Here is a 141,464-nt window from a genome sequence, read left to right as displayed (position 1 = left end):
TGGCTTCCCCCGCCCCCCCCCCCACCAGCCTAAGAGTGGCCCCTGACCCAGAAGTCCTGCGGATGTCAGCGTTGTTCCTGTGCACTGATCAGTGGTTCCTGTCTACCAAGCATCTCAGAATGGTCCACTGTTTGCAAGGAAGTTCACATTTAGAGTTCCCAAAACAACTTGGTATTGCCACTGTTCACAGTTGCCACTAGAAGTGAATGGTTAGACCCTATCACTGAAGACACCACACAGTCTCCCTCCAGGGCATGGAGGACTCAGCTGGAGACTTCCTCCTCCTCACTGGGCAGCTTTCACAGAGCCAGGCGCATTATGCAGGCTGCTGGGAGAACTGACTTACTCACTTTCAGGCCTATGTGCCATACTGACAACCTGCTAGGCATGATATGCCCACTGGTATAATAGTGGCACTAGTGTGATAGGACAACCAGTTGCTTACTGATTGAATTTAAGGTCTTTTTCTACAGGGGGGAGGGGGGAGAGTTCATACTTGAAAGCTGGTCACAAGCCCATGGCTGGACATTCAGAATTCTTAATAGGGACATTACTGCTGGTTTTTCTTTTCTTTTTTATTGTACATGAGTGCTCTATCTGCAGAAGAGGGCATCAGATCACATTGTAGATCTGTTATGAGCCACCATGTGGTTGCTGGGAATTGAACTCAGGACCTCTGGAAGAGCAGTTAGTGTTCTTAACCTCTGAGCCATCTCTCCAGCCCAGCTGCTGGGGTTTTTGATCAGTAGTTTTTAGTGTTGCGAATCAAACATTGGTCTCACAGTTTCATCACCTGGCCACACAACTAGGGAGGAGTTGCTACCTAGCTAGGTTGCAGAGGTGATCCCCTCTCCTGCCGCTGAAGTTCAGATGACCTCCTCAAGCTAGGAGCAGAGCTAGAAAGAAAACTCAGGCTCTCTTCCGGGCACCATGGAACAGCCCCCCAAGACCACACTTCCTCCCTGGTTTTCAAGGGTACATTCTAAAAGCCAACCGAAAATAGGGGTGCCTCAACCTGCCTGGTCTACAGATTTGTCAGAGCAAGGCGATGCTGTCTGAGATATTTCCCTCCACAAGCTCCAGGCAGAGATGACTCCATTCAGGTGAGGTGTTTGGTTCAGGACCACATGACGGTTTGTGTCTTCTCCTGGAGGAGGGTGGGGGCTGCAGTCGCTCCTTGTTGCATGCTTTTGTAGATGGCGGGCAGACATGTGCTATGCCAGGAAGCCTGCCACAGCTAGGCAATGGCAATAAAACATGGTGGAGGATGGGCGAGAGGTGAGTAGAAGGGCAGGACAGCGGTCCCTTCTGGAAGGCTCTCACAACTGCCATTTGGCATAAGCACCATTTAGACTCAAAAGTGAGAGGAGAGAAAAAGGCTCAGCACTTTTCTTTGCTGATGTTGAAGGTGCATTTTTCCTTTGGTTCCCTTTTACACACCTGTGGTATCAAGGGCACACTCATCAGCCGTAGGAAACTGACCAGGCTCCAGCCCAGGTCTCCAGGTCCACTACAGAGGCCAGGCCATCCATCTGCTGTTCTTTCTTGCCTAGCATAAGTCCAGGTGCCTCCTGCCAGGGCAACCATTGCCCGACTCCAACATGATCACAGGGACAGCAAGCCTGCCACAAGCCTCTGTCTCTGTGTGCCTGGGTTTGCTGTGACAGCTACCAATTCAAATGGGGTCAGATTAAAATGACTGAGTCCAAGCCGGGCGTGGTGGCGCAGGCCTTTAATCCCAGCACTTGAGAGGCAGAGGCTGGTGGATAGCTGTGAGTTCAAGGCCAGCCTGGTCTACAGAGCTAGTCCAGGACAGTCAAGGCTACACAGAGAAACCCTATCTTGAAAAACAAAAACAAAAATATAAAAATAAAAATGACTGAGTCTATTGTGCCCTATGCTCCCAAAGGAGTTTAAAAATGGCTGGGCATGGTAGCACACACCTTTAACCCCAGCACTTGGGAGGCAGAGGTAGGCGGATCGCTGTGAGTTTGAGGCCACCCCGGTCTACAATGCGAGTCTAGGACAGACAAGGCTACACAGAGAAACCCTGTCTCAAAAAAACAAAACAAATATGGCCCAAAAAGTGGTTGAGAGGGACCTTTGAGGAGAGAACAGTTGCCTACTGGGAGTTGAGGGGAGCCAGGCAGAGTCTCTGTGCCCCCAACCCCAGGCTCCCAGCTGCACACCTGCACCCTTTATTGTGGGGGTACCATATAGAGCAGCTCTCCACTCTACAATGCCCTCAAACCTTTGTACTTGTTGGGGCAGAGGGAGCAAGCTCAGAAAGGCAGACACACTGTCAGCCCACTCAGTTCCCAGCCCCCCTCCACGTGCCCAGGCCATTTCAGGCTTCTTCTTTCCTCTCTGCTTTTCTAGTTTTCTCTCTCTCTCTCTTTTTTTCTTTTTTAAAAATTAATTTATTTTTAAAAATTTATTCACACTACATCCCAATTGCAGCCCCCTTCTTTGTCTCCTCCCTGTCCCACCCTCCTTCCCTGTTTTCCCCGTCCCCTAGTCCTCAGAAAGGGGGAGCCCGCCTCCCCTACTACCTGACCCCAGTCTATCAAGTCTCATTAGGACAGCCTGCATCCTCTTCCTCGGTGGCCCGGCAAAGCCTCCCCACCAGGGGGAAGTGATCAGAGGCAGCCCCTGCTCCCCATATTATGGGACTCACAAGGAGACTGGGCTGCTTATTAACCACATCTGAGCAATAAGGCCTCCCGAGTGCTGGGATTAAAGGCGCGCACCACCATGCCCCGCTCATTTGTAGTTTCTGTTTCGGGAGTTGAAAGTTATGAGTCTGTTTCAAAAAAAAAAAAATAGACAGCATTCCTGAGGAACAAGATGGTCTTTCCGCTTTCAAACACGCACATACACAAACCTGCACACAAAAGTGTGTATGCCACCATGTGTGTGCAGACCACCCACGCCTGCTCAGAGAAACCCTGTCTTGGGGCGAAATTCATTAAACACTGTCTTGGATGCCGGGCATGGTGGCGCACGCCTTTAATCCCAGAACTCAGGAGGCAGAGGCAGGTGAATCACTGTGAGTTCAAGGCCAGCCTGGTCTACAAAGCGAGTCCAGGGCAGCCAAGGCTACACAGAGAAACCCTGTCTCGAAAAACCAAAAAAGAAAGAAAGAAAGAAAGAAAGAAAGAAAGAAAGAAAGAAAGAAAGAAAGAAAGCCAAATAAAAAACCCAAAAAACAGAAAAACACTGTCTTGGGGTTTCTCATTCTATGTTGTATGTGCACACACATGCACACAACCAAAAAAACCCCCGACTTCTGTGCATGAAGAGTGGTCAGGTTCATGGTTTCCGGGGCTCCGGGAGGGGACCAAGAGCTGTGCCTAAGTCCCGAGTTCCTGCGTAAGACAATGAAGAGATTCTCATCTGTGACAGTTGGAGGCGATGGCTGCACATGGGGGAGGCGAGCTCAGCGCCACTGTGCTTCTTGCTTAACACAGTGGAGGCAAGTCAGTCTTAGTCTCACGTGTGTGAGCACAAATATGAACGCCAAAAAACTCTCAGCCTGTGTGACAACCTATGAACAAAGGTAAAGACAAGACGCCACTCCAGCGCCCAGCCACGAAGGCCCTGTGGATGGAGTGCACAGGGCTCTGCCACCAGCACAGCTCCCTGGAAAGGCAAGGCACCTCCTTTGCTTTTCTTCTTCTTCTTCTTCTTCTTCTTCTTCTTCTTCTTCTTCTTCTTCTTCTTCTTCTTCTTCTTCCTCTTCTTCTTTTCTTCCTTTTATGTACATTGTTTCTTCTTGTGAATTATTTTTAAAATTTCCAAGTTTCTGTCTTTCTTTGTTTGTTTGTTTTGTTGTTGTTTTGTTTGTTTGTTTGTTTTTCAAGACAGGGTTTCTCTGTGTAGCCTTGGCTGTCCTAGACTCACTTTGTAGACCAGGCTGGCCTCAAACTCACAGTGATCCACCTGCCTCTGCCTCCCTAGTGCTGGGATTAAAGGCATATGCTACCATGCCTGGCCCTGAAGTTTCTTTAAAAATAACCAGCAAGGGGCGTCTTGATGTTTTTATTTCTTATGTCTTAAAAATCAGTTCCACATCATCATAATCATGTTGAATGTATGCGTTTATAAAGTATAACGCAAACACTTGCCAGCTCCGTACACATTTTTCATAGTCCTGCTAGTTCATGTTAACAGTTACGATTGTGCTGGCTGTTCCTTTAGGCAAACATTTCCCTTGCTGCCCGTGTTCACACCTGCCCATGTTCACACCTGCCTGTGTTCTCACCTCTGTCCATCGCTCCCATGCTGAGCTTGAGAGTACTCCTGCTACAGCAGACTTCCACAGTGGAACAACTGGGCACTTGGGTGCAAACATTTTTATAAGTTGGCTTCTTTTTATAATTTTTTTTACTTTTAATTGATACACATATACATACATGCGTGTGTGTGTGTGTGTGTGTGTGTGTGTGTGTGTGTGTGTGTACACGCACACACATATATATATATAATTTTTTTAGAGACAGGTTTCCTCTGTGTAACAGAGCCCTGGCTGTCCTGGACTGCCTTTGTAGACCAGGCTGGCCTTGAACTCACAGAGATCGGCCTGCCTCTGCCTCCCAAGTGCTGGGATTAAAGGCCTGTGCCACCACCACTAGCTTGATATATTTTTTTGAGATACAGAGTGTTATACCTCCCCACCAAAGAAAGTTTCATGTGTCCCAGACTGATCTCAAACTCACTATGTAGCCAAAGATGATCTCAAACTCCGAATCCTCCTGCCTCTATCTCCTCAGAGCTGGGAATGCACCCCACCCCACCCCACCCAACCCCCACCCCACCCCACCCCACCCCACCTCACCCCCACCCCAGGCCTGTTTTTCCATTGGCTTATTTGGAGTTTGTTGCTGGCTTGGTTGAGTCCTTCTGGCTTTGAGTATTAACCCCTCACTGGATCCTTTGCAGCTAATTGCTCCCGTCCTGCAGATGGCCTCCTCGTCACCTTCAAAAGCTAATTCATTTGTCCATTTTTGGTTTTGTTGTCAGTGTTCTGTGGATAATACTCAAAAAATATTTCCCATTTTTGTATCTTGAATTTTTGTTTATCTGTGTGTGTGTGTGTGTGTGTGTAAGTGTGTGTGTGTGTGTATAAGTGTGTGTGTGTGTGTGTGTGTGTGTGTGTGTGTGTGTGTGTGTGTGTAAGTGTGCCGTGGCACCTGTGTGGAGTCCAGAAGATAACTGTATGGTGTTGGTTCGCTCCTTTCCCCTTTTTGTGGATTCTGGGAATCAAAGCCAGGTCACCAGGCTTATGCAGCAAGCATCTTCACCCAGTGAGCCATCTTACTGACGTTTCCCCCCACAGCTCCCCGTGCCCCCAAGTTTTTTTTTTCTGTGTAGCCTTGGCTGTCCTGGACTCTCTCTATAGACCAGGCTGGTCTCAAACTCATAGCACTCCACCTGCTTCTGCCTCCCTGGGCACTGGGACTAAAGGCATGTGCCACCACTCGTGGCTAACTTGCAGCTTTTTAATATCTGCTATCAGATTGCTTTCTGGGATACCACTGCTCCCTCCAACAGTGTCATCCTTTCCCATGTTGTGCTGCAAGTGTCATCGCCTCCTCAGCTCCCATACGACAATGAAGCCGTAAGACAGTTAAACTGTTAGTGGTTTTTACAGTGGCTGTCAGCTTTCATTTCTGTTAATAAAAAGGGCTCGTTTCCACCGTATTCTGGACAGAACTTGCTTAGGGTTTTTTTTTTTTTTGCCAGTTTTAAAATTAGATTTATTTATTCAGCATGTGTGAGAATGTGTGCGTGGTCTACATGTGGAATCAGAGGACAGTTTGTGAGGCTTGGCGCTCTCCTTCTACAGTGTGGGCCCCAAGGCTGGACATCAGGCTTGGCAGAAAGCACCTTTAGTGGCTGAGCTATCTTCCCTGTCCTTTCTCCCTTTCTTTCATTTCTTTCTTTCCTTTTCTGATTTCTTTTGAAAATTTCCTCTTTCCTTCTTTTCTTTTCCTTTCTTTCTTTCTTTTTCTTGAGGTAGAGTCTCTCTATGTAGCCCTGGCTGTCACTGTGCTTATTATGTAGACCTGGCTGGCCTCATATCACAGAGACCTGCCTGCGTTTGCCTCCCACATACTGAGATTAAATGCATGAGCCACCATGCCTGGCCCCTTGTAACGAAGTCCATAGTGATATGTAAGATGGAGTCTTAATGCAGCTTTGATGGGATTTCTGGGTAGGTGTTCGTTTCCCAAGTGAGCACCCTTTACCTTAAGTACACCAATTCGTATTTATGGAGCTAACGCAGAGGGTTTGTGTTTTTATGCTGTGAACATTGCAGAAACTCAAAACCCAGGACCCCAAAGTGCTGCCCTCTGCTGTGATATGCCCAGGGACAAATCAAGGCAAGACATGACTTGTGCAGAGTAGCTGAGCCCAACATTGGAGAGGCAAGGGCTCGGGCCAAGCTTCGGACAGAGCCACAAGTAGAGCATCAGCCTTCCTGTGAGGAACAGTGCTGGAAACGCCCACCAGAAGGGCAGCAAACGGAGAATAGAGGTTTTCCAACAAGCCCAGCCAGCCAAGGACTCACTACTTACAAAGAGCTGTGTACATGGGGCTACCCCTGTCACCCACGGCTGAGCTGGGGTCTTGCTAAAAGCAAAACTGGTTTTTAGAGGGTTCTGGAGGCGTTTGCTACAAGAGAGCAGATGTTCCATTACAGGAGTCCACACAGCTTTGCACAGAGCTCGCTTTCAGCTTCTGAGGCCCCTCGGGTGCCTCTGCTACCTCTAGACATTTCTGAGGTTACAGCAAGCCACAGCATGTTCCAGTCTAGGCAGAAGCAATCTGAAACCCAATGTGAGTGTGGCTCGAGTGGGCCAGAACAGACCCCCTGGACTTCCTGGGCACAGCGCAGCCGAGAACAGGGAAGTCTGCAGGCTTCACGGTCGCAGCCTTGCCCAGGGAGTTGCTTGCTTTCCTCCCAACAAAAAAAGATAGACATCAGTGAGTCATTCAGCAGAGGAGGAGCAGGATCAGAGAGGCTTGGGGTATGCTGGAAATCACACAGCATCCATAAACTGCAGAGCTGGGATTCACCCCCAGTGGCCTGAGCGGACACATTAGCCTATGAGTGTCATGTGACGGAGTTCAGCAGTCCATGAGCAAGCTTCATGAATGTGGCAAAAGGAATCTGGGAGAAGGCTAGTGTAGCCTTATGAAAACTTGGAGTTACTGGACTTGAGGGTGATAAGACAAAAATATAGTCAATCCATTCCAGAATCTGTAACTCAGAGTGGATACAGTCAGAGAGAGTCAGAGGCAGAATGGGCCGCATAAGACACAGTGGCTGGAGAGAGAAGGGGGAGAGGGGGAGGGAGGGAGAGACAGGGAGGGGAAGAGAGAGGGGGGAGAAAAAGAGGGGGGAGAGGAGGAGGGAGGGGAGAGAGAGGGAGGGGGAGAAAGAGAGGGGGAGAGAGAGGGAGGGAGGGAGAGACATAGGATGAAGTGGGCTAGGGAGATGCACTTGCCACTCAGGAGTGAGGACCAGAGTTCAGATCTTCAGAAGCATAAATGTTGCGTGGACCTTGTGGCCTAACTGTAAAACAGAAGCAGGATCCCCGGCAAGATCCACCTCAGCACATAAGGGTGAGGAGTCATTGAGGATGATTCCTGACTTCACACACACCCATCCTGGGGGAAAAAACAAAACAAAACAGAAAAAAAGTCATTTTAAAAAGACACAAAGGTCCTCTTCCGGGGATGGTGCTTAGAGGCACTCAAAATGGCCCAGCGTTTGGCATACCGTCGTAAGCTCTCCTACAATACAGTCTCTAACAAAACTAGGCTGTCTCGAACCCTCGGCAACAGAATTGTTTACTTGTACACCAAGAAGGTTGGGAAAGCACCGAAATTGGCATGCAGTGTGTGCCCAAGCGGACTGCAAGGGGTTCGTACTGTGAGGCCTAACGTCCTGATGAGACTGTCCAAGCAAAGAAATACGTCAGCAGGGCCTACGGTGGCTCCACGTGTGCCAAGTGTGTGTCTGAGACAGGATCAAGCGGGCTTTCCTTACTGAGGAGCAGAAAATCCTTGTGAAGGCACAAGCACAGAGTCAGAAAGCAAACTAAATATGTAGCATTTTTAACTAATAAAAGTCAAGGCTTGGTCAAAAAAAAAAAAAAAGACACAATAGTATAAATCACAGAGGTATAATTAAATGATACCAGATGGATTTGTTGTTTTTTAAGAATATAGTGTGACTGGGGCTGTAGCTTAGTAGTTCAAACATGCATGGAGCCCAGAGTCCATCCCCAGGGATGGTTTTTGTGACGTAGGTCGTGGAGTCAGGCAAGCTCTACCAGCTGAGCCAGAGCCCCAGTCCAAGTCCCTGTGTTACTTTTTACTTGACACAAACCTTTAAGGTTTGTCCAAGCTGGTCCTGAACTCACTGTATAATCCCAGGCAGGCCTTGAACCTGCCATCCTTCTGCCTTGGTCTCCCTTTTGGCTAGGACAGTGCCACTAGCCCTGGGTGAAACATCCTTTGAACCCAAATAGCAAGGCCCACCTTTGTGCTATCTACACTGGCATTCAGCTTGATTAGGCATGGTGTTAAAATTGAGTGTGACACCTCAGTCACCAAGCCTCTGGGTGTGTCCTTGTTCCCAAAGGCTGTGGCTGGGGAGGGAAGCCCCGTTCTAAATGTGCACCAAAGTCCAGAACCAGAGAAAAGAACGGAACTGGCAGCATGCTCACTTTCCCTGCCCCCTGCTGCAGACCCCTTCCACCTCCCCTGCCCCCCTGCAGACCCCTTCCACCTCCCCTGCCCCCCTGCAGACCCCTTCCACCTCCCCTGCCCCCTGCTGCAGACCCCTTCCACCTCCCCTGCCCCCCTGCAGACCCCTTCCACCTCCCCTGCCCCCCCTGCCCCCCCTGCAGACCCCTTCCACCTCCCCTGCCCCCTGCTGCAGACCCCTTCCACCTCCCCTGCCTCCCCTGCCCCCCACTGCAGACCCCTTCCACCTCCCCTGCCCCCCTGCAGACCCCTTCCACCTCCCCTGCCCCCCTGCAGACCCCTTCCACCTCCCCTGCCCCCTGCAGACCCCTTCCACCTCCCCTGCCCCCTGCTGCAGACCCCTTCCACCTCCCCTGCCCCCCTGCAGACCCCTTCCACCTCCCCTGCCCCCTGCTGCAGACCCCTTCCACCTCCCCTGCCCCCCTGCAGACCCCTTCCACCTCCCCTGCCCCCTGCTGCAGACCCCTTCCACCTCCCCTGCCCCCCTGCAGACCCCTTCCACCTCCCCTGCCCCCCCTGCAGACCCCTTCCACCTCCCCTGCCCCCTGCTGCAGACCCCTTCCACCTCCCCTGCCCCCCTGCAGACCCCTTCCACCTCCCCTGCCCCCTGCTGCAGACCCCTTCCACCTCCCCTGCCCCCCTGCAGACCCCTTCCACCTCCCCTGCCCCCCCCTGCAGACCCCTTCCACCTCCCCTGCCCCCCCTGCAGACCCCTTCCACCTCCCCTGCCCCCTGCTGCAGACCCCTTCCACCTCCCCTGCCCCCCCTGCAGACCCCTTCCACCTCCCCTGCCCCCCTGCAGACCCCTTCCACCTCCCCTGCCCCCTGCTGCAGACCCCTTCCACCTCCCCTGCCCCCCTGCAGACCCCTTCCACCTCCCCTGCCCCCTGCTGCAGACCCCTTCCACCTCCCCTGCCCCCCTGCAGACCCCTTCCACCTCCCCTGCCCCCTGCTGCAGACCCCTTCCACCTCCCCTGCCCCCCTGCAGACCCCTTCCACCTCCCCTGCCCCCCCCTGCAGACCCCTTCCACCTCCCCTGCCCCCTGCTGCAGACCCCTTCCACCTCCCCTGCCCCCCTGCAGACCCCTTCCACCTCCCCTGCCCCCTGCTGCAGACCCCTTCCACCTCCCCTGCCCCCCTGCAGACCCCTTCCACCTCCCCTGCCCCCCCTGCAGACCCCTTCCACCTCCCCTGCCCCCCCTGCAGACCCCTTCCACCTCCCCCACCCTGACAGACCCCTTCCACCTCCCCTGCCCCCTGCAGACCCCTTCCACCTCCCCTGCCCCCCTGCAGGCCCCTTCCACCTCCCCTGCCCCCTGCTGCAGACCCCTTCCACCTCCCCTGCCCCCTGCTGCAGACCCCTTCCACCTCCCCTGCCCCCTGCTGCAGACCCCTTCCACCTCCCCTGCCCCCTGCTGCAGACCCCTTCCACCTCCCCTGCCCCCCTGCAGACCCCTTCCACCTCCCCTGCCCCCTGCTGCAGACCCCTTCCACCTCCCCTGCCCCCCTGCAGACCCCTTCCACCTCCCCTGCCCCCCCCTGCAGACCCCTTCCACCTCCCCTGCCCCCTGCTGCAGACCCCTTCCACCTCCCCTGCCCCCCTGCAGACCCCTTCCACCTCCCCTGCCCCCCCTGCAGACCCCTTCCACCTCCCCTGCCCCCTGCTGCAGACCCCTTCCACCTCCCCTGCCCCCCTGCAGACCCCTTCCACCTCCCCTGCCCCCTGCTGCAGACCCCTTCCACCTCCCCTGCCCCCCTGCAGACCCCTTCCACCTCCCCTGCCCCCCCTGCAGACCCCTTCCACCTCCCCTGCCCCCCTGCAGACCCCTTCCACCTCCCCTGCCCCCCTGCAGACCCCTTCCACCTCCCCTGCCCCCCCCTGCAGACCCCTTCCACCTCCCCTGCCCCCCTGCAGACCCCTTCCACCTCCCCTGCCCCCCTGCAGACCCCTTCCACCTCCCCTGCCCCCTGCTGCAGACCCCTTCCACCTCCCCTGCCCCCCTGCAGACCCCTTCCACCTCCCCTGCCCCCCTGCAGACCCCTTCCACCTCCCCTGCCCCCCTGCAGACCCCTTCCACCTCCCCTGCCCCCTGCTGCAGACCCCTTCCACCTCCCCTGCCCCCTGCTGCAGACCCCTTCCACCTCCCCTGCCCCCCTGCAGACCCCTTCCACCTCCCCTGCCCCCCCTGCAGACCCCTTCCACTTCCCCCACCCTGACAGACCCCTTCCACCTCCCCTGCCCCCTGCTGCAGACCCCTTCCACCTCCCCTGCCCCCTGCAGACCCCTTCCACCTCCCCTGCCCCCCTGCAGGCCCCTTCCACCTCCCCTGCCCCCTGCTGCAGACCCCTTCCACCTCCCCTGCCCCCTGCTGCAGACCCCTTCCACCTCCCCTGCCCCCTGCTGCAGACCCCTTCCACCTCCCCTGCCCCCTGCTGCAGACCCCTTCCACCTCCCCTGCCCCCCTGCAGACCCCTTCCACCTCCCCTGCCCCCTGCTGCAGACCCCTTCCACCTCCCCTGCCCCCCTGCAGACCCCTTCCACCTCCCCTGCCCCCCCCTGCAGACCCCTTCCACCTCCCCTGCCCCCTGCTGCAGACCCCTTCCACCTCCCCTGCCCCCCTGCAGACCCCTTCCACCTCCCCTGCCCCCCTGCAGACCCCTTCCACCTCCCCTGCCCCCCCTGCAGACCCCTTCCACCTCCCCTGCCCCCCTGCAGACCCCTTCCACCTCCCTCACCCTGACAGACCCCTTCCACCTCCCCTGCCCCCTGCTGCAGACCCCTTCCACCTCCCCTGCCCCCCTGCAGACCCCTTCCACCTCCCCTGCCCCCCTGCAGACCCCTTCCACCTCCCCTGCCCCCCGCTGCAGACCCCTTCCACCTCCCCTGCCCCCCCCTGCAGACCCCTTCCACCTCCCCTGCCCCCCTGCAGACCCCTTCCACCTCCCCTGCCCCCTGCTGCAGACCCCTTCCACCTCCCCTGCCCCCCCCTGCAGACCCCTTCCACCTCCCCTGCCCCCCCCTGCAGACCCCTTCCACCTCCCCTGCCCCCCTGCAGACCCCTTCCACCTCCCCTGCCCCCCCCTGCAGACCCCTTCCACCTCCCCTGCCCCCCCTGCAGACCCCTTCCACCTCCCCTGCCCCCCTGCAGACCCCTTCCACCTCCCCTGCCCCCCTGCAGACCCCTTCCACCTCCCCTGCCCCCCTGCAGACCCCTTCCACCTCCCCTGCCCCCCTGCAGACCCCTTCCACCTCCCCTGCCCCCCTGCAGACCCCTTCCACCTCCCCTGCCCCCCCTGCAGACCCCTTCCACCTCCCCTGCCCCCCCACTGCAGACCCCTTCCACCTCCCCTGCCCCCCTGCAGACCTCTTCCACCTCCCCCACCCTGACAGACCATGCCTTCAAACTCAGAACAAACACAGGCCCTTTCCTTAAATCGCACTTGTCAGGAAAGATGCCTAAGAGCCCAATGCAGACAGGAAAAGGCCCTTTCCGTCCTGCGTGTCCCTTCTCCCTGCTGGGTACATCACAAAAGGCAAGTCTGAGTGTGGTCTTCTAAGGAAAAGTTAGAAGACACAGGGTTTTAAATGCGTGTGGCCTCTAAGGCCACTGAGTGTCTAGTCCCAGTGCAATCTGTAAGCTACAAGCATTTGTTAAGAAAACTTGCTGGGTGGTGGAGGCGCACACCTTTAATCCCAGCACTCTGGAGGCAGAGGCAGGTGGATCGCTGTGAGTTTGAGGCCAGCCTGGCCTATAGAGTGAGTTCCAGGACATCCAGAACTACACAGAGAAACCATCTCGAGAAACAAACAACAACAACAACAACAACAAATCAACAACAACAGCTTTCTCAGAAATTAACAGCTCTGATAAATGAAATTAAAAACAACAACAACCACATAGCACCAGTGAGCTGCTGGGCAGGAAATGGCACTTGCTGTCAAGCTTGGTAGAAGAAAAGAACCAAGTCCCACAAGCTGTCCTCTGACCTTCAATGAGTGCTCACACATATGAATAAATAGATAGGGGGGTTTAAAAAAACAGAAGATAACTATTTGTTCTAGTATACAAAATTTCATACCCAATCACTCAGGCAAAACTATGCCCAAAGTTATTTACTAAATCAGTCATCAATCAAAAACCTCAGATTCCAAAAAATATATATATACCTACAACCTCAGACTACAAAGAAACAAAGTTATATACGAAAGAAAGTGTAAGCAAGAGTGCAGTGAATCACTCCATGGGTAGAAAGAAAAGTGGATGGGGATCCAATTAGCAAGGCTACGGGGGAGGCAGGCAGGCAGAAGCAAAATGGCAGAAAAGCAAGCGGATATTCTGTGGCAGCCAATAGGGCGGGGTCCTTGAGCTGATTCAGGCTGTGCAATTGACTCAGAACAAGATGTCCGAGGTAGTTGACCTTTGTGGGCAGACTAACGAAGGTTTCTGGTAAATGGAAAGCTGCCTTATGAGATCTGCTTTTCTAGTAAAAAGAAAAAATACCTTTAGGCTTCTGTTAACCGGTCAGTCCTTCTGTTTGGGACGTTGTCACCAGCACTGGCCTTCGGGGTGTTGCTTTGGGCCTAACAGGAGGGAGAAATCTATCCACTTGGAAACTTTAAACTTATTTTTAATAACTCTTAGAATAGCTACCAAAGATAGAAATCACGGATTATTTCAAATTCACTATATCATAACAAAAACACAGATAGGACCTGAATGCCCACCTAAGTAAGCAAAATTAATGAAATAGTACTCAAATATCCCCATGAGTTTCAGGAAGACAGTTGTAAATACTGGCTAAAAAATGTGATATAAGTTTTGGTTTTGTTTTTTTATGTTTTGCTTTTTAAAGCATGCCAGAAACTGAAATATTCACCCCCAACGGCTCCCCGTAACTCTTCTCAGATCAGTCCCATGTCCTTACTCCACCAGTTTCATGTCTGCTTTTTTCAGAGTTCAATTTGTATCAACTTGGGTCTCATTTTTGCTTGTAGTTGGATGTTGAGAATTTTCCCATTGTTCCCCATCCCAACTCCAAATTGCCAATACGGATCCAACATGGCCCCTGTAGGGCTGATCTCGCTTTTATCCGAGACAGATTACCGGCATGGTAGACACTGGGTAACTTGGTAGAACACTCATTTTTCCTGGACTTTTGTAACCTTCGTATCCTACAGCACCCACACCCTTTTCCTGTCTCCTTTAAGGGAACAATGTTAAACTCGGCATGGTGGCACACGCCTACAATCCCAGCACTTGATCCAGCAAGAGGATCAGGAGTTCAAGACCAACCTCGGCTACATAGAGTTCAAGGCCAGCCCGCATTATTTTACATAGTCCCTCAAGAGAAAAAGGTTGGCCTGGATCTTCTCTGAATTCACCCCCAACTCCATATTCTAGACCTTTAATCCCCTAACCCATTGGACTCTCAGGGCGATGCCTCCCTTTTCTCCCGCCCCGCCCCCTACTCTTGAGTTCCAGTTTCTGCATGCTGCGTTCTGCCCTCACTGCGCAGCTTCAAACTGCCAGGACCTGGCTTGTGCACTGTCTGGGGTAAGTGCTCGGGGCTCCACTCTGGGCCTTCCTATGAACAGCAAAAATGAATTCCTGTGCCATAGAGGAGGGGGATCCAGGCTCTGCATCAACCGAGGTGGGTATTTTGAACTCTGCCAAGGCTGGACCTCATGGACCTTCAAGCTCCTCTGCCTGGCAGCTGTAACCACATCTCATCTTCCCAGCCAACGGGCCCGGTATTTGGTAGCCAAGATCCCTGTCTCCCACCTGGCTGGCTAGCCTCTTACCCTTTCTTGGCTCCATATTTGGTCTGCCAAGGCACTGGTTTGTTAGTTGTTTGTTTGTTTGTTTGTTTGTTTTTGTTTTTGTTTTTTATTGTGGCTTGGGTAGCCAGTCATATCTCTAGCAAGGTTTGGAGCCCTCTGGCTGAGCTAAGGGCAGCTAAGGGCAGCCTCGCACTTCACTGTGTCATCACGTGTTCTTTCTTGTAGCTGTCGCCTTTGCTCCTGTGCCCCTCAGCGCAGATGACCGCAAATCACATGAGTGACCAGCACAGAACCAGCCAGCAGCAAACATCCACATCTCCACATGCTGCTCTGAAGAAACCGAGTAGAGGGCATTGGGAAGGTCGTGGCTCTGCCTCTAGACACTTGCAGAGACATCCTGAAGGACCCCGCGTGGAAAATGCAGAAGCTAAACTGGGAAACTGGCAGTAGAGGAACTGACTCTGACGTGAACTCTGGTGCCCCATATTTGACCACTTCCCCTTGGTGGCATTCAGAGAAAGGATAAGCAGGCTTCGAAGATGAGACCTGATAGGCTATGACTATATGGTGGGGGAGGAGGTCCCCTTCTGTCACAGACCTAGGGGAGAGTAATAGGGTAAAAGAGAAAGCGAGGGAGGAATGGGAGGATACAAGTGAAGGAATAACAATTGAGACGTAATCTGAATAAATTAAAAAGAAAGAAAGAAAGGCAGACAGACAGAAAGAAAGCCTTTCCCTCCACTCCAACCAAAAGAGGAAGGAGCCTGGCAACCAGGGGGGCAGAAGCGAGCAGCCCCTGGACCTTCCTCTTCTTCGTTCTCATCACCAGAGTTTCTCCCTTTCTAACTTCCTCTCTCCAGGTCCCCCAGAGAAGAAACACCCTATGTGGGTAGTGGAAACAGAGTTCACCATCCCCGCCTTCCCATCACTGCATCCTCACACAGCTCACCTCACAGGACAGACTTGCTCAGATCCCTTCAGAAAGTCACTCGGGCTTGACTCTCACCAAGCAGGAGGTCACAGCTTGTAGGAGGAGGAAGGGAAGTATCTGTGCTCGAACTAAGGTTGCCGTCTGTCTCCTTGGCCTGTGCCCCAATAAAGCAGCTTAGGCAAAAAGAATAATGTTTCCACTGACTTTTGAAAGTTTCAATTCTGAGTAAATGGTTTCAAGGAGGACTTACCTCCCACACAACAACAACAACAACAACAAAGACAGCGAACAAGAAAGAAGGGGCTGGGGAGACTCTGTGTGTGTGTGTGTGTGTGTGTGTGTGTGTGTGTGTGTGTGTGTGTGTGTATGTGTGTGTATGTGTGTGTATGTGTATGTGTGTGTATGTGTGTGTATGTGTGTATGTGTGTGTATGTGTATGTGTGTGTATGTGTATGTGTGTGTGTATGTGTATGTGTGTGTGTGTATGTGTGTGTATGTGTGTGTGTGTGTGTGTGCTTTTCCTCGTGGTGTTTTGCCACAGCTGTTAGTTGGCAGAATTCAGGACAGCTATCAAACTAAAAGGAAAGTTGAAGATTCATCTGGTTGTGGAAATTAGTGATACACTTGGTAGGAAAGAAATCAGATTCCCTAAACAGCAATAAAATTCTTCCTCTTTCAGCTGGCCATGGTGGGACAAACTTGTAATCTCAACACCATGCAAGTTCTAGGACAACCTGGGCAACAGAGTAAGAAGATTAAAAATAATAATAATAAAATTTTAAAAATGGAAAAAACCACAAATTTCTATATTAAGAGATTTGAATATAGAAGGTGTATCCACATTCAAATATACATCCATTATACGAAGGTTCCTCACATTCTATTACCCTGTTGAGACTCCACCAAGCTCTGGGCAAAGGGTTCAAAGAGGTGCTTTGTGCAAGAGGAAGGTTGCATTACCAGTAGACAAGTGGCAATTTGTTCAATTTATACCTTAGCAGACTGGGGAGGTGCAAGTTCAGACTGCAAATACCAACCATCTAACTAGCTTCAGCTATCAACTCAACACAACCTGTACGCACCTGGAAAGAGGGACGGGAAATTGAAAAATGGCCTTCATCAGATTAGCCAGTAGGCACGTTCAGGGGCATTCATTGTCTTTTTTGGTTTTGGTTTTTCGAGACAAGGTTTCTCTGTGTAGCCTTGGCTGTCCTGGACTCCCTTTGTAGACCAGGCTACAAACCAGACCTCAAACTCACAGTGATCCGCCTGCCTCTGCCTCCCGAGTGCTGGGATTAAAGGCCTGGCAAGGGGGCATTATCTTGATTGACTGACGATTGATGTGGGAGGGCCCAGCGCACCATGCCTAGGCAGGGGGCATCTAGGCTGTATAAGAAAGTGAGCCCGACTTAGACCAGGAAGTGGATCTTCAAGCAGCGCTTGTCCATGGTTTCTGTGCCTTGACTTCCCTCTGAGATGCTGTGACCTGGAAGTGTAAGGCAAATGCGCTTTTTTCCTCTTCAAGTTGCTTTTGGTCAGAATGCAACGAGGGCGCCAACACACACAGAACTGAAGGACGGAAAGAACTGAGCGCTGAGCCGAGTGTTGGTAAGGCATTCGCCCGCAGCTCGCAGGAGTGTAAGCCAATACCACTTGCTTTGGAGGGAAACTTACCTACAGGTCCTGGAGGGGAAGAGACATTTCAGGTGACGTGTTCTTCCCCAGGTTGATAAGCTCCTCAAGCCATTCGCTCATTTTCCAACCAAAAGTGTGTGTGTGTATGTGTGTGTGTGTGTGTGTGTGTGTGTGTGTGTTGTGTGTCTATGTGTGTGTGTGTGTTCAGGTGCCCATGGAGAACAGAAATGTTGATCCCCCTGGAGCTTGACTTAAGGACAGTTATAAGCCTTATGATATGTGCTGGGAGTTGAATTCAGAGGCTCTACGAGAGGAGAGTCATATCTCTAACTCCAAGAAGTCTCTTCCCCCCACCCCAGGTAAAATGGAGTTTCATACCATCGTGGCGCACGCCTTTAATCCCAGCACTCAGGAGGCAGAGGCAGGCAGATCGCTGTGAGTTCGAGGCCAGCCTGGTCTACAAAGCGAGTCCAGGACAGCCAAGGCTACACAGAGACTCTGTCTCGAAAACCCAAAAAATAAAAATAAAAAATAAAAAATAAAAAATAAATGGAGTTTCATGCAGTCCAGGCTGCTCTTGAGCTTTCTATGTAGCCAAGGATGGCCTTGAACTCCTAATCTTCTGGCTTCCATCTCTCCGGTCCTGGGATTATAGGCGTGTGCTGCCACCCCAGTTCGTACGACAGTAAGGATGAAACATAGGGCTTTGTGTGTCCGAAGCAAGTGACCCTGTTCACTTAGCTACAGCCCTAGCCTGAGAAAAAGTCTATATTTAAACCCCAAGTAACACATGCAAGGACGTTGCTCATAGTTTGATTGTAATAGAAAAAAAAATCAGAACCAGCCTTAAATATCTGTCAAAAAAAGGGATGGATAGGCGAACAGTGGCAGTTGCCTTGGAGCCCGATTGGTTTTGTATTCCTCTTGCCTCAAACTTGAAAGCCACTTATTCATATATTTTAATAAAATGATTTGTAGCAAGAGACCCATAAGGTCTTCGACGTTTTGAACCTGGATAGTTAAATAGCGAACAGATCCATCCGATTACGCAGATGGCCACAGTCTTCCAGGAAGCACATCTTAGCTTGCAAAAGTGAAACTCTGCCCTACTGAACTGTAACTCGCCACCCCACGCGCTGATTGGCAGCTACCCTCCTATCTTCCATCTGATGTTGACCACACTGAAGCCATAAGGAATTCACCTGTCTCTTATGAGTGGTGCATATCACTTAGCAAGATGTCTTCAAGGCTCAACCATACTGAAGCACATATCTGAAACCCCTCCTATCTTAAAACTGAGCAGTAGTGTTTATTATTATTTTATGTGTATGAGTATTTCCCCTGAATGTATGTAGGTGCACCACACGCATGCCTGGTGCCCTTGGATGCCAGAAGAAGACATTGGAATCCCAGACCTGGGGTAACCGATGGTTACAAGGCACCACATGAGGGCTGGGGACCAAGCCTTTGCTCTTAACTACTGAGGCGTCCTCCAGGTCCCGGGACTGCAGTTCACTGTGTGTGCACATGCCATCTTCTGCTTGTCTGTCCACCTAGGCATGGACATTGCTTTCACAGTTTAGCTCTTGTGATGCTGCTGCTATTAGACTTGTTTTTAGCATAACAATCAATGGTTTCTCTTCACCCAAAAGGACCTATTTCCAATATAAACATTGTTATTTTTAAATGAATCCTCAAGAGCAGCCTTGTAGCCCACAAGCAACACGCTGTCCTTTGTTTGTTTGTTTGTTTACAGGGTCTGTCTGTGTAGCCTTGGCTTTACTGGACTCACTTTATAGACCAGGCTGGCCTCAAACTCACAGAAATCTGCCTGCCTCTGCCTCCCCCGAGGGCTGGATCACAGGTGAGCTCCCCCGCGTCTGGCCAGTATGCTGGCCTTACTTCAGCCATCACTCATTTTAAAAAACAGAAGAATATGTCTTTAGCTTTGGTAAGTTTTTTATTACTCTTTTTTTTTTGGTTTTTCAAGACAGGGTCTCTCTGTGTAGCCTTGGCTGGCCTAGACTCACTTTGTAGACCAGGCTGGCTTCGAACTCACAGCGATCTTTTTATCTCCTTGAATATACGATTTTTAAAAAAATATTTTATGTATTTATTTTATGCATTCTATCCGCATTTGCACCTGCAGGCCAGAAGAGGGCATCAGAGTTGAATATAGATGGTTGTGAGCCACTATGTAGTGCTGGGAATTGAACTCAGGACGTCTGGAAGAGCAGACAGTGTTCTTATTCATTGAGCCATCTCTTCAGCCTGAATATACAATTTTTTAAAAATGTTTTGGGGCCAGGCCTGGTGTCACACGCCTTTAATCCCAGCACTCGGGAGGCAGAGGCAGGCAGATCACTGTGAGCTCGAGGCCAGCTTCGTCTACAAAGCGAGTTCAGGACAGCCAGGGCTACAAAGAGAAACCCTGTCTCAAAAAAAAGAAAAAATGTTTTTGGGACAGAGTCTCATGCATCCTGTATTAGATTCAACTATGTGGTATTAACTAAGAAGAGACTGATACTTCTGCCTCAGCCTCCCAAGTATTGAGATTACAGATGTGTACCACCATGTCCAACTCTGAACATAGAAGTCTACTTTTATGGGATATGTTTTTATGATTAAAAAAAAATCATGCCATAAGCATACAGTTACAATTTTAATGTTCTGTAATCATACCTTTCTCTCTTTCTTTCCTTTGGAAAGGATTTTTTTTTTCCTGGCTTACAGCTTCAGTGAGTACATTCCACTTTGGTAGGGAAGCCATAGCAACATGAGACGGAGGCTGGACAGTCATGTTGCATCCACAGTCAGGAGGCGGAGTGTGAACAAGAAGTCGGGACAGGCTGTAAGACACTCCCCCCCCCCAAGGCCTTCCAAAGTGCAGCACTTCCTCCAGCAAGGCTCCACCTCCTAAAGGCTCCACGGCCTTCACAAAGGAAGTACCACCACCAAGGCACCAGTGAGCTTGTGGGGAAAATGTCATGTTCAAACCACAGCACCTCCACAGAACTGGCTGACACCTAAATATCTGCTTGATATGTAGGAAGTATCTCATCTATCAGGTGTTAAAACAAGTGCTCTTAACAGCTGAGCCTTCTCCCTGGCCCTTCTTTTCTGAGACAGGTCTCATTAGGTAGCTCTGGCTAACCGCAGATTCACAAAGATCCACCTGCCTCTGCCTGCTCAGTGCTGGGATTATAAGATGTGGCCCTCCATGCCCAGCCAGTAAAAATTTAAAGCAAAATAACTAGAGTGCTATTGTCTCTGTGGTCCTAAGGTATGTATGCTCAAGGTCCAGGTGACACAGAGTGGGGCATGCAAGGTCTTCATAGCTTGGAATTGGGAATAGTGGGAAAGGTTAACTCCAACAGGAAAGCTGCCTCCTCATTGATCTAGGTCTTTGTTTGAGTTTGCCTTGTTTTGTTGAGGTGGGCTTTCATATGTTTCAGGCTGGCCTTGAACTCGCTAGAAGCTGAGGATGACTTTGAACTCCCGATTCTCCTGCCTCTACTTTTAACGTGCTAGAATTTATAGCTTTCCACTACAATACACTGCTAGAGCTGAGTCTTGAGGAAGAGTTTGCCAAGAGAGACTGGGACATGCAATGGCACTGAGGCAGAATGGCTACCAAGCCTGTGAGGTATGACGACGTCAAATAGGAAAGAGAGCAGAGATGGGGTCGTGGGACAAGTGTTGCAGGGCCTAACAGGCAGCACACAGGAGCAGCCATGCTCTCCTAGGGATCATGGGAAGCCCTTTTGGTCCCATGTACTGAACTAACAGGATGAGATTTTTTTCCCTGGAAGAGACCAAAATAAAAGTAGGTTGATCACTTCAGAAACCATTACGAAGATCCAGGCTAGGTCTAAAAGCAACCTAGTTGAACTTGGAGGGGTCCCAGGTAGGGGAATGTAGAAATGAAAGAAGCAAGGTTGTCCTTTTTATGTATGTATATATCTATGCATGGATATGTGTATGTATGCATGCGTGTACATATATATGTATGCATAATATGTGCTCACAGATATGTATGCATGCGTGTGTATGTATCTCTGTATGTGTATATGTGTGTGTATGTATATGTGTTTGTGCATGTATATATATATATATATATGTACGCGTGCATGAATGTGTAAATGTTGTCTTTGTTAGGGTTTCTATTGCTGCAACAAAACACCAAGACCAAAAAGCAAATTGGAGAGGAAGGAGTTTATTCCGCTTACACTGCCAGATCATCATCCATCACTGGCGGATGTCAGATACAGGAACTCAAGTAGGGCTGGGACCTGGAGTCTGGAGCAGAGAGACTGATGCAGAGGCCATGGAGGGCTGCTGCTTACTGGCTTGCTTCCCCTGGCTTGCTCAGCCTGCCTTCTTATAGGACCCAGGACCACTAGCCCAGGAATGTCGCCACCCACATGGCCTGGGTCCCCTCTGCCCCCCAAGCTCATTGATCACTAATCAAGAAAATGCCTTAGAGCTGGATCTCATGGAAGCATTTTCTCAACTGAGTCTCCTTTGTCTGTCTGTCTGTCTGTCTGTCTGTCTGTCTGTCTGTCTGTCTGTCTGTCTCTCTCTCTCTCTCTCTCTCTCTCTCTCTCTCTCTGTGTGTGTGTGTGTGTGTGTGTGTGTGTGTGTGCATGTGCATGCGTGCACACGTATATAAAGTATTTTGAGTGTAGAGCTGAGGACTGAACTCAGGATCTCACATGTGCTAAGCGAGCACTCTACCCTTGAGTCAAGGACTATCCTGAGTCCTTGACAGGAATTTTTCTTTTCATTCTTTTGTTTTCATTTTTTAATTTTTAACTTGTTCACTTTACTTCTCAACTGTAGCCCCCTCCTCGTCTCTCCCCAGCCACCCCTTCCCTCATCCCCCCTCCCCTAGTCCTCAGAAAGGGGGAGCCCTCCTCCCCTATCATCTGACCTCAGCCTGTCAAGTCTGTCTGTGTCCTCTTCCTCTGTGGCCTGGCAGGGCCACCTCACCAGGGCGAAGTGATCAGTGAGTGGGCACCAGAGTCCATGTCAGAAGTAGCCCCTACTCCCCATATTGTGAGACCCAGAAGGAAACTGTGCTGTCTATCTACTACATCTGTGCCGAGGGTCTAGGTCCTCACCGTATGTGATACCCCCAACCCTTATTTGTTGGCTCCGTTGGTCTCCTTGTGGAGCTCCTGTCCCCTCCAGGTCCTTCTGTCCCCCAACTCTTCCATAAGACTCCCTGAAGTCCACCCCAAAGTTTGCCTGTGAGTCTCAGCATCGGCTTCGATTCCCCGCTGGGTGGATTCCTTCAGAGGACCTCTGTGGTAGGCTCCCTTCCTGTTCCTTCTCTTCAGCTGCTTCTTCTGTCTGTTCCGTTTGCCCTTCTGGATGAGAACTAAGCATCCTCCCTAGGGTCTTTCTTGTGATTTAGCTTCTTTAGGTCTGTGGATTGTAGTGTGGCTGTCCTGTATTATGTGGCTAATATCCACTGTAAGTGAGTACATACCATGTGTATCTGGGTCTGGCTTACCTCACTCAGGATGATCGTTTCTAGTTCCATCCATTTGTTGACAGGCACTTTTCAATGAAAGATTTTTGCTTATTCTTCATGAAATTCATACGTGTATACAATGTTATTCTTCATGAAATTCATACGTGTATACAATGTTATTTCAATATTGTCATCACCACGCTCATCCTTCAACGCCACTCAGATCCCTCCACTACCTTCTCCCAACTTCATGTACTCTCTTTTTTCTTTTTCTTTAGTAATCCACTGAGTCTAATTAATGCTGCCCATATGCACATGGCGTGGAGCCATCATCCAATGGAGCACGGTCAACCTACCAGGGACCACGCCCCTAAAGAAAACTGACTCTCCCTCTCCTGGCAGCCATCAGTTGCCAACAGCACCTGCACTAGCTGAGGGGCCTTAAGCCAATGCCCCTCCCCCATTCCGCTGGAGTGTTGACCTGATCTTCTCCAAGTCTTGGGCAGCCACAGCTGTGGTGAACTCTAAACAGGGTTCTCAAAAGGAGAGCTGTAAATGGCCAAAAGATTGTTTTTAGTCATCACAGGAAGATAAATTAAAGAAAGGTGAGTTTTCAGACCATGTTGAAATCCTGAAAGAGTAGGTTTTAACAAAAGGGAAAGGCTGGCTCAGGAACAGAACAGATGAACTTGCCAGTGAAAGTCAGGGTGAGCAAGCAAAAAGCAAAAAGCTTCCTTCTTCCACGTTCTTTGCTATGGGCTTCACCAGAAGGTGTGGCCCAGATTTTAGCATGGTGCTCCCACTTCAAGTAGTCCAACCTTGAAAAACCCCTCACAAGTGTGCCCAGCTACTTGAATGTAGTTATCTATCACAGCCAGCTACACTACACTTGGGAACTTACCCAAAGGATAAGAGACATTTGCTTATCCATGCTCTATTCCTAGTAGCTAAGACTTAGGAACAGTCTAGCTGTCCATCAACTGATGAATGGGTGAAAATGCGCTATCTGTACACAATGGAGTTTTACAGATAAATGCAGCTCTCAGCCCTAATCAGAGAAACTAATACAGTTAGAGAAGGTTAACACAGAGACCCAGGACCTGTCAAAGCACAGAAAATAAGTGTCTGAGGAGTTCCCAGCCATAAATGGGACCGATATGCCACACCCTCCCTGCAAGGCTCAGGGGCTGTCATGGAAAAGGAGGAGAAAAGATCCTAAGAGTCAGAGGTTGCAGGAACAGTGTCCTCTAGACATAACAGGACCTCTTGACAGGTATCTGCGAGTGAGATAAGGCGAGGTCCTTCCTGACAGCTCCCAAGTTGCCTGTTCCATCTCCGCAGACCGGAACGGATGAGGGCAGCAACAGTCTGCAGTCTGCAGACCGGAACAAACAAGAGAAGCAACAGTCTGAAGACCAGAACAGACATGGGAAGCAACAGTCTGCAGACCAGAACGGATGAGGGAAGCAACAGTCTGAAGACCAGAATGGACGAAGGAAGCAACAGTCTGCAGACTGGAACAAACAAGAGAAGCAACAGTCTGAAGACCAGAACAGACATAGGAAGCAACAGTCTGCAGACCAGAACGGACGAGGGAAGCAACAGGCAGCTTCAGAGCCAAGATTCCAGGTCGTCTCTGCCGTCTGTGGCACAGAACCCTGATGGAGGGCAATGACAACTGTCTTTCTCACTGCTGTGATTCTGACTTTATAACTTAAAATTTTTTCACTCTCATGTTGTAAGAACACATGGACAAAGCTTGCTTAAGGGTGCAATAGTTTCCTTTCTATTGTTGTGATAAAACGTGATGACCAAAGCAATTTATAGAGGGGAGTGTTTATCTGGGGATTAAAGTTCAGGGGCGGGGATAGGAGTCACCATCACCATCATGTTGGGAATCATAGTGGTGGGCGGGCGGGCATGACACTGGAGCAGTAACTCAGAGCTCACATCCTGATCCACAAAGAGGAAGGAAAAAAAGGACACACTGGGAAGTCTCTTGTAACACCAAAGCCTTTACCCAGTGACACACCTTCTCCAGCACAACCCGTCCTCCTAATCCTTCTCAAACAGTTCCACCATCGGGTGACCAAGTACTCAAACAAAGGACGCTATGGGGTCACTGTCCTTCACACCAGCATCAGAGGCTACTGTTATCTCTTCTGTCCGTCATATCTTAAGAAATAAAGAGCCAGCTATGGTGGTGCATATCTTTACTCTCAATGCTGGTGAGACAGAGGCAGGCAGACCTCTGACAATTTGAGCCTAGACTTGTCTACACAGTCTCTGAGTTCCAGGCAAGCCAAGGCTACATAGTAAGAACTTGTCCTTTAACAGTGGGAGGGGCTGGGTGTGGTGGCTCACACCTTTAATGCCAGCACTTGGAAGACAGAGGCAGGCGGATCTTTGTGAGTTCGATGCCAACCTGGTCTACACAGAAAGTCCAGGACAGCTAGGTAGAGAAACTTTGTCTCGAAAAACCAAAATACATAAAAATAAATAAATAAATAAAAGTGAGAGGAGACACACTTATGTGACAGAGTACAGTCCTTGTCTTTGCGCCATCTCTTTCCTTGAACTACCCCATGTGAGTACCACAGGATGGGTGCAGGAGACCAGTTGCTGTGATGGGCAGGCCCAAGCCCAGCCTGCACACCTGGGCTACAGAGAGCAAGCATCTCAGAACATGTGCAGTCACATCAGCTCTGCTGCCTGCTCCAGGGCGGATGTCACTGTGGTTAACATTGAGAACCCACCGGCTTCTGTGAAAAATATTATTGGGGTCACAGAACCTCTTTGGTGGGTTTGGCATGTTGCGTTTCCTTCTCCTCCCATGGTGCTCTGTGCAAGGGGGATGGCACCCTTGTGGCTGAGTTTTCTCAGCTGCAAGACTTAAGGACCCCTGCACTAGCTACAGCTCACTTCACGGAGATTGAAATGGAATGAATATTTTCACCCCAAATCCACCCGTCATCGTACTTGGGGACCTGGTTCTGAAGATCCACATAACTGAAGGTTGACTGTGGTCCTCTCTAAAAAGGCATACTTTCGTGTCTTCCCGTCCTCTTTCACATTCTTCTGTGAACATCCTCCTGTAGGAAGACGTGCAGTGACCAAGTCAAATTGGAAACTGTCACAAGATTTCTTGTGTGGGTAGCCTAAACCTACCTGTTCCCTTGGAGTCTTCATTCATATAACTTAAGAGAAGCATACGTGCACACACACACACACACACACACACACACACACACACACACACACACAGAGTCATGCATATACACTTGCTGGTCAGCACAAAGCTTTTTCCTTCCCTAAGTCCCTCATCTCTTCCATCTGGAAGCATTATGAGAGGCGCCAGTGAGGTAGTTGCAAGGGTGCCTGCTGCCAACCCTGACAACTTAAATTCAACCCCGGGGGCCTATATAGTAGGAGGAGGAGGAAACTGACCCCCATAAGTTGTGCTATGACGTATAATGCCGAGGCACATGAGTGTACTCACACACTAAATAAATAAATAAATTTATTTTTAAAAATTAAAAGTGTTATGTGAGCTTTATGATTTCAGTGATACAACGTTACAGGAATAATGTTATCTCTCCAAAAAATAGCCTGGATGGTGCAGTAATTACATAAAATGGGAAACTGCTTAAAAGCCCCCACACTAATAGAACTCACTTGTGCAACAGCTATGTGGAATGCATCCGTGTAAAAGAACGAGTGGCTCTACTAGTGTGAAAAGTTTCTCTTCTGCTATCATGTAAGCAAATTGAAAATATATGTTTGTCACACTAGCCTGGTAACACATAATTTGAAATGATAAGCGAACATCTGTGCACGGACAGCATCTAAGAGACAGAGCCAACTGTTACCGTGGTTTTATCTGAAGAACTGAGCGCAATGAGGAGAGAGGAGAGAGAGCCTTTCTCTGTACTCGTTCTTACTCTGTCTGGCATTTAAAAATTTACAGTTCTAAAAAAAAAATTACAGTTGTTTATAGTGTGCATGTGGTTAGTATTCACATATGTCTGTGTGGGGGCGCAAGAGTGTGGGGTGGCAGGTGCTCATGTACAAGTGTGGAGGCCCAAGGCAGAAAGCTTTCACTGCTCTCCACTTCATATACTGAGATAGGGTCTCTCAGACGAACCCAAAGCTCTCTGATTCTGCTGGTCTAGCCGGTCAGCCTGCTTCAAGTGCCCTTGTCTCTTCCTCCTGGCAGTGGGGTTGCATGAGACCTGACTCGGGAATCCACGCTTGCACAACAAGTACTCTACCCGCTGAGCCATCTCTCCAGCCCCTTTATCTAACATTTTTTTTTCAAGAATTTACATAACTCCAGCCAGAGTGGTGGCGCACACCTATAATCCCAGCACTCAGGAGGCAGAGGTAGGCAGATCATTGTGAGTTCCAGGCCAGCCGGGTCTACAAAGCGAGTCCAGGACAGTCAAGGCTACACAGAGAGACCCTGTCTTGAAAAACAAATCAAAACAAAAAAATCAAAACAAACAAACACAAAAAGTTATACCTATTTTTAAAAAGGACCATGGGCTGGAGAGATGGCTCAGAGGTTAAGACTGCTTTTCCAAAGGTCCTGAGTTCAATTCCCAGCAACCACAGAGTGGCTCACAACCATCTACAATGAGATCTGGCACCCTCTTCTGCTGCACAGGAGTACATGCAGGCAAAATTCTGTATACATAATCAATAAATCTTTAGGGGAAAAAAAGGTCAGTAACCACAGGGGTGGTGGTGGTGGAATAAAGCCTATAAGACAAAATAGAAACTAAAAAAGAAAAAAGAACATATAAGTCTTGTTATTTAAAAAGCCACTTTAGAGCTGATGTGGTTCAGTAGGTGCCCAGCTTGCCATGAGTGCCTGGTCGCCTGAATTCAACCCCCAGGACCTATATAAATGCAGAAAGAAGTAGGGAAGTGACTCCAAAAAGTTGTCCTGTGATTTCCACACTCATGCTGTGGCATGTATGTGCCCCCCACCACACACACATCACACACAATAGTAATAAAATTATACTTTAAACAACTCTAAATATAAAATGTTAGAATAAGCATTTGGCTGTTCTAAGAGTAAGAAGCATTGAAACCAAGCAGGATTTTGTTGTTGTTGTTGTTGATTTATTGGTGGTTTTTTGAGACAGGGTTTCTCTGTGTAGCCTTGGCTCACCTAGACTCGCTTTGTAGATCAGGCTGGCCTCAAACTCACAGGGATCCGCCCCCCTCTACCTCTCGAGTGCTGGGATTAAAGGTGTGCATCACCACACCAGGCACCAAGCAGTTTTAAAAGCCATGTCCAACGTGGCATGTATCAGCCACGTAGAGCTCAGCAGCTCAAGTCTGTAATCCTAGCATTGAAGCAATTGAGTCACCATAAACTCAGGGCCTGCCTGAACTCCACAGTAAGTTCCAGGCCAGCGTGTGCTACAGAGCTGAGATCTTGTCATCAGACAAAAACAACCACAAAAAGCAAACCTCTTCAGCGGAGTGCAGTTAGGATGTGACATCAAAGGCCCACACCATCCAACACTCTCTTGTGTGAACTGGACATGGTGTCTCAAGCCTGTGTTACCAGTAGGCTGGAGACTGCTTGCCGGGCAACTTGCCTCAAACTAGAATCTGACAGTAGCATGTAAAGTGCACCCAGCCTGGGATTCTAAATGGGAGAACACTACGAAGTGGAAAACTCCTAGAAAATCAAGGGGAACACACATCCCCGAAACTCGCAGCTTTCAGGATGTAATGGGCAAGAAGGAATGAAGTGTGTGTTCCGGGGACCAAGGAGAGTAAGAACCTGCACCCAAGATTCACCCAGGACACGCACATGCACACAGGCAGGAGAGAAACGACATCCAAGCCCCACAGCGTGAGCACTGGTACTCAGCAGGCAGAGAGCAGCTGGGGCTCAGAAACAAGGAGGAGTTTCCTTTGTATGTAATGAGGGAAACATCTGTCTGGGAGGCCGCGGCTGCAGGTGCATGGCAAAGCCAGAGACGGCAGCTTAGGTGGAGGCAGCGCCTACCCCAGGGCTAGTCCCCAACCATGCCAGGGAGTCAGTTGTATTCAACCAGCTACACAGGCCATGGGTTGAGACTGTCAGATTGCCTGGTGGAGAATGGTGATCAAAGTAGGTGGCAGGTTCATCCCGGTGGAGGGAGTTTGGTGTGGAGGCTGTTGCCATGGGTCTGAGAAGTGATGCTGCGACTGCATGGTGAGTTTTGCCCCTGGGAAGGAGGCCAGGGAAGGGTACTGTCAGCAGCTAAGAGTGCCGTCTGAGGTTCCAGGTGACCCTCCCCCTTGCGAGGCCCCTTGATGGAAGGTGAAGGCCCTTCTGGTTAGTGTCCAGTCTGCTTTTCTGGAATTGCTGTAAAATCTTTCCCCACGCAACCTCCAGTCCTCATTGTAAAGGCAAAAAAGCACAGTGGAGTATAAGAGACACTACTGCGAGCAGAAGTGGGAGAGCAGGCGGGTCTAGAGTTCAAGGCCAGCCCCTGCCACGGAGTGACTTTGAGGCAAGCTTGGGCTACCCCAAGACCCTGTCTAAAATCAAAAGAAAAGAGTGGGCACTCCCCTCCCTTCCTGCCCTGTCACTCTCGTTTTATTTTATTAAGACTACTGTTTCTCCTTTCTCCTTCAGCCGCTTCAGCAATAGAGCGATTCCCAGGGACCTGTTCCCCAGCGGTTTCTGCTCCCAGCTGCTCTGCAAGGCTCCATCTCTGAGTTCCCAGGCCCCTGGAGGGTGATAACCTCGAAAAGGGGGCTAGCACCCTTCAGGGGGGCCTTCAGGTGACATCATATCCTCAAAAGCGAAATCAGCTCTGTCGGAAGGTGGCTAAGGGTGCAGTTTCCTTACCCATCACGCCTCACTGTTCCTGGGCTCCTCCCCCCGGCGCCCTAGCTTGACCTAAGGTGCTGGTGAGGAGCACACCATGGACTTACTGGTTACCTGCTTTGTGTCGCTGACCCTGCTGCTGGGTGAGTTGATGATCCCGGGGAGGGGAGGGGCTGGGGCACATTGAGGGTTGGGGAGCCCACCCACCCACCCCAGCCTCTTTACCTGGCACTCGCAGAAGTCGCCGGGATCCAGGAGATGTTCCAAATGTTGCCAACGAAATTGGACGCCCAACTTGGCCAGAAGCTGGAGCTGACGTGCGAAGTGCGGCAGTCAACCACCGTGCAAGGATGCTCTTGGCTATTTCAGAGTCGCAGCTCCACCATCCCTAAACTCACCTTCATAGCATATACCTCTACGAGCCGGTTCAAGCTGGGCGAAAAGGTGGATGAGAAGTTGTTCTCTGCCCGGAAGAGTGGCAGCAAGTACATCCTCACGCTGAGCGAGTTCAGCCCAGAACACGAAGGCTATTACTTCTGCACTGCCACCAGCAACTCCATGCTGTACTTCAGTCCTCTCGTGCCGGTCTTTCTGCCAGGTCTGGACACCGAGGTCCCTTCTCCTTGGGTCCTCCAGGGGTCACATCTGAAATCTTTTACACACAGAGGCCCTCCCCTCCTCTTAAATCTCTTGAGGTCCCTTGGGGGCTACTTCCACACCGTCCCCATTTCACAGACCAGAAAACTGGTGCCCGGTGGGATTGGAGGTGACTCTTAATGGCCTGGATCTGGGATAGAGTTTAGATGCGTGTGTGTGTGTGTGTGTGTGTGTGTGTGTGTGTCGGTCTCTGTTAGCTTAGGGGTGCGGGGTGGGGTGGGGGTGGGGGTAAAGCCCCGGTATTGGCTCCAGCTTTGGGTTGGTGGAGGGCCAGGGACGCTAAGCTGCTGTTCCAAGCATACTGGCCCAAAGTCACACTTGGCTCCACGTGTGCAAGCAAGCGACTCCTTCCTCTAGCAGAAAGCCAGGAAGAGGCTCCCTCTTGGGTAAAAAAGGCTAAGTGGGGAAAGGGCTGACTCACAGGCACCCTGTTGCTCTTTCAGGGCCGCTCACCACCATACCAGTGAGGAGATCACCCACACCAGTCCCCCCTATCGTGACAACCCGGCCCCTGCGACCAGGAACTTGCCGACCTGCGGCCGGTGGTTCAGGTTAGGTGGCCTCATAGCCCGTGACTGGGATGGGCAGACAGCCGCGGGGCAGGGGGCGAGGGGGTGGTGAGGCGGTTACTTGCCAAGGAAAATCCTGATCCTGGAGGGAGACCTGGACAAGGCGAAGTGCTGGGGGCGGGGCGGGGCCTGTCCCAGCGGGTTTCTAAATGTCACCCACTCGGATCTTGTCAGTGGAGTGGAAGGGACTGGATTTCGCCTGTGATATCTACATCTGGGCACCCTTGGCCGGAATCTGCGGGGTCCTTCTGTTATCCCTGGTCATCACTCTCATCTGCTGCCACAGTAAGTGCTGGAGAGTCCCCGCTGAGAGGAGTCTGCCTCACACCGCTGCTGTGTGCTCGCTCCAGATAGCTCTTGTAGCTCAGGTTTGGGGGGAGAGGCTCCAGCTGCTCTACAGGACCACAGGACCGGTGCAACAGGTTCTTTACTGAAGGCCAGAGACAGGCAGGTCCCTCCGCCCGCCGTCCCCCCCGCCCCCCGCTCCCCATGCTTTTTCCACCTTCTGGTAACTTCGGAACGCAGAGCTCTATTCCAGGACTTGCCTGGAGCAGCAAAATCTGTAGCTAGCACAGCCTGGATGGTGTAACCCCACCCCGACCCCCACCTCCAGGGAGAGTGCGGTTGTAGCCCTGAGATCTGATAGGATCCTCTGCCTCTCTCCGTTTGGAAGTGCTTGGGACTGCAGGCATAGGCCACCAAACCAAATTGAAAGTGTTTTACTTTTAACTGAAACTTAGGACAGGGTCAGGAAAGTAGTGTGCACTCCAACTCTGAAGAGTTCTGTCCCTCAAATGCCTGGAGTAGACAAAGTCATTGAAAAGCCTCTGGCGACTGTCAGAGGGCATTCACTCTCTCTTCTGCCTTGTCTAGGGAACCGAAGACGTGTCTGCAAATGTTCCAGGTGAGTAAAGTCTCTGAACGCTAGGCCTGCTCACCCTGGGCAGCCATGGTCCCAGAGGCATGACAGGTGGTTCGGGAATCTTTCCCAGAGAGAGGTCATGGCAGTGAAGTCCTGGGTGGCAGGGGACAAGGAGTCAGCCAGTCCCTGAACAAGGACAAACAGAAAGCTGGTAAGGTATTGGAATTCATTCCTGAGAAAAGGAAAGAAGGACCGCGAAGGGTTGGAGGGAAACAGCGAGCCTGGTGTGTTGTAAGGGATTTGCTCAGGCCATAAAGACAAAGCCTGCCAAGGGGGCTCATTCTTTTTATGCCCTGGGGTGTACTTGGCTGCTTCTGCAAGACAATCACTTAGCCTTACTTTTTCTGCCCCTTGCCCTAAAATGGGGGGGGGGCTATGCAAATTAGCTCCCTAGGCATTCCCTCGTCTGAGTCTCAGCTGAAAGGCAGGGAGGTTCTGGAGGAGCCACTTGGGTCTCTTACCTAGTACTGAAAGAACACCCACGTTTAGTATGACTTTGAGTTTCAGCAGTCTGCTTGGCTGAGGGTGTAGCTCACACCCTTCTGGGTCCTCTGTTAAGGGGATATAGGGATAAGACTCAGCCATTCCTGGGAGTTGCTCCAGGAAGCCTAATTGGGCTGAGATCCTGCCTGAGAGTTGTGTGACCTAAGGCAGGTTCTCCAGCCTCTCCTGAGCAGTGCAGCCCCTTTGTATTAGGTGCTGCGAGGGCTGAAGACCAGGGTAGGCGAGATCATCCACCCATCTACGCTGGCACCCTAAGGACAAGTTCTCAGAGCTTGTCCTAAAAACTGAGGAGGGTGTGTGTGTGTGTGTGTGTGTGTGTGTGTGAGCACTACAATCTGTGCTACAGTGATGGTTGGTCTTCTCCTGCCTCTCTTTCAGGCCCATGGTCAGGCAGGGAGGCAAGCCCAGCCCTTCAGGGAAATTTGTGTAAACCGGTGCAGGGAGCGGCAACTACGTGACTTCAGGAATCTCTTCTTGTGAGAAACGGAGCCTTCCTTTTCCAATATCTCCCGCCTTCCTGTACATTGTTCTCTGTGTTGTTTTAGTGGGGGTGAGGTGGGGACAGCCCCTTTTTCTTTATGAATTCACTTTGGTACAAAATAAAACTATATAACGTTTACAGGACACCACAAGGGTGGCAGCACTGTCATTTCTTATGCACAGTGAGGTAAAGAGCAACTAGGAACACAAAAGCTAGCTCAGTTCTCAGGGTCACCCACTTCATGATCTGGATCCCTGTCTGCCCATCATAGAGAAGAGGCTGAAGGTCAGCAGGGAACAGCAGGAGAGAACCCACGCTGGCTGGTGCAGGGATCTTGCTCTCTGTTCAGGCATGCGCCCTTAGTGGTAAGCTTGTGCCTCTAACCACAAGGGAGTGAGCAGTATGCACCTGTGATCTGCTCAGCACTGCCATGAGCATCGGATGTCACACAGCAGTCCCTCCCCTACAGCCCCAGGGAGCACAAAATGGCTCCACACCCTGGTGGGCAGCGCACCTAGAATTCTGAGGGGGACACACTCATCTATTATGATTATAAATTGCAGAGATAGGACCCTACAACCCTTAGGAAAAGACCCCGTTATCTTTGCCACCTCCCTTTCTCTCTCCAATACTCAATGGCTACTCAGAAATCATTCCCGATTTGCTGTTAGCTTAATAGGATTTTCAGGACAAACTGATAACCATTACCCTAATGAAAAATGGGTTTCTGCGCCCTCCCCCCCAACCCCCATCCCCGGTGCAGTGGCTGCCACTCTGGGTCTGCTTTTTTCCTCAGGGTATCAAGGCACCTGTGCACAGCGCACTGGACTACAGGAAATGAGGCTTAGCCAGTAAAGATGGCTTAGTCAGGACAAACACACTTCTCCGGAGACAGTTTTCAGTGAAACAGTTCTTTATTGGGGTGGGGCACAAGTGTTATATAAGCCTTGGGGAGTGGGTAGGGGTTTTGGGGATGAGTGTACATTATTGGTTGGGACAAGGAGCTGGGAATGCTTCATTTGCTTGAAGAGGAACTCCAGGTGCTCACTAGCCATGCCCTTATAGAGAGAGAATTTAACCTGAAACCTGGCCACTAGGTTACATGGCCATCTCAAAGTCAAAGGCAGTAGAGCTGAGAGCTGAGAGACTTACATGTGCCAGGATGCGCAGGCCCAGAGCAGGAAGGAAGCACTCTTAACTCCTGTTAGTCCCAGGATGAAATTCAGGGCTTAGATACATCTTGACCTCACTCTTGCTCCCACCCCGATGCCACCCCTGGCTTTCCTGGCTCCACACTATACCACCTGGATGCATAGTTCGAAACGTACCTGGGAAGGACCTACACTGTTTCTGACACTGCTACCAGACACAGGCCCCAAGACATATGCCATAGCAAACCAGTCTAGCAATGAGTGTGGGGCAGAAAGGCCACAGAATAAAGAAGCTTTGTTCATAACTTAGCTTCCCCACTCCTAGAACTTATCGGGGGTCACAGATAAACCCTAGAATAATAAGGGATGTGGGTTAAACAGAGGGGTGGACATTCCTATCTTTTCAGCAAGGAATTCCTGAAGCCAAGTGTCACCTTTTACAAAGACAATTATGAGTGTTCTGCCTGCATGGATGTGCACCACATATGCCTGGCACCTGAGGTCAGAAGAGGGCATCAGATCTCTTTGAACTGGAGTTTACGGATGGTTGAGGGCCACCCTGTGGTTACTCCTCTGTAAGAGCAGCAAGCGCTCTTAAATCATCGAGCCATCTCTCCAGGCTCTTTTCTCCTCACTGCTGCCATGGCCTGTGTTTAGCTACAGTGATCGGTGGATGTCATTAGCCTTCAGTGAGAGTTGGCAGGGGAGAAGAAACTGCCAATCAGTATTTATTTCCCCCATGGGGTAGCCAGGGTTGTTGCATACCAAGCTAGAGGGATAAGTTTGGCCAGGTCGGATGGGTGTGATGTAGGACCTTCATTGTTTGTGAGCGTGCAGGCAAAGAACACACGCATGCCAACGGCTTTGGAGAACTGGTCCCATTTATTGGGGGTGGGGGTGGGGGTGAGGTTCCATTTATTGGGGGGGGGCACGCACACAAACCTTTATAGCAGAACAGGGCAGGGGTGTTAGAAGGTACTTCATCTGCAGACTCAAGGGCTGCAGGGTCTTGGGGGGGGGGGTAGACCTTTAAGGAGTGTCAGGGCAATAAATTCTGAATGGTGGGGGAACAGGTTTTGTGGCGCCAAGTTGGGAGGGAAGGTAGCTAACTCCTGCCATCCTCATGTTGGAGGCTCCTGGGGCTGAAGCTTCCCTCAACCCTTTCCCCCACAGCCCCAGGCCATTACGGTCCCACAAGAAACCAGGCAAGTCTAGCATGCAGTAAGCCTGTATTGTAACAGCATCAGGCATTTCTCAAATGATCAGCATGTCGGTGTGTGGAGGCAAATAGAATCTGGCCCAACCCAGAGGTTAACGCGGCCAAAGGAAATAGATACAATACGAAGAAGGTATTTTAACCAGCTTCAGTCACCGTCAGATGCCTGCAGCTCCAAGGGAAGAGCGTTTCAGCACACGTCCTTCTCCTAAAGCAGCCTTGGCTACTGTTATCATAACATGGCAAACATTATCTACAGAATTGGAAGTTGCTAAGACATTGCCTAGACATACATATACCACCACCCTGACCAGCAGTTTTAAACTAAGAAGTAGAGTTTATTTAGGACTTTTTTTCCTCAGTGATACTATACTGCTTAGTTCTTGTCAACGTCAATCAAGGTTTGCCTCCAACAGACTGACCTGCGGGCAAGGTGCTTTTGGTCATGGTGTTTGTAACAGCAATAGAAAAAAATCTAGGACAGAAACACAAATTATCTAAGGGAAACCAAAATTACGGTGGCACCAAGATTTTGCTCTGAAAGACCACCCAATAGCCAGGCTGCCTCTAGAGGTTCTTTCAGGCTATTTCATGAACCAAGATTTTTCTTTGGTAACAATCTCAGTCTCTTTAAAAACTAGGCTAAGCCAGGGGTGGTGGCACACGCCTTTAATTCCAGCACTCGGGAGGCAGAGCCAGGCGGATGGCTGTGAGTTTGAGGCCAGCCTGGTCTACAAAGTGAGTCCAGGACAGCCAAGACTACACAGAGAAACCCTGTCTCAAACAAACAAACAAAAAAACCTCGGCTAAATGGCTGGGGGTGGGGGTGGATGGTGGCGCACCTTTAATCCCAGTACTCGGCAGGCCGATCCCTGAGTTCATGGCCAGCCTAGACTACAGAGCAAATCCAGGACTGCCAAAGCTACATAGGGAAACCCTGTCTCAAAAAACCAAAACTAGGCAAAATGAACACAAATTCTGTACAGATGGCCTTAGTTTCTCTTTGAAGCCAGACGATACAGCCTCTGCTTGGCCAGCAGTGCTGAGATGCACCGCCCCCTACCCCAGCGACTTGTTCTGCTCTGGATAAAGCACAGGATGGGCATGAGGGACAGCAACCTGCAAATACCTCAAACCCCAGAAGGTGCCCAGCCACTCGCCTTTCTCACACTGCTGGTGGGAAGAGGGTGGCAGACAGCCTCTTCCGCTCCCTCCATGCGTGGACACGGGCTTTCTCTTCTCACAGTGAGCACTTCCACACCCCACCCCTACTTCTGCCACCTGGCAAGTTCACAAACTGGCTCCACAAAACACTTCTTAAATGTGCAATTCTTTAATTTTAAAAAATATACACGGGAGAAGCCAAGTGTTTTACATAGGAACACACACACATTAACAAAGCATTTCTTATAGTTTTCCAAAACTCTTATTATATCAGTCCAAAATTTATAAATTAAACATATCAGATTTTTTAAGTTAAAATGAAATCCCTGAAACTACTGGATATGTTAGACTTCCCCCCTCCCCAGAAATTAAATGAGCAGAGAGTATCAGTCTGATTTGTTAATAAGGTTTATTGTTACCTTTATTGCCTATAATCTAGAAGATGCAATTTTATTGTGCCTTTGCAAACAGGATACATCTCTTAAAAAACTGATCAAAAATTTCCATACATATAGCTCTATATGATAGATTACAGTGCAACACTATTCATAATTATAGAAACACCATAGAACCAGGAGCATGGGGTAAGCCAAAGGAATACAATCCTGAGCCATCTGAGCAAGATGATCTGGTGAATCCTTAGTGTAGGTTAGAAAACATGGTGAAGAGATACATGCACGCTGCAGTCATGAGTATAACACGGCCAACAGCGGGAGCTTGCTACCTGTGGGGTGGTGGTCAGTTTCCACACATGCACACTCAGCACACTCCTGTTCCTTCTGCTTCCCTCCCATGCCCGGTACATTCACTCCAGCCCCTTCCTGAAAGAAATGTTCAGGCACTAAATCCTACAGGACCCCACACCACCTGGCTGTGAGTAGTTTAAGACAGCTACTAGAAAACCAGATCACGGAGCCAAGCACGTGCTGTAAGCGAGTCTAGCTGCTTTTGCCTCTTTGGAAGTAAATGAAGCGTATGCCTGCTACAGCCTTAAAATGTCTTAAAAACAAAACTTTCTCTTGCTACATCTTAAAAGTAAAATCCAACAGTGGAAAATTCACCCTAAAACTAAATGCCTCATCTGCTACTAAAATACATTTGCCACTCTGTTTTTGGTATCTACTCAATTGTAAATCAGTATGAAAAGTTCATGAAGCTTGTACCTGCTTATGGGAAACACTGCAGTACTACGCACCCCGTCAGCTGGCAGGCTTACGAGGCACCACACCTACAGGTATGTGATCCTGGCCACATGTTCCCTCTGTGTGTTCCCCAAGACCACAGTGTTCTAGTGTTACCAAAGATAACGTACGGACAGTTCAATGGTGAGAAGTATTTGGTTTGTCTACACCACACACATCCTAGAGAAGAACCAGAACAAACCATGTCTCCCCTGAAGATAACCTGAGTCTGCTGACTAAACAGACTGACAGTGCGGCTGTCAGTCCATTGTATGAGAGGCTGAGCGGGGAAACCAGAGGGCTCTGTGTAGTCTGCCAGCAGCTTGTGTTGTGCAGATAAACCAAGAGCTCTTAGCTTTTGATACCCACTGTCCCAAAGGCTGATACCACTGAGGTGGGAACATATAGCACACAGCTACGGAGTGTGAGCTGTGCAGCTTGTGGGGCTGGCAACCCGCAGAGGAAGAGGGGGGGTCCTCAACCACACATGATTTGGTGTGGGTTTAATGTCTCCCTACATATTAGCTGCTGTGGGAAAAGTAAAAGGAAAAACTTCATAACTTTCTTGTTTTCAATTAAATGCTCACACACTCACAAAATACTTACTCTATGAATATGAGGTGGCTCTTTTTCTTCAAATTTTTTAAAAATAAAGAGGCACCAATACCCGTTCATTTATGTATTAAAAGTCTCGTATAATCATCAATAAAACAGAAATGGCATCTGTGACGATCACACAACAAGAGAAAAAGATCAACACCAACCCTAGCCACTGTGGAGAGGCTCTGGTGACACCAGCATCTACAGATTGGCTGCTAAGGTTTTATTGGCTTAGCAGAGTCCCAAGGCTGCCTCTGTCCACAACCAGAAAAGGAAACGGCTCTCCAAGAAACTGTTGTGCGACTGTTTGCAATGCCTGCTACCTGTGTGACTGACAAGTGTCGTCTCTAGCATTACCTTCTCTAATAAGGCTCAAAGACACAGCGGCTTCCTCCTGCCTGTGAGCATGACACCGGTGACGGGATGATCGGATGCCACTCTGAAGGAAGCTCTTGAGTATAAGCATCCCAACACTGGACACCTCAGCATCTTTGGTCAAGGTCTGCCCTTTTCAAACCCGCCTCTGCTGCAGCCAGGCTCTCACAGACAGAGTCCACACATTAAAGATGCGCTCAAGACCTCATTCCCACAGTAAACTGTAACATCAAGGTTCAGTTTTGGGGCCCTGGTCCCGCCTGCTCACAGAGGAAGCTGTAAGGTCAAACGCTGGTTAAAGCTCCTTCTTTTTAAGTTTCATGAGCGTCACAACAGACTGCCAATGAGACTCCCAGCACCAGGAGGACCAGGCAAAGCCTTTGTCCTTAAAATGGCCTGAGCCAACTATGTGAAGGGTCTTGCTTCCAAAACTATTTTCCACCAGCCTCAAGGGCATGTCTATATGACACAAAGCTTACATGAAGTCTAAATGTCATGTAGACATTTGAGGTGGGAAGGTCAAAATAAGTTATGGGGGGAAAAACCTAAAAACTAAATTTGGCTTAGAAATAACCAAGTTTAGGGGGGGAAAAAAGTCTGGCACTCTAGAATTTAATTCAAAGGGAAAAAAAAAAACCCATAGCAAATGAGTTTACACTCTCAACAGGATACTGCCTGGCACTATGCCTTTTCTCCCAGTCTAGAAGCATCTCTGCTCTTCTTTCACTGCTTCATGGGGCACGAGGGACTTTACATAGCATCCCAACAGTGACGTGGAAGTCATTGTGAGCCAGGCTGAGTTTGAACAAAGCATGCACTCTGAGCTGGACCAACCATGACCCCAGCTAACCTACACAGCACACAGTAGCCATCCACGTGAAACCTACCGCATGGTCATTTCACAGGCTTTTCTCGCAGTATTATTCTTTTCCTTCACAGGTAACCGCCAGCTCTCCTAGGTAAACGTTTCAGAGAGACCGTCCAGGCTAGTGTGCCACTGTGAGTGCTGGCAACTCCTAAACACCTCAGCACCAAAGCTATTATCCCCATTCCTGTAAACCAACTCCATTTGTAGTTTAAAATAGGAAGAGTCACAGTTCTTGTTGCCTCTGTGTTTACAATTTTTTCATTTTTTTTCATGAACGTATTCCTATGTTGATGTTCAGATTTATATCAGATGAAATAAAGTTGTGAGATATTTGGTGATTTCCGCACAGCACTCTTCAAGATGAAGTATTTTGTGGGTTTAAGTCAGAATTATGTCCACAGAAGTCTTTTCCACGTAGTTCCTCGTATGAGAATAACTCTTACACATGGCTCTTTCTGGGCAGTGCATTAAATGAAGATACCTCACAAAAGAAAAGATCATTATCTGTAGCCATTTGATTAATATACAGGTTCACAGTCAGTGAGATGGGACACGGCAGAGGGGAGGCATGAACCGTGTACTAACTCAACACAGACAGCAGCAAACGAGATCCACGGACAGGAAGCTGCTAGCGTCCATCCTTAAGACCTGACGTGAGGAGCCTGGCAGCTGCACTGAGAACTGCAACATGCTTCTTCCCTTCCACACACGCACGGTTTTATGCTGGTGCACATATTTACATACACATGCACAACACTGCGTGTCTGTGATGGTAAACTAATGTGATGCCCAGCCCAGTTTTACAGGCAGATTTCAAAGGGCAGGGTGCTAAGACTGAGAGCAACACCCTAACTTCAGAACTCCATTTACTTAAAAAAGCACCTCTTGGTAATAAAAGAAAAAACAAAACAAAACAGTAATATCTCTTTCATTCTCACACCAGCCTGATAAACTTGGGATGGGACTGTAAGCAGGCAGCCTGCTGGGCTACAGGTAGAACTCAAGTGCACGCGGCTGACTCTGAAGCAGGAGCTGGAGCAGAGAGAAACATCAAAAAGCAATGCAAATTTGGAATTTATCACAGCTTTCTTCCTTAAGCCAAAAAAGAAAAACAAAACAAAAAAAGCAAATTTGTTTTATAACCACAATTCAATTTGTCAAACTCCTATGAATAATTTTCATTTAATTATGTATACATAACAAGAAAGAAAGTTCTTTCACAAACACTCTCAAGCTTACAATTATCAAGAAAACGACAGAAGTAAAAGCAGGAGGAATATTAGATACATGTCAGGAAGGTCAGCTTCTGTTTTTGCTTTTAAGTTAAAAAAAAAAAATCACTATATAGTAAGTACAAAAACCTGCACTGAATGACAACAACTGCTGGTGTATTTACTTGATCAGAAACGAAGACCAAGAGTGGATAGAGCCCTATGTGACACCCGTGGAGCGCTCCCTCGGGCGCCTCGCGTGCCGGCAGCTCTGGAGCATAGCTCATAACCGGGGCAGTCCGTGGGTAGCTGCAGTCAATGGAACACTCTTGTTTCAAATGTACCCATAATTTTGTTTCACTTACAAATTGCAAACAAACTCATTTCTTCAGAAAAATATCTGTTTGGCATCTCCTGGACTCTGTTCCATTGGGCAATATGGACATTTTAATCTAAACACAAAACAGAAAAGACTGAGTCAAGGAACAGCATCATCAGTGAGCACCGCACTCCTACCTAAGCATACAGAGTGCATCTTAACACCTGCACACACAGCTGCCACGTGGGCAAAAGCGCAGCTTACCTGTTTATTTTGCCTAGAGGATTAACTATTAACCAGCCAGGCTTGGAAGGGCCCCAAAAAATAACACCTAAATCAGATCTTAACCCCAAAGCCCCTTCAATACTTAGTAATTGATGAAAAAAGTATGCAGGTTAAATAAAGGCTGTTTTTTGAAAACTGGTTCCTGAGTTTCAGAAGTAAATCTAATCTTACCCCACCAAGGTTTACATTGCACCTGACCCTAAGTGAACTTCAAATGTGTGGACTGTATAATCTACTAATGTATAATCACAGCAAGTCTGCTGTGAGCTGCTAAGCGGGCTACACTGCCACGGTTTCTGTGTGGTATGGGGAGGGTATAAACAGTTTCTTTCAGGCAACAGACCTTCCAGGGAAGAGTCTTCTCACAATGGGGCCAGAACCAACATCAGTGAAGACTACCCCAACTGCCAAGGCTAGAATACCTTTGATACCTATTTCTTTAAGTTGGGCTCATTAACTGTAAAAATTACAAATGTCTATGCACTTTGTACCATGATTACACTGGTAGGAATCCATCACATGTGGATAACACATATTTTTCCTTCCTTCTCAATCTACAATAGCTATTGTTCTAAACGCTCATTACTGCTAGGTGTGGTGGCATACACCTTTAATCCCAGCAGAGAAACGGGATTTGAGGGTGAGGTCAGCACTGTACTTATTAATAGAAAACTGGCTAAGTAATTGTATTTCCATACTGCAAAGCAGTCTACCTTGGGGGGAGGGGGAGTAGGCTGAGACAATCTCTCGAGGCTCAGGATCACCCCTAACTTGCTGTGTAGATGAGGATGATGTTCAACTCTGGGCCGTCCTGCCTCTCCCACTGAAGTGTGAGGATTATAAGCATGTACCACCACGCCGTGCTACTCTGTAACTTTAACAACAACAATAACAAAGGGCTCTTTTGCAGCATATAAAAATAACCTCGAAATCAATCCCTCAGTGAGAAAGGGAAAGCACAGAATAGGACATATACACATAGTAGAAAACTCTTAAAACCTTGGAGGGAGGAGGTACACACCCAAAGAATTAGAGCACACTTGTAAATCTAATCATCAAATCCCTGAGCAGGTTAAACTAACCAGAGATTAGGTATAAAGCACTTCCTATGAATAGTTAAGAAACTCATTTCTAAATCTAGCTATGGCTGAGCATGGTGGTGTGGACAGACGTTTTGAGTTTGAGGTTGGCCCAGTCTACACATCAGCCAGGGCTACACAGAGAAACCTGTTTCAGAAGCCTAAAAATGAATGAATGAAAGAACGAACATTTGATTTTAGCTGTTATTCACTTGTCTTTCTTTATCTTATCTTCTCGCAAGATGATTTATTTCATGTTTAAGAAGTCACATACTTACTTGCTACCATTAAACATTTTATTCAGGGCATCTCTTGATATAATATGACCACAAACCAACTTCATGGGTGGATTGTTATCTGTTGTTTGCTGACGAAGAATGGGACAGGCAAATATGGAGTGATACCAGCACTTTTTACCAAGGTCCACTTCAATCTGTTCCAACAAGAAAAATGTACAAAGGCTAGTTAAATTTCTGGTCCACAAAACTACACTGCTTCGTTTTTAACAAATTCTGAGGTCTGAGAGAATCAAACGTGACACTTCTGAAGTTAATTATCTTTTTTTGGTGGTACCAGGCAGCAAACTAACAGCTTCGTCCTTGAGTGGCCACCACTAAGCCACATCCCTGGCCTGAATACCTTGAAAATGTATCAGACAGACACTAAGGGTGAAACCATCAGACCTCCAACTGTTCTGTAGGTAGCACCTGCTTACGGTGGGCGTCTAATGGAGGACTTCGCATATAGGTAGGCAACCTTCAGGCCAGCACCCCATCCTACCTCCTGACACCCATACCCTGTTCACGTGCTTTTCTTTCTTCCTTTTCCCTTCCTGCTTCTCTCTCCCTCCCTTTCTCTTTGCTTTTTGAGATAGGATCGCAGTAAGTTGCCCAGGCAGGTCTTGAATTTGTGGTCCTCCTGCCTCAGCCTGCCAAGTGCCTGGCATTACAGGCTTCTGTCACCAATTCCAATGAAGCCAAATCTCAACAGTATCTTCTGTGATGTATACATTAAAGCTCATGGCATTGCATCAGTATTGTGCTTTTGCCACAAATAAATTATATAAAAGCTTGAAACCATCTAATATAGAGTAGCTGCTGCACACCAGAGCCTCCACAAATACATCTTTTTCCTTCCTTCTCAATCTACAATAGCTGTTGTTCTAAAAGCCAACTACTGGTAGGTGTGGTGGCACACACCTTTAATGCCAGCAGAGAAAAGGGATTTGAGTGTGAGGTCAGCTATACAAATTCCTTGCCAGCCAGGGACACAAAGACTTAAGTCTATTAACAAGGTCCTTTAAGGAAAACTGACAAAGAGGAGGGGAGGAGCAGAGTCCAAACTACAGCACCACAAAAACGGTGGGATACACCTGTAACCCAGTGTCGAGGAGGGTCAGAGGATACCCAAACTGCACTACTTAGTAAAAGTATGCAAAAACAAACAAAAAACAAAACCCCAAACCAAAAGTACTGCAAAGCAATGCTGAGGAAAGCTTACCAACCACTACTGCTTGCTGCTTCCCGCTGTCAGCTGGAATACTACAGGTCGCTCTACTTCAGTACACAAATTTCAGAGATGCTCACAGCACGACCATAAAGTGCCAGAAACTGGGCACCTGCTTAAGGAATCGAGTTCTCTCATGTGCTCAAACAGAGCAGAGCGCTGCTTATATCCTGACTGTGTGTGGAGCTGGGAGGCACCTGTGCCTTTAATTGCAGACCATCTTAACAAGCTCTTGAAGTTGGTACAACCAACTGACAGGCAGGCTTACAGCTGAAAGAACAAGGTGACTGCAGGCAAACCTGTGTGCAGGTGTGAAAGAAGCTTAATGTAGCTCTCTGGGGTCTGTGACATAATTGTGTCAGAAATGGTTAAGTGTAGATTAAAGTTTTGGTGTCCACTGTTAGAGGTGCCAGAGGAAACACACAAAATAAACTGTGCACCTCACATCATAACCATCATGGCAGCCATCATGTGTCTGTTACCTCTACGCTTCAGTAGGCTTCAGTAGCCTCCTTTTACAAATAAAGCACTGCCCACAAGTGTGCTCACAACAGAACTATGTGCTAACAGAATGCACAACTCTCCCCACGTCTGAGGCCTGAGTTCATCAGCTTGCAAATGCAAGTCAAAATGTTGGATACAGTCCTCCAGTGTCTCCAAAAGACACCATGCCCCTCATAGCAACTGTCTTGTTAAGTTTTTTATTGTTCAGACAGGGTTTTACTATGAGGCCTGACTCCTTGGAACTCGCTATACAGGCTAGACTGGCCTCAAACTCACAAAGATCAGCATGCCTCTGCCTTCTGAGTGCTGGAATTAGTATGCACCATCACATCTTATAAATATTTTTATTTTAATTAGTTAACTGACTTGTTTCATTTTTGGAGTGGTGCTGGAGGCTGGACCCAAAGCCTCAAGCCTGCTAGGCAAACTGTCTGCCTCTGAACTATACCCTCAACCTTGCTTTTCACTCAGGTTATGTGCATTAAAACAAAAACAGCAAAACCTATTGAATGGCTACAACAGTTAAATAGTATAATGAGCACTTTTAATTCTTAAAACATCCATCTTCTATGACAGGAAAGGTAAATAAACTGTCAGTGGAACTCACAGGTAATTCGTCTTTCTGGTTCCAAACTCCAGTACACTGCCTCTGCTCAATCACAGCTTTGATGTTAATTAGTGCGGGCAGTGCCACACAACCTGCTGAGAAACTGAGGGCAAAAGAGGAAGCATCAGTGCCAACTCCCAGGATGCTACACGCACAGAGCCTGGAAAGTGGACAGGGAACGGTGGAAAAGAAAATAAACGGTTTTTCTCCCCCAGCCTGCAGCTCCCAGGCCTCAGCCATGGTTCCTGTAGTTACTATAATATAATCCCCGTTACAATCAAAACCCAAGCCCCTAGTGCTACCACATAAACCTAACCAGTAGTGGGAGAAATGAAGAAAAAGAGCAAACTTTAAAAAGATAGTTTTTTGACAGGTGGTTTAATTTCCACTTAATTCCTCAGTAATTAAAATAACAACAACAACAACAACAACAACAACAACAACAACGGGCTTTGCGTGGGAGAAGAGGAGCACCACCATGATAAGCCGATGACTCTCATCAGCTCCAGGAAGGCTGAGGAGTACGAGGACTACGTGCCGCTGCGCCTCCACATTTAAAGGAGAAGAAATACTTCGGCACCTATCATCTCTTTGAGCATGATTATGTAAAGTTATATGGATTAAACCTTCCAAAGTTTTCCCTCCAATTTAAAATATATATATATATATATATATATATATATATATATATATATATATATATATAAAATCTCATTACCAACCTCATCAGAAAAGCCTTTACAAGCTTAGAGCCAAAATATTTCAATTTTAGTGTGTAAAATCTTGGCCTTCATCATTGGGTCAAAAGACACACATACTTGGCATCACTGGTTTCCTTGAATGTGACAAGTTTACTTCACTCACTTGTAAAAATTAACTGTCAAAACCCAGAATGTGAGTAACTGTGGTTTTTGTTTTTGTGAATTCTGTCACTTAATGTTAGAAATTAAAACGTACTGATTAGTTTATTAAGATCACAATAAACATGCTAGAGTGTCTGTTGCAAATTAGTTCAAGTAAAAACTGTATTCTGCAACAAGACAGTTCGTAACTCAACACACAGGTGCTTTGTCCCAAGACGAGCATCATACTGTGTTATAAAACTAAATGCTTTATGCAAATGCCTTGTGTCACAAAGAATGCTAAAAAGATATACAACCAAACATCAACTTAAAACTCACTTCCATTTCTGCATCATTTACGTAAATATCAGCAGTGGGAAAGGGTTTTGGACTCCCTGGTTCTAGGTCACACTTGGAGAACTACTGCCCTAAAACTGTGTCACTGCCAACTGTGGTAAACCCAAGTGTCAACTATACACATCTCCAGAAAGACAACATAACTATTGGTTTAATCATAGAGGCATTAGGAAAAGCTGCCCAAGCACAGTCCCATTTCGGAGTAACCAGGGCCTGTTACTGCACCTGACACTGAGAGGAGACTCCACAGAGAGCCCCAGGAGGGCACAGGCATCCCGTGTAAAGATGTCACAGATGTCAGCCCACTGGTTTGCATCAAGTAGGTGAACATACGGTGAATTCTCAATGCCTTGTCTCAGGTACACGAGGCTTCCCATCAACACCTGAATGTCTAAAAGAAAAAGCATCCACAAAATGGAAGTGTACACAGCCGTATCTGAAACAGCATACTTGTGAATAATGGTTGAGAAAGCTAATGTATCTTATCCTAAAGTAATATAAACATCTGGTCCCCAAGCCTAAGTGCAAAGTCTCTCTCCTTAAACTAAGGGCACAGCATGGAGAGGGTGAGAAAAGGGAAGCACGGAATGCCGCACTTGCTGAAGAAGTACTCACGCTGAAGTGACAGCATCCTTACATTATGGCGTCCCTAATTCTGCAAAGTCTCTGGCTTCAGTGCTGTGCTGCTGCTCTAGTGTTCCCACAGTTATCCCAACAGTGTTAGTAACTAGCAAGTGTGTACGACGGACACAAGTGATGGCTGTTGGCTCCTTCCAAACACTAACCCAAGCCATGCTGGTGGTGCTCATGTGCACTCCTAACATTCTGGAATCTGACACAAGAGGATCGATCACACATCTGAGAGCAGCCTGGGCCACACAGAGGGACTGTACTCTCCCCACCTTCCCCATGGTCCCTCTGAAAAGTACAAAAAAAAAAAAAAAAAAAAAAAAGCTGTCTGACTCCAGACTCACCTTTTTGATGATTTAGGGCAAACGGCTGGAAATTTTTTGCATATTGTAAGGCTTCTCGCTGATTTGTAGTTCCACCCATTAACAAGCTAATAAAATACAGTCGGTGTAGCTTAAATTCCAAGGAGCTGTTTTGGGCTATGAGCATTTCTCGGTTTGATACTGCCCACCTAAAAACAGAAAAGGGTTTTTAAAGTAATCAAGGGCATGAACAAGGGTTTTTAAAAACTGGTTGAAATCTACCATGAGAAAAGGGGGTCTGGCCTGCCATCTAGTGGCAGGCTGTGGCAGCATCAACCATTAGATGCATGAACAAAGGAAAACATACTAAGTTAGAATGGTAATTACTTTTTTTTTTTTTTTAAGATTTAGTATTATATATACAGTGCTCCGCCTGCATGTACACCTGCAAGCCAGAGGAGGGCATCAGATCACATCATAGATGGTTGTGAGCCACCATGTGGAAGCTGGGAATTGAACTCAGGACCTCTGGAAAAGCAGACAGTGCTCTTAACCTTTGAGCCATCTCTCCAGCCCTCTCCAGCCATCACTTCCTTCTTTAATAAGGTATTATAGTAAAACTGGCTCTGGTATGTCACATAATACACTTGGATTTGAAGACGGCCACCAATATTCTACGGTTTAAGTCTTGAGATTCACCTAGATTGCATAGAGCCAATCTTTTCCCTATTAAACCAGCATATTTGTAAATTAATCAAAATTCTGAAGGAAGAACCTCTGACTTTTTAAATTATACTCTCCCACTTATTTATGCTTTCATTCTATACTGGAGGCACTCATCATGACCTTCACGTGGAAGTCAGAGGACAGCACATGAAATCACTTCTTTCCCTCCACCATGGGGTGGAGGGCACTGAACCCAGGTGAGGCTTGGTGCAAGCTTTTACCTGCTACTGCCCTACTTCCCCGTGAACCTGGAACCTCTTATGTTTAAACCTTGGTCAGACTTTATGCTACTAAGTTTAGCATTAAAGCCAGTGAACACGGTGACAGGGTGCTTGCTTAACATAGACAGAAAGAAGGGTTCAAACCCCAGTACTGCAACAACAGAAACACAGAAAAGCAGCAAACAGGTATTTTTCAAGGTTCTTGCAGTCTTAAAAGATTTATTTCTATTGTAAGTGTGTGTCTTGTCCCCTCAAAGGCCAAAAGAGGGCACTGGATCTTCCAGAACAGGAGTTTCACACCATTTTAGTCTGCCATGTGAGTGCTGGGATCTAAGTCCAGGTCTTCTGGAAGATCAACAAGTAACCAATACTATGTCCACAAATGTCAAAAAGATTTGAATACGAGGCTGGAGAGATGGCCCAGAGGTTAGGAGCACTGGCTGCCCCTCCAGAGGTCCTGAGTTCAATTCCCAGCAACCACATGGTGGCTCACAACCATCTATAATGAGATCTGATGCCCTTTTCTGGCCTGCAGGTGGACATGCAGGCAGAGCACTGAATCCATAATAATAAATAAATCTTTGCATAAAACATCTGTATAGATAGTGTTACTAAGGGAAAGAACAGTATTCTGTTCTAAAACTCTGAAGTACCGTGAGAGAGGAGGCACCAGCAGCACCAGCAGGGACTAAGTCAGCTTCAGGTGGAACTACCATGTTGATAAAAACAGACATGTACCACTGCCAGCCGTTAAAACCAAGCTCACAAATGTGACAAGGAAGCTTCACTGCTCACGTGGACATTTTTCAACTAACCCAATTCACCGAGGACCACTGGAATATGGATATAAAATGTGAGTAACTCTGGCTGGGAATGCATTTCTGTGGTAGAGTGCTTGCTCAGAATGCACAGGAACACGGGCTCAGTCTCCAGCACCATGGGGAAGGGAGGACAAAATAAAGGCAGCATGAAATCTGAGTAACTCTTCTTATTACACTGTATGTAACAGCACCTTCCTTAACTAACAATTTCCTGGCAGCACTCTTGTCCTTGTCTCAAGTTGCCTAACACTAATCAGTGAATGACAATTTGAATGGATGAAACAAAAATCAAAATTAACAAACAGACAAAAAAAAATCGTTCCACCAACTTTTAACATTTAGGGTGTACATTAGGCAAATTCAAAATTTTTATAAAAGTAAAGGCTTTTAATCCAAAGCAGAAGTAAATGTGCCAAACCACATACATTTACCCTTTTGACTTTGTTCATGCTAAACAATCAGCACAGAAGGGATAACATGTGTGTGTGGTTTTTAATGGGATTGGCTGATCATGCTTAACATTATATATTCTAAGTCCATGCATTTTCCTGAAAATTTCATAACTTCACCTTTCTTTAGAACTGAATAATATTCCATTATATATGTAATGTACTTTCATTATCCATTTATCTGTTAGACAAGGCTGGTCCATTTTCTGGCTACGGTGATAAGCATGAAGGTGTACATAAGCCTGTGGGCGCAGGGCTCTGTGTGTATGCCCAGCTGTGGGATTCGGGCTTTAAGTAAGTTTACACATTTTGTGTTGGACCATAGTTCTTTTGGGACACACGCAGCACGAGGACTGTGTCAGCTTTCTGTTCGCAGTTCAGGGCTGAAGCTTCTATGCTGGGGCTTTTGCTTTACACCACAGCTTCCTATAGGTTGAGGGCTCATACTAGCATCACTTTGCTGTTGTTAAAGGACATGTAAATGTCACAACTCTTTAGCCATTGCATTCTCCAAATGAGGAAACCTTTGGGCCTCTTTCATAAACACCCCGCCCCCCATAATGGTACTTAGTGACTACGTCAGTGTCCGCCCACACTGACTCACCCAGCAAGCTCTAGTCTGCTTAGTCTGTGACAAGGCTTGTAGAGTTAAGGCTCTGTATGAATAATTTCCATCGCCCCGTAGATAACATGATTTCACTCCCATGGCTAGCTCTCTCCCAGGAGTCTGCTCTACTGCTCCCTCTCCTCTCCTGAATCTGCCACTTGGGGTGGGCGTCTATTTCTGGTAACAATGAAAGAAAAACGCCTCTGGCCACGCCTCACAGCATGCACTCCTACACCCTTTCCCAGCATGCTAAAGACTACAAACGCCCTCCCTTTCTAGACTTCCTCAGGACGACTTGCTCCACACTTCCTTTTTTTCCCCTCTTGGGAATGACTAGCAATACTCAGCCCTATACATAGGGGCTTAATGGGAGCTATTAATAGTACAATAATATAATCCAAATGTCTTTAAAATTCATAGAACGGCAAACACCACAAAAATTAATTCAGGAAAAAAAAGTTAGCAGTTTCATAACTTCACTGTGGTATGATCAGCCCTCTTGGTGTGGCCCCCGCTTCTCACTGCCCCCCTCGGCTTTTCCTCCTGCCCCATCTGTGTCCTGCCAGCCCAGCCCACAACAGCACTCTCAACCAGGGATCCTCACTGTCATTACAGCTAACTAGGATCCAAAGCATGAACACCCACCCCAAAGACAAGACCAGTTGGCTACATCAAGAAACACCTCCACTATCCTAGCCCCAAACACATGCATGAACAGCGGAGACAGCAAACAAACAAACAAACAAACCTATGGCAATAGGTCCGGAGAAATGCAATTTAATTGACAGACAAACCGGGGCTTCAAAATTCCAACTATGAGTATGTTAAAGAGGGTATGAATAAATGCCTCAACAAAGACCATGAAAATACAAACAGAATGAAATGAAAACATCAAGACATGTACGTAGAAAACAGAATAACTAAAGAAAACTCAAATAATAAGGAAGTCAAACAAAAGCCTCAGAGGTAAGCCTCGCCAACAGATTACAAGACATGGGGGAGAATTTCAGGTCTTGAGGACAAAGCAGAAGAAATGGATAACTCAGTCAAAAAAAAAAAATGCTAAATCCAAAAAGATCCAGGCACAAAACACCCAGGAAATCTGAGACACTACGAAAACAGCAAATCTATAAATAGTAAGAAGAAGCAGAAGAAAACTGTGTCAAAGGCAAGTAAGATAATTTTTAACAAAAGAAGAAAATTGGCCCAGAAGGAGGCATCTGTCAAAGTAGAAACACACAAAACACCAAATAGACAGGACCAGAAAAGAAATGTCCCATGGCACATAAGAAACAAAACACTAGACATAGAGGAAAAACTTTCTCAAAAGAAAGAAAGAAAGAAAGAAGCCGGGCGGTGGTGGCACACATCTGTAATCCCAGCACTTGGGAGGAGGCAGAGGCCAGCCTGCTCTACAGAGTGAGTCCAGGACAGCCAAGGCTACACAGAGAAACCCTGTCGAAAGAAAGAAAGAAAGAAAGAAAGAAAGAAAGAAAGAAAGAAAGAAAGAAGGAAGGTATAAGGGATAAAGAATAGATCATATATACAGGCAGGCGTGACTTCTTAACGGAGACTCTGAAAACCCCAAGGACCTGGGCAGATGGTTCTATAAACTAAGAGACCACAGACGCCAGCCTAGGCTCCTATATCTACTATAATTATCACTCACAGTTGACAAAGAAAGAAAAAAACATTCTGTAATAAAACTAAATTTAAGCAATTTCTGTCTAACAATCCAGATCTACAGATTGCCCTAAAAGGAAAACCTCAGTCTGCTGAGGTTAACTACACTCAAGGAGACCAAAGAATAAATAACCTCAGAAGAAAAGATCAAAAAGAGTGTGTGGGCAAACAAGCCACATCGTAACAACAAACCAGAGTCAATAAACACTGATAGCTCTCAAAAATCAATGGCCTCAACTGCCCCAATAAAAAGACACAGACTAACAGACTGGATTAGAAAACAGGATCGAGGGGCTGGAGCAACGGCTCTGCGGTTAAAAGCACTGGTTGCTCTTGCGGAGGACCTGGGTTTGGTTCCCAGCACCCACATGGTGGGCACAACCATCTGTAACTCCAGTTCCAGGGGATCCAATGTCCTCTTCTGACCTCCATGGGCACCACCAAACACACACACAGTGCACAGGCACACAGGCAAGCAAAACACACAAAATAAAACAAATAAATCAAAAAGGAGGAATATAAAAAAGCATTTCAAGTAAATAAACCCAAGAAGCAGCAAGTGTGGCTATTTTGATATCTGATGAAACAGACTTCAAAATCAACCTAATCACAGAGTTAGGGAAAGACATTTTATACTCATGAAAGGGAAAAAAGCCACCAAGAGGATGTGGCAATTCTGAACATCTGCACCCAACACAAAGGAACCCAAGTTCATAAAAGAAACACCACTACAAAACAAACCATTAACTATTTTTTTCTTAAAGGACTCATAGTCATACGTGGTGGCACATGCCTGTAATCCCAGCACTAAGGAGGCTAATGTCAGCATGAGCCACACCACATTAGTTAGAAATTTTGTTTCAAAAAGAACAGGAGGGAGGCGAAGGGGGAGACTGGAGCATTACACATGTCTGTCTACTTAAAACACAACAAGCTGGCCACCCACCCCAGTACTTAGGAGGCAGAAGCAGGACAATCAGAAATTCAAGGCCAACCCAAGCTATCTAAGACCCGCATAGGAACAGAAAATATTAAAACAAAATAATAACACACACTCTCTCTGCTTTTCCTTAGGAACAGGCTTGGAACTTCCTACAACCTTTCACCAGCAGTAAATTTACAACAGCTGTTATCACCTCAAATGTTTTCTCTTCCTTTCCAGGCTCCCTACTGCATCATTTTCTGTATGCCTGTCACCCAGCACCTCATCACACTGTATTCTGAGACAGAAAGTCCACATTGGCCTTTAATTTCTTCATATAAGAGGGTGGCCTCGAACTCCTGACCTTGCCTTCATCTTCCAAGTGCTGGGATTACAGGTGTGAGCACCATACCCCACTCTTCGTAACTAGCTTCCCTAATTAAAGTGTTCTTCCTCCATCACAGCGTATAGGCAGAATTAGTTTTAAATGGATCACTTTTCTTTTTCTGTCTTCTCAGAATTAAGGCCAATTAATTTGGTAAAAAGAAGAAAATCAAACTCTATGGGGAAAAAACCCAACTTGTTCAACCTTGGATGCCCTTCTCCTGTCCCCTCAGGAGAACTGTGTTTTCTCTGTCTGTGGCTACTGAGAGCTGCCTGAAACTAAAGGCTGCACACCTGTGAGAAGCTGTGAACTGAGTAAGAAACAAACGCCAGAAACTATTTAAAATTTAAAAAATACTGTATGTGTATGGATGTTTTTTGGGTACCTGTGCATGCCTGGTTCTGAAAGAGGCCAGAAGAGGGAGCTAAATCCCCTGGACTGGGGCTACTGAAGGTTTCAGTCACCATGTGGGTGCCAATAATTGAATCCAAATCCTCTGGAAAAGCAAGTGAGTTCTATCTTGTCAACCATCTTTCCAGCCACAACTAGAAATTAATCCTATACCCTCAAGTTTGTAATTCTAATCTCTGATCATCAGGTAGAGTTTATTCATTCATACTATAGTTTCTCTTACATTTGATGAGGATTTTCTTATCCATAAGACCATTAATCAAACACTGCATCATGAAAGCATCAAGGCAGTTTCATCTCGTATCTTTCTGACTTTTCTTTGCACTTTACCTAATTTCTGGCCTGGGGAGACTCAGTGGCCTGCCTGGTACCGTTGATAGCCTGTCCCATATAAAACCCTTCTGCAATATAAACTAAGACATCATTTCCCCCTCTCATAATGTATTTTTATTTTATATGAATTGTTGTTTTGCCTGCATGTATGTCTGTATGAGGGTGTCAGATCTTGGTGTTACAGTTATGAGCTGTCTTGTGGGTGGCTGAGAGTTGAACCCTGGTCCACTGGAAGAACACTGGTGCCCTTAACTGCTGAGCCATCACCCTTCATTTTCCTGCCCCGCCCTCCTTTTCGAGACAAGGTTTCTTCTCTGTGTCACCTTGGCTGTCCTACACTCACTTTGTAGACAAGGTTGGCCTCGAACTCAAAGGGATCTGCCTGCCCCTGCCTCCCGAGTGCTGGGATTAACTCCTGGCTTCATTTCCTCTCTTATGTGAAGAATTCTGCAACCTTTATTTTCTCTCTTTCTCCTTATATGCCACTTGGTTATTTTTGATTCCTCAAGTTGTACGTGGATGGTCTGCACTAACAAGAGGTAGTAAGGAATGCTCTCACAGGAACTGGGAAATCATTTTATGGTCTAAGATGGTCGGTCAGTAGTGATCGCTAAGATGCCCTGAGACTCAAAAGGTAAGTAAAACTCAGATATAACCTCAAACAAAATACTAAGCAGCTAGTTTAGACTTAGACAGATATGTAAAACCGACACATACAATATATACCACTGAAGACTATGGATGCACAAGAAAAAGTTAATGATGACTCCGTATGTGGTGAGAGACTGGGTGACGTACAGACAGGGAGGGAGATTCCTCACTGTATTTTTACTTTACTGTATCTTTTGATTTAAAAAACAAAACAAAACAACAAAACTCTGATCCATTTATTACCTATTTGGAATAATCAATGTTAACCCTAAACTCAAACATAAAGGTTTAATATAAAATAAAGACTTAATAATGTAATGTTTTTGAAGTAAGGCCAGCAATCAGGATTTTAACTTGTAAATATTAAAAATTTTCTCCAATAATCTCTTGTTCTGTTTCCACAGCCATGGAGCACAAATTAAACCATCTTCTACTTGTAGCTCTCTATGAGCTAGTCTCAGAGCCAGACAATCCACAGAGGAGGAGGAGGAAGGGGAGGGGGAGGAAGAAGAAACTATTTCTAAGACTACAAAGCTGATGTCAGATCCCAGCCTTTTCAAAGCTGCCAAGGTGATGTTCGTTCTGATGCTTCAGCTTCTCTGGACAGAGCCCTTTGCTTCTGAATGTCAGTTACTGGCTTAACTCCAAAGACAGGACAGTTTCCAACTACTTAGCATTTCCCTCTCCAAAAGGAGAAGTTGTGAGTTCACAGCTCACACTAAGGCTAAAGCTGTGTGCAGAGTCAGCACAGCCACACAGTAAGCAATTAATGCAAGTTAGGTGAACACCCTAACAAGCAAACGAAGATATGAACGCTTCCCTGAAGAACAACTAATCACTGCAGAGCTGGGGACTCAACATACTTTTGTATCTAGGCTCCCTCACTCTTCTTCACCTAAGAGTACATGCCAAATTTTGCAAATAAAAAGCTATAGATGCTTGGTTAAATTTATCTCCTAGGTATGTCACAATTAAGAACAAACCCTCTCAAAACACAAAACATGCCAAAAATGTTGTCGCAGCGCTTGGGATACAAAGAAACAGAAAAACAAAAAGAAAAAACAATAATAACAACAACAACAAAACAACAGAAGTTCAAGACTAGCCATTGCTCTAAAAATAATACCCCCTCTCAAAAACCAAACTATAATCAATAATCCCTATAACTGCTATACAAAGGCAACACACACCTTACAAAGGCACACAGTTAAAAATAGATTTAGAACCGAGATCACTTATCTTTTTAATTTACACAGAAATCATATAACATACATTTACACAAGAACCTTCTACCTGTTCGTATGGGCTAGTTCCAGAAATATACAATTTTTAAAAAATAACTGATCAAAATAGATTAATAAGGTAATTTCCACCCCAACCCAAAATACAAATACTACATGGGTTATTCTCAACCATTAACACTGATTTCAAATATTCTAAGTATTAAAACACCAAGATACTACTTTGGTTATCTTGGTTTTTTTTTAATCTTCACTTTATGTTATTTATTATAAATATCCTGGTAATCTTCACACTAAAAATTTTACAATGGAGTCAGAGACCTTTTCATGGGACAAATAACTTGCTCCCTCTTTTGTGTGACCCATGCCAAGACCAAGCACTTTACATTTTTAAAGTTAAAAAAATAAGAAAATATGATAAAAATCTCACGTAGCCCACAAAACCTATAATACTTATAATTTGGCCATCTGTGCAAAAGCCTGTCAACTGTCTTCGTGATTTTTCTCCTGTTGTGAAGAGGCACCATGACCAAGGCAACTTGTAAAATAAAGCTGCTTACAGTGTCAGAGGGTGAACCATGGCCGTCACGGCACGGATCGAGGCAGCAGGCAGGAAGTGAACGACCACCCCCAGTGACAGACAAGGCTCCTACAAAAAGGCCCACGACGCCCGCAACACACCTCCTGATCCTCAAATGTATGATGGTGGATGTTTTTGTGCACAGTGTATTCAAATGTTGATTTCTGCACTCAGAGATCTGGTTGCAGGCCAGACACTGGCACTGCCATTTCTAAGAAGCACCTCTTGTCTGGATGTTGTGTAAAAATTGTTCTCCATCACCTGATTGGTCAATGAGGAGCTGAACAGCCTATCGATGGAAGGAGAGTTAAGGCGGGGCTCGCAATCCCAGGAGTCCCAGGTGGAGGAGAAGACACGGATGGAGCAGGCGTGGCCAGGGCAGGACTAGTGGGGCCTGTGGCTAGGAACCAGGCCGGGCCAGCACAGTCAGGTTAGAGTGGATGAGTGTCTGCCCAGCCACAGTGCCTGGCGCTTATTAATAAATGTAACAGCTCTCCGTGCCATTATCTGGGGGCTACAGCCAAGTGTAGCAAAACCATTTAACTTGACATATGTGGCCTACAGAGGCCATTCTTATTCCAACCACACGCCAACCCTGTTCTAACAACTATTTGGGATAACAAGTAAATGACATGTTCAAAGTAAATCATCAAAATCCAGAGTAATTCATTTGTGCATCACCCTGGGTCTAATCCATCGCCCCATGAACACCCAAGCATAGCGATCTGGGTCCGGGGCATGATCCAGCCAGTTACTGTGTCTGCTGGCTTGCTACAGGGGCCTGATGACTGGGGTTCCATCCCTAGCACCCACAGTGAGTTGTCCTCTGGCCTCCACACATGCACTGTGGCACCCATGAGCCTGCATTCTCTTATCTTTGACACACGTTCTGCCCCTGCGCGCAGATGCGTGTGTGCCTGCCTCACACACATTTTTTTTTCTGTTCATGAATATCACTTAAATCATCTCTCAGGATGACAGCACAGTACCCAGCACATTACGGAGGCACAAGTATCACATAAAGATTGCCAAATCAACGGTGTTTCAATTCTACCACTGAATTACCCAAAGAGCCGTCGCAGCACAGACAAGGAAACCCTTTCTCTTCTGGAAACATGTTCACCTGTTAAGTTCAGCAGGCTGCCATGTTCTAGTATTCTAGAGCCCATATTTGACTTGGTTAAAAGAAATACCACTGTTCTTTCTCAAGTCCTCTGAAGTTTGCCCCAGGTAAAACAGACCTTTCTATATAGCTCACATGTGTTTTACATATAAACTTTTTAACAGAGGTTCCCTCACAGTACCTAAGAATAACTTACTCAAGAGCAGGCCTCAGAACTCTGACTTTTAATGCTTCTAATATTCGATTTAACTCCACAAATGGTTCTTTCTGACTTGGGTCCACAGACAGACCCGATTCCTGGAAGGGAAAGAAAAAACAAACAAAACTCCTTAGTATATTCATTCACAGAGGAAAAAGCTGACCTAGACTTTAAAATGCAGGGCTGTCAATGGTCATTTCCTTTTAGCATATACGTCTATGGCAGAAACAGAGATTGTGCTTTTGTCGAATGCGAGCTGAGCACACAGCCGTGGGCTACAGCTGGGTGTGGGTGTGGCTCTGCACATTCAGGCAGATGCACACATGTGCACGCACGCGCACACACACAGGCTCTTCCTTAGGATACACGGTGAAGCTGCAGAGAGGAGGAGGGCCCACGGCAAACTGCAGAGCTACAAGGAGTCTGAGCGCTTACGGGGCAGGAGCCGTGAGCCTCTCCTGCTACTTCTCTCTCTGCACAAGAAAAACAGACCTTTTGTGACACTGTTATCTTGAGGCTGTTATCTGAAAACAAGCCAATCTTCAATGACAACCTGTAAGACCCATATGGAGGAACAGGAACACACACGCCCCTTAAAAGGTACAAAGAAAGACCCAAGAACCATTCATTTAAACTGCTGCAAATAGAAAAGGCTTGGATTACAGACTGGTTTATGATTCACTTTAAATTATTTTCTCTTTTGAGTTCTTCATTTTTTAAATAAGAAATGCAACAGAACGGAGTTTGGCGATAGGGACAAGAGAATGACCCGCAGCCCCATCAGCAGGCTCCCATGGCCTGGGCCCACTCTCTGACTCTGCAAACCTCCCCCCCCCCCCCCCCCCCCGCCCCCGTGTGAGACAACAGTGACTGCTGCTTCAGCGCAGCAGAAAGGAGAAACAGGCTGTGGTTTGGAGGAAACACACAGTACACAGCAGCTATCGCTACCATGGCCTCATGTGCTCCTATCTAACAGACAGGAGATGGGCAATGCCCACCTCAAGAAAAGTTCAGTTTGAAATTAATGTGATATAGTTTTACTAGGTCAGAAAAGCAACGATTAATATCTTTGTTTCTTTCCTCTTCTCTGTTATATTAGCATTCTCTATCAAAAGAACACAGGAGCAGGATAAATGGCATGCCAATAACTGTAGCGCTGAGGAGGCTGGAACAGCCAACCCGAGCCACACAAGAAAAGCAGTGTCACTTTTGATACTCTGACTCATGACTAGGAACCAACCTACCAGCTTCAGAATAAAGAAACAACAATTTGGATGTGAAACTTTAGTTTCATAACTCAGGTTAAACTGCATACTAAGAACTTAGTAATTTCCTAGCCAAATGACTTAGCCATGGTACTTAACATATTACAACGCTATATACAGTTGGAGGTATACACCAGGTCCCATCCGCAGACCATGCGAGCTCCACAGCACTGCCCCGTTTGCCTGACCTGCGCCTCGGCGGCACGTGCTTACCTGGCAGAGCTCCTCGGCTACATCCAGCATTCCTTGTCGGAAGAAGTGCTCCACCATCACCTCATTGAGAAGCCGTTGGCTGTCCGCCTGCCAGCAGCCATCTATCCCCACACTGCTAATGTCAGAATCAAAATTCTAGAGGGAAAATGTAAAAGAATGCTTTCACTCAGGGCAATTACTGCTACAATAAACAAGAACATTAAAAAACTTGGGAAAATTTATAGATTTAACACTGAATTCAGTGAAACTGAAATCAATAAACCAATTTTTTTTCTGGTTATTATACTATAGCAATATTTTCAGAAGCATTCTATCATCTGTCAGAAGCATGCTCAATACAGGAATGTCTGTAATGTGACGGACAGAAACACACACACACACACCCCTCCATCAACACAAGACTGCTAAATAAACCAAGGCACAACACAACAACTGCAGTTCCAAGGCTGGGACTGAGGAGACAAGCGGTGAAAAGAGCAGTTACCATTACTAGGCCTACACTTACTTGAGCTATGGATATAGTCTGACCCCACAGAGCATAGTCCAGATTCTCAAAACTGAACTAAGGTAGACTAGCTACTTAGAAGTGCAATCCAGACAGCTGCAGCTGGGGTGGTGGCCGGGGAACTTTAATTCAGAACACAGCTGCTCTGGCAGGAGATCACGTCCAAAGCCTTCTAGGTCTGTGGGATCCAACTGGAATACAAACACTCATTTAATCCAGAAAAGAGAGGCAGACAGATCTGAGCTCAAGGGCAGCCTGGTATAAAGCAAGTATCAGGTAAAGAGAAGCTTAGGTCCAGGCATGGTGGCACACGCCTTTAATCCCAAACAATGAAGGTGAAGTTAGTTTGTAGAAGGAAGCACCCATGTTTGAAGGTGATGTCTAATTGAGTAGCAGAAAAAGTGACAAATCAGAGAAAGATGTGATAAAATAGGATATACTAAACTGAGAACAGAAAGGGAAGGGAAGCTTAAGGGGGCAGCGCAGAGAATGAGGAGAGGAGGAGGCAGTTCTCCCAGGAGAATTTGACAGCGAGAGGCTGAATGAGAGAACAAGCTGACACAGGAGAAGACAGACCGAGCCAGGGAATGAGAAGGAGCCAGGAGATTAGAGCAGATTGCTGGAGTTAGTTTAAGGCCAAGCAGAGCAATTCGGAGGCCAAGAGAAAAGCCAGATTGAATAAGCCAGCTGGGAGAGGAGTTTGAGCCAGCTGAGGTGGACCAGCCAGCCCAGACACAAGAAAGGGTGAGCTTTGCCAGGGCAGTGGTGGCGCACGACTTTAATCCCAGCATTCAGGAGGCAGAGGCAAGTGGATCTCTGAGTTTGAGGCTAGCCTGGTCTACTGAGCTCCAGGACAGCCAAGGCTACAAAGAGAAACCCTGTCTCGAAAAGTAAAAAAAAGGGGGGTAGGGCACGAAAAGAAAGGGTGAGCTTATTAAGCAGTAAGTCTTAGGCCTGGGTTAGATTGAAGAGGCAGGCAGATCTTTGAGTTCCAGGCCAGTCTAGTCTACAGAACTACTTCCAGGAAAGAAAAAAATCTGCCTCAAACAAACAAACAAAAAAGAGTGAAGAAAGAACACATCTGTGTCATGGTCTCAAGGTTTTCTTTTTTTGTTGTTGTTTTTGTTTTGTTTTTGGAGACAAGGTTTCTCTGTGTAGCCTTGGCTGTCCTGAACTCGCTTTGTAGACCAGGCTGGCCTCGAACTCACAGCGATCCTCCTGCCTCTGCCTCCCGAGTGCTGGGATTATTTACTCTTTGACAATTCCATGCATGTATATAATGTGTCTGCATCATATTCATTCCCATGCACTGTACTGATGGACCACTCCTTCCTAGTAAGTGCCCTCCTACTTTATGACTCAGGAGTTGAACTGGGGTAACTCGCATGAACACGACAGTGGAGCTATTTACTGGAATGTAGGCAATTTAACAGTGAAGAGAGATGACTCTCCTTCCTCTGGAAGCCATTAAGTGCCAGAAGCTCCTCAGCTAGGAGGGCCTCCGAGCCCTCCCCCACCATTATTTCCTAACAGAATCTCTTATACTACAACTTATCCTAACAAGTGGAAAACCACAAATATCCTAATGCTAAAGCAATGCACATAAGAACTTACTGGTCCACAGCACAAGGAACCACAATTAGCTATAAAATTTTTGAGTTTTGGAGATAAAGGTTGAAAAGAAAGAAGGGGATATAGAAATGTACAGGGAAGATAGCTCAATTGTCACTCACAAGATTATTTTTAATTCGTTGGTATAGAATTCAAATGTAATTATTCTTCTCCACACACTATATATATGTGTGTGTATATGTGTGTGTGTGTGTATTTCTACTCTAATATGAGGTATTGTACCCATACAACTCAATTATAATACAAGGTTTGCTTCCAATACTTTGAAAGTGCTAAAATTAAATTTGAAAAATTTTTGAAAGTTTTTGAGTTTTACTTCTACTTATCAGAGATCCTACATTTTAGGTTTGACTCGTGGCAGGCCACAGATACTTTTAAACAAAGCAATTTACATTTTGTGTGCTGTCTGTAACAAGCAGAACACTGGAGTGGTGGTATTTTGCTTTTCTTCTGGACTAAACTAGAAATCCACAGAAAAATGGGGCTATTTTACTCCCCCAAAGGCCATTCAAATGAATAAAACAATAATGTAATTTACTTCAAACTCAGAATCTGCCCATAATTCTCCACGTGCCTAAGCTTATAATAAGCAGTAACCACCATGACTGAGTTACACCCCTCACTGATCTGTGAACAAACACAGCCCCCGGGGTGCTAGTCTAATAATTACTTCTCAATCTTATCAACCGCCTATAAATTTCTTGTCAGGTATTTAATTCCCCAGGAAAGAAAACAATCATGGAAAATAAAAACGCTTCCAAAGATTTTTTTTCCAAAAATATATATTTTTAATATATATTATCAGTTTGCTTGTTTTTTGAAAACCCAGGTTGACATCAATCACACTATGTAATAAAAATGATCTTAAGCCAGGAGTGGGGGCGCATGCCTTTTAATTCCAGCACTCGGGAGGCAGAGGCAGGGGCAGGCGGATCGCTGTGAGTTCGAGGCCAGCCTGGTCTACAAAGTGAGTCCAGGACAGCCAAGGCTACACAGAGAAACTGTGTCTTGGAAACCCCCCCCCCCAAAGATGATCTTTTACATAAATTTTACATAAAGTCTTGGGAGCCAGATGCTGGAGTAAAAGCCTGCTAGCTCAGAGAGGCAGAGAAAGCTCCCCCAGCTGACCTTCCCCTCTACCGAGGTCTGAAAAAGACAGAAAGGAACCTCTCCCTCTCCACACCATCTCAAAAACCCCTCAAAAATCAATGGCCCTCTCTCCTACTTCCTGGGCACCTCTCTATCTGTCCTCCTGTCTGCCTCTTACTACGTCCCTTCCCTGTCAACTGGTTGCCTGTCCACCTCTTGACTTTACTCCTGTCTTCGATTAAAGGTGTGCACTAGGGCTGTGCTACACAACTAGAAACAGGGTTTTCCACTAAACAACACAATCGTGGGTTTACAGTGTGATCAAATATCCTGCAACACATAAGCTCCTGACCTCCTACCTCGCTCACACGTGCAGACTATGATTACACCCACACCATGTCTAGCATATTATCAGTTTTAATAGTTACTGCTCAATAACTACATGTCCCAGATTCTCCTTAGGACTACAGAGGTCACTCCTGCCCACAGGCATTTTGACCATCCACCCTGTGGGCAATGAAGATGTCCCCTTGTCGTGAATAAACATGGTCCCGCCTAAGGTCAGACCAAGCCTCTCTTTATACAGCTGCTTTTAAAATAATGTAACAGTTACCACCAACAGTATCTGCTCAAATAATAAAATTCTTTGGGTAATTAATTTCCTTGAGATAGATACATACCAAAAAAATAAGTGTGAATTACTGAGAAGACTTTTAAAACAGTCCAGCATTTAAACAATGTTACGGAGTTTTACAAGGATGTCCTTTACTTTCTTAAAACTTACTATGGTTACTACTACATGGGTAAGAAAAAAAACGGAACAGCCCTTACAGTAGGAATTCTCTTTAATCACAGGAAACTTTATAACATCTCATCTTGGAAAGCAAACAGGAACAATGCATGTTTCTGAGTTCCCTTCTACCACTGAGCTTTCACTTTAAACAACTAAAGAAGACAGAAAAACATTTCACAGTTTACGTTCTGGTTGCATGTAATAAAAATGAAAGCCGAAATTATGAATGGATGTTGAGGCGATGCAAAGCAAGTCAACTCCCTTTGTTATAATGCAAGTTCTTACTCACTATTGCATCAGAGCTGGCATTCCCTCCAGCTTCTGGTTACTAGGTGACCAAACACATTTACACGGCTACCCAGGAAATCAGCAGCACTGTAAGCCAGCAGAGGCACTAACGTGAAGACACACCTGACTACTAATAGCAGCATGGGCTGTACGTTTTCCTTTCATATTCTTAAAGCAGCAAGAACCAACTACACACATCACCTGGAAAGCAGAGGCCAGAGGATCTTGAGTTCAAAGTCAGCCTGGGTTACACAGCAAGACCCTGTTCCAAACTAAAACCCAAAAAATATGCCAGGTATGGTGGCACACACCTTTAATTCCAGCACTTGGGAGGCTGAGGTTGGCAGATCTCTTGAGTTCAAGGCCAGCCTGGTCTAGAGTGAATTCCAGGGCAGCCAGGGCTACCCAGAGAAACCATGTCTTGAAAAACAATAAAGAAAGGAGAACCCTGGCATGGTGTTCTTATTCGAGAAGGAAGGACTCAAACAACCAAAAGAGGAAAAGCAAAGTGCAGGATGCAATAAAGCTTAAAAAAAAAAAGAAAGAAAGAAAGAAAGAAACAATGTTGTTTGCACTGTTGAGTGTGGCTGACTTGGGTGGAAAAGTGTTCACAACTCCTCAGAGAGCTCCCATGGGGGCGGCAGCAGGCTTTCTGAGGCAGGAAAGGTGTCTGGTGTTCACAGAGCAGTTGGCTGAAGCAGGAATAGAATCCAAGACAGCCCCATGGGAGCTCTCCTTTCCTGCCTCAGATGGCCTGCCGCCACTGCCCGGGGAGCTGTCCATGATGACGACAACCTTTCCTGCTTCAGCCTTCACAATGGACTCTTTGTAAAATTTGTACACATTTTAAACTTTATTACCCCTCAAGGCAGAAAATTGGCCCAACCTGCCCACCCCCACCCCCCATAACTGCCATCTCTAGCCCCTCAGTAGGACTCATTGCATGAGAAGTCTGGACAAAAACCCACCAAGCCCTAAGCTTCCCCCAGCTCAGGCTTGAAATCCCACCAATCCACACTCTGGAAATCCCTGCCCCAGAAAGCTCTACCCCCTAAGAAACTCTATACAAACACCGCAGACACCACGGAGGCAGGCGACAGGAAGGAGTTGGTTGAGGCAGGAACAGTCACCATGGACAGCTTCCACTGAGGCACCAATAGGAGCTGCCATCATTTTGTCTCCACAGCTCTAGAGAAGGCAGGAGGAACCCACTGCCCTGAGGCAGGAAGAAGGACTGACAGGGAGAGTGGCTTTAAATTTTAGTGGCCTGATGCTCCAGGGCTAACTAAACGTAGCTCTTGGGGGTGAAGGACTGAAGGCAGTGAGGACAGTGGGCTTCCCACAGCTTGGGGAAGGTAGTGTTAGGCACAGAGAAATCCCTAAATGAGGGGAGCAAGAAGAGAGAGCAAGCAAGCCCTGGTAGAGGCACCCAAGCTGGCCGAGGCTGCTGAGGCAGTGGTGGCAGCCTCAATCCGGCTGCTGCCACTCAGCAGCCAAATCCCTACAGACAGCTCACTAAATCTGGAGAAGCACAAAAATACTTCATCATGAAGCCATGAGACCTAAACAGCGTATCTGCGCTATCTCTTTAGGCATCTTATGAATACAATCAAATAGGCTCAAAGACGGTTTTTCATCACTCTCCTAAATACAGTCAAGCATAAATCACAGGTACTGAGCAGTTCAATGGGAAAACAGTATCTGCTTTAATTCCAAAGTGCCAACTCTCCATCTACTCTGAAGAAATCCTGGCATATGAGCCCAACAATAGGTTACTGTTGCACCCACAAGGAACTGGTTTTCTTTCTCAACATCTAGTTAGTCTGGGTTAGGAAGGAAGGAGAGACTCCAAAGGACTCCTAACAGATTAAGAACACCTGGACTGGAAGAAGACGGCTACCTTCAAACTCAACTCACAAAGATTACATTCAGAAAAGTATGGATGGAAGCAAACTCTCCAAGTGAAAAGACAAACCACCCAAGAGGAAAACTATGAACAAAAACACAAAATTCACAAGAAGTCATCCTAGGCGGGGCGTAGCAGCACACGCCTATAATCCCTGCACTCAGAAGGCAGAGGCAGGTGGATCACTGTGAGTTCGAGGCCAGCCTGGTCTACAAAGCGGGTTCAGGACAGCCAAGGCTACACAGAGAAACTCTGTCTTGAAAAAAAAAAGTTATCCTAATGATCACACAAGAAAAGATGCTCCACCTCAAAAGATAGGAAAGGCGAAGTGAGTATGACCAAACACTATTCACAACCACCTGATTAATTTTCAAAGGTTTTGAAATCTGGCAATCGCAAATGTGATGAGAAATGAGGGAACAAGACTGTCACATATGCGGGGTGGTGGCGGCGTACGCCTTTAATCCCAGCACTTGGGAGGCAGATCTCCATGAGTTCGAGGCCAGCCTGATCTACAGAGCGAGTTCCAGGACAGCTAGAGCTGATACACAGAGAAACCCTATCTCAAAAAAACAAAACCAAACAAAAGAATAAGACTGTCACACATGCTGAGCAGGACTATAAACTGGTGTAAACCCCAAGGGACAACCTGGCAGCACCCTGTAAAGCTGGTAGTAAGGTGCAAGACCTATGAGGAAAGAAGCATGTACTGGGCATATACTAGACAGTGCTCTACACGCTGTGGCTGGGGAGTGAATTTGGCAGTGCAGTGTCATCACCAGCGTAGGAGGAACTCTAGACGCCAACACTATCTTCTGTGACACCCCATCACTTCCTCCGTACAACACCCATGCTTGTACCTCTGCTTTGGCTTTCAATGTTAAAAGACTCATACTGGTCAATTTTTACTGTATAAGCACAAAGACATACTAAGCCACACTACACACTGATCCTCTATGAAGATAAACAGGTTCTGCAGCCTCCTGCCTGTTTCTCCCCTATCCCTCAAGGACTGCACATCTCAGTCTGATGCTCCATTGTGTCTTGTTAGAACAGAACAGAGAAATGTCAGTGACTTACTCTCCCAAAGACAGCAAACATCACATTCTGCAAGGAAAGGAGAGATTCCTATGCATTCGGTAGGCGCTCCAAAGGCACTAAACATCACTTCTTCCAAGGAATCCTAGTTGAAAAGGGTTCTTTCAAGTCTCAGATCTGGGTTTTAATCTCAACTCTCTGCATTTGCTCACTGACTCTAACATAAACATCAATTTTCATATCCATACTCAGGACAGCAGTTGTTGGGATTCAAATTAAGTTAAACAGTTGTTCAAGAAGATGTCAATAGCTGGGCAGTGGTGGCACACGCCTTTAATCCCAGCACCTGGGAGGCAGAGACAGATGGATCCCTATGAGTTCAAGGCCAGCCTAGTCTACAGAGTGAGTCTAGGACAGCCAAGGCTACACAGTGAAATCCTGTCTCAAAAAACCACCACCAACAACAAAAAGCTGTCAATAATATAAACAAAACTTTCTACCAGTAAATAACATGTAAAAGGTGAATCTCAGTTGGCCCTTCCCACCTATTCTGATGATTTAAAATAATCTCCACTAGAAAACACAAAGTTTTGTTTGTTGAAACAGGGTTTCTCTGTGTAGCCTTGGCTGTCCTGAGCTCACTTTGTAGACCAGGCTGGCCTTGAACTCAAGAGATCCTCCTGCCTCTGCCTCCCCGAGTTCTAGAACTACAGGAGTGCGCCACTGCGCCCAGCTGAAAACACCCACTTTAAAAGTTTTATCGGTGTTGCTGTTGCATACACGACATGGCTGTGAAAACAGGTGGATACACGAGGGCCATGGCATACATAAGGAGGGCAAAGGGCAGCTTGCAGGAGGGAATCAGCTCTCTTTTCCCAACATGAATTCCAGAGATCAAATTCAGGCCACCAGGCTTGTTCATTTTGCACTTTTATCTACTGAGCCATTAGAAAATGTAAACAAACACCAAGCCAGGCCAGGTGGTGCACACCTGTAATCCTAGCCACTCTGGGGGCAGAGGCAGGCCTGTCTCAAAACAAAACAAAACAAATTCACCAGGCAGTGGTGGTGCACACCGTTAATCCCAATAGTCAGGAGGCAGAGGCAGGTGGATCTCTGAATGCGAGGCCAGCCTGGTCTTGCAAAGTGAGTTCTAGGACAGCCAGGGTTACACAGAGAGAAACTCTGTCTTGAAGAAAAAAAAAAATTTAACTCAAAAATCACTTAAACTGGGTGTGGTAATAAATGTTTAATCCCAGAACCTGGAAAGTAGAGGGAGGAGGGGGATACTGAGGAGTTCAAGGCCGCCCAGGTTACACAGCTGACACTTAATCTTAAAATAACACTAGCACTTGAATCAAGTCTGCTTGTGGCGTGTGGCTCTTGGCCTAACGTGCCATAGGTGCTAGACCAAGCATTTCATCTTCAATCTTCCTGATCAGGTAAAGTGGAAATCCTCCAGTCCAGAGGAATCCTCTGAGACCTGGCTACCAAGCTCTAGGCTTTCTTTTGTGTCCTGTACTATAATTCAATAAATGGCTATCATCTGTATAATGTAGCTTCATTCAGTTTGGAACAGGATTTTATTTTCTTTTTTAATTTAGGCTTATAATCCAGAGCAGATGATGTAAGATGACAGATGGCAGAGAAAGCAGGCTAAGAGGGGCAGAGGCAGTGTGGTTCCACATCAGTGCTCAGTGGGCAAGGAGCCACAGATCACCTGTTAGGATGCTGGGTTCAGATAAAGACTTCTTTTTACACAAGTAAGCTGGATTTAAACAAAGTGGTAGACCTGTGCTTTGTCTCCCACCTCAGACCAGATTCCTTCCAGGACCACTAATACTTTCTAACCTCATATCCTCCCAGACACCCCGCCCTAATTAGGGTTACTATTGCTGTGAGGAACACTATGACCAAAGCAAGTGGGGGGGTAGGGGGTTGGTTTATTTGGCTTACATCTTCACACCACAGTTTATCATCAAAGTCAGTCAGGACAAAACTCAAAACAGGGCAGGGACTGGGCAGCAGGAGTTGATGCAGAGGCCAGGGAAGCTTGCTCTGCATGGCTTGCTCAACCAGCCCAGCAGTGGCTGGACGTCACTAATTAAGAAAATGCCCAGCAGGCTTGCCTGAAGCTTGATCTTATGGAGGCATCTTCTAAATTGAAGTGCCCTCCTCTCAGATGACTACAGCTTGTGTCAAGCTGACATAAAACCAGTCAGCACACTCCCTTCCCTAAGGCTCTAATGAAAAAACAACAAACCTGAGAGGGAAAACCCTGAAAATTTCCACAGCAGTGTACACACCCAGCTGGGAAAGAGCCATCCTCAGAACAAGCACTGTGACCCAAGTGGCCAAGAAACAGACTATAGCACTCCTACTGAAACCAAGCCTTTTCAAAAGCACCAACTTCCATCTTGACCAAAGGTCAAAATACTTTACTACACATTAATAAATTTCAGCATGGCAGAATGCAGTATTTTTTATTAATATTCTTAGTTATTTGAGGTGGGGAGTAATTTGGTATATCTTCCTTACTTTTTAATCGCCATTTCCTCTTTATAATTTTGTCAGCTATCAATTCCCTTTCGCTAATTCTAAAAACCTTTCCAATATACAAATTACATTTGTACTTCAGAACTCAACTTAGCTTTTTCTTCTTAATCAGAGACAACTATCTACTCTTCTTAATTTCCTTGTTTCTCTTCTTTTGTTTTCTGTTGTTGTTTTTCGAGACAGGATTTCTCTGTGTAGCCTTGACTATCCTAGACTCACTTTGTAGACGAGGCTGGCCTCGAACTCACAGTGATCCGCCTGCCTCTGCCTCCCGAGTGCTGGGATTAAAGGCATGCACCACCACACCCGGCTCTTGTTCCTCTTCTTAATAACACTTCTCTACAACAGAAGAATGCTTTCATCACACACTACAACTTTAAAGTTAGTCTACATTCAGCCTCACCCACTCCTCTCACCCACTGCTTTAAGCAAAACAAGATCTAATTGTGTTACAGCCATTCCTGAAACCAGTCATACTGACATAAAAGGCAGTTCCAACTGATTACCTTACCTATTTAAAACATATTAACTACTTCACTTTTTATACTGTCATTCTTTAAGATCATCAGCAGTTTGCTTCCCCAATGTTAGCTGCTCCACCTAGTGGCAGAAAACTAGTTGTGTAACACAGACACTTTAACCATCATTTCACCCCAACAGCCCTGATTTCACATAAAGTTTAAGAACAAATTCTCAGTTGGAAACACCTTGCACATCTCGGTCTGCCCTCCAGCTGCATGCTGTTTCCTCATAAGTAAATGAGAACAACATACTAGCATCATGAGACACTTAACTCATGTAAAGCACTCAGCTACCACCTCCCCACCCCTGACTCTACTTATTTTCATCCTACACACACCAAGCTAATCCTCCCCTGCTTTCACCACCTTCTGTGTTTCCTTTTGGTCACCTGCTGGATAAAATTCAGATGAAATTCATAGGCCCTCAATCTTTACCAACCTGATCTTTCTTTAGTCTCAGGAAGAGAACTTACACTAACCAAGACAGTCCTTCAATCTTTAACATGTGTTGCTCTTTGTTATCTGTCCTAATAGAAAATCTTGCTTCATCGCTTTCTTTTTCCAAGTCATATGTAAGATACTAACTCTGCAAACGTAGATTAGCTAAAAGTACAATCTTTCCTTTACGATTCCACAAACACCCTTCACATAGCCCTAAACAGAATTTCTAAAAAGTAGGTGGTTGAAAATTAAAAACAGGGCAACATGCCATTTGTTTTTGTTTTTGTTTTTTTAAATGAGTGAATTAAACTAAAACTAGAGCAAAACAAAAACCACAGTACCCAAGGGCTAAAATACTTTAATAGCCAACAACAGTAAAGTAAAAACATAAAGGTTTTTATATTCTCAATAATAAAAAGCTAGAAAATTCCTTTGATAATACAAACTTCTTTCTGCTTACATTTTCAGGGAATAAAAGAATTTAATACTAAAAAGAAAAACAAAATCCTCTTAAAATATTAAAGGTAAAAAATGACCACTTAGGGCTTTAAAGATGTAGTAAAGTTTCTCACCCCTACTCACTTGTCAAACATCCTAAACATAGAGAAATACACACTACAAGTGACACAGGCTTCTAGAAGAAAGGAGTTTAACCTCAGGTGGCCTGTGTGTGACTTTTCACTACCATCCCCTCAAGTCTTCTGAGAAAGGAACCAATGATTACCTTGCAGGCTTCCACTGCAGACTAGAACTGTCCCAGATCTTACTTGTACAAATACACACACATGCCTAGTTGATGATCTCTGTCTGGTCCAACCTTTAACTGTGCCTTTCCCTTTAAGAAAAGCCAGAATTGATTTTCCTCTATGCTGTTCCAAAACCCTATGTTTTGAATCTGTAGAAATTACATTCTCATTCCCGTTTATACAGTTTAACAGTCTATTGTTAGCCCAATCCCAGGAGCCAACTGTTTCCCTGTCACCCTGCAAAGGGGGAGCACGTGCCCATAAAATGGCACCCATAGCCAGCTAGCCAGCTAGCCAGCATTCCCTCTATTGCTCGGGGCAGCCTGCCCGACAATCCTTGGACCACAATGGTTTCAGCTTTATGAGAGTTGCTCACCACCAATATCTGAATGTACATCACCCTTACGAAGAGCTTCCCAGAGCTTGCATACACATTTGTGAATCAAGTTAAGTGTGTCGGACTTAACAAGCGAGCAGAGTCTTATGTAATAGCAGCCTGCAGACATTCCTGGTGTATACACGAAGCCTCTTCACAATATCTAGGCACATGGAGTCAGAAACCAGCTTCCTCTCCAGGCAACACAGTGCATGCCAAAAATACAGGGAGTGTGTGCTGAAAGATGCCTGAAAATTGAGCCCTACTATCTAAGCCTTCCTCTGTGGCTCTGAGCTACAGCAAGTATTTAGAGTATCTATGAACTGCTGCAGTTTTCTATGCTGGATGAAAAGAGTATATGTAATCAGAACCCTGATTTAAGGCACCACTAAGCCTAGCCTTTCAATATTTTTACTCTATACAATAATTTTTAACAGTGGGACTGCTTATGAGTTCCTTGGACATACTTTTCAGATTATATCAGCCTCTATGTCATGTTGCCATCACTGTACATATAGGTTAAGTGACTCAGTCATGTTCAGGAGGTATGCTTGCTACAAATTCTCCACTAAACTTCTGCCACCTTTTTTCAAAAGTTTATAATATATAGTATAAACAGAAATGGCTATGGCCAGTCACACTCTCCTAACAGGTGAAATAGACACCAGACAGAGACCCTGGGTAGCTCCCCTTAAACTTCATCAGGGCTGCCCATGGGTAAAACAGCTTCAGCGCTAAAAATGGAAACCGCTTATGAGTCAACTACTAAGCCAAGGATGGCTTACTCGAAAATGTCAGAAGAAAAAAAAAAAATCACCCAACAAAAGTGGCTTGCCTGGCTCCCTAGCTACCAAATCTTGAATAGAAGACAACAAGAAAGAACAGTACCCAGCCTGCCCACAGGAAGCCAAGTGCCAGGCCAGGCGGGAGGGGCAGATTCACCAGGGTATCACTGTAATCATCCCACAACACAGCCAGGTCACAGCCAGGGGCGCACTCAGGAAGCGGCAAAGCTTATTCCTATAAACAAACGCCCACACAGCGATTTACAATTTTTCTGCAATTTTATTCATCAGGACAGTTAATGGAACAGTAAAGCTACAAAGCAAAGAATTTCATTGCTTTATTTTTATTTCTGTTTCTCGAACGACACCAACAGGGAACTTTTAACAAGGACAATACAGTAAACAAGACCTGCAAAGGTTATTAGAAACAAAGAAGAAAGGAATGGCACAAAGTAATTCAAGAAAGCAAAGGGTGTCAAAATGCTGGTAAAGGAAGAATGTTAGAAACACAGAACAGTTCCTCTCTGACTGGCGAGGGCTCATAGCTAAGAGTACTTTCTGCCGATCTTAATGACCTGAGTTTGAAGCAAGGGACCTGCATGGTATTAAAAGAAAACTGACTCTCTCGAGTTCTCTTCTGACCTCCATTTGCACGCATACACACACACATACAGACAAATAACCAGTTACTAAAATCAAATTTAAAAACAAAAAACAACTTCTTTGATTCCATACCTTATCAATGGCTTTTCCAACCCGAGAAACACTGCTATGGATGTCTTTGTGGTCAGAGGCCAACTTCTGGACAGTGTCCTTTATTCTTTTGCAGCACTGTGTCAGAACAAGTGAAAGTGTCCCTGATAATTCAGCATCTTGACCTATTTTTAAAAAAAAAAGGAATTTTGGTCTCACATAAAGACAAGAGAAATCAGGGTTGTTTGTTTGTTTGTTTGTTTGTTTTAGCCAACAGCCAGAGTCATAAGTATCATTTTTCAACATTAAGAAATTACTGAATTTATTTTTAGAAATTAAATTTTTACTGTGAAACAAACTATTTCCACAATATCATTACCATCATGCTGGATCTACGCATGTCTAAGTGATCCACTATGAAGGAGGTTAGAAAGCAGTGGAGCAGCAGCACTCAAGCACCCTTGCCCTGCAACTTACCTGCTGGTTCAAGACACAACCGCCACAGTAAGGCAAATGAGACAGCATGACAAAACATCACTGCTGTAAGGGGCACAATGAATGGACATTGTACATGATGTAAGTAGTTTGGGAGGAAAGGAAGCAACAACATGAGTCCCAGTGCAGTTACATGGTAGGTAACACCCGTGACCTCAGCACACAGGTGAGCTAAGGCAAAAGGTCACGACTGTGAGGCCAACCTGAGCAGCCTCACACAGAACACACACACCTAGAATACTGGCAGGGCAGCCAGCAGGCCAGTGTCTAATGATGACTTCTGGCTGGAGAAACAGCAGAAACAGGTCTAAAAGACAAGGGGCTCCTGCTTTTTGTAGGCTCATTTCTGTGCTGTAAAGACTGATTTTCACTGAGTGACAGAAAGAATGAGCCACTACAATGTCTTAAGCAGAGAAGGTGGACATTTTAACATGACCACTCTGACTGGCAAGAGGAGCGCGAGAACAGACTCCAGACAGTAAGCTGGGAAGCTGCGGCAACAACCCAGCCGACAGCTGCCAGTGGCTTGGCCCAGTACTGTTTGACTGGTCAGGAGGAGGGGAAGCCTCACCGCTGCCTCAAAGGTTTTAAACTGAGCCAGGTACAAAGACGGTGTTGCCAGCCCGTGAGATGAAACAGACAAGGATGAGCACGTCTGAGAAGCAGGAAAGATAGAAGCTAAGCAGGCACCTGTTAGACTGGAGGTGCTGCCCAGGGCCCACGGGAGACAACTGGGTGTGCAGGAGCTCAAGATCAGAGTCAAAACCAGAGAGACACATTTGAACAACTGCAGCGTACAAATGATTGCTAAGCTATGAAACTAAGCAAAAGCACAACACGGGTCCGCACAAGTGGAGAAAGGCAGATAGGAAGGAGAACCTAAACAGACCAAGCAGACTTCTCAAGTCTAACTGACGGGAGGAAAATCAAGTATGGTGCTGGGGAAACTAGTGAGACTAAAAGAAACGTGCCAAGGTACAAGGAATAAACCACCATGTTAAAAACACTGCTAAGTCAAGTGAGCTGTAACTGAACACTGGCCACGGGATTTATAGCAGAGGTCACACCCACATGAGTAGATTCTCCAAAGTTTCAAGAAACCCTTCAAGGTTGCAGACCGTGGAAAGGAATACAGTAGCAACGCAGCCACCGAGATGTGAACAAGCAGTGCTCATGGTGTCCAATCAGGACTGGGCAGCCCAGGCAGAAATACCCTCATCTCTAAACACAATCACAAACTTTAAGCAAGACAATTGCCACTTCTAACATAAAGTGTCTGCCCTGCTCCTTTGCAGCAGTGAGGGGCATCTGGTCAGCACGAGCTTCTACCCAGCAGCGTGCTGCTCCTCCTCCTCCACACGCACCCCCTCCTCACCCCTGCTCTCTCCTGCATTCCTCTGGCCGACATTTGTCTCAACTGTCCCCAAGGTGAGTCAAGGCTCTTACTGCAAATTATATATGTAACCTTGTAAGAAAACAAATTTATTCTGAATCTTGGATTAGCCAATAGTTTTTTAAACATGACATCAAAAGCATAAGCAACCAAAAGAAAATAACCAACTGTGACCTCATTAAAATTAAAAGTTTCGGTGCTGGTGTGCCTGTGGTCCCAGCATCCCAGCACTTGTAAAGTAGAATTAAAATCAAGAGTTCAAAGCTAGCCTTGGCCACATGAAACTGTGTCAGGAAGCTGGGGGGCGGGGGGAGGGAGAACAGAATGGGAGAGAATATTTGTAAATCATACTCTTAGTATGTCAAGAACAAAGCTAAATTTACAAGGAAACACAATGCAGCAGATGGGGTGTGACTCGGGGGTGGGCCATCTGCCTGGTTTGTGTTAAGGTTAATGGGTACAGTCCTCAATACAGCAAAACAATAAGACAAAAACACACTCTTCCAACCCAACAACAGCATGACAATTCAATTTAAAATGACCCGAAATGGAGGTAGGTGGATGGCTGACAGTCAAGCACTTGCTACACACGCTTGAGGACCACCATCTCCCACATAAAAAGCGGGGTGCAGCAGCACACACCTGCAACCCCAGTGCCGGGGAGGCGGAGACTGAAGGGTCCCGGGGGTTGCTAGGCAGACAGTGAACTCAATGAGTGAGCTCCAGCTTCAGTCAGAGCGCTGAGGCGGCCGCGCACCACATGAAGATGGGTCAGTAGCAATGTCCCACATATGTGATGAAAGGCAAGAGGCTTCATACAGCATTCTCACACACACTCCTGCAGTTCAGCAATGCCTATCTGGAAGCCCAAGAAAGTATTATGGGATAACCTAAAGGAAAACCCTGTTCAAAGAGGATCCACTAATGTATTTTCAAATGGATTCAGCAGAAAGCACTCAAAGGTAAAAACAGGCTTGAAAACCACTAACATGGCCAGACTCTCAGAGACAAGATCAAGCTTCTACGCTCTAATGGGAGTCATAACTGCTTTTCTGATCTTTCCATGGAAACACAACCTGCTTCTGGAACTCTCCTGTGAAGAAATTTAATTAATTTACTTGCTAGATATAAAAAGGAAATAATATGACAACCATCTTCACCGTAACTAAAGTAGAGCCCAGGGGCTGGAGAGATGGCTCAGTGGCTAAGAGCACTGACTGCTCTTGCAGGTCATGAGTTCAATTCCCAGCAACCACATGGTGGCTCACAACCTATAATGTGACCTGATGCCCTCTTCTGGCCTGCAGGGGTACAAGCAGGCAGAGTACTGTACACTAGCTAGAGTAGGTCCTCTGGTGACCACTTGTCACACAGAATAAATTCCCTGAACCCCATATGCATGCACAACAAATGAGGCGCTGCCAGCATCCCAGTGATATGTCTAACATGACTTCATTAAATGAGCAAGAGCATTAATTAGTATATTAAGCCAAGCAAACCATCACACACAATGGGTAAGTTAAAAAATCATTTCTGCTCAGGACACAGAGGCAGGGGAACCTGTGAGTTTGAGGTCAGCCTGGTCTACAGGACAGCCAGAACTACAAAAAAACCCTGAAGAAAGAAAGAAGAAAGAAAGAAAGAAGAAAGAAAGAAAGAAAGAAAGAAAGAAAAAGAGGAAAAGAAACAAAGCAAGCAAGCAAGCATTTCTGTAACTGTAGGGTGCAGCTCAGTGACAGGGCACTTGCCTAGCATATAATATTCTCACTACAAGGTGGGGGGGAGAGCCTTAAAACCCCTTAAATGTAACAGAATAGCACCTTTAAAATGAGCTACCACACCTGGCCAGCACCTTTTATTTCAGAAATAGATTTTTCAGAAACTTAAGTCAGGGCCTCCTCCAAAACCAGACACTCACCAACTGAACTAGACCTAATGAACTGCCGTGTTTCTGGGGTGCCAAGAGTCCAGGGCTCCCTGCGGGCTTCCACTTCAGGATTCATGTCTGCTAGTTTTATAGAAACTGTTAGAAAAATGTCTGTTTCACCATTATCCTGTGCTTCACAGTCAGGGTTTTACGCTTCGTTGCAAATACCCGTCTACCATTCCCATAACATTAGCTGAAGACAGGAAGCACAGCGCCTAGGCCTAACATGTAGCCATGGTGACTGGCATGTCACTAGCATGTAATAACCTGTTTTGGTGGTAGTGGAGGCAGTTTTGTTTTGCTTTTTGAGACAGGGTCTTGTTTTATAACCTAGACTGGCCCCAAACTCACATTCCTCCTGATTCTATCTCCAAAGTACTAGGATTATAAAGGGTGCATCATAACACCTGGTTCAATAATCCTTTATAGAATGAATATAAAAATAAATTTAACATTAGAGTCCAATTTCAAGTCCAGTATAAGAGACTCTGTTTGCAGTTTCACAAACAGCAGTTTACAGGTCCTCTGGCTTCTTGCAGAGCGTTCAGTGCCTCCTACACAACAGCAATGTGGCCTCTTTTCCAAATCCAACAGAAGCCAGAAATAATGGTAGAGTGCCCCCTCTCCCTGTGAGCTCACCGAGAGTATCCCACAGAACCTTCACATGCATGCACGTGTCACACGTTCCTTCTCTCTCCTCCCTATCTCCTCTAGAACTATTAGCTTATGTGTGCACACACTCTCACTTCCAAATACGGCACAGCAAGCCCCCTGCTCCTCTACAGTCATACGCTCTCTCTCTTCCAAACACCTGCTACTACCACACAGCAGGAATTTACATGTATGTATTCTGACACAAGCCATTTTTGAATTAGCATCTTCATTTGTAAAATAAAAATACTTCAAGTTATGTTAAAGATATATAGACACCCCATCTCAATTTCCGTTTATCAAAGAGCATTCCAGGCTGGTGAGTAGCTCGGTTTGTAAAGGTGCTTGCTGACTGATGACTCTGATCCATAGAACTCACATAAAGGTGGGAAAGAGCTGACTCCAAGTCATCCTGTCATCAACACGGGTACGTGTACACACACACACACACACACACACACACACACACACACACACACACACACAGAAATTAGTAATTTTCTTCAAAAAAGTACTTCCTAATATCTAAATATAGTAAATATCTTAAAGAGATACCCCACAAAGCTAAAATTATAAATTTTCTAGTTATAGCCTGGTTTTGATAAACTACCAATACACGTTTAGTATTTCCTACCATTTATTTGTTCTATATTTCCCCTTACTCATCACAAAGCTAAGAAACCCATGTGGCCAACTGCAGTTATATTTACTCTCATTTTGAGCCATCTAAATTCAATCAAATCAAACTGACAACTGACAAAACGACATCTAAATTCCTACCCAGTGTTTGAACTCTCAAATGTTTGATACGTATTTTCATATGAGATGGGTGTGATGCTACACTACTGCACAAGCACACGCTGTTGAGAGAAATATAGCACTGTCAAAAGCACGGCTGGCAATGAACAGCATCCAAACACAGAAGACTGGGCATCTGCTCATCAGCTAACAATAAAAGTTCTGATTAGGTCTATAAGGGAGCTTAAAGGTGTCAATGTCCCATCAAGCACAGGCTGCTCAGTAGTCATATTAGATGAGACCCTTTATAGTTGAGAACATTATAAAACCTGAGCAGCAAAAAAAACACAAAAAAGTACTGCTAATACCCAAGAAAGTTATGACTCAGACTTTCAGTCTAAAATCTACTGCCTATGACCAAAATATTTTGGTAAAAATGAACTGTAAGATTTCCTAGATATCACAACCCCTATTTATATATTTTTATGAATATGTGAGAGGCAGAAAATACATATTAACTTATATATTACATATACTACATTTGAGCTCTCCTAAGTTATTTTTACCTTCACAAAATGGACATATCTTAAAAGAATTAAACAGGAAACAAGTTATGATGCAGAGAAATAAACTCCATTTAGAAAACATAATACTAACTACACCTAAATGAAAACCCAGACCTCATAAATTTGCATTTCAGAATTCAATAAAAATTAGCTCCTAAAAATTAAGACAAAACAAACCAACAATTGCACAGGGCTGGAATGTAAAGAGTAACTACCCAACATACACAAAGTCTTAGGTTCAACCCCAAGCTCGGGATGGAGAGTCATTCGTTTGTGATACTAGCACTGGCGTGGAGGTGGGTGGCGAAGGGCAGCCGTAAGCCAAGTCATCCTGGGCTGCCTAGCAAGTTCCAGTCGGCCTAGAATATGAGACTGCCTATGGATAGACACACGGACGGACTATAGATAGGTAGATAAATACACAGACGGGCAGATGAAAAGATAGAGATAAATGTTTAGAATATGAATCCAAACAAGTCAAAAGAATACCAGGTATCATTAAGAAGATTAGAGGGGGATATTTTTATGGTATCCCATTCTTTTAGACTATTTTTTCTTTGTTATTTTTATTTCTGTTTATTCGAGATAAGGTCTCACTGTGTGGCTCTAGCTATCCTAGAACTCACTATGTAGATGAGGGTGGCCTTGAACTCACAAATGCTGAGACTAAAGGTGTGTGAGACTAAAGACTCCCAGCTTAGAGTCTCAGTATTTAAAAATAAAATGAGAAACAATCCAACAGTCTCACTTTTTTAATTATAGAAAAAGGGAGGAATGTTAGGATTCGGCTTCAGGCCGCCTACCTGTGATGGCGTTGCCTACCTCCCACTGGGCGTGGCCTGCCCAAGACTGTAAAAGGCCAAACCCTCCTCATGGCTCCCTCTTTTCTTCCTACCTCCCTCTCTTCTCTGTCTCTGTCTCTCTGTTTCTCTCTCGAGTTCCCCTCCCACCTTTCCTTCTCTCTCTATGCTCATATAATAAACCTCATATAATATAAAAAATAAATTAAAAAAAAAAAAGGAAACCAAAACAAAATCTCAAAAATGTCAAAAGGGAGGAAATTATGGCATTTAGATTCCATTAATATTTGAGTGTCAAGCCTTGGCTAGCAATGTTCCCTAACATTACTAGTTTCTAAATAGCTTAAGAATTTTAGCTGGGCGTGGTGGCGCACGCCTTTAATCCCAGCACTCAGGAGGCAGAGGCAGGCAGATCGCTGTGAGTTCCAGGCCAGCCTGGTCTATAAAGCAAGCCCAGGACAGCCAAGGCTACACAGAGAAACCCTGTCTCGAAAAAGAAAAAAGAAAGAAAAAGGTTCAAGATGTGAACAAGAACAGAGGAAAGTCTGTCTCCTCAGAACCCTTGCTCTTGCCACCCTCTTCTGGTTCTCCATCTGTTTTCCTGCTTGCCATATTCCCACATTATTAAAACGTATGAAGAGCTGGGCACAGTGGCACACACCTGTCATCTCAGCAGAGGTTGAGGCCACCCTGGTCTACAAAGTGAGTCTAGGACAGCCAGGGCTACGCTGAGTAACCCTGTGTGTTGGGGGGGGGGGGTTGCTACAAAAAGTAGGAAGAAGCACTGTCCTAAATAGACTTCTTTTTCTACCACTCACCAGTTTGTGGTCTACACAGATGGTCCTGCATTACAGGGCATTGTTTTTGCTAAAACTCATGCCAGTCTCATCTCCCTAATTAGATATAGTATTCATAGATACTTGTCCTTTGTAACTTACCTAAGACAGGCTATTTCTGGGATATCCCTGACCTGTGTTACTATCCAGAATTAGAAGACACCTAAGAGATAAAATGATCTTAGAAATGATTTTATTTATATCAAACATCAAACAAGTCCCCAACAGTGCATGAGCTAAGACCCACTGAAGCCCACTGCTGCAGGATGCTTGATCCCACTGTGATCCCTGAGACTGTGAACTGTAAAAACCTATCTTCTATTTAGTGTGGTTGAGCCCTAACACACACCTTTAATCCAAGAACTGTGTTTATTGTAAAACAGGTGATTAAGGTGTGGTCCAGCCAGCCCTAGCACACACACCTTTAACCCAAGAGCTATCTGTGCACAGGAAATTAACCCTAGGTCAAGAGGTGGAGCAAGAATCCAGCTAACAGGGATTAAAGAGTAGGAGGGACTTTGAGTTGAGGGGTATTTAAAACAGTGGAGAAGTAGAAGGTACTCCTGGGCTTTTAGTTTTTAGCTCTTGTGCTCCTTGGCCTTTAGCTTTTTGAGCTCTGAGCTAGCAAGCCTTTGGCCTCGAGTTTTTTGGCCTTTTCCTTCTGGGCTGTGAGCTGAGCTAGAGAGCCCTCTGGGGTGTGAGCCAAGGAGGAAGGGCAGCTGGGTTCTTTCTCTGCCTCTCTGAGCTCCCAGGTTTTCACCCCAGCATCTGGCTCCTGAGCTTTTATTGGTAAAATAGAACATTTGGGATTTTCATTTAAATCAACAGCTTACAGACAAGGTCGTTTTAACGGCTCAGTACTTAGACACAGTAGGACACAAGGTTAAAGCTGGGCAGCAAAGATTGGGCTAGTCACCAACACTTCCAGGGAACACTACGGTTGATTTAACTCAGAGTTCTTCCATTCTCATCAACTTATGTTATGGGCAATGTGCCTTTCTCAAGCTCCTCTTGTGAAGAACGGGACACTGTGGCTCTGTAACTCCAGACACAGGCAGGATGAGCAGTGCACAAGGTGACCAGGCCCACAAACTCCACTCTGCTTACTGATTAAGGAGAAAGGACACTAAACAAAAAAAGGAATATTGGGAAATTTTGCTGGCCATGTTCCTGTCTTTTGAGCTCAATTGGCCATCTTTATCTCTATGCGGGAAAAACTTCTCTGAAAATGCAAAGTAATCATGGAATGCATAGGTAAATGACAGAAGACACTTTCTGATGGCATCTTTGTGTCTTAGGAGCCAGCCTTGCTTAACTGGAATCTATTTAGTCATATGTCAAAACTTTTCACTTTAAATTAAAATTCTTATGCCACCTCAAACCCAAACAATACTTGATAACACACAAATCTAAAAATGAACAACGTTCCAAATAACGAAGAATTGTCTCCTCCATAAGCCTAGGTGGGACTGGCTAGCCAAAGCTAAATCCGCTTCTAAGCCCAACTGGAAACACACTGACCTTTTATCTCCCTACTTAAAATAGCCTGAGTAGCTTGGCAACCCATCTATTCTGCTTTTACTCGGCTTGAACAAAGGTACAGCTATCCACCCAAACTTTTATTTATGACCCATTCAAATGCCACTTTCCACACTAGATGTAAGTGTAAACCACATGGCACTCAACTCAAAGCTCAGAAGTCGCTCTTCTAAGAGCAGCTTACTAATATTTAGCACAATCTCAACAAATGGGCCCTGTTTATGTGATCTAATCCGAGTTAACTAAAAAGTAAGGCTAAATGAATCTAACAGGCCCTAACTAATTACGTCTGCCTGTAATTTACACTTGACACAGGCAGGTCCCGCTTAGCATGCAACACTTCTATATATAAATATGCATACTTTTCTATTTGTATTTGTAATATACAAAACTCAGTTCATAAAATGGAAGCTTCTGCAAAAACATTCAGTCTTCAATCTTTGGTTTCTGTCTACTAATACAATAGTATAATATACCTAAATAGTTAGGTGGTCTAAATGTGAATTTAAAATGTCATATCCATATTTTTTTCGTACTCACTTGCCTAATTACACTCTCAGACTTATTAAAACAAGGAAGAGCTTTAACACTCATTAACCAAATGTTCGGCTATTTTCTGACTCACTATTAAGATCATATAGGAGTCATAGTTTAAGTTTCAAAATTACAAACACACACACACACACACACACACACACACACACACACACACACAGTTTTAAGATGCTACTCTAAGGGCGGGCAAGAAGTCTCAGCTAAAGGCTTGTTGCCACGCTTGGTTTGATTCCTGGGACCCACGTGATGGAAACAGAGAACTGATTCCTCCAAGTTGTCCTGTGCCGCCTGTGTATTCTGTGACACACTCCTACACCTACACACACATCTCAAATAAATAAATAGATGCAATGGGTTGCTTAAGATTTTTTTTATGTGTTCATTACTCTGCATACACTAGTGTCTTTAGCCAACTCACAAAATATATTTATAGTATGTGTAACTACACAGACAGTGCCATTTTTAAAAAGTGACACATTACCCTACTGCCCCCATTTTTTTGTGACGTGTTAGGCAAGCAATCACCACTGAGTCCCATTTCCCCAAATTCTTTTTTAACCTTTCTGAATACAAGCGCCTCTGCCCGTCAGTGGGGTAACGAGGAGTCCTAGAACAACAGTGGCGGGAAGCTTGCTCCCAGGAAGCCTTTTTATTTTGGATTCAAACCATCTGCATATATTATCTGTTCAAACAAATAAAATTTAGATTTGAAAATGCACAAGAACTCCTTCTAAGGACGCAGTGGTCAAGAGCTTGCCTAGAACTCATAAGGTTTGAGTTCCAATACGGCCAAAGTCCTTTCGATAATGGTAATAAAAATAACCAAAAAAGAATCGGCACACACACCCTTAACTCTTACAATTATAATTTCCCCAACTACATTTTAAGCATATTGTGAAGCTGTTACAAAACTGTTTCAGTCTCTTTCTGTTTTGCTTTTCTTTGGAGACAGGGTTTCTCTGTGTAGCCTTGGCTGTCCTGGACTCACTCTGTAGACCAGGCTGGCCTCGAACTCAGGAGGTCACCTACCTCTGCCTCCCCAGTGCTGGGATTACAGGCGTGCACCACCATGGCCAGTTTTCCGCCTCTTTCCTGCTCTTCATTCCACCACAAAATGCTAACAAAAAAAATGTTAATGTGTTTACCACTAAGGAAATACTGAAAGGGGTGGGGGAATTAATGAAAGTGAACTTCAATCAAGATAATTCAGGCTACGCAGCAGAGCTCAATACAATTCTCAAACTTCTGACAAAGTAGGTTAAAAAGTGGTCTCACCGCCCCAGACCAAGGCACTGGTCCCCTTTCCCATTTGCCATAAACACTATGTCTGTCCCTTTCACCTTGGGCGCCCACTGAGGCCCGTCCTCCTACCTGGGCCCTATCCACGGCAACAAAGAGAAGCTTCATGAGAAGGAATGGCCCAGTTCATCCAGATCTCTCTAAGCTCTCTGGCCTCTACTGACCATTCACACTCTAGCTGCCCTAGAACCACCCAAACTCTAAAACTGCTTCTTTCTCACAGTCATGCCCCACTATTACCCCTCTAGCAGTAGCTGGGCATTCAAAAAAAAAAGGGCAAAAAAATCTTTCCCACCCTTTCCAGGCTGATGAGTTCATCGGGGAGGATAGAGCGGCAGAGCATAAACTAACTCAGCAGACGTGAGTGGCTATGCACACCCCCCCCCCCACACACACAGGACAGCTACCTTTTAAGAAGGCCAGTTCCAGGCTAGTCCTCTAGGGGTGTCGCCTAAGCCCTGGAGTGAGGGTGAGACAAGGTCGGAGAGCTCACTAGCTCCATTTAAGGACAACGGTTTCCGACACATAGTTTTCTACCTATGCTCATTTATTATAGCTGTCTGTGATGCCTTTTACCTCAGACACCCCACTACAGACTCAAAGTAAACTTAAGAAACTATTGCTTTTAAACTGGACTAATCTCCCGATACTGGTAAAAGATGCTCTGAAACAGGAAGTCACCTACCATGTGATACAATGATCCAATGGAGGGCTGTTTACAGTCCCCACGGTTCTACTTTACTCATTCTCTTCTTTCAGGAATATTATCTACCACTCATAAGCTCAGAGCTTAAGATCCAGAGGACCCTGACAGAAGACCCCAATTGAAGCCTGTCTCTCAAATCACCATAGCCCCCCAGATTACCCAACAGGTACATGCCAAGCCTTAAAACAGAGGTAAACTCTGCTTTCAGTAGACATACCTCTGGAAGGTGTACACTTAAGATTCAATTTAATATCCACTGTCCATCACCTGCATTAAACCTTAATTTAGAAATTAGCTGCTTCAGAGAGCCTACAACCAAACACCAAAGCATGTTTGTTGTTCGTTTGTTTGTTTGGGGGGAGGGTCCAAGACAGAGTTTCTCTGTGTGGCCCTGGCTGTCCTGGACTCATTCTGTAGACCAGGCTGGCCTCAAACTCACAGAGGCCTGCCTCTGCCTCCTGAGTGCTAGGATTAAAGGCGTGCGCCACCAACCCAGCTCCATCTGTATCTTCACTAAAAAAAACACCAATAGAAAGAAAAGAGTACTTTAGAAACCAGACCTACTATTTGTATATATTTTTCATATTTTTAACTACCTTTCATTACTTAATCCTATCCAACTTACTAAAGTTGAATTAAGAGATGCCATTGAGGACTGGCATTTGTTACACAGGAATGTAACAGCACAAAAAAGAAGCTGAACAGCGAGAGAACAGGCACTTACTATGTGTTATAGCAGCAGGGCACCTGGGGCTGCCACCCCTCACACTACAGGTTTGTTATGTGTTATAGCAGCAGGGCATCTGGGGCTGCCACCCCTCACACTACAGGTTTACTATGTGTTATAGTAGCAGGGCACCTGGGGCTGCCACCCCTCACACTACAGGTTTACTATGTGTTATAGTAGCAGGGCACCTGGGGCTGCCACCCCTCACACTACAGGTTTACTATGTGTTATAGCAGCAGGGCACCTGGGGCTGCCACCCCTCACACTACAGGTTTGTTATGTGTTATAGCAGCAGGGCACCTGGGGCTGCCACCCCTCACACTACAGGTTTGTTATGTGTTATAGTAGCAGGGCATCTGGGGCTGCCACCCCTCACACTACAGGTTTACTATGTGTTATAGTAGCAGGGCATCTGGGGCTGCCACCCCTCACACTACAGGTTTGTTATGTGTTATAGCAGCAGGGCATCTGGGGCTGCCACCCCTCACACTACAGGTTTGTTATGTGTTATAGTAGCAGGGCATCTGGGGCTGCCACCCCTCACACTACAGGTTTACTATGTGTTATAGTAGCAGGGCACCTGGGGCTGCCACCCCTCACACTACAGGTTTACTATGTGTTATAGTAGCAGGGCACCTGGGGCTGCCACCCCTCACACTACAGGTTTACTATGTGTTATAGCAGCAGGGCATCTGGGGCTGCCACCCCTCACACTACAGGTTTACTATGTGTTATAGTAGCAGGGCACCTGGGGCTGCCACCCCTCACACTACAGGTTTGTTATGTGTTATAGCAGCAGGGCACCTGGGGCTGCCACCCCTCACACTACAGGTTTACTATGTGTTATAGTAGCAGGGCACCTGGGGCTGCCACCCCTCACACTACAGGTTTACTATGTGTTATAGTAGCAGGGCATCTGGGGCTGCCACCCCTCACACTACAGGTTTACTATGTGTTATAGTAGCAGGGCACCTGGGGCTGCCACCCCTCACACTACAGGTTTACTATGTGTTATAGCAGCAGGCATCTGGGGCTGCCACCCCTCACACTACAGGTTTGTGAAAAGTTCCCCTACCAAGCAGGGAGACCTAACTTTGCAATTAGGCAATTTTTACAACCATTTTATCCATGTGGGACCGACTGAAACTTCCCTAGAACAAGCTTCACATTCACACCTCTCTTCTACATCCCCTCTTCCAGAAAGGACTCTGCTCTCCATCTTTTCTTTCTCAAAGAACCCTTCAACCTCTGGTCTGGTCTCCAAAATGGAAACATTCCTGCCACCCCTCCAGGTGAAGGCCCTATATTCATTCTCTTTCCCTTCTGGCTTCTCCCTTTTTGGTGAAAAGACAAAGCTGTCATCTACGGAAAGGGGGTGTGGTGTCCTTAAGGACTGACTACCTTCCACCTCGCTGTGCACTATATTTTTCTCAGACAGAAATAATCTGGTTTGTCCACGAAATAGTCAAGTGACGACTAAGCAGCCTCTCTTCTTCTTTCTTTCTGCCCTTCTAACTCCTGCTCTACCTTGGTTGTGTTTACAGCCTAAGATCTTTCATCTTGAATGCTATGATCTCCTCCACTGTCCTCTTAGAAATGTCTGAAAACAGAGGTGGCACACTGGTAACCCCAACACTGGAAAGATGAAGACAGGAGGACTAGAAGTTCAAAGCTGGATCGGGCCATACAGTGAGACTACCTCAGACCACCACACACAAAAGAAACCAACCATTTTAGTCTCACCTGTATCCCAAGACCTTTGCTCTATCCTCATCAAACCCTTGAGCATATATCTCAGGAATCAAAATTCACCAGATTTCCTCACACCCCAACGTATTCCGTATCAACTATATCACCACCACCAATTAAGTCCAATAATCTTTTCTCATGCAGCCATCAACATGCTTTCCATATATTTACACAGAAGCGACTGCTACAGTTAAAATAGTCCTCCCACCCCATATTAACATTCCAACCACAATAGAGCTTAGCTCTTTCTCAAGAGTTCCAAAGTGACAGCTGTGTCAGAAGTTGTCACACTCCTTTACCAGGGAGGAACAGTCACACACAACTGAAATGTCTGGGAAAGGAAGGCATAGAGGAAAGGAGGGGAGAGAGGCAGGGCTAACACTGCCTCAATCTCACCTGCTCCATCTGCTTTTCTCCCTGACCAGCAAACATATCCCTTTCATTTCTGATCAGCCCACAAACTGACAAGATCCCGGCTTCTTGAATGAATCCATTATGTTACAAATCCTTTACCTCTGATTCAAAAAGGGTCAGTATCGTGGCTCCGAAGTACCGGACCTTTAAATGTTATTTTTAAAACACAAAACCCTTCTTTCTCCACAAGTTAGCCCTGGCATCTGTCCTCCAAGACGCGGGGCAATTAATGAAGTAATCTAGGCAAAAAGCACTTTTTACGAAAAACCCGCTGTCTGAAAGGACTATTAACAAGTACAAACTGGACCGGGTAAGGCAAGTAACTAACAACTCGACAGAGGCTCCGGCGGGCGGGAGCGCCGAACGGTTTGACACCGCCAGCTTCCCAGGAATCGAGTTCAGACGAGCTGGCGGCTCGCATCAGTCCAACTCAGAAGTTGCAGGAAGCGGGGCCAATGTGGAAACCCAACAGCTAAGAACACTCAACTCTCTAAACGCAGAACCGCCAAGGAGAAAAGTCTCCGAGAGCGAGGAATTGGACAGAGTCCCGCGCGGACCCCCGCCCGAGCCGTGCGCGGCGGACCGCTCCCCTGCCCCCCGCAAGGCCCCCGCGTTTCCGGGTGGGCCCGCCGCGCGAGATGGGGAAAAGTGGCCGCGGCCTGGGGACCAGCCCACGTAAGCGCGGGGCCCGGACCCCCGCGCGCCCACGCGGCCGCCCTCACCGTGGCTCTGCAGGATCTCGTGCTTGAGGCCGCCGGTGTAGTCGATGAGCTCCTCCAGGCCGCGTTCGCACAGCTGCCCGTAGCCCGAGAACTTGTGCAGCACCTTCTCCAGCTCGCGCTCCACCGTCACGCACTGATCCATGCCGGAGACCGCGGCGCTCGGTTCCCCGGCGCCCGGGGGTCCGCAGTCGTTCGGCCCGGGCCCCACCGAGGCCGCGTCCTGCTCCTCGTCCCCCAAGGCGGCGGGCGGCGCGGGAAGCTGAGGCAAGGCGGGCGCGCTAGCCGCGGCGGCGCCGGGGGAGCCCCGCGCAGCCCGTGCCCGCCCGCCCCATGGCGCCCGGCCCCGCCGCTCGCGCTCGCTCGCTCGCCCGCCCGCCCTACCCGGCGCCGCGTCCCGCGCCCTCCGCCCCCTCCCCCGGCTCGCCGCGTTCGGCCGCCCCCCGCCCCGGCGGCGCCGCCGATTGTTTTTGTTTTCACGGGAACCGGCCGATGACCTGGTTCTCCCGGGCGGCACCAAGAGCCGCGGCCCGGGAGGGGGTCGAGCCTCCTTCACGAGCGGAGGAGGAGGAGGAGGAGGCAGCGGCGCGGGCCGTACCAAGCGCGGGCTCGGCGCGGGGTGCGGCGGGGGAGCGACGGGGCGAGCGCGGGCGGAGGGACGGGCGGGCGTTCGGGAGGCGCGGGCCGCACCACGCGGGAGGCGGGGAGGGCGCGGCGCGCCGAGGGCGGAGCGAGCGGCGCAATTGGCCCGCGCGACTCAACTGGGAACTTTAGCCAGAGCGTCAGCTTCGCGGCCGGTAAACAAGAGGGTGGAAACCGTCCCCGGCCGCCCCGCCCAGGAGCGGAAGGCCGACCAATGGACGCAGGACGAGACGGACGCCGTCCAATCACTGGCCGAGGCGTAAAGCTTCAGCCAATCCGAGCTGAGGGGCCAAACCAACGCGGTCGCTGTTGGAGGGGGGGCGGCTTGGGGTGCGGAGCGGAGAGCTTCTCCTCCCGCGAAGCCGCCGGGGGAAACCAGACAGAAACCGACAGGGCGGTTTTCTGCAGGACTTCGCCCCGATCGCAATTTGCGTTATCTCCGCATGGCACCTTGACCAAAGTTCCGGCACCGAGGCCCGCCTCCCGGGACGGAAGGCAGTCAGTACGGCCGCCTCCGGGCGGAGGGCCCGGGTGGGGTCGCTCACCCGGTGCAAGGTGGCGGCTCTTACAGGGATGGCCGGCGTCCAGCGTTCCCTAGCTCTCTGCGCCGACGCCCCTCGGCCTGCGAGTGGCCTTCCCTGTCACTTTGTGCACGTGCCGGGCGTCTAGGCTGCGGTCACGACCATGCGTGGGCGAGCTGAGCCACCTGGCCCTTGCTCTTGCCCTTACCTTGGCTTGGGGCTTTGCCCTGCTTTACCACGGTTCTGGCCTTGGCCTGTGCCCTCTTGCTAACTAGGCTTCTTACTCGCTAGCATTTCGCCAAGCCCCTGCCTCGCAGCCTCTGCACTTGCCCAATAGCTGGGCTGGGGCTGGGAGAGTCCACTTTTCCTGGTCCTGAAATTCCCAGCCAGCTTGTCTGCTATAGCATCCCCACCTCCACCATGATTGTGTCACCTCTGCCTCCCCGAGTTTTCTCCACCAGTCCACCGTTTATCTTATTTTCCCCCCACATCACTTGTCAAAGTCTGAAATAATAATTGTTTGGAGTTTTGCTTGCACCACTTAAACTGTGAAGGGCAACCCCTTTTGTTGTGCCCTGTTTGTTGCCATAGTGGACAGTCTGTTGTCCTTTAATTAAGGTAGTAATTTTTTTTTTTTGAAGTTCAATTTCCGTTTTTAGAATGTGGACCCAAGTGAAAGGAAAACAGACTTCCCTGGGTGGTTAGCCTAATGGGATAATATATGTGATGGCCTGCTAAGATAACCGGTGTTGGGTATTTGCGAGCCCCAGCTGTTGATATTTCTACCCCTCATCACGCCATTTGCTCTTAACCCTCCTTCTTGGCAGATGGCCCTGATCCCTGCTTCTTGACGATAAAAGCAGTTTAGCTCCAGCAACCTTGCCATTCTCCTCAAAAGGTTTTCTTAGCTACCATCCATTTTGTGAAAGTGCCCAGGCACCCGAGGGAACAAAAGACCGTCTTCTTTTCTAAAGCAAGCCCAAGGGCACCTGGCATCACCCTCCTACTGTCTGGATCGTCCTTGCCACGCTGTGCTTTGGTTCTTCCTGCTTTGGGACTGCAATGGACCTGACTTAGCCCGATGTCGGAGCAACCTTCACTTGACCCCTCTGAAGCTGTCTCCTTCTGTCTTCAGCTGCCACACTGCCCAGACAAATCTGCACCTGTTCCTCCCCTTTGTCAAAGATCTCCTTGATAATCTCAGTCACCGTCACTACTCCCCCACCCTTTTTCCCCCCTTCTTTTCCTCTCCTTTTTTCTAGAGGTTGTTAGGAGATAATCCATGCGAGGCCTTCAACATAATGCCTGGCGTAGGTATGAGCTATTATTAGCCACCATTCAAAAGCAACAATGACTCTTCGTTAACCGCAGCTTCAGATCCAGTGAGCTGTGTGATGCCGAGTGTTACCTGTCTGGGCCCCATCCCAGCTGACCACAGCACATTCCTGCCCCACCCCATACTGTTTACCTAGCTCTTCCAGTACCAGGACAAATTGTATATAGTGATAATGCCTGAGCCTGCATATATACCAACCCCATGTAGCTACATAAGTTAAAATTTATGTGAGGTAAAAAAATGCGCTTTCACTGTACTATCCGTACCTTACACTGCCGGTAAGCTAACCATAAGTAATGGGTACTGTGCTAATCAATACAGAATGACCATTTTCCTGCCTATTGAAGGTTCTAATAGCTGAGTGAGACCGTGACAACAGTAAAATCACTAGAACTTCACCCAACACCACGCGCGCTCTGCCCACGTTTCTAGCTGACTACACCTTTCGTACTGGCCCAGCTAATTGTCAACTTGACAAGGTTAGCTATTCGTAAACAGGACCCTCAAGTGGAAAAAAATCAAAATCGTCCATCAGATGCCTATAAACAAGCCTGGTGGACTTTTGTTTTATTTTGTCAATTAATGATTGACGTGGGAAAGACCAGCCCACAAAGAGTGGGCAGGTTAGTCCTAAGGTGTCTAAGAAAGTAAGCAGAGCAAGCCAGTGAGCAGCATTCGTCCACGGCCTCTGCTTCAGTTCCTGCCTTGAGCTCATGCGGATTCCCCTCAGCAGTGCTGTAAACTGACGTAAACCTGAAGGGCCGGAGAGACCCCATTCTTAGATGTGTAACTCATTTTGCTGAGTGCCGTTTGCCGTAGATTCACCTTAGTTACGGGAAATGTTAGTTAACCCTGCCTGAGCTTAAACAGATACCCTGCAGCTGCCACATCCTGGACTAAATTCTTTCTTGACCATCCCCTGGACTTCTGGTTGGACTGCTTTATAGGGAGCCTAATCCCTCCCCATCAGGCTTCCCAGCCTGAGCTGAGACCCTAGCTGGCTAGAAGCGCTCCCTTGGTGAATAAAGTTGCTTCTGGCTTACTTTTTATTCCAGTAGTCCTGTCCAAACATACTCCAGTTTGAATCAAGCCACCATGTTGAGGCTTAGCTCTCGGTTTCCCAGAGGGCTTATTAGACTTGCCAGGAAAAGCTGCTGGAAAAAGGGCAACCAGTCAGCAACTGCCCCAACATCTGGCCTGGGGCTAAAATAGATAAGAAGTAACCATGAATTCCCTAAGGTCTGAACCAATGAGGCACATGCAAGTACCCCTGACCGTGAACCCAACCAATCCTAACAAAGGTTGAATGACCACGGCTAGAAATTCCCTAATTGGCTTTAAAAGGAGCCTACGAGCTCCCCTGGGGTTGCCATTTTGTATGCGCGTTCGACGCCTGCCTGCTTAGCTGTTTCTGTTCTTTGCTCTTGAGTCTGGGGTCTTCCTTCAGCAATTCTCCAACCCTTACAAACCCTTTTCTCCCCAGGTTGCTTTTGTTGTGCTTTCTCACAGCAATAAAATCCTTCTCTAAGGCCTTAACGGCATTAGTAGGTCCCATATCAGAGCTGACTTCTTTACTTTCTCTTCCAGTTAAAAAGAAAAGGCGCGCTCAGGTTTTTGTTAAAGGGAAGCAGTAAGTTAGGCGAGAGGCAGCTCCAAGCTTGAGAGGAGAGGACCAGAGACTTTGATGTTCCCTTTCTGCATGGATCTTCTCACCCAGCTTATAACTGTGTTAAGCTTAAACACTGAATTCTCAAAGAAGGATCTTTAGAAGCAAGGAGTACCGTGGGAGCTGAAGAGGTGGCCTGGTGGGTAAGTGTAAGGCGCGGCCACACCCGATAATGGCAGTGACCGTTACCACTTGGTGGCAACTGTTACAGTTGCTACAGCTCCTGCACATGCGCAGACATAAGCCCTCTCAATGCACCCCTCCCGACAGGGGTATGCAAATGAAGTACTCCAACACAGCCTCTCATCTGAGGGCATGCTAATAAGACATCCGAATGTAACCAATGAGACATTGACACGCCACATCCAGACAGTATTTAAACGGCGTGCTCGCAGGCAGTTGGGGTCTTTCTCTTCAGCTTCAAAGGATGCTCCCAATAAAGCGTGATTGAGAAGAATCCTGGTGTCTGCGTCGTTCCTGCCGGCGGGAGGACGCAACAGGTAAGAGCACTTGCTTCTCTTGAGAAGGACCTGGTTCCCTCCGGGCAGCTCCAAGCCAACAATCTGCTACTTCAGCTCCACGGCATCTGATTCCCTCTTCAGGCCCCTGCAGGTACTGAACTTACAGGGCTGAGTGCATTCAATGAAAAATAAATAAAGTGAAATTTTAAAGGGATAGAGGATTATAGGTTTGACTTAAAACGTACCTCATGTATTGTTCATGTATTGATGGCTTGACCCCTATCTGGTCTCAGGATTTTGGAAGTTTCTGGAAATGGTGGGAAAAGTCGCTTCATTGGAGGAAGAAGGTCCCGAAGGCGAGGCTTTGAAAGTTACATTGGTTCTCAATCCTTTCCTTGATTTTGGATTTTTCACCCATATGAAGTGAAGAACCTTCTACGTTATGCATCTGCCACAGTGGTGTTCTTCCTAGGTACAGGTGGCACAGCAAACCCAGATGGGGCGTTCTGAAGCCACCACCAGGGCCAATCGCTTCCCTTTTAAGTTGTCATCGTGATGAAGAAAGTAATTAATACTGGAGGGGGCACAGGGAAAGGGATAGGGAGGGGGTAATTTCCTTCACACTGTGTGAAGGAATGTCTCTGTATTTTCAATCATTTTAGCACAGAGCTAAATTGATATTGTCGTTTCTATGTCCCATCACTGATTTTTTTTTCGATTTGTGTTTGTCCTTCCACACCTGTTCAGATCCTAGAAGGTCAGGCAGCTTCTCACTGGTTGGTTGTAACAAAGAGCTGAAGGCCAGCAGAAGGTGGAGGGTGGAAAGCGGAAAGCTGGGAGAAGGAAACTAACGCAGGAGTTTTCGAAGCCTACTCAAGAGGGACCCGATGGGCATCATGTGCACAAGAGAGAGAGAGAGAGCTAAAAGAGCTAGCCTTGTGAAGCCGGGCATGGTAGCGCATGCTGTTAGTCCCAGCACTGGGGAGGCAGAGGCAGGTGGATTGCTGTGAGTTCAAGGCTAGCCTGGTCTACAAAGTCCAGGATAGCCAGCTCCGCACAGAGAAATCCTGTCTCAAAAAACCAAAAAAACTAGCCATGTGGCAGGCAGATTGTGGGTAGAATAGTTGGGTCAAGTCTACATGGTAGCTGGAAATCTGCCCAGCTAAAAGCCTAAGCTTTAATGGTGTCTTATACTGCTGGTCGATCCACAAAAGCACCACTACCACCACTATCATCCATCCCTGCTACACTCCAGAGAAGCCACAAATTATTTTTCTAAAATTTTTGCTTTCCCCCCCCCCACCCATAACAAGAAACTTACACACATATACACACACACTAACAAAACTTCCCAGAAATCCCCAAGACCTGGGCTGGAGGGGTTGGAAGAACAGCTTTAGGATGAATTTTCCTGCTTCTTCTTCTTCTTCTTCTTCTTCTTCTTCTTCTTATTATTATTATTATTATTATTATTATTATTATTATTGGTTTGGTTTTTCGAGACAGGATTTCTCTGTGTAGCCTTGGCTGTCCTGGACTTGCTTTGTAGACCAGGCTGGCCTTGAACTCGCAGCGATCCACCTGCCTCTGCCTCCCGAGTACTGGGATTAAAGATCCCTGCTTATTCTTATGTAGATACCTTCATGTGCATTTTTACCAAAGAGAGATTTCATCATATTTACTACTTTATTTTATTGTTGAGAAGTGGTCTCCCGTATCCCAAGCTGGACTCAAATTCATGATGGAGCCAAAGATGAACTTGAACTCCTGAACTTCCTGCGTGTACATCCCACATGCTGGCACTGCTGGGATTCCAGATGTGTGCCACCACCACAGATTGCATTTGGTATCCGGGGCTTGTGCGTTCTGCCAACTGAGCTACATTCCCAACTCTGTTCCTCTGTTTTATAAATCGCGTTTGTTGTCCAGTAACAACAAAAAGAACCCGAGCATTAGCTTTTTTTTTTTTTAACTTTATGCATTTTAAATAACGACTTTGCCCTGGGGAGAAAGTGCAGAGACTAAAGCACCTGCTGTCCACGCTTGAGGGCCGAGCTGGGTGCCCACAGCCCACACACAGCTGGCTGCAGTAGTGGGCGCCTGTACAGGGGGATGGGAGGTAGAGACAGGAGGACACCTAGAAGCTCCTGGGATAGTTAGCCTGGTGCACTCCATGGCAAACCACACAACCCGCTGCCTCAAGCAAGCTAGAAGGTGAGGACTGACAGCCAAGGTTGTCCCCTGGATGTACATGTGCCATGACATGTGCAGGCCCTCACTCATACATCATACGCAACATTTTAAGACGGAAACAACATGTCCTGGATTCTTGTCAACCTAACATAAGTTAGAGTTATCTGGGAAGAGGAATCTCAGCTGAGAAAAGGCCTCTATCAGATTGCCTGTAGGTAAGCCTTGGTTAGTGATTGGTCCAGGAGAGCCCAGATCACTGAGGGTGGTGTCACCTCTGGACAGGGGATTCTGGGGTGTCTAAAAAATAGGCCGATCAAGCTATGGAGAGCAAGCAGCACTCCTCCCTGGCCTCTGCTTCAGTTCCTGCCTCTGGTTCCTGTCTTGAGTTCTTGCGCTGACATCCCTCAACAATGGAGATTTTTAAGAGGAAATAGGGGCTGGAGAAATGGCTCAGGGGTTAAGAACACTGACTGCTCTTCCAGAGGTTCTGAGTTCAATTCCCAGCAACCACAAAGTGGCTCACAACCATCTATAATGTGATCTAATGCCCTCTTCTGGCTTGCAGGTGTACATGCAGGCAGAACAACATACAAAATAAATCTTTCTGGCTGGGCATGGTGGCGCACGCTTTTAATCCCAGCACTCGGGAGGCAGAGGCAGGCGGATCACTGTGAGTGCAAGGCCAGCCTAGTCTACAAAGCGAGTCTAGGACAGCCAAGACTACACAGAGAAACTCTGTCTCAAAAAAATAAAAAAATAAAAAATAGACCCTTTTCTTCTCAAATTGGCTCCAGTCATGACCTTTTTTTTTGTTGTTGTTGTTGTTTTGTTTTGTTTTTCGAGACAGGGTTTCTCTGTGTAGCCTTGGCTGTCCTGGACTCACTTTGTAGACCAGGCTGGCCTCGAGCTCACAGCAATCTGCCTGCCTCTGCCTCCCGAGTGCTGGGATTAAAGGCGTGCACCACCACGCCCGGCTTTCCAGTCATGACCTTTAGCACAGCAATAGAAGGCAAACTAGGATACAAAAGAACAGATAGATTAATTCTTAGAATCTGGAAACCAGATAAAAACAAGATCAAAAAAAGAAACCCTGAATTTCATCTCTCAAAATTGAGAAATATTTTTAAAAGCTTACTTCCTTAAAAATATTTCTGTGCAAAATGCGCCTTGAGATAAAGCTAAGAAAGACCCTGACTGTGATTGTGAAAATGAACCAGCGAGGTGTTCATCGACCTTGGAGTAAGTGCCTCGCTTTAGTTCACAGCTAGCAGTAAAAGGCAAACTGACGAAATGTGCTATCAAGAAATACTGAATTGTGAAAAAAAAATTCCTCTTCAACATTTCACAAAATCAACTTTCATCATATTCATGTCTGGATGTTAGGAAGACCAGCTTCAGCGGGGAATGAAGCTGAAGGCCTCATGGCATGTGTGGACAGCAGGAATGCTTTCTGCTCTTTGTATCCACTGTGTCAGGTGGGACACGTTGACATTTGCCAGCTGGGTGAATAATGCTTGTTTGCATCATGACCTACTCTCTGGGATCAGTGGGCAGTGCAGAAAATAACCTGTGTTCCTCTTCCTGCTCCATTAATGTTATCAGGGTTAGCCTGTCCACCGCAGACAAGCTCTTGCTGTCACTACTTTTCAGGCCACAGCGGTTCTAATCTGGCTGCCATACAAATATGGTACTGTCCTTTGGACGTCTGGTGAGGATGGTGCCTGGTGCCTGGTAATCATCCACTGGGGGCATTTATGCAGTGTGGACCTGTTCCTTTAGGTTTTATTGGTCTGATTGGTTTTTTTCTTTCTTTCTGTGATCTGAATGTTTCCGTCTCCTGACCTCTTTTGTGTGTGTGCTTTGCTAGGTAGAGTAGGAAGGGTGCTGACACTGTGACCTTAGAGTAAATCCTTCAGATCCTTCCAGCCTCAGTTTCCTTATCTATAAAATGGATAGCCTAAAAGAGGTGAACTCCGAATAACAGAGATGCCAATGCTTATTAAGTACCACGGGATGCTGCACATGAGACAGGGATGGGGAGTTGCATCCTCCCTGCTGTCGAAAGCTTTGAGTTAGAATCATGACTCCTTCATCACGGGAATATAGTGAAGTTGCAGGTGAGTTGTTTGTCCTAATAACAGCTACCATTTACAGGATGCTTAAAGTATGAAATGCACTCCATTTTAAATATGGGACTATCTCAGACTATAGAGATGTCAGCATTTGAGAGCACTTACTGTTCTTGCAAAGGATTTGATTCCTAGCGTCAATATCAGGTGGCTCACAACTGCCTGTAACACTAGTTCCGGGAGATCTGACACTCTCTGGCCTCCTTGGGCACCTGCACATATGGTACATATAAAATGACGAAGACAACACACACACACACACACACACACACACACACACACACACACGCAAGCATGCACAAATAAATAAAAATAACAAGAATATGAAATTACCTCAAGCAATCATTCAAAGCAAGTAGTTTTCCTATTTTATTTGTTTTTGTTTTTCAAGACAGGGTTTCTCTATGTATCCTTGGCTGTCCTGGATTCACTTTGTAGACCAGGCTGGCCTTGAACTCACAGCGATCCACCTGCCTCTGCCTCCCGAGTGCTGGGATTAAAGGCGTGGGCCACTATGCACGGCCTTAGTTTTCCTATTTTAATTCCCATTTTACAGATGAAGAGAGTGAAGCATAGAGAGGTTAATTCAAGATTAGATGGTGGGGGCTGGGGAGAGATGGCTCCGTTAGAAAAGTGCTTGCTATGGAAAGCCTTGGTCCATATCTCTAAAGACCCTACAAAAAGTGCGGGGGATCCATTTTATTCCAGACTTTCTCTTCATCCTCCTGCACCTCCTCCTCCCATCCTTGCTCCACTTCCTGGTGACTCCTGGTGCAGACCCCCAGCCCCCTAGTTCTTTTCCCCTGACTCAGCCTTTCATACTAGCATATCTTCATTCTCTTGTCACCCAAAGCCCACAGACGCGCTCTCCCCCAGGGACCCCACAGCCACCGCACCCACAGACGCGCTCTCCCCCACGGACCCCACAGCCACCGCACCCACAGACGCGCTCTCCCCCACGGACCCCACAGCCACCGCACCCACAGACGCGCTCTCCCCCACGGACCCCACAGCCACCGCACCCACAGACGCGCTCTCCCCCACGGACCCCACAGCCACCGCACCCACAGACGCGCTCTCCCCCTGGAACCCCACAGCCAGCGCACCCACAGACACCCTGTCTCACAGGGACCCCACAGCCACCATCCACAGACGTGCTCTCTCTCAGGGACCCCACAGCCACCGCACCCACAGACGTGCTCTCTCCCAGGGACCCCACAGCCACCACCCACAGACGCACTCTCTCCCAGGGACCCCATAGCCACTGCACCCACAGACACACTCTCTCCCAGGGATCCTACGGCCACCGCCCACACACGCACTCTCTCCCAGGGACCCCACATCCAGTGTACCCACAGACGCGCTCTCCCCCAGGGACCCCACAGCCACCGCACCCACAGACGCACTCTCTCCCAGGGACCTCACAGTCACCACCCATAGACGCACTCTCTCCCAGTGACCCCACAGCCACCACACTTTCCTAGGATCCAGAGAGGGCAACAGCAACCAGACACTGGAACACAGCTCCCCAAACACAAGACCAGACATCTACACCAAGCCACACCTCAAACATATAACTCCATAGACCCAGATCAGAGACCCAACAAACACAAACATAAACAGCCAAGACAACATGTCCCCTCCAGAAACAAGCAACCCTATCGCTGTAAGTTCTGAGAAATGCACTTTAGCTGACACACACAAGGTCTTTAAAATACCAATTGTTAGTTTATTAAAGGAACTTAAAGGGGGTTATGAACAAATGCCTCAATGGAGGCATCTGACCTCAAAGGAGGCCTAACAAATACCTCAGGGGTAAGCCTCGCCAATAGATCACACCAAATCTATTAATATAAGAATAGAGACAGGAGAAGAAGCCCAGGTCAAAGGCACAGAAAATGTTTTCAACAAACTAGTAGAAAAATTTCCCAATCAAAGAGATGCCAGGGCAGGGCAAGAGATGGTACAAGAAGCATACAAAACACCAAATAGCCTGGACTAGAAAAGAAATTCCCTGTGACACATAACAATCAAAACATGAAACATACACAACAGTGGGGGGAGGCGGAGGCAGAGGCAGGTGTGAGTCCAGGACACACAGAGAAACTCTGTCTCAAAAACGGAAATCAATAAACTCTTAAAGACAAAGTATTTAAGGGGGAAAGAGCTGCAAAGGGGGGTGAGAGGGAGGCAGGCACAGGTGTGGTGGGCACACCTTTAATCCCAGCACTTAGAGGGCAGAGGCAGGAGGATCTTTGTGAGTTTGAGGTCAGCCTGGTCTACAAAGCTAGTTCAGGGTAGCCTGGGCTACACAGAGAGACCCTGTCTTGGAAAAAAAAAATAAAGCTGCAAAGGAAAAAGACCAAGTCACATACAAAGGCAGGCCCATTAGAATAACACCTGACTATTCAGTGGAGATTCTGAAAACCAGGAGGGCCTGGACAGATAGTCTACAAACTCTGAGAGACCACAGGTGCCAGCCCAGGTTACTACACATAGTAAACTTATCTCTAACAATTGACAGAGAAAGAAAAACATTCCACAATAAAATCAAATTTAAGCAATTTCTATCTACCAATCCAGATTTACAGAAGGCACTAGAAGGAAAACCTCAGTCTGCAGAGGTTAACTACATCCAAAAAGATACAAGGAATAAATAATCCCATGAAAGTAAATCAAAAGGCAAGGGTAGGACAAAAACCCACAACATAACAACAAACAACAGGAGTCAATAACCACTTCTCATCCATAACTCTCAACATCAATGGTCTCAGTATCGCAATAAAAAGACTCAGACCAACATATTGGGTTAGAGAACAGAAAAATTCCTATAGCGTCCCCTCAGGGTAGAGGGGTACAAAGTCATACCAAGCAAATAGACCCAAGGAGCAACCTGGTGTCCATTTTAATATCTGACAAAATAGACTTCAAACCAAAATTAATCTGAAGATATAAGAAAGGACACTATATACTTACTAAAAGAAAAATACACCAAGAGGATATTGCAATTCTAAACATCTATGCAGCAAACACAAGGGCACCCAAATCCTTTTTTAAAAACCTACAACATCTAACACCACATACGAACCCTCTCATAGTGAATTGGGTCATTTCTATACCTCGTTATTGCCAATAAACAGGTCATCCAGACAAAAACTAAACAGAGAAGCACTGGAGTTAAATAAGGTCATAAATCAAATAGACCTAGCAGACATCTATGGAGCGTTCCACCCAAACACTATAAAATATAACTTCTATCTCTGTGAGTTCAAGGCCAGCCTGGTCTACAGAGAGAGAGTTCCGGGACAGCCAAGGGTACACAGAGAAACCCTGTCTCAAAACAAGCAAACTAACTAACTAACTAAAATAAATAATAAAAAAGAATATACCTTCTTCTCAGTAGCTCATGAAACTTCCTCCAAAATTGGCCGCATACTAGGACACAAAGCAAGTCTCAACAGATGAAAAAAAAAAAAGTGAAATAATACCCTGTCTCCTCTCTGACCACCACTGACTGGTCAGAGCTGGATATCAACAAGAGAAACAACAGAAAGTTTAATGTTTCATCATTAATTTTATTTATTTAGTGTTTTTAAAAATTACTTTACTTATTTCCTCTACATCCCAATCACAGCTTCCCCTCCCTCCTCTCTCGCAGTCCCTCCCCTCGCATCCCCTCTCCTCATCTCCCCCCTCCCGTTTTCCTCTGAGATGGGAGGCCTCCCAGGGGTATCAACCCTCAGATCAAGTTGGAGTAGGACTAGATACATCAAATCCTATTAAGGCCAGACAAAGCAGCGCAGTTAGAGGAAAGGGACTGAAAGGCAGGCAACAGTCAGAGACAGCGCCTGCTCCCGCTGTTACATACTCCTGCTGCACTTCTAGGGGGCTTAGTACTGTCCCAAACATGCCTTCTGGTTGGTGGTTCAGTCTCTGTGAGCCCCTATGGGCCGGGTTAGTTGGTTCTGTAGGTTTTCTTGTGGCATCCTTGACTTCTCTGGCTCCTTCAATCCTTGCTCCCCCTATTCCACAAGATCTCCTGAGCTCTGCCTGATGTTTGGCTGTGGATCTCTGCATCTCTTTCCGTCATCTGCTGGGTGAGGCCTCTCGGACAGTAATGCTAGGCAGGGGTGGGCTTGCTCTCATGGCATGGGTCTCAAGTCGGGCAAGTCACTGACCATCCATTCCCTCAATCTCTCCTCCATCATTATCCCTGTGTGTCTCGTAGGCATGGCAGGTTGTGGGTGGAAGTTTTTGTGGGTGGGTTGGTGTCACCATCCCTGTTTTTAAGGTCTTGCCTGGTTACAGGTGATGGCTGTTTCAGGTATTGCCTGGTTACAGGTGATGGCTGTTTCAGGTGTTGCCTGGTTACAGGTGATGGCTGTTTCAGGTGTTGCCTGGTTACAGGTGATGGCTGTTTCAGGTGTTGCCTGGTTACAGGTGATGGCTGTTTCAGGTGTTGCCTGGTTACAGGTGATGGCTGTTTCAGGTGTTGCCTGGTTACAGGTGATGGCTGTTTCAGGTGTTGCCTGGTTACAGGTGATGGCTGGTTCAGGTGTCTCAGGCTCCATATCTCCTACTATTAGGAGTTTTACCTAGACCCACTCGCATTGAATCCTGGGAGTTTCCCTTGCCCCAGTTTTCTAGATCCTCTCAGAGATGACCCACCTCCCGGTAGTTTCCGGTTCTCTCTCCTACTATTCTCCAAAAGCTTAGTCCCTCCTGTTCCTTCCCCCACCTCCTCTCCCCCCTGCTCCTTCCCCCACCTCCTCTCCCCCCTGCTCCTTCCCCCACCTCCTCTCCCCCCTGCTCCTTCCCCCACCTCCTCTCCCACCCCGTTCCTTCCCCCACCTCCTCTCCCCCCCCCCGTTCCTTCCCTCACCTCCTCTCCCACCCCCTGTTCCTTCCCCCACCTCCTCTCCTACCTTCCCCGTTCCTTCCCTCACCTCCTCTCCCCCCCTGCTCCTTCCCCCACCTCCTCTCCCCCCCTGCTCCTTCCCCCACCTCCTCTCCCCCCCTTCCTTCCCCCACCTCCTCTCCCACCCTGTTCCTTCCCCCACCTCCTCTCCCACCCCCTGTTCCTTCCCCCACCTCCTCTCCCCCCCTGTTCCTTCCCCCACCTCCTCTCCCACCCCGTTCCTTCCCCCACCTCCTCTCCCCCCCTGTTCCTTCCCCCACCTCCTCTCCCCCCCCGTTCCTTCCCCCACCTCCTCTCCCCCCGTTCCTTCCCCCACCTCCTCTCCCCCCCGTTCCTTCCCCCACCTCCTCTCCCACCCCCGTTCCTTCCCCCACCTCCTCTCCCCCCCCCTGTTCCTTCCCCCACCTCCTCTCCCCCCCGTTCCTTCCCCCACCTCCTCTCCCCCCCCCATTCCTTCCCTCACCTCCTCTCCCACTCTGTTCCTTCCCCCACCTCCTCTCCCTCCCTGTTCCTTCCCCCACCTCCTCTCCCCCCCCTGTTCCTTCCCCCACCTCCTCTCCCCCCCTGTTCCTTCCGCCACCTCCTCTCCCACCCCGTTCCTTCCCCCACCTCCTCTCCCACCCTGTTCCTTCCCCCACCTCCTCTCCCCCCTGCTCCTTCCCCCACCTCCTCTCCCCCCCTGCTCCTTCCCCCACCTCCTCTCCCCCCCTGCTCCTTCCCCCACCTCCTCTCCCCCCTGCTCCTTCCCCCACCTCCTCTCCCCCCCTGCTCCTTCCCCCACCTCCTCTCCCCCCCTGCTCCTTCCCCCACCTCCTCTCCCCCCTGCTCCTTCCCCCACCTCCTCTCCCCCCTGCTCCTTCCCCCACCTCCTCTCCCCCCTGCTCCTTCCCCCACCTCCTCTCCCCCCTGTTCCTTCCCCCACCTCCTCTCCCCCCCTGCTCCTTCCCCCACCTCCTCTCCCACCCTGCTCCTTCCCCCACCTCCTCTCTCACTCTGCTCCTTCCCCCACCTCCTCTCCCCCCCTGTTCCTTCCCCCACCTCCTCCCCCCCCCGTTCCTTCCCCCACCTCCTTTTCCCCCCTGTTCCTTCCCCCACCTCCCCTCCCACCCTGTTCCTTCCCCCACCTCCTCTCCCCCCCTGTTCCTTCCCCCACCTCCTCCCCCCCCCGTTCCTTCCCCCACCTCCTCTCCCCCCCTGTTCCTTCCCCCACCTCCTCTCCCACCCTGTTCCTTCCCCCACCTCCTCTCCCCCCCTGTTCCTTCCCCCACCTCCTCCCCCCCCCGTTCCTTCCCCCACCTCCTTTTCCCCCCTGTTCCTTCCCCCACCTCCCCTCCCACCCTGTTCCTTCCCCTACCTCCTCTCCCCCCTGTTCCTTCCCCCACCTCCTCCCCCCCGTTCCTTCCCCCACCTCCTCTCCCCCCCTGTTCCTTCCCCCACCTCCTCTCCCACCCTGTTCCTTCCCCCACCTCCTCCCCCCCCCGTTCCTTCCCCCACCTCCTCTCCCCCCCTGTTCCTTCCCCCACCTCCTCTCCCACCCTGTTCCTTCCCCCACCTCCTCTCCCCCCTGCTCCTTCCCCCACCTCCTCTCCCCCCCTGCTCCTTCCCCCACCTCCTCTCCCCCCCTGCTCCTTCCCCCACCTCCTCTCCCCCCCGTTCCTTCCCCCACCTCCTCTCCCACCCCCTGCTCCTTCCCCCACCTCCTCTCCCCCCCTGTTCCTTCCCCCACCTCCTCTCCCCCCCCTGCTCCTTCCCCCACCTCCTCTCCCCCCCTGTTCCTTCCCCCACCTCCTCTCCCCCCCTGCTCCTTCCCCCACCTCCTCTCCCACCCTGCTCCTTCCCCCACCTCCTCTCCCACCCCCTGCTCCTTCCCCCACCTCCTCTCCCCCCTGTTCCTTCCCCCACCTCCTCTCCCACCCCCTGTTCCTTCCCCCACCTCCTCTCCCCCCCTGCTCCTTCCCCCACCTCCTCTCCCCCCCTGCTCCTTCCCCCACCTCCTCTCCCACCCCCTGTTCCTTCCCCCACCTCCTCTCCCCCCCCTGCTCCTTCCCCCACCTCCTCTCCCACCCTGCTCCTTCCCCCACCTCCTCTCCCACCCCCTGTTCCTTCCCCCACCTCCTCTCCCCCCTGTTCCTTCCCCCACCTCCTCTCCCCCCCTGCTCCTTCCCCCACCTCCTCTCCCACCCCCTGTTCCTTCCCCCACCTCCTCTCCCACTCTGCTCCTTCCCCACCTCCTCTCCCACCCCGTTCCTTCCCCCACCTCCTCTTCCCCCTGCTCCTTCCCCCACCTCCTCTCCCACCCCCTGTTCCTTCCCCCACCTCCTCTCCCCCCTGTTCCTTCCCCCACCTCCTCTCCCACTCTGCTCCTTCCCCCACCTCCTCTCCCACCCCGTTCCTTCCCCCACCTCCTCTCCCCCCCCCCGTTCCTTCCCCCACCTCCTCTCCCCCCCTGTTCCTTCCCCCACCTCCTCTCCCCCCCTGTTCCTTCCCCCACCTCCTCTCCCCCCCTGTTCCTTCCCCCACCTCCTCTCCCACCCCGTTCCTTCCCCCACCTCCTCTCCCACCCCGCTCCTTCCCCCACCTCCTCTCCCACTCTGCTCCTTCCCCCACCTCCTCTCCCACCCTTGCTCCTTCCCCCACCTCCCCTCCCACTCTGTTCCTTCCCTTTGTGCCCCTCCTCATGATAATTTTATTTCCCTTCTCAGTGAGTTTCAAGCGTCCTCCCTTGAGCCCATTTGGCTACTTTGCTTCTTTGGGTCTGTCAATTGTAGTATGGTTATTCTGTACTTTAAGGCTAATATCCTCTTATAAGTAAGTACATACCATGCATGTCTTTCTGGGTCTGGGTTACCTCACTCAGGATGATATTTTCTAGTTCCATCTATTTCCCTGCAAATTGCATGATGTCCTTGTGTCTAATAGCTAAGTAATATTCCATTTTGTAAATGAACCACATTTTCTTTATCCATCATCTCCAGTTGTTGGATTTCTAGGTTGTTTCCAGTTTCTGGGTATTCCAAATAAAGCTGCTCTGAACTTAGTTGAGCAAATATCCTTGTTGTATGATTGGGCATCTCTTGGTATATGCCCAGGAGTGATAAAGTTGAGTCTTGAGGTAGACTTCTATTTTCTGAGAAATCACCAAACTGGTTTCCAAAGTGGTTGTACAAGTTTGCATTCCAACCAGCAATGAAGGAGTGTTCCCTGTGCTCCACATCCTCGCCAGCATGTGCTGTGACTTGAGTTTTTGATCTTAGCCATTCTGACAGGTGTAAGATGGAAATGCAGAGTCATTTTGATTTGCATTTCCCTGATGCCTAAAACAATGAGCATTTCTTTTAAGTGCTTCTCAGCCATTCTAGATTGCTCTGTTGAGAATTCTCAGTTTAGCTCGGTACCCCATTTTTAAATTGGGTTATTTGGTTTGTTGGTGTTTAATTTCTTGAGTTCTTTATATATTTTAGATATTAACTTTCTGTTAGATGTAGGATTAGTGACTTTTTTTTTTTTTTTTTTTTTTTTTTTGGTTTTTCAAGACAGGGTTTCTCTGTGTAGCCCTGGCTGTCCTGGACTCGCTTTGTAGACCAGGCTGGTCTCGAACTCACAGCAATCCACCTGTCTCTGCCTCCCGAGTGCTGGGATTAAAGGCGTGTGCCACCACGCCCGGCTTAGTGACAATTTTCTAAAACCATTCTATAGGCTGCCATTTTGTCCTATTGATGGTGTCATTTGCCATACAGATGCTTTTCCATTTCATGAAGTCTCATTATTAATTGTTGATCTTAGAGCCTGAGCAGATGGTGTTCTGTTCAGGAAGTTGTCTCCTGTGCCAACGAGTTCAAGGTTATGCTACACTTTCTCCTATGTTAGATTTAGTGTATCCGGTTTTATGTCGAGATCTCTGAACCACTTGAACTTGAGTCTTGTGCAGGATGATAAATATGGATCTATTTGTATTCTTCTATATGCAGATATGCAGTTAGACCAGAACTATTTGTTGGAATTGCTTTCTTTTTCCCATTGTGTGATTTTGGCTTCTTTGTCAAAAATTGAGTATCCATAGGTGTGTGGGTTTATTTCTGACTTTTTAATTCTATTCCATTGGCTGACCTATTTGTTTTTATGCCAATACCATGGAGTGTGTATTACTATTGTTCTATAGTACAGATTGAAATCAGGGATGGTGCTACCTCCAGAGGTTCTTTTATTGTACAGGATTGCTTCAGCTATCCTAGGTTTCTTATTTTTCCATATGAAGTTAAGAATTGCTCTTTTGCTGGGTGTGGTGGCGCACACCTTTAATCCCAGCACTCAGGAGGCAGAGGCAGGCAGATCGCTATGAGTTCGAAGCCAGCCTGGTTTACAAAGTGAGTCCAGGACAGCCAAGGCTACACAGAGAAACCCTGTCTCAAAAAAACCAAAAAATAAAAATTAAAAAAAGAAGGGCTACAATTTTTTTTAAGTTAATTTTATATCCAGCCACTTTGCTCAAGGTCTTTACCAGCTGTAGGAGCTCTCTGGTAGAATTTTGTGGGTCACTTATGTATACTATCATATCATCTGTCAATATCCATACTTTGACTTCTTCCTTTCTAATTTGTATCCCCTTGATTTCCTTTAGTTGGCTTGTTGCTCTAGCTAGAACTTCAAGTACTATATTGAAGCGATGTGTGGAGAGTGGGCAGCCTTGTCCTGTCCCTGATTTCAATGGAATCGCTTTAAGTTTCTCTCTGTTTAATTTGACGTTGGCTATTGCCTTGCTGTATACTGCCTTTACTGCGTTTAGGTATGTGCCTTGTATCCCTGATCTCTCCAAGACTTTTAACATGAAAGGTTGTTGAGTTTTGTCAAAGGTTCTTTCAGCATCTAATGAGATGATCCTGTGGGTTTTTTTTCCTTTTAATTTGCTTATATGGTGGATTACATTGATGGGTTTTCATATGTTGAGTCATCCCTGCATCCTTGGGATGAAGCCTACTTAATCATAATGGATGAGGCTTTTGATGTGTTTTTGGATTCAGTTTGTGCATACATTATTGAGTATTTTTGCAAGGTTCATAATGGAAATTGGTCTGAAATTCTTTTTCTTTGTTCAGTCTTTGTTTGGTTTAGGTATCAAGGTGACTGTGGCATCATAGAAGGAGTTTGGCAATGTTTCTTCTGTTTCTAGTTGTTTTAAATGAAATTTTCAATCATTCTATTTTACCAGTAAAGACACAGGAGCTAGATGCTGGGGTGGAAACCTGCTAGCTCAGAGAGGCAGAGAAAGCATCCAGCTGACCTTACTATTCAGCTCACAACCCAGTAGAAAAGGCCCAAAATCCCAGCTGACAGCCCAAGAGGAAAGGCTTAAAAAACCAAGGGCAAAAACTTGCTAGCTCAAAGGTCAAAAAACCCAAGAAGCTAAAAGGCCAAGGAGCTGAAGAGCTCAAGAGCTAAAAGCTAAAAACACCTTCTGCTAGCTGGGTGTGGTGGCACACGCCTCAGCACTTGGGAGGCAGAGGAAGGCGGATGGATGTGAGTTCGAGGCCAGCCTGGTTTACAAAGTGAGTTCAAAGCTACGCAGAGAAACCCTGTCTCGAAAAATTAGAACAAATAAACAAAAAAACAAAAATCCTTTGTTAAATCCTGTGTACAGAAAGCTCTTTGATTAAAGGTGTGTGCTAGGGCTAACTGAATCACACCTTAATTACCTGTTTACAAGAAACAGAAAGTTCTTGAATAAAGGTGTGTGTTAGGGCTCAACCACACCAAACAAGAGACAGATGTTTATAGATCACAATCTCAGGGATCACAATGGGATCAAACATCCTGCAACAGTTTGTATTTTTGCGGAATAGTTTGAGGAATGTTGGTATTAGCTCTTCTTTGAAAGTCTGATAGAATTCTGTGTTAAAACCACCTGGATCTGGGCTTTTTTGGTTGGGAGACTTTTAATAACTGCTCTATCTATTTAGGACTTCTGGGTCTATTTAAGTTGTTTTCCTGATCTTAATTTAACTTTAGTAAGTGGTATCTATCAGGAAAACCATCCATTTCATTTAGATTTCCCAAATTTGTGGAGTAAGGGTTTTTGATGTAATACCTAATGATTCTTTGGATTTCCTCAGTGTATGTGGTTATGTCCCCCACCCTCTTTCTTAAAAAGATTTATTTATCTATTATTATTATACAGTATTCTCCCCCCCCCCATGTGTGCCTGCATGCCAGAAGAGGACACAAGATCTCATTGTAGATGACTGTGAGCCACCATGTGGTTGCTGGGAATTGAACTCAGCACCCTAAGACAGTGCTCTTAACTTTTGAGCCATCTCTCCAGCCCTATATCCCCTTTTTACTGCTGATTTTGTTAAATTGATTATTCTCTCTCTGCCTCTTAATTAGTTTGGCTGAGGATTTTCCTGTCTTGTTGAGTATCTCAAAGAAACAGCTTTAGTTTCATTGGTTCTTTGTCTTGTTCTTTTTGTTTCTAATACATTGATTTCAGTCTGGAATTTGATTATTTCCTGCCATCCACTCCTCTTGGGTGTGTTTGCTTCTTTTTGTTTTAGAGAGTTCAGGTGTACTGTTAAGTGGATAGTATGAGATCTCTCTAATTTCTTTATGGAGGCACTTAGTGCTATGAACTTTCCTCTTAGCACTGCTTTCATTGTGTTTGGGCATGTTGTGCCTTCACTTTCATTGAATTCTAGAAAGTCTTTAGTTTATTTCTTCCCTGTACATCTTCCCTGACCCAGTAGTCATTGAGTAGAGAGTTGGTCAGTTTCCACAAGCTTGTTGACTTTCTGTTGTTGTTGAAATCCAGTTTTAATCCATAGTGATAGAAGATATAAGGGGTTATTTCAATTTTCTTATATATGTTGAGGCTTGCTTTAGGCATGAGGATATGGTCAATTTTGGAGAAGGTTTCATGAGATGCAAAGAAGAAGGTATGTTCTTTTTTGTTTGAGTAAAATGTTCTGTAGATATCAGTTAGGTCTAATTAATTCATAATGTCTGTTAGTTTCATTTTTTTCTTTGCTTATATTCTGTTTTGTTGACCTGTGCATTGGTGAGAGTGGGGCATTGAAGTTTCCCACTATTAGTGTGTGGGGTTTTATGTGTGATTTAAGCTTTGATAATGTTTCTTTTACAAATGTGTGTACCCTTGTACTTGAGGCATATGTATTCAGAATTGAGATGTCATCACGGTGGATTTTTCCTTGATGAGTATAAAGTGTCCTTTTCCATCTCTTTCGATTAATTTTAGTTGAAAGTCTATTTATTATATATTAGAATCGCTACTATAGCTGGCTTCCTGGGTCCATTGGCTTGGAAAAACTTTTTTCAGCCCTTTACTCTGAGGAAATATCTATCTTTGGTGCTGTGATGTTTCTTGTATGCAGCAGAATGATGGCTCCTGTTTTCAGATGCATTCTGTTAGTCTCTGTCTTTTTATAGGGGAATTAAGTCCACTGATGTTGAGAGATATTAACGACCAATGATTGTTAATTTCTGTTATTTTGATGTTAGTGGTAGTAGTGTGTGTGTGTGTGTGTGTGTGTGTGTGTGTGTGTGTGTGTGTGTGTTTGTCCTGTGGAAACAATGGAAAGCTTAAAACCTCAATGGAAACTGAACAAATCAGCACAATGAAAAACAGATCAAGACAGAAATCAAAAAGGAAATTACATGTTTTAGAACTGAAGGCACTGTGAGTGCAGTGTTCATAACTCTTAAGTTCAAATATCAAAAAATTTTATGAATAACTTACTGACACACTTGAGAGCTCTAGAACAAGATGAACTAGTACCCAAGAAGAGGAAATGGCAAGAAATAATCAAACTCAGGGCTGAAATCAATGAAATAGAAACAGATAAACAAACATAACTTTAAAACAATCAAGGAAAGAAAGTTGCTTCTTTGAGAAAATCAACTAGAGTGACAAAGTCCTAGCCAAATTAACCAAAAGACAGAGAGAGAGAGAAGATCCAAATTAATAAAATTAGAGATGAAAAGATGGACATGTTGGAGTGCATTGTGTGAAGGTGTGTCTCCGTATATTTGATTATTGATTGCTCAGATGGCAGAGAGTTAAGTACTAGCCTACAAACCGGATCTTGGTATTATTATTTCTATGGCCCATTGTAGTCTCATATGTTGTAAATACTCCTTCCTCTTAGGCCTATTGGGTGTAATAGAGAACTGACAGCCTATAGCTGGGCGGGAAGTAGGGGACAGAATTCCTGGGAGAAGGACTTTGGGAGGAAGAAAGCAAAGGTGGGAGGTTTGCCAGCAGGATACGGAGGTGGACTGAAATGAGCAAGTTCTCTAGGGAAAGAACTATCTATGTGGGACAAGTTAGATGGATTAGCTGAGAGGCTGCCCAGAAAAAGGCCTAAGCTTTTAAATATTAAAAAACCTCCATGTCATTATTTGTACTACTGTCAGGTCTCAGATATCTGACTTTAAGGACATTACCACATTAAGGAAATACAGAGACTTATAAGGACATACTCCAAAAATCTGTACTCCACCAACTTGATCAGCTCATTAGATGCAGAAAAAGCCTTTGACAAAACCCAGCATCTCTTCAGGATAAAACTCCTGGAGAGACCAGGGCATGGTGGCACATGCCTTTAATCCCAGCACTGGAAGGCAAAGTCAGGCTGATCTCTGGTAGCTTGAGGCCAGCCTGGTCTACAAAGTGAGTCCAAGACAGCCAGGACTGTCACACAGAAAAATGCTGTCTTTAGGGGGTGAGCTAGGGAGTCCTGGAGAGGCCACTAGTACAAGGTCATACCTCAGCACAATAAAGGTGACTCCCCGCAAGCTCAAGCTCATAGACAACATTTACCTAAATGATACTAAACTAAGCAGATAGTTATGAAAAGAAGAGGCACAAATGGCTGAGAAACACTTAAAGAAATGTTCAACATCCTTAGCCATCATGGAAATGCAAATTAAAACTACTCTGAGATTTCTTGTCATGTTACACCAGTCAGAATTGCCGAGCTCAATAAAACAAAAGCTCATGCTAAAGAGAATGTAGGATAAGGAAAACACTCATCCGTGGCTGGTGGGGTGCAAACTTAGAACAGCCACCTTGGAAACCAGTTGGCATCCTTAGGAATCTGGGAGTCTTGGGTATGGACCAAAAGGACATTGCTCCTACCAGAGCCCTGTTCAACCATGTCCATCGACGCACTACACAAAATATCGAGAAATTGGAAGACAGAAGACAAATGTACATTTTTCTCTTATTCTGGTTGTTAGCTTTTGAGCTTGTGATTTGTGTGCTACAATCCAAAAAAACAAACAAACAAAACAACAACAACAACAACAAAAAAAAACAAAACCCAGAGATTGGGTACCAATAAGGGGCCAGAGATGATCTCCCATGGAAAGGGTAGCAGAATACAGTGTTTTGGAAAGATAAAGGGGGGGGGGACTAGAATATGGACACTAAATAGGAAGGAAAACGGGAGAAAAGGGTGAAAGGGAGAATATGGGTAAGGACAACAAACACTAAAGGCCACTTGAAAAACTGTATATAAACTTACTATTGTAACAGCTTCCTAAAACACATACATATGTGAAAGGAATCTAAATGGAGCCACCAAACAGCAGAGTAGACACATCTTAAACAACCAAGTAAAACCTGCAGTGCTAGGAATGAGTTCTATCTTGTTGAGTCATTGGTCAGATGGCCCCATGGAAACTCCCAAACATCACAGGATATTGCCAAAGCTAGCGATTACTTTCCACGACCTGATGGTAATACCTAACTGTTGAAGACAACACTTTTTTTTTTGAGACAGAGTTTCTCTGTGTAGCCTTGGCTGTCCTGGAACTCACTCTGTAGACCAGGCTGGCCTCGAACTCATGGAGATCCACCTGCCTCTGCCTCCCAAGTGCTGGCCTTAAAGGCGTGCGCCACCACCGCCCGGCTTTGACAGCACGTAACTTATGTCCTTCAACATGGAGAAGTTCAGCCGGTGCCTTGCTAGAAGCTTCATCCTACTGACTAGTGGTCATGGTATCAGAAGGCACTCTAATACCTGAGGAGAAGTGTAATCACGCAGCTACACACCCTGCAACTTACAACAATGGCAAGCTTGTGAGGTATCCTGGCACAGCAATGGCACAAATGTTATAGGGAGCTACCAACCACAGTTTTCCAGATAGCCCATGGATTTAACGCCCACTCCATGAAACGAACCCCATACATGACACTGCTAAATGGGTAAGAAACAGAGGCCAGGTGTCTATGGGAAAAATCTACCTCTATTATTCCGCTAAAGAAACATAACTTTATTATGGGGGAGAGCAGACAGGGTTTCTCTGTGTAGCCATGGCTGATCTGGAACTCGCACTGTAGACCAGGCTGGTCTTGAACTCACAGCGATCCTCCTGCTTCTGCCTCCCAGAGTGCTGGGATTACAGGCGTGGGCCACCATATCCAGCTGGAACATAACTTCAAAATGACTCTTAATGACATAGTGCTATTCCCATAGACCAATGCCTCACTCAACCAAATCAAAGAAGCCCCTTGAAATAGGTGACAATTAACATAAAAACCCACAACTGGACAGTGTGAAGACAGTGGGATAGAACACTCAGTCTTAAATGGGATGTTTCCATCAAGCCCCTTCCCCTTTAAGGGATGAAGAGGAGAAGAGGCGGAAAGATCGTAAAAGCCAGAGGAGGTGCATGACTCCAAGGAAAGTCTCTCAGACACAACAAGGCTGATACACATATTAACTCACAGAGACTGTAGAAGCATTGTGTAAGATCTGCACAGACTCAAACCACACAGGGTTTCTGCACTGATATGATGTGGAATAGGGGCTTTGAGGTTTTTTTATTTTTAAGATTTATTTATTTATTTATTATGTATACAATGTTCTGTCTGCAGGCCAGAAGAGGGCGTCAGATCTCATTATAGATGGTTGTGGGCCACCATGTGGTTGCTGGGAATTGAACTCAGGACCTCTGGAGGAGAAGGAGACAGTGTTCTTAGCCTCTGAGCCATCTCTCCAGACCAAGGGCTTTGAGGCCTTAAATAATCAAGCTACACTTCATGTGAAACACATCCAGTCTCCTTCATGCTGCTTGCAGATCCAGATGTAGAACTCTCAGCTCCTCTCCAGCACCATGTCTGCCTGGATGCTGCCATGCTTCCCACCATGATGATAGTGGACTAGACCTTGGAAACTATAAGACATCCTTAGTTAAACATTTTCCTTTATAAGAACTGCCTTGATCATGGTGTCCAGTCACAGCAATAAAATCCTAACTAAGAGAGAAGTGGACATAGAGTCCTACCTCTAACTGAGGAGTTCTCAGTGATTGATAGCTACTGGCAAAGGGAAAAGAGTCCTGTCCAGTGTAGTCTCACTGGGCTCATTAACCACACTTCAGGGCAGGCCCCGTGCCTGGAATAGCTAGCCCACACAAAAGGAGCTCAGTGGTAATTTTGTGGACTTTTTGTTTCACTTTGCTTTGTTTTTTTTAATCTTATTAGTCTTTGTTTTAATTTTTTATGCTTTTGTGTGTGGAGGAATATTGTTTCTTTTTTGTTTGCTTTTGTTCCCTTTTTTTGAAAGAGAGAAGAGGAACATGAATTTGTGGGGTAGAGATCAGGGAAGGATCTTAGGGAAATTGGGGAAGAGGAAAACATCGTCAAAATATTTTGTATGATATTTTTTTCAAAAATAAAAACTGTAGGGTAGTCAAGTGCATCTGTAATTCAGGCACTGGATGGGTACAGATAGATTCTTGGTGCTCATTGGCCACGGAGTCTAACCAAATTGGCCATCTCCAGGTTTTGTGAGAGATTGTGTTTCAAAAACTAGGAAGTAATTGAGGAATATGCCCTGTGTCAACTTTTCCCTTTATGCACACACAAATGCATGTGAACCCGCACACACACATATTCAGACACACACACACACACACACACACACACACACACAGAGAGAGAGAGAGAGAGAGAGAGAGAGAGAGATTACACTGCTAATAAAAATGGTGAAGCTAGAATTTGAGTTCACATCTCTCAGAGACATGGCTACCTCAAGAAAGCAAATGTTTGTATGTATTTGTAAAACATGTGCTCTCCAGTAAATAGAAGATACTTTACCCAAAGTTGTATGGTCTTGTGATAACAACACAGAGCTAAAATTTGCAATAACAACTCCAGTTTTGAACATTAGGTAAGAACAATAAGCAAACCAAGCCTTAACTAGAACAAACACCCCAAGCCCCTATGGCAGTTAGTTTGTAATTTCAGTCTCCCACTGTCAGTTCCTGTCTCTCCCTGTGAGAATGCCTTGCATAGCCTCACACCCATAGAAGAAGCTGCTGTTTCTCCTCATGGCTCCACATACTCTCCATTCTTAATGCCAATTGCCCTGGTGAGATATATCTCCAACCCAAGTTCACTTTCTTTTTTTTTTTTTTTAAAGATTTATTTATTTATTATTATGTATACAGTGCTCTGCCTGCATGTACACCTGCAGGCCAGAAGAGGGCATCAGATCACATTATGGATGGTTGTGAGCCACCATGTGGTTGCTGGGAATTGAACTCAGGACCTCTGAAAGAGCAGTCAGTGCTCTTAACCGCTGAGCCATCTCTCCAGCTCCCAAGTTCACTTTCAAATATCACTATAGCACTTCGGTAGTAGAATGAGTACTTTATAATGGCTTTTACGGCTCCTTATGGTGATACACAACTGTAATCTTGACACTCAAGAGGCAGAGGCCAAGGGTTACACAAAGTTCAAGGTCAGCCTGAGATTCATAGAAAGTTCCAGACCAGCCAGAACCAGAAGAATAAACCAACAAACAAATGGCACGCATGCACACATACACACACACACACACACCACGGAACAAGAGTAGCAAGACTCTACAAAGTGAGAGTCTTGGGGAGCTGGGGAGGTGGCTCAGGGGTTGATTGGAAGCACTGGCTGCTCTTCCAGAGGACCCAGGTTAGATTTTTAGCACCCACAAGGCATTAACTGTAACTCCAGTTCCACGGGATCCCAAACTGTTCTAGCGTCTGAGAGCACAGACATGCATGCAGGAAAAACACCTACACACATAAAAATAAATACTGCTTTTTGGTTTTTTGAGACAGGGTTTCTCTGTGTGGACTTGGCTGTCCTGGACTCACTTTGTAGACCAGGCTGGCCTCGAACTCACAGCGACCCGCCTGCCTCTACCTCCCGAGTGCTGGGATTAAAGGCGTGCGCCACCATGCCCGGCTCAATAAATACTTTTTTAAAGGTGAGATAAAATTGGATGTCCTGGGCATCGCAGGACTTAAGGAGAGGTGTGGTGGCAAATTCCCCCAGTTTCTTTAGTCATCCCACATCCTAACAGGCCACCTCCATGCAAGTACCACAAATGGATGCCACAAGACAAAGTCCAAAAATAGCCTGTGTTAATCACCCAAGAATGGACAAGTGTGGCCCAACAGCAGAAAGCCATGGCGGCAGTATCCGCCCAGGGCTAACCAGACACTGGTGGCACAAGTGGATATCCAGTGCCTCCTGAGCCCTTCAGTCACGGCAGTGGGAGGCAGTGCTCCAAGTGCTTTGTGGGTAGCTTTGGCGGCCTGCCTGCCTTCGGAGCTGACCTCTCATCCCCTGCCTAGAAGAAACAGGAAGTGCTTGGGAGTCTAGTAGCCGAGTCAGCTGTTGAAGCTGACACACACCCCAGTCAGAGGCAGCCAGGTGGTAGGAGTTGGTGCTCCGCTCAGCTGGGAGTTTGTCAGTCTAGCGAGGGTCAAGCTGAACTGTGACATGGCGTGGGAGCTCTCCGGTTTTGCCAGAGAGGGCCACTGTGCGTTAAAAATAAAAAGGAGGGGGAATCGGGATAGAAGAAGAGAGCAGAGGGAGGAGGAGACAGGGTCACAGTACGCTACCCAAAGTGTTCAGGATATGTAAGGAAAGCATCCAAGAACCAGGAAAACACGTATGAGACGGATAAATCAGAATGTGAATTGCCTAAAAGTGATGCTAAAATACGTGGCATAAAAGGCTTCGGTAGTAATCTGAAAATTCTTCTGAGTCAAAAGTTTAAAATTCATCCGAGGGCTGGTGGGACAGCTCAGCAGGTAAAAGCGCTTGCCAGTGCGCCTGATGCCCTGAGTTCACTGCCTGGGACCCGCCTGATGGAAAGAAGGAATTACGTCTGATTCATCCTCTGCCCTCCACGTGCTCATGCCCTCTCTCTCTCTCCCTTCCTCTCTCGCACATTAATAGAATAAATAAATGAATTAATATTAAATAAACACTCAATCCAAACACGGAGAAAAATGCCTGAAGCATTCAGAAAACAACCTGAAATGTCTCCTCATTTGGCAAATGACATGAACCTACACATTCAAGAAGCCAAATCAAATAAAATGCACACAAAGAAATCTGCACCAAGACACACACTCATTTCTGAAAGCTAAAGCTGAGGAAAAAAAATATATTGAAAGGAAACAGAAGTGGATGTTGCTTATAGAAAATGCCACTGTGAATGACAGCAGCAGTTTTTTTTTCTCCTGAAACTGTGGGGCTGGAGGAAGTGGTGTACATTTTCTTTTTTCTCCAGACAAGGCCTCAGACTTGCGGCAGCCCTCTTGCCTCAGCCTCCGGAGCACCGGGATCACAGCTGTACACTACCAGGTCCAGCTCTCATAACATTTTTAAGTACTAAAATAAAGGATCACCACAAAAAAAAAATCACCAAAGGATTACGTCCAGGTAAAGTTTCTTTCAGTGATGAAAGGGAAACCAAGACATCTCAGCTAAGAGAGCTTATCCCCAGAAAACCTGCCCAGGAAATGGCTAAGAATAGCCCCAAGCAGAAAGCAAGTGAGAGGAGAAGGGACACGAGGAAGGAACTGCCTCGTGCGACAGGGCCAGGGGTGTGGCCTGGCTGCCAGATCACCTGCCTAATGTGCACAAAGCCCTGGATTCAACCCCCAGCACTGAATAAACCTGGAGTGTTGATGCACAGTGGGGGTAGAAGGACGGGGCATTCAAGGTTGTCCTTGGCCACATAAAGGTTTCAAGGCCAGCCTGGGGTGCATGAGACCATGTCCCAAAGAAGGAAGGGAGGAGGGAGGGAGGGAGGGAGGGAGGGAGGGAGGGAGGGAGAGAAAGACTCTTTTTGAGTTTTGTGTTTTGTTTTGTTTTTTTCTCAAGATATTGTTTCTCTCTGTGTATCCCTGACTGTCCTGGAACTCACTCTGTAGACCAGGCTAGCCTGGAACTCGGAGATCCACCTGCTTCTGCCTCCAGAGTCTTGGGATTAAAGGCGTGCGCCACCACGCCCAGCTTCCAGCTTTTGTTTTTGTTTTTGTTTTGTTTTGTTTTGCTTGTTTTTTTTTATTTGTTTGTTTGGTTTTGGTTTTTCAAGTCAGGGTTTCTCTATGTAGCCCTGGCTGTCCTGGACTTGATTTGTAGACCAGGCTGGCTTTGAACTCATAGCAATCCATCTGCCTCTGTCTCCCTGAGTATTGGGATTAAAGGCATACCCCACTATACCCAATGAGTGGTTCCTTTTTTTTTTTCCAGTTTTTTGAGACAGGGTTTTTTTGTGTAGCCTTGGCTGTTCTGGACTCACTTTGTAGACCAGGCTGGCCTTGAACTCACAGCAATCCGCCTGCCTCTGCCTCCCGAGTGCTGGGATTAAAGGTATGCGCCACCACGCCCAGCTGTCTGAGTCATTTCTCTAAAATGTATGAAAAAATGGGCTGGAGAGATGGCTCAGATGTGAGGAGCACTGCCTTCCCTTCTAAAGGTCATGAGTTCAAATCCCAGCAACCACATGACAGCTCACAACCATCTATGATGAGATCTAGTGCCCTCTTCTGGTGGACAGGCATTACATGCAGGCAGAACATTGTATATATAATAAATAAATAAATCTTAAAATAAAAATAAAATAAAATGTATGAAAACAGGGCTGACAGGACAGCTCAGTCTGGACCTGTCTCTGAACCTCATGACAACTCCGAACCCACAAAGTAAAAGGAGAGAATCAAGCCCCTCAAATTGTCCAATGACCCCCATGTGCACACACTGCTCAAAATAATTTTTCAAATTTAAATGGATGAAAATATACAAATATTGCCAACCAGTTTTTAGATTTATTTTTATTTTCAAGTGTGTGTGTGTGTGTGTGTGTGTGTGTGTGTGTGTGTGTGTGTACATGAGTGCAGGTGTCCCCAAAAGCCAGAAGGGGGCACCAGATTCCCTGGAGTTGGAGTTATAAGTGGTTGGTTACGAGTGCCCTGATACGGGTACTGGGAACTGAACTCAGGTCCTCTGTAACAGAAGTGTGCGCTCTGGGCTGCTGAGACAGCTCTCCAGTCCCCGGACGGCTATGTAGATGGGCTTGTGAGAATTAGCCCAAGGAAGAGAAGGAGTGGCCACTCCTTACGTCCCTAACCGTTTTGTCCAAAGCCTCTGACCTGTTTTTAGTGTTGTCAGGTTTAATTTTTCTAGATATTGAATCTGTGCTACATTTAATTCCTTCATCCTCTTTTTTTTTTCTATTTCCCTCATTTTCCTACCAAATAATCAATAGGATATTTGGTGCAAGAGTATTTAAGAACAAACATTTGATTGTCGTACTTGAGCTCACGACTGATCTTGCCCTTTGTCAGGAGGACAATGCATGGGCTACTTTTCTGTCGCTGTGATAAGACACCATGGCCAAAGGCAACTTATTTTGGCTCATGACTCCCGAAGGATAAGAATTCACGGTCCATCACGGTTGAGGGGCTTGGAAGCAAGCAGCAGGAATGGCAGCAGGAGCCGGAAGCTGGCAGAACATGTCTTTAACAGCAAGCATGAAGCAGAGCAAATGAATTAGAATTGCCTGCCCCCAGTGACATAGTTCCCCCAACAAGGCTGCACCATCTCCCCAAACAATGTCATTTTACCAGCTTGGTGGTGTAAATTATTTGTCACATTAAGTCATTCCAAAGTTATTACACAATTTGATGCCTTAACAAACACCTTCTCGGGGGCTGGAGAGATGGCTCAGTGGTTAAGAGCGCCGCCTGCTTTTCCAGAGGTCCTGAGTTCAATTCCCAGCAACCACATGGTGGCTCATAGCCATCTATAATGTAATCTGATACCCTCTTCTGCAGATAAAGCACTCATATGCAATAAATAAAATAAATAAATCTTTAAAAAAAAAAAACAAAAAAAACAAAAAAAAAAACAAACACCTTCTCATTATCTGTGGCTTAGGAATCCGGAAGCACTTGACTGGGACACTCACAGGCTATAATTAGTCACTGCTCACTGGGCTGTCAATCAACTGGGCAAGCCTCTATTGCTGAGGTCACTGAGGTCAATGGAATGGGTTAAGCTCAGCCTCAGTTCCTCCAGGGGCCACCCTTTTTTTTGGACCACATCATCTTCTCTGTAGGGCACTTGGGATGGGAGCTCTGCATGAGCAAACAGGAAGTTCATGAGCAACACAGACAACAACCTGGCTTTACTAGCTGTGAGAAATGACTCACCTGCTGACACGCCAGTGGTTAAATGGCAGTGCTAGGCCCAGGCGGCAGCGTAGGTGAGAGAATTGGACGAGAGCAAGTATGAGAGCTTCCTCAAGGCAGCCCGCATTCTGACCCTGAGGCATCACACGGCCTTCCAAAGTCTTGCCTGGCTGTAGGTGAATAACTGAACCCAACTCATAGTTGGAATTGTACTCATCTTTTCTTCTTGATGTGAACAAGAAGAAAAAGGCAATGGTCTGGCCGGGCGTGGTGGCACACGCCTTTAATCCCAGCACTCGGGAGGCAGAGGCAGGAGGATCACTGTGAGTTCGAGGCCAGCCTGGTCTACAAAGCAAGTCTAGGACAGCCAAGGCTACTCAGAGAAACCCTGTCTTGGAAAAAAAAATCTCATTTAAAAAGTGTGTGTGTGTGTGTGTGTGTGTGTGTGTGTGTGTGTGTGCACATATGTCCACATGCATGCTCTTGCATGCCCATGAGTTCAAGTATCCAGAGAAACCAGAAGAGGGCTCAGGTTATTGTGAACGGCCTGATATGGGTGCTGGGAACTGAACCCTGTCCTCTGCAAGAGCAGTACATCTCTTAACAGATTGTTAAGCCATCCCATAGACCCTTCAACAGCCGTTTCCATGGCAAGTAGAGCACCCAGACACAAACCAGAGGATCTGAACCTAAGTCCACAGGTCGCACAGCATCCTCGGGGCGTTGACTCAGAACTCCCAAGGACACAGAACCGTGATGCTCAAGCCCTTTATATACAATGTGTGAGTATTTGCATATGACCTCAGAATCCTCTCTCATACTTTATCTTGACTCTCAAGGCTACCAATGTAATGTTGATACTATGTTGTTGGACTGGACTGTTTAGGGAAGAGTGACAGGGAAACATGTCTGTATCTGTTCAGTACAGACGCTTTCCTCAAACATTGTCCACATTTGAGTTCATGTACGGAACCCACCGTTATGGAGGAATGACTGTATTTTTGATGATAGAATCCTCACAATTTACCTTTCTTGTTCCCATCCTAGAGGATCAGAGAGTTTCTTCTGTGTCAAAACTTTGAGGGCTTTAAAAGAAATAGAGACTTTTTTTTTTGAGGCTTACACTATTAAAATGAAGGTCTTTACCTTAAGTTATCTCATTTATTAGAGGTAAAGATTTATTTTACTTTTAGGGGGAAAAAAGAAAATCCTTCAGTGGGACCTAGTAGGCACCTCTGAGGTGAGTGCTGTTTTTTAAAAAAAAAAAATGTGTGTCTGGGGGCTGGAGAGATGGCTTAGCAGATAAGAGCACTGTCTGCTCTTCCAGACATCCTGAGTTCAATCCCCAGCAACCACATGGTGGCTCACAACCGTCTATACTGGATTCTGATGCCCTCTTCTGGCACACAGGTGTATATGCAGATGGAGCACTCATACATAAAATAAATAAAATCCTTCTTTAAATTGTGTGTGTGTGTAATGAGTTGTGCATGCATGTGAATTTACAGGTGTGTGCAGTCTTGTATATTTGTGTGTGAGCCAGCAGGACCGTGGGCTCTTCCTCTGTCATTCTCTGCCTTGTTGCCTTGAGACAGTCTATCAGTGAACTAGAAGCTTGCCACTTAGGACTGGCTGACCAGTGAGCTCTCGGGATCCTTCTGCCTCACCTCCACAATTCTGGGCTTACAGGTGTGTACAACCATACTCTGATTTTATGTGGGTGCTGGGAATTTGAGCTTAGGTCCTCATGGTTTTTTTTTTTTCCACAAGAAACTATGAAGGAAGCAATTAACAAAAGCTAAAGGCTTATTATAAGTAATAAGTAGCCATTTCCTAAAATATGACTTTTAGGAGTCACTGGGCACTGCCCACTCATTAAAGTCAGTAACCATCCTGTCCCCCTCATCGCTGGCCCACTGTTCTGGGAAGGGCTTCTCAGCTTAAGCTTCTGTTCTAATTTAAATCTACCCAATCATGTTTTTTGCTCACAAGCTTCCTGATCCTGCTCTCTTTCTCGCCGCTTTGAAATCCTCTTGAATCCTGCTTTGTCCAAGAGAAGACGAATGTAGGCTTTGATTTTTTTTAAATTCACTTTACTTGGGGTTCCTTAATGCCTCTATATCTTTCCAACCCACAAATCCCAGGTAGGAGAGAAGAAGGTTAGTAGGGACAGAGAATGTAGACCATTTTAGACTCCGTTCCTTGGAGCAATTTTACTCTTTGTCATCAGGATTTCAGCAGTCCAGCAAAGCAACAGCAAACACAGCAGGGGAGCAACAGCAACAGGAACAACAGCAGGGGAGCAACAGCAGGGGAGCAACAGCAGGGGGAACAACAGCAGGGGGAACAACAGCAGGGGAGCAACAGCAGGGGGAACAACAGCAGGGGAGCAACAGCAGGAAAAAAAGCAGGGGGAACAACAGCAGGGGAGCAACAGCAGGGGGAACAACAGCAGGGGAGCAACAGCAGGGGGAACAACAGCAGGGGGAACAACAGCAGGGGAACAACAGCAGGGGGAACAACAGCAGGGGAGCAACAGCAGGAACAACAGCAGGAGGAACAACAGCAGGGGAGCAACAGCAGGGGAGCAACAGCAGGGGGAACAACAGCAGGGGAGCAACAGCAGGGGGAACAACAGCAGGGGAGCAACAGCAGGGGGAACAACAGCAGGGGAGCAACAGCAGGAACAACAGCAGGAGGAACAACAGCAGGGGAGCAACAGCAGGGGAGCAACAGCAGGGGGAACAACAGCAGGGGAGCAACAGCAGGGGGAACAACAGCAGGGGAGCAACAGCAGGGGAACAACAGCAGGGGAGCAACAGCAGGGGGAACAACAGCAGGGAACAACAGCAAGGGAGCAACAGCAGGGGAACAACAGCAGGGGGAACAACAGCAGGGGGAACAACAGCAGGGGAGCAACAGCAGGGGAGCAACAGCAGGGGAGCAACAGCAGGGGAGCAACAGCAGGGGAGCAACAGCAGGGGAGCAACAGCAGGGGAGCAACAGCAAGGGAGCAACAGCAGGGGAACAACAGCAGGAGAGCAACAGCAGGGGAGCAACAGCAGGGGAGCAACAGCAGGGGGAACAACAGCAGGGGAGCAACAGCAGGGGGAACAACAGCAGGGGAGCAACAGCAGGGGGAACAACAGCAGGGGAGCAACAGCAGGAACAACAGCAGGAGGAACAACAGCAGGGGAGCAACAGCAGAGGAGCAACAGCAGGGGGAACAACAGCAGGGGGGCAACAGCAGGGGAACAACAGCAGGGGAGCAACAGCAGGGGAACAACAGCAGGGGAGCGACAGCAGGGGAACGACAGCAGGGGAGCAACAGCAGGGGAACAACAGCAGGGGAGCAACAGCAGGGGAACAACAGCAGGGGAGCAACAGCAGGGGAACGACAGCAGGGGAGCAACAGCAAGGGAGCAACAGCAGGGGGAACAAGAGCAGGGGGAACAACAGCAGGGGAGCAACAGCAGGGGAGCAACAGCAGGGGGAACAACAGCAGGGGGAACAACAGCAGGGGAACAACAGCAGGGGGAACAACAGCAGGGGAGCAACAGCAGGGGAGCAACAGCAGGGGAGCAACAGCAGGGGAACAACAGCAGGGGAGCAACAGCAGGGGAACAACAGCAGGGGACCAACAGCAGGGGACCAATAGCAGGGGAGCCACAGCAGGGGAACAACAGCAGGGAAGCAACAGCAGGGGAACAACAGCAGGAGAGCAACAGCAGGGGAGCAACAGCAGGGGAACAACAGCAGGGGGAACAACAGCAGGGGGAACAACAGCAGGGGTACAACAGCAGGGGGAACAACAGCAGGGGAGCAACAGCAGGGGAGCAACAGCAGGGAGCAACAGCAGGGGAACAACAGCAGGGAGCAACAGCAGGGGAGCAACAGCAGGGAGCAACAGCAGGGGAACAACAGCAGGGGGAACAACAGCAGGGGAGGAACAGCAGGGGGAACAACAGCAGGGGAGCAACAGCAGGGGAGCAACAGCAGGGGGAACAACAGCAGGGGAGCAACAGCAGGGGGAACAACAGCAGGGGAGCAACAGCAGGGGAACAACAGCAGGGGAGCAACAGCAGGGGGAACAACAGCAGGGAACAACAGCAAGGGAGCAACAGCAGGGGAACAACAGCAGGGGGAACAACAGCAGGGGGAACAACAGCAGGGGAGCAACAGCAGGGGAGCAACAGCAGGGGAGCAACAGCAGGGGAGCAACAGCAGGGGAGCAACAGCAGGGGAGCAACAGCAGGGGAGCAACAGCAAGGGAGCAACAGCAGGGGAACAACAGCAGGAGAGCAACAGCAGGGGAGCAACAGCAGGGGAGCAACAGCAGGGGGAACAACAGCAGGGGAGCAACAGCAGGGGGAACAACAGCAGGGGAGCAACAGCAGGGGGAACAACAGCAGGGGAGCAACAGCAGGAACAACAGCAGGAGGAACAACAGCAGGGGAGCAACAGCAGAGGAGCAACAGCAGGGGGAACAACAGCAGGGGGGCAACAGCAGGGGAACAACAGCAGGGGAGCAACAGCAGGGGAACAACAGCAGGGGAGCGACAGCAGGGGAACGACAGCAGGGGAGCAACAGCAGGGGAACAACAGCAGGGGAGCAACAGCAGGGGAACAACAGCAGGGGAGCAACAGCAGGGGAACGACAGCAGGGGAGCAACAGCAAGGGAGCAACAGCAGGGGGAACAACAGCAGGGGGAACAACAGCAGGGGAGCAACAGCAGGGGAGCAACAGCAGGGGGAACAACAGCAGGGGGAACAACAGCAGGGGAACAACAGCAGGGGGAACAACAGCAGGGGAGCAACAGCAGGGGAGCAACAGCAGGGGAGCAACAGCAGGGGAACAACAGCAGGGGAGCAACAGCAGGGGAACAACAGCAGGGGACCAACAGCAGGGGACCAATAGCAGGGGAGCCACAGCAGGGGAACAACAGCAGGGAAGCAACAGCAGGGGAACAACAGCAGGAGAGCAACAGCAGGGGAGCAACAGCAGGGGAACAACAGCAGGGGGAACAACAGCAGGAGGAACAACAGCAGGGGAGCAACAGCAGGGGAGCAACAGCAGGGGAACAACAGCAGGGGAGCAACAGCAGGGGAACAACAGCAGGGGAGCAACAGCAGGGGAGCAACAGCAGGGGAGCAACAGCAGGGGAGCAACAGCAGGGGAGCAACAGCAAGGGAGCAACAGCAGGGGAACAACAGCAGGGGAGCAACAGCAGGGGAGCAACAGCAGGGGAAACAACAGCAGGGGAGCAACAGCAGGGGGAACAACAGCAGGGGAGCAACAGCAGGGGGAACAACAGCAGGGGAGCAACAGCAGGAACAACAGCAGGAGGAACAACAGCAGGGGAGCAACAGCAGGGGAGCAACAGCAGGGGGAACAACAGCAGGGGAGCAACAGCAGGGGGAACAACAGCAGGGGAGCAACAGCAGGGGAACAACAGCAGGGGAGCAACAGCAGGGGGAACAACAGCAGGGGAGCAACAGCAGGGGAACGACAGCAGGGGAGCAACAGCAGGGGAACAACAGCAGGGGAGCAACAGCAGGGGAGCAACAGCAGGGGAACAACAGGAGGGGGAACAACAGCAGGGGGAACAACAGCAGGGGTACGACAGCAGGGGGAACAACAGCAGGGGAGCAACAGCAGGGGAACAACAGCAGGGGAACAACAGCAGGGGAGCAACAGCAGGGAGCAACAGCAGGGGAGCAACAGCAGGGGAACAACAGCAAGGGAGCAACAGCAGGGGAGCAACAGCAGGGGAACAACAGCAAGGGAGCAACAGCAGGGGAGCAACAGCAGGGGAACAACAGCAGGGGAGCAACAGCAAGGGAGCAACAGCAGGGGAGCAACAGCAGGGGAGCAACAGCAGGGGAGCAACAGCAGGGGAACAAGAGCAGGGGGAACAACAGCAGGGGAACAACAGCAGGGGGAACAACAGCAGGGGAGCAACTGCAGGGGAACGACAGCAGGGGAGCGACAGCAGGGGAACGACAGCAGGGGAGCAACAGCAGGGGAACAACAGCAGGGGAGCAACAGCAGGGGAACAACAGCAGGGGAGCAACAGCAGGGGAACAACAGCAGGGGAGCAACAGCAAGGGAGCAACAGCAGGGGAGCAACAGCAGGGGAGCAACAGCAGGGGAGCAACAGTAGGGGAACAACAGCAGGGGAGCAACAGCAGGGGAACAACAGCAGGGGAGCAACAGCAGGGGAACAACAGCAGGGGACCAACAGCAGGGGACCAATAGCAGGGGAGCCACAGCAGGGGAACAACAGCAGGGAAGCAACAGCAGGGGAACAACAGCAGGAGAGCAACAGCAGGGGAGCAACAGCAGGGGAACAACAGCAGGGGGAACAACAGCAGGGGGAACAACAGCAGGGGTACAACAGCAGGGGGAACAACAGCAGGGGAGCAACAGCAGGGGAGCAACAGCAGGGAGCAACAGCAGGGGAACAACAGCAGGGAGCAACAGCAGGGGAGCAACAGCAGGGAGCAACAGCAGGGGAACAACAGCAGGGGGAACAACAGCAGGGGAGGAACAGCAGGGGGAACAACAGCAGGGGAGCAACAGCAGGGGAACAACAGCAGGGGAGCAACAGCAGGGGAGCAACAGCAGGGGAGCAACAGCAGGAGGAACAACAGCAGGGGAGCAACAGCAAGGGAGCAACAGCAGGGGAGCAACAGCAGGGGAACAACAGCAGGGGAGGAACAGCAGGGGGAACAACAGCAGGGGAGCAACAGCAGGGGAACAACAGCAGGGGAGCAACAGCAGGGGGAACAACAGCAGGGAACAACAGCAAGGGAGCAACAGCAGGGGAACAACAGCAGGGGAACAACAGCAGGGGGAACAACAGCAGGAGGAACAACAGCAGGGGAGCAACAGCAGGGGAGCAACAGCAGGGGAACAACAGCAGGGGAGCAACAGCAGGGGAACAACAGCAGGGGAGCAACAGCAGGGGAGCAACAGCAGGGGAGCAACAGCAGGGGAGCAACAGCAGGGGAGCAACAGCAAGGGAGCAACAGCAGGGGAACAACAGCAGGGGAGCAACAGCAGGGGAGCAACAGCAGGGGAAACAACAGCAGGGGAGCAACAGCAGGGGGAACAACAGCAGGGGAGCAACAGCAGGGGGAACAACAGCAGGGGAGCAACAGCAGGAACAACAGCAGGAGGAACAACAGCAGGGGAGCAACAGCAGGGGAGCAACAGCAGGGGGAACAACAGCAGGGGAGCAACAGCAGGGGGAACAACAGCAGGGGAGCAACAGCAGGGGAACAACAGCAGGGGAGCAACAGCAGGGGGAACAATAGCAGGGGAGCAACAGCAGGGGAACGACAGCAGGGGAGCAACAGCAGGGGAACAACAGCAGGGGAGCAACAGCAGGGGAGCAACAGCAGGGGAACAACAGGAGGGGGAACAACAGCAGGGGGAACAACAGCAGGGGTACGACAGCAGGGGGAACAACAGCAGGGGAGCAACAGCAGGGGAACAACAGCAGGGGAACAACAGCAGGGGAGCAACAGCAGGGAGCAACAGCAGGGGAGCAACAGCAGGGGAACAACAGCAGGGGAGCAACAGCAGGGGAACAACAGCAAGGGAGCAACAGCAGGGGAGCAACAGCAGGGGAACAACAGCAGGGGAGCAACAGCAAGGGAGCAACAGCAGGGGAGCAACAGCAGGGGAGCAACAGCAGGGGAGCAACAGCAGGGGAACAAGAGCAGGGGGAACAACAGCAGGGGAACAACAGCAGGGGGAACAACAGCAGGGGAGCAACTGCAGGGGAACGACAGCAGGGGAGCGACAGCAGGGGAACGACAGCAGGGGAGCAACAGCAGGGGAACAACAGCAGGGGAGCAACAGCAGGGGAACAACAGCAGGGGAGCAACAGCAGGGGAACAACAGCAGGGGAGCAACAGCAAGGGAGCAACAGCAGGGGAGCAACAGCAGGGGAGCAACAGCAGGGGAGCAACAGTAGGGGAACAACAGCAGGGGAGCAACAGCAGGGGAACAACAGCAGGGGACCAACAGCAGGGGACCAATAGCAGGGGAGCCACAGCAGGGGAACAACAGCAGGGAAGCAACAGCAGGGGAACAACAGCAGGGGAGCAACAGCAGGGGAGCAACAGCAGGGGAACAACAGCAGGGGGAACAACAGCAGGGGGAACAACAGCAGGGGTACAACAGCAGGGGGAACAACAGCAGGGGAGCAACAGCAGGGGAGCAACAGCAGGGAGCAACAGCAGGGGAACAACAGCAGGGAGCAACAGCAGGGGAGCAACAGCAGGGAGCAACAGCAGGGGAACAACAGCAGGGGGAACAACAGCAGGGGGAACAACAGCAGGGGGAGCAACAGCAGGGGAACAACAGCAGGGGAGCAACAGCAGGGGAACAACAGCAAGGGAGCAACAGCAGGGGAGCAACAGCAGGGGAACAACAGCAGGGGAGCAACAGCAAGGGAGCAACAGCAGGGGAGCAACAGCAGGGGAGCAACAGCAGGGGAGCAACAGCAGGGGAACAAGAGCAGGGGGAACAACAGCAGGGGAACAACAGCAGGGGGAACAACAGCAGGGGAGCAACAGCAGGGGAACAACAGCAGGGGAGCGACAGCAGGGGAGCGACAGCAGGGGAACGACAGCAGGGGAGCGACAGCAGGGGAACGACAGCAGGGGAGCAACAGCAGGGGAGCAACAGCAGGGGAGCAACAGCAGGGGAGCAACAGCAGGGGAGCAACAGCAGGGGAGCAACAGCAGGGGAGCAACAGCAGGGGAGCAACAGCAGGGGAACAACAGCAGGGGGAACAACAGCAGGGGAACAACAGCAGGGGGAACAACAGCAGGGGAGCAACAGCAGGGGAACAACAGCAGGGGGAACAACAGCAGGGGAGCAACAGCAGGGGGAACAAGAGCAGGGGGAACAAGAGCAGGGGAACAACAGCAGGGGAGCAACAGCAGGGGAACAACAGCAGGGGAGCAACAGCAAGGGAGCAACAGCAGGGGAGCAACAGCAGGGGAGCAACAGCAGGGGAACAACAGCAGGGGAGCAACAGCAGGGGAGCACAGCAGGGGAGCAACAGCAGGGGAACAACAGCAGGGGAACGACAGCAGGGGAGCAACAGCAGGGGAACAACAGCAGGGGAACAACAGCAGGGGAGCAACAGCAGGGGAACAACAGCAGGGGAGCAACAGCAGGGGAACAACAGCAGGGGAACAACAGCAGGGGAGCAACAGCAGGGGAACAACAGCAGGGGAGCAACAGCAAGGGAGCAACAGCAGGGGAGCAACAGCAGGGGAACAACAGCAGGGGAACAACAGCAGGGGAGCAACAGCAGGGGAGCAACAGCAGGGGAGCAACAGCAGGGGAGCAACAGCAGGGGAACAACAGCAGGGGAGCAACAGCAGGGGAGCAACAGCAGGGGAGCAACAGTAGGGGAGCAACAGCAGGGGAGCAACAGCAGGGGGAACAACAGCAAGGGAAAAACAGCAGGGGGAACAACAGCAGGTGGAATAACAGCAGGGGAAAAACAGCAGAGGAGCAACAGCAGGGGAACAACAGCAGGGGAACAACAGCAGGGGAGCAACAGCAGGGGAGCAACAGCAGGGGAACAACAGCAGGGGAAAAACAGCAGGGGGAACAACAGCAGAGGAGCAACAGCAGGGGAACAACAGCAGGGGAACAACAGCAGGGGAGCAACAGCAAGGGAGGAACAGCAGGGGAGCAACAGCAGGGGAGCAACAGCAGGGGAACAACAGCAAGGGAGCAACAGCAGGGGAGCAACAGCAGGGGAGCAACAGCAGGGGAGCAACAGCAGGGGGAACAACAGCAGGGGAAAAACAGCAGGGGGAACAACAGCAGGTGGAATAACAGCAGGGGAAAAACAGCAGAGGAGCAACAGCAGGGGAACAACAGCAGGGGAACAACAGCAGGGGAGCAACAGCAGGGGAGGAACAGCAGGGGAGCAACAGCAGGGGAGCAACAGCAGGGGAACAACAGCAGGGGAGCAACAGCAGGGGAACAACAGCAGGGGAAAAACAGCAGGGGGAACAACAGCAGAGGAGCAACAGCAGGGGAACAACAGCAGGGGAGCAACAGCAGGGGGAACAACAGCAGAGTAGCAACAGCAGGGGAGCAACAGCAGGGGAACAACAGCAGGGAGAAGAACAGCAGGGGGAACAACAGCAGGGGGAACAACAGCAGGGGGAACAACAGCAGGGGGAACAACAGCAGGGGAACAACAGCAGGGGGAACAACAGCAGGGGGAACAACAGCAGGGGAAAAACAGCAGAGGAGCAACAGCAGGGGAACAACAGCAGGGAGAACAACAGCAGGGGAACAACAGCAGGGGGAACAACAGCAGGGGAAAAACAGCAGGGGAACAACACCAGGGAAGTTTTCTCCAGAGAATTTCTCAAGAAGAGTTTTGAAATGAAGCAAAACTAAGCAATCAGAAGCAATCTTTCCTCTCTCCCTGTCTCTTTCCATCTCCTTCCGCTGCCTCCCTCCCCCGCCCCCCGGCCCTGTCTGTCTGTCTGTCTGTCTGTCTGTCTGTCTCTCTCTCTCTCTCTCTCTCTCTCTCTTTCTCGTTGTGTTCCTATTTATACCCTCATAAAATCCACCCCCCACCCCAGTATGAGACGAACAAAGAGCACCACCCCCTCTCACCTGTTTTCAGCTGACAAGCATCACTCGCCCTCTCACAAAACAGTTCCCATCCTACACTTGGGATCAAAGCAAAAGCATGTTTATATAAACAAAACTTGCACTCAATCCCAATTTCACACGAACCTTCTGATGGATTGCTCTTGCCGATTGCTGTTAATTTTTTTCCTTTAAAAAGATATGTTTTTCTTTTGTGTATGTTTGTGTATGTTTTAGCTGCATGCACATATGTGCGACATGTGTTTGCAGGTGCCCACAGAGGCAATGAGTGCATCAGATACCTTGGAACAGGAGTAAAAGGCAGCTATGAGGTTCCACATGGGTACTAGGAATGGGACCTGGGTATTTGCAAGAGCAGCTGGTGCTCTTAACCCCGAGCCGTCTCTCCAGCTCCTTGTTAGGATTATTAATTTATAGGTTATAACCTAAAGGTTCTAGCCAGTTACAGTTATAACCTTTCCATGTCTAATACCTCAGTATATCGGTTTCTCACGTTTAGACCTTTGAGGCGAAGCGGGTTCCGGAATGGGAGTTAGTCCTGTCCAGTGTCACCACATGGTAGTTAAGCAGTGCTGCACATCCTTGAGATTTAAGGGTGTGAGCAGGAGAAAACCCTTACTCCACTAAACAGAGGGTTTCTGCCTGCCCTATAGCAAAATTTAAATTCCAGAATACAATTTAGAGATATTTGGTTCACACGCAACTTAACAGTCACCTACAATGGATGTTTCACAGTATCTTACCAGAAATATCATGTGTATCAAGTATTATGTATGTGAGCATGCATGTGCGTATGCTTTCTATGACGTGTACGGATTTATTTCATCTTTATTTTATTTCTGACTTTTTTTTAAGATCTTGAATTTTTACTTAAGCTGAGTCGTTTGGTGGGAAATTTCTGAAGTTACCGACCTTTCCTAGTACCACTTATTTATTTTTAATTATGTGTGTGCCTGTCTGTCTGTGTAGGGGATGCACATGTGGGCGCAGCTGCCTAGGAAAGCAAGAAAAGGGCATAAGATCCTTGGGAGTTGAGTTACGGGTGGGTTTGAGCCACAGTCATGGGTGCTGGGAAGTAAACTTAGGACCTCTGAAAGAGTAGAGAGTGCTAACTGCTGAGCCATCACTAGCCAGTGCTGGCGCCTGTTTTATGTGACTGTCGTGAGGCCCAGAAGGAAACTATCTACACACTTCCTGACAGCTTTGCCCTTTAGTCATTTCTTTATACAAAATATACAAATCTCTATAATCAGGAACCAGAGCTTCTCATAGATTTTTTTTCTTCCCACCGAATAGAAGATTATATTCAACTACTTGGGAAAATTCAACTTAAATTTAGTCTCCCGTGGCTATTTATGCTTGGAGCCAGTTCAGCTATTTTCATTTGCTGATTTTCTTGTAAAAGTAAAATTTATTCTCCTGGATCAAGTGTTGTCTGGGAGGCTTACTACCTCCATCTGCAAGCCTAGTCCTGGAAGCTTCTAGCCTCCATACAATCTAACCTAGGCCTAGAATGTTTTCAGCCTCTCATACTTACTGCTTAATAAGCTCACCCTTACTTGTTCTTTCTGAGCTCTGAGCGGCTGGTTCAGCTCAGCTGTTCTGGCTCAAACTCCTCTCCCAGCTGACTGATTTAATCTGGCTTCTCTCTTGGCCCAGAATTACTCTGCTTGGCCTCAAACTAACTCACCAGTCTGCTCTGATCTTCTGGCTTCTTCTCATCTTCAGGCTCGTTCTGTCTTCACCTGAGTGCTCTCTCTCTCTCTCTGCAACCCATCTCTCTATTAATGTCCTGACTTAAAAAAAAAATGCCTGCTCTCTCTATAAAACTGCCTCTTAAGTAGCTTCTCTTCCCTCTCTCTTTTCGTAAGAGTTGGGTGTATCCTATTCTGTCAAAGCTTCTCTGATTTGTCACCTTTTCTGCCACTCAATTAGCCATCACTTTCAAACATGGGTGCTTCCTTCTACAAACTAACTTTACCATCATTTGGGATTAAAGGCGTGTGCCACCACCAGGCTTTTCTTTACCTGATACTTGCTCTATACCAGGCGGGCCTTGAACTCAGATCTGTTTGCCTCTGTCTCCTGGATTAAAGGGGTGTCTGTATTCCAACGGGATCACACAGACCTAGAAGGTCTTTGGAAGTGATCTCTTTGTGAGCTGGATCATATAGATCTAGAAGGTCTTTTGGATGTGTCTCTTGCCAGAGCAGCCATGGTCTGAATTCACATTCCTCTCCACTCTTTTAGGGATTTCTTTGATGTGAAGAAACACCACAACCAGGGCAACTTACAGAGAAAAACATTTCATTGAGGGCTTGCTTACGGCTTTAAAAGGTTAGTGTATGATCATCACGGTGGGGAGCACGGTGACAGGCAGGCATGGTGCTGGAGCAGTAGCTGAGCGCTCACATTCTAACTTTCAAGTTACAGGCAGAGTGAGGAATCAGCTGAACCTGCTATGGGCTTTTCAAACAAGTGAGACGCCTCCTCCCAATCCTTCCTAAACATTTCCGCTAATTGGGGACCAAGCCTCAAACGTGAGTCTGCGAGCGTCATTTCTCATTCAAGGCACTGTTAGACCTGTGTTACTAATGTAACATCTCCCTCGCTAGTTCTTCCTGGTATATCAGGTGTGTGTGTGTGTGTGTGTGTGTGTGTGTGTGTGTGTGTGTGTGTGTGATTTCACGAGTCACCTCACACTCGCTCTCCAAGACAGCATCATTTTAGCAGTATCACTCTAGCTGGAGGTTGATCTATTAATTTTTTGTCATAGAAAAATCTTTTGGACTTAACTTTTTCTCAATTGGTTTTCTGATTTTTTTTAAAATTAATGCATCTTTGCTTTGGCTTTTATTATATCCTTCTTTGCCAAAAGTTTAATTTTTTTTTCTAGTGTTTTGAGATAGACCCTGACATCACTGACTTTAGAGCACTTGGTCTGCGCTGCCCTGGGTGTTTGTGTTCTTAGATCACCCTGAGGTGCCGCTGGGAGCATGCCCCAGATGCTTTGATGATTATGTTTTCGTTTTCTTTTAGTTCAAAAGTGCGTTGCAATTTCCATTTTGATTTCTTCTCGACTCATTTTGTTCCTGAGTATTTGGGGTCTTTCCAGCAAATTTTTGTCAGGCATCAGTACAAGACACACTTTGTATAATCTGAGTTCATTTTACTTTGTTGACACTTGCCCTATGGACCAGGATATATTATATTTTGATAACTGTTACCATGAACACTTAAAGAGAATGCATAGTCCGATAATGTTAGATAGAGATATTTTTAAATAAATGAGGTTAATTGATGGTTGTGTCAGGTGTGGAATTGTCTTACTAAAATTGTAGCTTCCAAAGTGGGTACATATATCCCTGAAGGTATTCAGCTATCTATTAACTATATAGCATATACAATTTGCTATAATAGCATATGTACACATATATCCTTAAGATAAAAAGAAGAGCTGGAGAGATGGCTCAGAGGTTAAGAGCACTGGCTGCCCTTCCAGAGGTCCTGAGTTCAATTCCCAGCTGCCACATGGTGGCTCACACCCATCTATAATGTAAGCTGATGCCCTCTTCTGGCATGCAGGGGTACAAGCAGGCAGAATACTGTGTACATAAAAATAAATAAATATATCTTTAAAAAATAAAAGGGAAAAAGAAACTAAGTTTAGTAATGTTTCCAGACTGATAATGTAATATACATTCTCTCCTCCCCTCTCTCTCTCTCGTACCCCTCCCCCCTTTCCTTCTCTCCCCATGCTTACTTAATAAATCCCATATAATATAATATCTGTTGCCTGGCATCTTATTATCTTACCATCTTATTTTCTTATTTTTTGAAAATCATTACAACCATATCTTCAAAATTGAACTTACGGTGACAGATCATATACAATACTTGAGGTCAGGTGACCTCACTTGAGGTCAGGTGACAACCATGCAACTTTCAGCCCCACAGAGGTTCACAAGCGTAGTCCTCCGCTGGAGAACCCCTAAAATAATTTCCAAGTCTTGGGAATCATTAAGGCATAGCTATGACAATCTGACGACAACTGACACTTTTCTTCTGAATAGGTGATGATATATTTTTCTGAGGATCTTTTATTTTGGCTAACTTCTTAGCCACAGTTCGAATGCAGCTCCTCCTCCCTGCCGTGCTTGGGTTTTTAACCTTATGCACACAGATCCGAACGTCACAAACCCACACCAATGAGCCTCTGATGAGCTGGATGCACACTGTGTGTGTGCAGCTGTAGCGCTCGTCCTCATTTAAAATTCAAATGTGTCTGAGCCATCTGCTACTTAGTTAAAATTAGCTTACCTTTCTTGAAATGAATGTCCTTAATGCCTTTTCATCAAATGTGAAAACTCTGGAGAAAAAAAAAAACCCACAATTTTGTTAAATTTCTTGCTTAAGACAAAATGAAACTTTACTTTCCTAAAAGTGGAGGAAGTAGGCTGATTATTTAGCTTATCAACTGACTTTCATTAATGTTAATTACAACGGGGAAATTTGTTAGCATTTTTGTTAGAAGGAAAGCTATTAAAATTATAAACAAAATAATAAGGTGGACAAGAAAATAATTAAAACTATCATTTTGTGGTTTATTTCTTAGATTATTTTATGTGTGAATGGTTTTGTGTGTGTGTGTGTGTGTATATACACACATATATGCATATATGTATATGTACTACATGTGTGCCTGGTGCTCACAGAAGTAAAAAAGGGCATCGGATCCCCTAGAGCCAGAGCTATAGCTGTTGTGAAAGACCATGCAAGTGCTGAGAACTGAACTCAGGATCTCTGTAGAGCAACAACTGCTCTTAACTTCTGAGTCATCTCTTTAGGCCCCAAAACTGTCATTTTGGAACTAAACTTGAGAGAAAGAAAGAAAAATCTTAGTTGAAACCTGTCGTTATGTTTTTGCTAGACCAACACAAATTTTATTTTTAACTAAGGCAATTTCTTTCTATTTTCATTTTTGTATTTTTGAGATAGTCTCTCTACATAACCCTGGTTGTCCTGGAACTCACTATGTAGACCAGACTGGCCTGGAACTCATAGAGACCCACCTGCCTCTGCCTCTCGAGTGAAGATTCTAAAGGAGTGTGCCACTGTACCCGAATTTTTAAACAATTAGATTATTAGATTATAGAAATTATTAAACAAAATTAATCTTTAAATTATTAAAAAATTATTAAACAAATTTTAATTTACACATTTAAGAAGCTAAAATTGCCAGCAAAGTGTTCATCTCTTTCCCACAAATAGCACTTTTTTTTTCATAAAATTCTGGAATTTATAAGAAAGACAGAGCAGTAAACCTCAGTTTAGGTGTAAGGTCAGACATTAGGTCACAACACTATCTTCCTCTGTGTCACCCCCTCAGTCTTTCCACAGCCCTTCTCTTGTGTTTTCTCTGCACACAGTGTCATGCAGGACCTTTCCTGACCTTCAAATCCAGACATACATCAAGATGGCCTTTGGCATGAACAGGCGTGGTGGCAGACACCTTTCATCCCAGCACTCGGGAGGAAGAGGCAGTTGGAGCTCTGTGAGTTCGAGACCAGCCTGGTCTATATGGTGAGTTCCAGACAAGCCAAGGCTACAGAGAGAAACCTTGTCTCATAAACAAACAAACCAACCAAATAAAAACCCTTTCTTTTGGCAATATTATTTGTGGTAAATTTCTATTTCATACAAAGTCAAGAACCTTGCCCTTTGCTCCTGGAGATGGAACTTGGGTTGTTTGGCTAGCGGGCAGGTACCCTTACTCGCTGAGCCATTTCACTAGCTCCTCGGGCAGATTTAAAAAGCTGACATCCTTCGGCTCTCATCACTGTGTGCTGTGTCGTTTCCTAAATGATGAACAACTGCTACCTCAGTGCAATAAAGGAGACGGGAAGGCAGTGGAGTCCAGCGTTCAACTGTATTGCTGGGGTTTTTACGAAAAGGATAAAATGTTTGCTATTACTTAAAACGCTGGGAAACTAGAGATTATCTTTAGGATCAACTGAAAGAGAATTTAACGATGCACATACATCTGGTTGTAGAAGCTTCTAGGGCAAACCAAAGCACCCACCAAACCCACCATAGACTAAGGATATTCTGGGTTCCAGGAACTGAACTCGGGTTCTCTGCAAAAGCGGTCCACGCTCTTAAAGGCTGGAAACGTCTCAGCCGTCAAGAGCACGGACTGCTTTTGCAGAGAACCCGAGTTCAGTTCCAGGAACCCGGAGTGGATGGTGAAAGCTGTCAGCCACGGCAGTTTGGCCAATCGAATTGCGGCTGTCAAACCCATCCCCCTGTGGCCTGACTCAGTGGCTGCTGTCCTGAGCTGTGGAGGTCTGGAGGCCCCCTCAGGACTGCTGCTGTCATCTTCCTAGTTCTCATGCCCGATGGGACTGTGCTCTTCAGCCAGACAACAGCAAATGGGAAGAGCCGCTCCCTACATGGGGAGTCCAAACTGCACACGGGTGGAAAAACTAAGCTGAGTCCACGCAAGGTAGCAAGTGAGAATGTGTGCATGCATTTCTTTGTCCTTGACTATGGATGCCATGTGACCAGTTGTCTCAAGCTCCTGAAACTGTGATGTCGCCACATTGATGAACTGTAACGTTTCATTGCAAGCCAAAGAAACCATTTGTCTTGTAAGGTGCCTTTTGTGAGCCGAACTCTTATATTTTTGGTTGTGAGCCTAGCCTTTAACGGCTGAGCCGTCTCTCCAGCCCCAATGGCGCAATTGGTTAGCACTCGGTACTTGAATGGAAAATGCTTTTTGTTGGGCTATTTAATGACAGTAGCCGAAATGAAACTAAGACATATAGGTAAAGCAGACTGCACTGTAGCACTCTTTTTTTAAACCTCTACTTTATTTGGGGATGCTTAGGCCTCAACCTCCCTTCCAACCTCCCAACCCTACGTAGGAGAGGGAAGGTTAGTGGGGAGAGTGGGCCCCTTTACTTCTCCCGGCAGTTTAGGGTGGATGTGTCTTTGGGTCTGTACCTGTCTCCGTCAACAGCCGCCGCAGCCAGCAGTCTACTCCAAGCGGCTGCTCAAGGCGTTTCTCTCTCTGTCTCTTGTCTCTTTAATTTGCTACTTGCTACACGCTACACGCCACTGGCCAACACACCCGCCCAGCTGTGCATGCCCCTGAGCTCCCATTTATATCCTCAGGCCCTAGACCACGCCCCTCTCTGTGCAGAAGGCTGTCACCAACAGCAAAAGCCACGCCCCTCAATTAACAGGTGTGGACAAACTAAAATCCTACACTTGGGATTAGAATAAAGACATATTTACATAACACTGCTGAGTTTACAAAGAAACCAAAACTTCACTGCCAGTCAGAGCAGCCAAGAGCGTAAACTTCATAGAGCTGAGATGGCCAAGCTGAAGGGCTGGGCTGTACCGCACTACAGAATCCCTGGCTGCCAGAGGAGCTCCGGGGTTTCACTCTGACTTGGGCAGCCACCAAGGTCCATTAACAGAGCTGCGACGAGCTGACGGCACTCCACTCAAGGCCTAGAACTTTAAGCCTCTGGCTTAAAAATTCGGAGTGATGGTGTTCACTTCAGGGGTCTTCCTGTTAAAACTAGGCCAAGTGGCTAGAAAGATGGCCCAGCCTTTAAGGACTTTCTGCTCTTGCATGGGGCCCAGGTTCGATTCCCAGCATCTATTACAGGCAGTTCACAATCTCTTGTGGCTCAAGTTCCAGGGAATTCAACACCCTCTTCTGGGACGTTTGGGCCATTGCACAAACATACATTTAAACTCATACAGGTGGAGATCCAAAATGGCGGCAAGCAGTGTGGACCGTGTTTGGAAGCTCCAGTGAACAATTCAGGGAATTGCACAGATTTCTGAGCCAGGAACACCGAAGTCCCCACACCACGGCAGCAGGAGTTCTCCACGGTTCGCAGGGACCAGGGTGCAGAGGACCTGCGTGCCACTGCACACAGGAGGAGCGCAGATTTTTTCAGATCGGAGCAGCAGCAGTGGCAGCAGCAGCGGCACCAGCGTCAGCGGCGGTGGCGGCAGTGGAGGCTGAGGTTTACAGCTCAGAGCCTTCCGATGGAGGCAACTGGTGTGGTGGCCGGTGGGAGTTGCTGCGGGAGAGGGGACTCTGGGCAGGATTTGGGTTGCGCAGTGCCTTGAGACCCAAACTGGACTCGGCGGACAGTTCAGCCCCAGAGTCCGGGGTTCAGCTCAGTGGGCAGTGCCGTGGAGACGCTGGCTCAGCTCAGCAAGCAGTTCTGCCCAAGACACTAGCTCAGCTCAGCGGGCAGTTCTGGGACGCTGACGCAGGTTGAGGTCAGCACGCAGATTCGGCCCAGAGTCACTAGCTGGACTTGCCGGGCAGTTGGGTCCAGAGACTCTAGCTGAGCTTTGGGCACAGGCTCAGCGGCCCTAAGACTCTGGCTGGACTCTCCACGCAGTTTAGGCCCGGAGTCCCAGGCTAAATTTAGTGCGCAGTGTGGGTCCAGGGTCCCTGGCTGAGCTCGGTGCACAATTCGGCCCCCGAGACTTGGGTGGAGCTCGGCGTGCAGTTTGGGGCCAGAGTCCCTAACTGTGGTTGGCACACAGCTTGGGCCCAGAGACTCTAGCTGAGCTTTTGGCACAGTCCCGGCTCTAAGACTGGTTGGACACAGTGCGCAGTTTGAATCCAGAATTCCTGGCTGAGCTTGGCGGACGGTTCGGGCCCTGAGTCTATAACTGACCACAGCACGCACTTTGGGCCAAAAGCCCCTAGCTGAGCTTGGTGCGTAGTCCCAGCCCAAAAATTCTGGCTGGACTCTGCGTGCATTTTGGGGCCAGAGTCCCAGAGGGAGCTCAGTGTGCGGATTGGGCCCAGAGTCTCTAGCTGAGCTTGGCAGATGGTTCGGGCCCTGAGAAAAGAAGAAATCTGAGGACAATAGGCATTGAAGAAAGCGAAGATATCAGACTCCAAGGCCCAGAAACTATTCTCAACAAAATCATAGAAGAAAATTTCCCCAATCTAAAGAAAGAGATGCCTATAAACATACAAGAGACCTACAGAACACCAAATAGAATTGACCAGAAAAGAAAAACTGCCTATCACATAATAATCAAAACACAAAACATACAGAACAAAGAAAAAATATTAAAAGCTGCAAGGGAAAAGAGCCAAATAACATTTAATGGCAAAGCTATCAGAATTACACCCAATTTCTCAGCAGAGACCATAAAAGCCAAAAGGACCTGGACAGAGATCTTGCAAACCCTAAGAGACCACAGATGCTAGGCCAGACTACTTTACCCAGCAAAACTATCAATAACCATTGATGGAGAAAACAAAATATTCCATGACAAAAACAAATTCAAACAGTACCTATCCACAAATCCAGCTTTACAGAAGGTACTAGAAGGAAAACTTCATCCCAAAGGGTCAAGCTACAACCAAAACTACTCAGGAAATAGATAACTATACCATGGCAAAAACACAACTACACAAATGCTCGACTGGAACCAACATCAAAATTAAGACTCTTAACAGTCACTGGCCATTAATATCTCTCAACATCAATGGTCTCAATTCTCCAATAAAAATACACAGACTAACTGAATGGGTGCATAAACAAGATCCAACATTCTTCTGCATTCAAGAAACACATCTCACCCATAACGATAAGCATTACCTCGGGGTAAAAGGTTGGAAAAAAATATTCCAAGCAAATAGTCACAAGAAGCAAGCAGGCATAGCCATTTTAATATTGAACAAAATAGACTTTCAACCAAAATTAATCAAAAGGGATGAGGAAGGACACTTCACACTCATCAAAGGTAAAGTCAACCAAGATGACATCACAATCCTGAACATCTATACTCCCAATACAAGAGCACCCACATTTGTAAAAGATCTGCTAAAAAGGCTTAAACCACACATCGATCCCCACACACTAATAATGGGAGACTTCAACACCCCACTCTCACTGAAGGATAAGTCATTGAAACAGAAACTAAACTGAGAAATAACATCATTAACCAATGCCATGGGTCAAATGGATCTAACAGATATCTATAGAACCTTTCACCCAAACAAGAAAGAATATACCTTCTTCTCTGCACCCCATGGAACCTTCTCTAAAATTGATCACATCGTAGGTCACAAAGCAAGCCTCAACAGATACAAGAGGATTGAAATAATACCTTGTATCCTATCAGATCTGCATATTAGCTCAAGAGGCATGTCCCACGAAAGCCTTCACTTACCAGGAAATTGAGACAGAGGGGAGGACATTCTAGTGGGACTCTAGATGAGAGAAGCATGGGAGAATGGCAAGGTAGAAGGATCCAGAGGGTCCTAGAAACCTACAAGTAGAACATTATGATAGGCAGATTTGGGCCCAGGGGTCCCGTCCAAACTAAGGCACCAGCCAAGGACAATACAGGCGGTAAACATTAAACCCCTACCCAGATCTAGCCAATGGTCAGAGCAGTCTCCACACTTGAGTGGAGAGTAGGATATGACTTTCTCACATACTCTGGTGCTTCACCTTTGACCATGACCCCTGGAGGGGGAGACCTGGTGGCACTCAGAGGAAGGACAGCAGGTTACCAAGAAGAGACTTGATACCCTATGAGCATATACAGGGGGAGGTAATCCCCCTCAGGAACAGTCATAGGGGAGGGGAATAAGGGGAAAATGGGAGGGAGGGAAGAATGGGAGGATACAAGGGATGGGATAACCATTGAGATGTAACAAGAATAAATTAATAAAAAATTAAAAAAAATTAAAAAATAAACTCATGCAGGTATGCTCATACACCCCCATCGCTATAAAATAAAGAAGGTAAACCAAGGCAGAGGTAATTAGCATGACCTCTGCGCAAGAACAAGTAAATCCATGATTTAATCCCATTTTCTCTTTAAACTGACTGACCAGTTAGAGATAGATAAGTCAGTGGCATAAGGCTATTTTAAGTACAGACACCATACTGAAGCCACAGATTATCAAACGGAACACATCTCTATGACTACAGGCCAGCGCATCTTCTCATGTGGAATGCTGAGTTGACCTTTTTCCCTCCCCCCCATTCTGTGCCCCCTCCCTTTCTGAAGGCAGCAACACACAACTTAATGGGTTTTGTTTGTTTGTTTTTCAAGACAGGGTTTCTCTGTGTTAGCTGTGTTAATGGTTTTTTTTTTAATTCATAAATTAAAAAAAAAAGATTTATTATGTATAGTGTTGTGTCTGCATGGACAACTACAGGCCAGAAGAGGGCATCAGTTCTCATCATAGATGGTTGTGAGCCACCATGTGGTTGCTGGGAATTGAACTCAGGACCTTTAGAAGAGCAGCCAGTGCTCTTAACCTCTGAGCCATCTTTCCAGCCCTTAAGTCATAAATTTGAATGAAAAACTTCATGCCATTTTTTAAAATTTTATTTTGCAAGACAGCCACTTGTCTCCTTGCTTAAATTCAGAAATGCCCCCCCCCCATGCTTTCAAGGTATATTTCCTTTCTAGTTTTGAAAAATTATAAAGGCCCAGAGCTGTAAGCCTCTGGCACTCAAAGCTCAGAACAGCTAACACGAGGAGGTCCCTCTTTGCCTATTCATGACTTTATCTATGTGACTAGAACAGCAATAGAACCCTGGGCCAACTGACGGCATCCGTTCTGCTCCCTGTCACTCATACAGGTCTCTCCTCTTGCTCAAACCCCTCAGTGACTCCGCCCCGATCCAGGCCGTAAACTCGAACTTCTTCAGCATGGCCCATAATGCCTTTCACCTCTGATCCCTGCCCATCACTCACCCTCCCCTCACCTCCTCCTCAGCAGTACTTGAAAACATTGAAATGTGCCTGAGGTCCCAGCAGCACATTGCTCAGCTCCTGGAAGGAGTGATTAAAACATTGTTTAATAGCGTCAAAAACAAAGCACCCAAATTCCCACCGTGGATGTAGGTGAATGATGGCCCATTCAGTTAGTGGAACAATAGTCAATGATTAAAAAAAGAAAGAAAAACAGGCGCATTTCACAGATGTACTGATGAGCAGGAGAAGGCAGGGTAACACGTGTTCAGTTCCATAGCAACCAGGGGCAGGCAAAACTGCTTGATAGATAGAGACCGGCTGCATAGGGTAGCGTGGTGTTGCCTGCAAAAGATATCAGAGAAACTTCTGAGGAGCAAGAAACACTCCGTTTTGTGTGTGTGTGTGTGTGTGTGTGTGTGTGTGTGTGTGTGTGTGTCTCCTCCGTGAGCACCTTTACAACCCATCGACACAGCTCCGGCCTATCACTTCCCAAAGGCCCATCTCCTAAAGAAGTGGTCTCAGCCTTCCTCATGACCCTTAAATACAGTTCCACGTGTTGTGGCAACACGCCCCCC

At 47.4% G+C, this 141,464-nt stretch overlaps 2 protein-coding genes and 3 long non-coding RNA genes across 6 annotated transcripts; 2 read left to right on the top strand and 3 right to left on the bottom strand.

Annotated features, from left to right (window-relative positions):
* The first annotated feature begins 20,096 nt into the window (after positions 1-20,096).
* LOC311588138 lies at positions 20,097-22,991 on the top strand. The gene is made up of 3 exons (XR_014776100.1): positions 20,097-20,412; positions 20,585-20,775; positions 22,887-22,991. It is a non-coding gene; the product is annotated as an uncharacterized lncRNA (long non-coding RNA).
* Positions 22,992-28,598: 5,607 nt separating this feature from the next.
* Positions 28,599-32,727, top strand: CD8A (CD8 subunit alpha). Its single transcript, XM_084765625.1, has 7 exons — positions 28,599-28,828; positions 29,255-29,592; positions 29,688-30,047; positions 30,550-30,657; positions 30,850-30,960; positions 31,549-31,579; positions 32,480-32,727. The coding sequence occupies exons 2-7, from the start codon at positions 29,547-29,549 to the stop codon at positions 32,529-32,531; spliced, it is 708 nt and encodes a 235-aa protein (XP_084621751.1). The 5' UTR covers positions 28,599-28,828; positions 29,255-29,546; the 3' UTR covers positions 32,532-32,727.
* A 3,778-nt stretch (positions 32,728-36,505) lies between these two features.
* Positions 36,506-87,404, bottom strand: RMND5A (required for meiotic nuclear division 5 homolog A). 2 transcript variants are annotated; one of them, XM_084766898.1, is made up of 10 exons: positions 87,096-87,404; positions 72,021-72,163; positions 58,610-58,744; positions 57,129-57,229; positions 46,822-46,988; positions 46,073-46,238; positions 44,649-44,751; positions 42,310-42,464; positions 40,714-40,800; positions 36,506-39,618 (listed from the first exon to the last, which is right to left on the bottom strand). In XM_084766898.1, exons 1-9 carry the CDS (start codon positions 87,235-87,237, stop codon positions 40,737-40,739), a joined length of 1,176 nt encoding a protein of 391 aa, XP_084623024.1. In that variant the 5' UTR covers positions 87,238-87,404; the 3' UTR covers positions 36,506-39,618; positions 40,714-40,736. The 2 variants fall into 2 exon arrangements, with proteins under 2 accessions (XP_084623024.1, XP_084623023.1); XM_084766897.1 differs by having other exon boundaries at positions 36,506-40,800.
* Positions 47,027-57,122, bottom strand: LOC311588861. Its single transcript, XR_014776345.1, has 3 exons — positions 56,933-57,122; positions 48,268-53,364; positions 47,027-47,224 (listed from the first exon to the last, which is right to left on the bottom strand). It is a non-coding gene; the product is annotated as an uncharacterized lncRNA (long non-coding RNA).
* On the bottom strand, positions 76,496-87,062 carry LOC311588863. The gene is made up of 2 exons (XR_014776347.1): positions 86,473-87,062; positions 76,496-82,595 (listed from the first exon to the last, which is right to left on the bottom strand). It is a non-coding gene; the product is annotated as an uncharacterized lncRNA (long non-coding RNA).
* Positions 87,405-141,464: the final 54,060 nt, after the last annotated feature.

Source organism: Acomys minous, assembly GCF_964271855.1.
Source record: "Acomys minous genome assembly, chromosome: 17".
Taxonomy (NCBI): Eukaryota; Metazoa; Chordata; class Mammalia; order Rodentia; family Muridae; genus Acomys; species Acomys minous.
Note: the sequence above shows the minus strand (reverse complement) of the source record. Positions and strands in the feature narration are given on the sequence as shown.

What these genes read in the sequence shown, in the direction of transcription:
- CD8A (XM_084765625.1), top strand. Translation starts at nt 29,547, where the DNA reads ATGGACTTACTGGTTACCTGCTTTGTGTCGCTGACCCTGCTGCTGG. An exon ending in GTCGCTGACCCTGCTGCTGG is followed by an intron (nt 29,593 to 29,687) that starts GTGAGTTGATGA and finishes TGGCACTCGCAG; the next exon opens with AAGTCGCCGGGATCCAGGAG. An exon ending in CGTGTCTGCAAATGTTCCAG is followed by an intron (nt 31,580 to 32,479) that starts GTGAGTAAAGTC and finishes CCTCTCTTTCAG; the next exon opens with GCCCATGGTCAGGCAGGGAG.
- RMND5A (XM_084766897.1), bottom strand. Translation starts at nt 87,237, where the DNA reads ATGGATCAGTGCGTGACGGTGGAGCGCGAGCTGGAGAAGGTGCTGCAC. An exon ending in CGAGATCCTGCAGAGCCACG is followed by an intron (nt 72,164 to 87,095) that starts GTGAGGGCGGCC and finishes TTTTAAAAATAG; the next exon opens with GTCAAGATGCTGAATTATCA. An exon ending in GAGTCTCCTCTCAGTGTCAG is followed by an intron (nt 44,752 to 46,072) that starts GTGCAGTAACAG and finishes TTTTGCCCTCAG; the next exon opens with TTTCTCAGCAGGTTGTGTGG.